Source organism: Cydia fagiglandana, chromosome 8, assembly GCF_963556715.1.
Source record: "Cydia fagiglandana chromosome 8, ilCydFagi1.1, whole genome shotgun sequence".
Classification (NCBI taxonomy): domain Eukaryota; kingdom Metazoa; phylum Arthropoda; class Insecta; order Lepidoptera; family Tortricidae; genus Cydia; species Cydia fagiglandana.
The window spans coordinates 4,665,720-4,784,596 of record NC_085939.1 but is presented as its reverse complement, the minus strand read 5'-3'; the positions used below and the strand labels follow the sequence as shown (position 1 = coordinate 4,784,596).

Here is a 118,877-nt window from a genome sequence, read left to right as displayed (position 1 = left end):
CTATCTATCTATCTATACATATCATAAAGCTGTAGAGGGTCGAAAGTCTGTACATGGAAGATATTTGAAAAAAAGTTGGCTTGGGATACTTAGAATCGATAACAGAACACGTTCCAACAATTTTTAGAATTTTTGTCTGTTTGTCTGTTTATCTGTTTGACTGTTTATTTGAACGCGCATCACGTGAAAACGGCTGAACGGATTTTGATGAAAACATTACTAATCTGTCGAGAAAATCTCCGGCCAGGTTATAGGCAATAAAAATTCAACCCCTAAAAGGGGGGGTAGCCACAACACTCGCTTGATTTAAGTTTGCCCCTGAATCTTATAGCGCTACTTAGGAAGGAGGGGCAAACTTTTTTCAAATATGTGTTACCGCTATTGAGTACCCTGGTAAACTAACAGGTGGCGCAGAATTTAATACGTAGTGACATGAATAAGCCACCGAGGAAGGATTTTGCCAAATTAATTAGGGGGTACGGATATCAACAATTGAATAATTATGTTGATTTAATAATACAACAGAATTAAACGACAGTAAATCAATTGCCCTTCATTGCACAGTGCTATCTTTTTCACGACTGCCCAAAAAAAGACAGAGAGAGTGCATTGTGTGTTTTCAGCGTTCGTGTTTGTATATAGGTATATATTTATTTTAAGGGGGAGGCCTATGTTCAGCAGTGGACGTCTTATGGCTGAGATGATGATGAATATGAATTATTTATGTGAGTTTCTTTATTCCACCTTAACTTCTGAATGCCTTAACCGATTTAGACGTACGATACATCATTAGAATCCTTACGTCATCCCGGGTGAGGCTATATATGTGACGTCATTATCAAACCAATATGGCGGACTTAATACGCCATATTACGCAACCTTTAGAGTAAATATCGTGCAAACCTCATCGCATCTCGCATGCTCAAAGCGTCGGGAGTAGCCCGACGTACGTGGCGCGCTGTACGCGTTCCAAAGCCGGGCGCCGTACTCAAAGCGTCGGGAGTAGCCCGACGTACGTGACACGCTGTACGCGTTCCAAAGCTGGGCGCCTTCGGCGCTCCATACTAAGAGTCAAGCGAAGACCGACGTACGTGACACACTGTACGCGTTCCAAAGCCGGGCGCCTTCGGCGCCCTCATACCCAAAGCGTCGGGCGTAACCCTCCGTACGTGACACGCTGTACGCTTGCCAAAGTTGGGCGCCGAAGGCACCCTCATACTCAAAGCGTCGGGCTTTGCCCGACGTATGTGGCGCACTGCACGCGGTCCAAAGCTAGGCGACTTCGACTTTCTCATACTAAAAGAGTCGGGCGTAGTCGGACTACTACAAATCGCGCTCTAAAAAGTATGAAACAATAAGATAGAATTCTTATCAGAAATTATCATGCAGGAAATTATAAATGTAAGCGTAATATAATTTACTATTTTTTATATATTTAGCAGCTTATCTGACACAACCCGAATTCCACGCGGGCGGAGCCGCGGGCACAGCTAGTAATAAATAAATTTCGTCATTCTAAGTAGAAATGAAAATGTATAATAGGTATGTCATTCATTTACCGACTGTATTTAGTTATATCTGTATTTAGTTTTTCTACCAATGAATATTCACTCGTAAAGAGTAAGTATATGTGAGTGAGTGAGTAAACCTAATACGGGCGATAAATTAAATCGGACATAGTATTCATTAGTGTAATCATGAAGTAAAAGGTTTTTTTGAGTTGCAGTTCATTACGACCCCATAATTAATTTTTTTAAAATTTCTCAGCAGCAATGTACTGTAAACATGGTTGCGGTACCGAAATGTCAAATGTTCATTAGCAATACAACAATAGCATTTACAAACTTACCTATCTGGAGGAACATTCACAATACATGTTAGCATTACACTGCGTTTAATGTTTTGTAGTTATTTTGGTAGATAAAAGTACTACTAGGCGTGTTAAAAGATAATAAATCTTATTTATTTATCATGTTTATCAACAAGAAACTGACTTCATTTTAATCAGTCACGATGACAGCACTCGACGTGATTATTTCTAATCTGAGCAATAGACAAGCACCTTTGATAGCACACCCTTTTTGAAAATTCATCTAATATCAGTATTTCATAAGTGATTATTGTGTATTCATTTCGTATTTAATTTGCCTGATTTTTTATTACCAGGATGGCGGAAAATAAGCATAAGGCCCGCCTAATAGTTGTACAGTTATTACCAAAATTATTTCGAGAATTAACTAAACCGTCTAAACACCACAAAACTTGGTTTTTGTGTGAAAACGTGGCAAACTCTTTGGTGGAATTGCAAGTTTCTTATTTTATTTCAATTCTGATTTGACAATGTCAGTCGTTCGATTCAAAAGTAATCGTATGTTATAAAAATGCCTCGTTTAAATAAGAACTTTTACTGCTCCTGAATTAATGGACATGATCTTAATTTACGGTGAAACACTACAAAATGGTCATCGAGCGCTAGGTACAGAGAGCGATTCCCTCATCGGGTTGTACCAAGAAACGCTCGAGTAATTGTAAACGCGATACAGCGAGTTCGCGAAGGATTGCCCGTAACTGGAAGGGTGGAGGGGGCAAAACTAAACTCAGGTTTCTTTTGTATTGTTGTAAATTGTGTTAAAATAAATGATTGCTTTAATAAGATTTTTTGATGTAATTTGATTTTAAACTAGGTAGTAATTTCGTCCGATAAAAAACATCATACTTATTTATTATTTACCCACTCATGACAGTTAATGACATTAGCATTACATACGCAATAGGAGTTTTTGAAAGTAACTGTCAACGAGCGTTTAACGTGAGTGTGTTTGCATTACATTGCGGGCTGAATTATTTTGTATGGACAAAATTATTGTTGCAACTTTAAGTAAATGTTATCTAATTACCTTTACTTTGTCCTATACTAACCACCGTTAAGAGATTCGCCCGTATTAGATTTACTCACTGTATACAGGGTGATTCAGGAGACGTGAGCAGGACTAACACTGCGCATTTCGTAAATTACAAGCAACTGTTTCCTATCAATATTAGTGAGGATAACGTTAATTTTTTAGTCGTATTGAAAAAAAAAGTTATTAATTTATTTACGACATGGATGGTCACCCTAACATTAGAATAGTAAACTATCGATATTCTGTGTCAAATTGAATGTCATCACTGTCATCACGGTCTGGTTACTTTTGAAAACTCGTATCTCACTCAGGTTTGACATTTTATTTTCTTCGTAAAAGAGGTTTTATGTTTATTAATTAGGTCTTGTAGGGTGACAATGATAGTAGAGAATTAAAATTGTCCTCACCAAAAAGTTAAAAAATAGGAAAAAGTGTGGTTGTTTCACCTAAATACGATGGTGATCGATCAATTATCAGTTACTGAGTGTGCAGGATTAGTCCTGCTCACGTCTCATGAATCACCCTGTATGTATTAAGATTATTCATATTTGATAAAAGGAAATTTCCTTTTTCTGAAGAACTCAATCAATATCCTACATGTAATACTGATTAATGCATGACGAATCATAAGTGCAAAGATTATCGAAAATAATAAAAGCTATAAGAAGTGAGGTGCGTATTCAACTGGGCGAGTTTATCATTTAACTCTCAAATGCGATGCGATGCGATGCCACAGTTGTTTCGAAGAATTAAGCTCTGAACAATACATCCTTATAACACTTTAAACTCTCGCGTTTTGTACACATATTCAATTACACAAACGGGTCTACCGCGATGTGTACAGGAAGCCCACACATACTGACAGGTACCTACAAGCATCTTCCCACCATCATCCGAGGCATCTACAATCCGTCGTCACATCCCTGGTTAACAGAGCACGAGACTTATGTGACGCGGAACACATAGATAATGAGTTAGCCCATGTTCAGGAAGTGCTAAAGAAAAATGGGTACTTGCAGAAAATCCCACGCACGACTAGGAAAAAAGAAAGACATCCGGAGGTTAGTAGGCAACCAGCCTTTTTGCCGTATGTGAAAGGGATAACGGACAAAGTTGGATCAGTACTGAAGAAATTCTCCATTAAGACTGTATACACGCCGTTATCTAAAGTAGCAAGTCTTTTACGCAGCCCAAAGGATGTCATTCCGTACCAGAATCCGGGTGTCTACAAGATAGAATGCAGTTGTGGAAGTGCGTACATTGGCCAAACAAAGCGCAGTATTCAAGAGAGGGTAAAGGAACACATAGCAGCTGTTAAAAATCGCCATGTAAACAAATCCGCAATAGCTGAGCACTTGCTGACAACAGGAACGAATCACTGGATTGAGCTACATAAACCCAAAGTCCTCTCCAACGAGCGACACTATTATCCGCGGATCGTGAGAGAGGCGATTGAAATCAAAAAACACCCTAAAAATTTCAATCGAGAGGACGGTTACAAATTATCGTCTACTTGGGGACCAGTGATTCAAATGTTGAAACCAGCAGATATATCTTCGGACCAGTGTACGGATACTGTGAGTGTTGTGTGTCGTGCCGTGGACAATAAACATTAAACTTTAACGGGTAGCTGCAATTTCTTTGTCTACCCCGAACATTTTTATAAACTAATTTCGGGTAGTTTAGTGTTGTTTTATTAATATCTCCGTTGACATTTGTTGGGACGTCAGTCTTTCCGTGACCACAGCTGATGCAACTCAGCTGAAACGTCGGAATTAAAGGTAAAAACAATGAAATTATATCGCGGTAGACCCGTTTGTGTAATTGAATATGAATACATCCTTAGTGAGCAAAATGCACGTTACGCGGCTCGGCACACAGAGTACGGTTTATTATTGAACAAGTTAACCAATGTGACATGACCAATGTGCTTGTTATGCGAATTGGGGCAGAGCACACTGCTGCACTGGTAATAAAATTGTTTGCTTTTAGCGACAACTACTTAATTCAATTTCTGACACATTTGTTACCGCAGGTAACCTTTCCGATGCAATTTTATTCGTTAAAACTAAAATTCAGATTTACAGCAACAAAAGCAAAATACGAGACAGAGATACGGTAAACAAATGAAGGTAGGTACTAAATAGCATTACAGAGCAAGGCTGTCATCATTATCTTTGATTTGGGTCAATATTATATTCTTTGTGAAAGGGTCATAGATGACAGACTCGCCCTTGACAAATAGTTAACGTCGACCCTGGATGCGTGTAAACACAACCACTTATTATAGTCTTCAAGGTATCGATTACAAATTATGAAGTCGACTTTTATATCGCTAGGCAGTTTGAGTTAAAAATCGGCCAAGTGTGAGTCGGACTCGCGCTCCAAGGGTTCCGTACGAACACTAGCATCTCGGTCGCCAGCTCGGTGTGCATGTGCGTCCTATGCAGTGATCTAAATATCACTTCATATGGCATATCGAAATCACCTACTGCATGTGTCGTGTGTTAGTATAAATAAATCTACGTATAATATGGCCTAAATCCCAACTTTTTTGTCAATGGCATAAAGTGTGTCAAGAACATCAAACTTACAATATACCTTGTGAGAGAATTTACTAACAATTTTACTTTAACTCATATAAAACCTGCCGTAATAACCCCAATACACCTTACCCATCTATAGCACATTGCCACTGCATTCCTGGGCGGGTTCAAGTTCAAGTTTTTTATTTGCATTCATGTTGGTACATATGGATGATATGATAATAACAAATGAGTTGTTTCAAACATGAGCCCTGCAAGGGCATACCATTATTACTCAACCTAACTTATACCTAATACAAATAAAAATGTAAAATTGTAATCTTATTAGAATACATCTTAAAACTTGTCATTTAAATATTCGTCGACAGCTTTTGATTATAAGGGTTTCTTTTAATTTTCTTAGTGCCACTTGTACCATCCCACTAACTCGGGGTTAACCGTTTAAATTGTAAAACCAGTGTCAAATTGTATTGGTAACCATGGTAACTCCAGCCTTAACCAGTTAACCCCGGGTTAACCCGGGGTAATTCTGAATGTTTACGTATAAATTTGTATGTCTGTTCGTACTGACCGTACTGGTTACGAGCGTAGTCGACGACACGGGAAGACCTGTATGTAGCGAAAAGAGCCTACGAACAGACATACAAATTTATACGTAAACATTCAGAATTACCCCGGGTTAACCCGGGGTTAACTGGTTAAGGCTGGAGTTACCATGGTTACTGGCACTAAATGTCTTAAACCCTTTCGTTTTCCTTAAAAAGGTTAATATATTCCGGTGGGTAAGTACTCAAGTGTTGCGTAGCCAAGGTTGTAAACGCTTTAAATAATTGAGTTGTTTATGTTGCCTGTAAGTGCACTGACGTAGTCGTTTTTAGGGTTCCGTGTCCGGTGATAAGAGGCACTCTGTTGGTAAGCTGCTGCTTATTTTGTCGAAATAAGAAAAGTACAAGTAATAATTTCAGAACGTGAATCTCTGTTCGTGCTATTTACATCGCACAACACATAGGTAGATAACTAGTAAAGTAAGTAATGTAGTAGTACATTAATCAAATCAAAATACATTTATCTTAGATTCCTAAAGATTCATACATGTCATATTTAGATAAAATTATTATCTATCTATCTATCTATATATATAAATGCAAGTGTCCTGACTGACTGACTGATTCATCAACGCAGAGCCGAAACTACAAAAGCCAGAAAGTTGAAATTTGCATACCAGATTTCATTTATAAAGTGTACAAGAGATAAGAAGCGATTTTGAGAAATTCAACCCCTAAGGGGGTTAAAAAGGGGATGAAAGTTTGTATGGGGTTAAAGTTTCCTTTTAAGCTAGGAATTCAAAACTTCGTAAAAAGATATATTATTAAAATACCAGAAAACTAATTTCAGCGTTTTTGAAAATTCATCCCCTAAGGTGAAGAAAAAGGGGTTGAAAGTTTGTATGGATATCAAAAAAAATTTCAAGTGGTGGACTTGAATCTTTGTATTTAGGGATATTATTAGAAGACAGGAAAAGTAATTTCGGCGTTTTGTAAAATTCATCCCCTAACAGGGTTAAAAAGGGGTTGAAAATTTTAATCCATTACAAATGCTTTGTAACTTCGTAGAAAGGCATAATAGCCGATTACAAAAAAAAGTGATTGCAACGTTTTTGGAAATTCAACCCCTAAGGGGGTTAAAAAAGGGATGAAAGTTCGTCTTCGGGTGCAAATTTTATTTTAAGTTAGGAACTTGAAACTTTGTAAAAAAGTATCAAATTCAAATACAAGAAAACCAATTTCAGCGTTTTAGAAAATTCATCCCCCAAGGTGGTGAAAAAGGGGTTGAAAGTTTGTATGGATATCGAAAAAATTTTCGAGCGCGGGACTTGAATCTTTGTATTTGGGGATATTATTAGAAGATAATAAAAGTAATTTCAGCGTTTTGTAAAATTCATCCCCTAACAGGGTTAAAAAGGGATGAAAGTTTGTATGGGGTTAAAGTTTTCTTTTGAGCTACGAATTTGAAACTTCGTTAAAAGATATATTATTAAAATACAAGAAAACTAATTTCAGCGTTTTTGAAAATTCAACCCCTAAGGTGGTGAAATAGGGGTTGAAAGTTTGTATGGATATCAAACATTTTTTCGAGTGTGGGACTTGAACCTTTGTATTTAGGGATATTATTAGAAGACAGGAAAAGTAATTTCAGCGTTTTGTAAAATTCATCCCCTAACAGGGTAAAAAAGGGGTTGAAATTTTGAATCCATTACAAATGGTTTTGAAACTTCTTAGAAAGGCATAATAGCCGATTAAAAAAAAAGTAATTGCAACGTTTTTGGAATTTCAACCCCTAAGGGGGTTAAAAAGGGGATGGAAGTTCGTCTGCGGGTGCAAATTTTATTTTAGGCAAGGAACTTGAAACTTTGTAAAAACGTTTTAAATTAAAATACAAGAAAACTCATTTCAGCGTTTTTGAAAATTCATCCCCTAAGGTGCACGCACGAGATATCATGCACGTTTTCGAGCGCGGGATTTGAATCTTTGTATTTGGGTATATTATTAGAAGACAATAAAAGTGATTTCAGCGATTTGTAAAATTCATCCCCTAACAGGGTTAAAATGGGGTTGAAAGTTTGAATTCATTACAAATGCTTTGAAACTTCTTAGAAAGACATAATAGCCGATTACAAAAAAAAGTAATTGCAACGTTTTTGGAAATTCAATCCCTAAGGGGGCTAAAAGGGGGATGAAAATTCGTCTTGGGGTGTAAATTTAATTTTAAGCTAGGAACTTTAACTTTTTGGAAAAAAAGGTAATAAATTAAAAAAAAACATGAAAACTAATTCAAGCATTTTTGAAAATCATCCCCCAAGGTGGTGAGAAAGGGGTTGAAAGTTTGTATGGAGATCACATATTTTGTGAGTGCGGAATGCGGAACTTGAATCTTCGTATAAGGGCATAAGTACCTATTATGAGAATACAAGAAAAGTAATTTCAGCAACCAACATCAAAATCCACTTGACTTAAAACTTCATACAACTTGCTAAAAAAGAAAAGTACTTAATTTCAACATTGCTTGGATATTAAAATTATAGGTACTAAAGATGTAAAATGTTGAAGATAAGATTCCACGCGGACGAAGTCGCGGGCAACAGCTAGTTTAAAATAAACTAAAAACCACTATAAGAATAACTACTTAAAATGTGTGTGTTGTGTGTCACACAGGTAAAGAAAGGTACCTTATGGCGGTTGGTACTTACGCTATTATTAACGTCGCTCCAATATTGTTACGGCGCTATGCGACGTAAGCGCCAGCCGCCATAAGGTACCTTTTGTAGTGGAACGTCACAAATAAACTTCAAAAAAGAGCGTACTCACATCTTAAATGCAATTTGTTGACAATGAAAATATAATCTTATAAGTTGTCTCAAATGTAATTTATGTGTAACAAAGAAATAAATCTAAAATTCAATATAGTCCCATTATCCACTCTTCTGCCGCTGAAGAAGCTGTTGTGAAAAGTGTGCAATTTAGTGCAGCTTATAGATTCAACCAGCTCGATTGTTAGCAACTTGGCACCTTCACACGAGAGACCATCTTGAACATGTCTGAAGTGTGCCCTTGAAATCTGCAAATCCGCTACATTGTAATATTGGTTATCACCATAAAGGATGACTCTGATCACGTTAGACCGGGCCGTGTCCGGGCCGAAGCTTCCGGAGCTTATTTTTCTATGACATGACAAGCGATCAAGTGATGCTTTCCATAGAAAACAATTCGCCGGAAGCTCCGGCCCGGACACGGCCCGGTCTAACGTGAGTCATCCTTAAAAGTTAAAAGGCGGTCACTAAAACAAAACTTTTTTCACAACACAGTGATTTCCTTGTGTTTATGCGACATGTACAATTGTACACGTATGCAAATCAAGAGCTGAGCGGCGAATGCCGAATGGTTCAAACCCGATAAATGATTAGGTAGTGGGTGCGTGTGAAATCATAAAAATGTTCTCTAATTTAATTTAATTAATGTAATTTAAATGAACACAATTTTCACTAATTATTTTAACTGAAGCGGTGGTGTGTTGGCCGAGTGGATATGACGCCCGACTTTCAATCCGGAGGTCGCGAGTTCAAATCCTGGCTCGTACCAATGAGTTTTTCGGAACTTATGTACGAAATATCATTTGATATTTACCACTAGCTTTTCGGTGAAGGAAAACATTAGGTTGGATTGGGCTAGCGTGGGGACTATAGCCCAAATCCTCTCGTGCTTGAGAGGAGGCCTGTGCCCAGCAGTGGGACGTCTATAGGCTAAATTATTATTATATTATATATATTTTAACTGAAGTGGGACCAAAAAATAATAGAGTTAAACCAAGAAAAGTCTGCAGCGAATTTGATAGCCCACGCAGTGCAAGTCATAATATCATAGAATTTAGACGTTTAAAATAATCGGTTATCAAAATAGCTGCAGACTTTCTTGGTCTAACTCTATTCGTAGTCACGTTCAAAACCCCAGGAAAAATGATAAAAGTAAGTACCTACACGCTATAAGCCTTTGGTCCTCAGTTTAAATAATAGGTATTTAATCACCATGTACCTATATAGATAAGTTACCGTAAAAACCCATTCTAAGTTAAAACCAGTGTTGCCAACTCAGATTTTGAAAAGATGCTAGATTAATGTCTAGATTATGCCAAAATTATGCCAAAGCTTGTTGGAATATGCTAAAAAAATGCTAAAATGTCTCTTGAATTACACATTTAAAATAATGTGATGTCTAAAAATATTCATTAAAAACACCGTACTTTGTCATATAGAAAAAGGCGAAAAATTCAAATTTTCTATGGGATGATAAATTGGTAATCCTTCGCACCTACTTTTTTTTAAATTTGCCGCGTTTGTTCACTAACGGAAATGGCTTAACAGACTATAGTTACGATGGTTACGAGTCTGCTGTTGTTTGGCAATATATAAAAAAAAAATACATTTATATATAGATGGGCAAGCAAATCTTGTCAGTAGGAAAAGGCGCGTAATTCAAATTTTCTATGAGACGATATCCCTTCGCGCCTACATTTTTGAAAATTTGCTGCCTTTTTCTACTGACAAGATCTGCTTGACCAAGTATAGTCCGTCGACGTCCATCCGCCCACAAAAGTCATTATTCATATGAAAATATGAACCACATAAGGCGATGGTGCATATTGTTTTTGCCAAGTTGATAAAATTTGGTTTAGACTAAATTATGCCAGATGCTAAATGGAAAATTTTGGTGCCAAAGCGAGTGAAAATATGCCACATATGGCATCAATTATGCCAAGTTGGCAACACTGGTTAAAACGAATTTTCCCTAGTTAAGGTACAGTAGGTTCAGAAAACGGATAAAAAAGTCATAGCGCTTTATTACAGCGTATAGTCTTTTACGTAAGTTAAAAACCAGTTAGGTTATATTATGTGGGGCTAAATTGTAAGAGCGCTGAACTTAAGCAACTTAGTTATTTCTTTATTAAACTATCATCGTATCAAAATACGCCGTAAGCGGAGATCAAAGCATACAAATATAGTTAGTTGTCTCCTTTTTGAATCTGTGTACCCGAAATCTTATTATGTTTCTCACAAAGCCTCCCCATCTTTGATAATCTGTGATCTGTGATGGATAGGTAAATTAAATGTAGATGTTGTGAAAAGAACTGTAGAAGGACTCGGTTGGCTTTTAATGAAAAGAAAACGATTAATAGATTCAGTGATTTCAGCTAGCTAAGAACGAAATAATTATTTTTTATTCGTTTTTTTTTTCGTCAAAATGTTTACGAGTATTTTAAGACTTTTGCCCTTTTAACTAATTATTAAATATTGTTGAGAAATCAAAAAAATGTACCTACATATTAATTAATATATTTTTATGTAAAGAAAATTGTTATTTAAAATTAAATGGGTGACAGGGGTGAATAGGGATGGCTGGCGTGAATAGAGACAAAATTTAAAATGTAATTTCCCTAATAGTTTTTTTTATTAATACCCGCACAAATTGTAACATTCGATTGGAAATCATAGTAGATTTTGTGTGATACAATTTGTGTGGGTATTTATTTAGAAAAATGTCAGGGAAAGTACACTTTTAAGGTTTGGTTTCTATTCACCCCGATTGCCCGTATTGTATTCTAAGCTTTGTGCTCGAACGGTCATGAGAACCTAATGAAAGCGATGAAAGCTCAGCAGTGCGACTTCGCGCGGCGAGCCAGCCGCCCGCCCCACGCCCGCCGCCGCCCAACCGCCACGTAAACTTTTACTATTTACTTTACGCCAAAAGTGTCTTTACTTATTATATTTATCGGGACTCATAATCATTGTTAATGTTTATACAATTTATTGAATTGATGAGCGTGAGTAGGTATTATTTAAGTAAACGCAATAAGTGCAGTGAGTTGTTGATTTGGAGCGACATTGTTGATTGGTTAGTGTTATACAACTTAATAAGTATTTCTATAGTTCGTTTTTTTTAGCATTAGAAATAAGGTAAACAATCTTGATGTGTCTTTTAATTGAAAATAAATTTTAAAAATAAGTTACGGCAAATATGTAACAATTATGAATCTAATACGATCTTTTATACAGTGTGTTTTCTGTAACAGGAGCAATAAATTAAACTGTAGGCTGTACTCCTCAAACTGACCAACATTTGTTCAGCAACTTTTGAAAATAACTCATGTTTTGATTTTTATTACACTTTAAAGTTTATTCTAAGACGCAATGTATTGCAAATTGTGTTATGTTAAAAGCGTGACAAGTAACGTCAAACACACTGATGTCAGCGTACATTGAAGGCAATATTTATTTTGTATGAAAAAGAGGAAGTCTAAAGGATTCATAATTTTTAAAAGTTGCTGAACAAATGTTGGTCAGTTTGAGGAGTTCAGCCTTTAGTTTAATTTATTGCTCCTGTTACAGGAAGTACCCTGTATTCTTCTGCTTTCATAAGTAATAGTTACTGATTTTTAAAAAGCGTTTTTCAAATAAATGACATGACAAGATCGCTTACCTTCTTTCATGTTCTTTCTAATGCTAAAAAAACGAAAGTCGTGTAGAAAGAGAACCTATTTGTGGAAACGATTTCTGCATTTATTTTACATTGAGTATTTATTATTAAATTTATTATACTTTTTTATCGACAAATAATAATTTATTTTACAAAAGGTAATGCCAAAGATAACTTTGGTAAAGCACAAGTTTCACATAATATTCCAAATAGAAACAATGTGAACAATGTGCCATATTAGTATGTATAACTAATATGCGGTGTATAAAATTAAGAGAGTTATAAGTTATAGTTCGTTTTTTAAACGGTTTTATTTAGCTTGACCCCGTATCTTCTTTGTATATATCTACATATATATATATATATATGTGCTTCAAATCTTGCAATCGATTTTTCGACCACTTCTACTCAACCGATTTCGATGAAATTTGGCATCCGTATCAAGTCCCAGTGACAATGACTTTTTATAATATTTTCAACCCTGGACTGAAACCCTGATGCTGCAGAAACACTGCTTACCATAACCGAGAGTATTACAGACTTGCTAGTTTAACTATATTATTGTTGCTATGAAACAAATCCTTAGTGACTTATTACTGACTTCCAACTCTTCAGTTCTGATGCTGCACGGTTACTGCCTGCCTTAACCACCAGGATTGATACAGTTCTGATACTAGAATAGGATTTTAAGTATTAGGCAGGGGCACTTGCATTTAATAATGGCCTCCAACTCCTCGATCGTGATGATGCAACATTACTGCCTGCCATAACCGACAGGTTGGAGAATGTGTCAATTTTAAAGTAGTGCTCTATGTTTTAGGAAGAGGCATTTACGTTTAATATTGTCCTCCCAAGTCATCAGTTCTGATGCTGCAGGGTTACTGCCTGCCTTAACCACCAAGATTAATAAAGTTCTGATTTCATAGTAGGATTTAAAGTATTGGACAGGGGCACTTGCACTTAATAATGACCTCCAACTCCTCGATCGTGATGATGCAAGGTTACTGCCTGCCATAACCGACAGGTTGGCGAATGTGTCAATTTTAAAGTAGTGCTCATTGTTTTGGGTAGAGGCATTTGCGCTTCATATTGTCCTCCCAACTCATCAGTTCTGTCTGATGCTGCAGGGTTACTGCCTGCCTTAACCACCAAGATTAATACATTTCTGACTTAAAAGTAGGATTTGAAGTATTAGGCAGTAGGGGCATTAGCATTTAAAAATGACCTCCAACTCCTCAGTCCTGATGATGCAAGGTGTGGCCTGCCCACACTATAGGTATAGCTTGGAAAATATGCGAAGTCCCAAGTAGGTAATCATTTTAGTATGAGGGCGCTTCGAGCCTTCGACCTTACGCGGTGCTCGGCTTTTGGTCTTCGCATTTAGACATGAGCACTAACCTGCCGGACTCTTCGGGCCTTCGGCCCTACGCGGTGCTCGGCCTTCGGCCTTCGCAATTAAGACACTTAACCATTGTTCTCTGTTCGAACCTGCCAGACGTTTCGGGCCTTCGGCCCTACGCGGAGCTCGACCTTCGGCCTTCGCAATTAAAACACTTAACCATTGTTCTCTGTTCGAGCACTAACTTTAGCTTGACCCCGTATCTTCTTTGTATATATCTACATATATATATATATATATGTGCTTCAAATCTTGCAATCGATTTTTCGACCACTTCTACTCAACCGATTTCGATGAAATTTGGCATCCGTATCAAGTCCCAGTGACAATGACTTTTTATAATATTTTCAACCCTGGACTGAAACCCTGATGCTGCAGAAACACTGCTTACCATAACCGAGAGTATTACAGACTTGCTAGTTTAACTATATTATTGTTGCTATGAAACAAATCCTTAGTGACTTATTACTGACTTCCAACTCTTCAGTTCTGATGCTGCACGGTTACTGCCTGCCTTAACCACCAGGATTGATACAGTTCTGATACTAGAATAGGATTTTAAGTATTAGGCAGGGGCACTTGCATTTAATAATGGCCTCCAACTCCTCGATCGTGATGATGCAACATTACTGCCTGCCATAACCGACAGGTTGGAGAATGTGTCAATTTTAAAGTAGTGCTCTATGTTTTAGGAAGAGGCATTTACGTTTAATATTGTCCTCCCAAGTCATCAGTTCTGATGCTGCAGGGTTACTGCCTGCCTTAACCACCAAGATTAATAAAGTTCTGATTTCATAGTAGGATTTAAAGTATTGGACAGGGGCACTTGCACTTAATAATGACCTCCAACTCCTCGATCGTGATGATGCAAGGTTACTGCCTGCCATAACCGACAGGTTGGCGAATGTGTCAATTTTAAAGTAGTGCTCATTGTTTTGGGTAGAGGCATTTGCGCTTCATATTGTCCTCCCAACTCATCAGTTCTGTCTGATGCTGCAGGGTTACTGCCTGCCTTAACCACCAAGATTAATACATTTCTGACTTAAAAGTAGGATTTGAAGTATTAGGCAGTAGGGGCATTAGCATTTAAAAATGACCTCCAACTCCTCAGTCCTGATGATGCAAGGTGTGGCCTGCCCACACTATAGGTATAGCTTGGAAAATATGCGAAGTCCCAAGTAGGTAATCATTTTAGTATGAGGGCGCTTCGAGCCTTCGACCTTACGCGGTGCTCGGCTTTTGGTCTTCGCATTTAGACATGAGCACTAACCTGCCGGACTCTTCGGGCCTTCGGCCCTACGCGGTGCTCGGCCTTCGGCCTTCGCAATTAAGACACTTAACCATTGTTCTCTGTTCGAACCTGCCAGACGTTTCGGGCCTTCGGCCCTACGCGGAGCTCGACCTTCGGCCTTCGCAATTAAAACACTTAACCATTGTTCTCTGTTCGAGCACTAACCTGCCGGGAGCTTCGGGCCTACGTACGGCCCTACGCGGAGCTCGGCCTTCGGCCTTCGCACTCAAGACACTTGAACCATTGTTCTCCGTTCGAGCACTAACCTGCCGGGCGCTTCGGGCCTACGGACCTACGCGGAGCTCGGCCTTCGGCCTTCGCAATTAAGACACTTGAACCAATGTTCTCTGTTCGAGCACTAACCTGCCGGACGCTTCGGGCCTACGGCCCTTCGCGGAGCTCGGCCTTCGGCCTTCGCAATTGAGTCACTTGAACCACTGTTCTCTGTTCGAGCACTAACCTGCCGGACGCTTCGGGCCTTCGGCCCTACGCGGAGCTCGGCCTTCGGCCTTCACAATTAAGACACTTGAACCATTGTTCTCTATTTGAGCACTAACACTAACCTGCCGGACGCTTCGGGCCTTCGGCCCTACGCGGAGCTCGGCCTTCGGCCTTCGCAATCAAGACACTCGAACCATTGTTCTTTGTTCGAGCACTTACCTGCTGGGCGCTTCGGCCTTCGCAATTAAGACACTTGAACCATTGTTCTCTGTTCGAGCACTAACCTGCCGGGCGCTACGGGCCTACGGCCCTACGCGTAGCTCGGCCTTCGGCCTTCGCAATTAAGACACTTGAACCATTGTTCTCTGTTCGAGCACTAACGTGCCGGACGCTACGGGCCTTCGGCCCTACGCGGAGCTCGGCCTTCGGCCTTCGCAATTAAGACACTTGAACCATTGTTCTCTGTTCGAGCACTAACCTGCCGGACGCTTCGGGCCTTCGGCCCTACGCGGAGCTCGGCCTTCGGCCTTCACAATTAAGACACTTGAACCATTGTTCTCTATTTGAGCACTAACACTAACCTGCCGGACGCTTCGGGCCTTCGGCCCTACGCGGAGCTCGGCCTTCGGCCTTCGCAATCAAGACACTCGAACCATTGTTCTTTGTTCGAGCACTTACCTGCTGGGCGCTTCGGCCTTCGCAATTAAGACACTTGAACCATTGTTCTCTGTTCGAGCACTAACCTGCCGGGCGCTACGGGCCTACGGCCCTACGCGTAGCTCGGCCTTCGGCCTTCGCAATTAAGACACTTGAACCATTGTTCTCTGTTCGAGCACTAACGTGCCGGACGCTACGGGCCTTCGGCCCTACGCGGAGCTCGGCCTTCGGCCTTCGCAATTAAGACACTTGAACCATTGTTCTCTGTTCGAGCACTAACCTGCTGGACGCTTCGGGCCTCCAGCCCTACGCGGAGCTCGGCCTTCGGCCTTCGCAATTAAGACACTTGAACCATTGTTCTCTGTTCGAGCATTAACCTGCCGGACGCTTCGGGCCTTCGGCTCTACGTGGAGCTCGGCCTTCGGCCTTCGCAATTAAGACACTTAACCATTGTTCTCTGTTCGAACCTGCCGGACGCTTTGGGCCTACGGCCCTACGCGGAGCTCGGCCTTCGGCCTTCGCAATTAAGACACTTGAACCATTGTTCTCTGTTCGAGCATTAACCTGCCGGACGCTTCGGGCCTTCGGCCCTACGTGGAGCTCGGCCTTCGGCCTTCGCAATCAAGACACTTAACCATTGTTCTCTGTTCGAACCTGCCGGACGCTTCGGGCCTTCGGCTCTACGCGGAGCTTGGCCTTCGGCCTTCGCAATTAAGACACTTGAACCATTGTTCTCTGTTCGAGCACTAACCTGCCGGGCGCTTCGGGCCTACGGCCCTACGCGGAGCTCGGCCTTCGGCCTTCGCAATTAAGACACTTGAACCATTGTTCTCTGTTCGAGCACTAACCTGCCGGGCGCTTCGGGTCTACGGCCCTACGCGGAGCTCGGCCTTCGGCCTTCGCAATTAAGACACTTGAACCATTGTTCTCTGTTCGAGCACTAACCTGCCGGGCGCTTCGGGTCTACGGCCCTACGCGGAGCTCGGCCTTCGGCCTTCGCAATTAAGACACTTGAACCATTGTTCTCTGTTCGAGCACTAACCTGCCGGACGCTTCGGGCTCTCAACTAAAAACTTAAAAATAAAATTAAGGTAAAAAAGTTTTAAGTTAAACGGTTTTATTTTAATCAGATGTGTACCAAAAACTAGAAAATAAAAATTATTATACTAATCGGAGTTCTATATTTGTACTACCTATGTTTCTTTTCTGGGCAGTATTCATGCAAGTCGTGTAGCAAAATGTAGTTTTCTCGAGTCTGATTCTAAACGCCACTTTTCGACACTATGTCAGTGGATTAAGTATTAATCGGATTTTTTTCTCAGACTAAAATAAAAACGTGGGGCGTTGGAATAAAAATACGTTGGGAAATATAATACATTCATATATTTGGAAAAGAAATATTAGTAAACATAACTAGAAATCTTTATAACACAATTTTACCTTTTTCTACGTCATACGCATAGCGTCATAGCTCAGAAAGGTCCACATTTCATTGTATATTTTTACTTTTATAGATCTTACTCAACATTTTTAAATACTAACGCCCCACGTTTTTATTTAAGTCTGAGAAAAAAATCCGATTAATACTTAATCCACTGACATAGTGTCGAAAAGTGGCGTTTAGAATCAGACTCGAGAAAACTACATTTTGCTACACGACTTGCATGAATACTGCCCAGAAAAGAAACATAGGTAGTACAAATATAGAACTCCGATTAGTATAATAATTTTTATTTTCTAGTTTTTGGTACACATCTGATTAAAATAAAACCGTTTAACTTAAAACTTTTTTACCTTAATTTTATTTAGCATTAGAAAGAACTCCGCAGAAGCAAGCGTGCAGTTTTTATCAGGCTAGTTAATTGTAAAAAAATATTGAATTATCTTATGTAGCATGGTCAATACATATACAGGGTGTCCCACGGCTATGCCACATGGAGGGAAAGTACCCTAAATATTGTAGATGGAACATTTTACTGAAAGAAGACATTATTTTAATTTAAAAAACAATTTAAACTGCATACATAGATTTTTAAATAATTACATGGTTGAACCGGGAATCGAACCCGCCACACGAGAAAAAAAATCATCTGTAGCTTTATCATACCGATCGAAAGGCTTGATCATAAGGATTATTTTTTGCTAAAGAACATAGTGTCAGAAACAAAAGGAAGACCATGAATTTTAACATTTGATGTGAAATTTAGCGAAATAATCAAAAGAGTGCGGCTTTGTATTCAACAGAATGAGACTACATTTTGAGCATTTGATAAATTAAATTGATTAATTTTGAATTAAAAATGTTAAAATTCATGGGATTCTTTTTATTTCCGACACTATGTTATTTAGCAAAAAATAATCCTTATGATCAAGCCTTTTGATCGGTATGATAAAGCTACAGGGTGATTTTTTTTCTCGTACGGCGGGTTCGATTCCCGGTTCAACCATGTAATTATTTAAAAATCTATGAATGCAGTTTAAATTGTTTTTTAAATTAAAATAATGTCTTCTTTCAGTAAAATGTTCCATCTACAATATTTAGGGTACTTTCCCTCCATGTGGCATAGCCGTGGGTCGCCCTGTATACAATACTTCAAATTGTTACCGCTAAAAGTGCCAGATTTAGAACAACAAGCGAACTTCTGCGAAGTTCTTTCTAATGCAAAAAAATCGGACTATACACTATATACAAGTATTAAAAATAATAATTAGTGGCTATGTTGGGTTAGGTGTAAACCTAGCGAGCATATTTAGGTAACAATAAATTTCCGAAAAATTTACTCTACTTATAAAACTTTTTTTTTTCAAAATTCGAAAAATCATTTATTTACAAATAAGATATACAGAGCGGTATTACTAAAAGAGATTAATAACTAGCTTACATCTAAAATAGGCCCTTGAGGCATTGTACCCATGATGCTGGCTGCATTTCCTCGCTGTATCGCAGTATAAAAACTTTATATTTAATCATTGATTCTACTCACAAAATTTTACGACAATCGGTTGAGAATTGTGACCTGCAGTAGGAAAATCCGGACATATGAAAGCATTTTTGCCCAAGCTGAAATGGAGGCCTTCGCTAACTCTCGGTCAAAAATTAACCTAACAGTTTTTCAAAAAAAATAATCACTTGTTGTTATGCGGTATATTTTTATATATGTAAGTACTTATACTGTATATAGTACCGAGTTTAACAGCTATAATAATACAAATACAATATTGATACAAATATATAAAAAAAGTTTCTCTTATGGGCGCCCTATATTTAGGTATTTTTATAATTTAATGTTCTAGTAGGTAGTAATAGAAGTAGCAGCCATATCTCGCCTGTTGCTTTCAACTTTGTTAGTAATACTTTTACTACCTACTTTTTAAATTGAGTTCGGAAAGGCAACGAGGCAGTTGCCTAACTTTCCAAACAATTGTAAGGTATTTGCAGATTGTTTATCACTCAATATAAGTTAGTTTAGTTAGTTAAAAAAAACGAGCTGTTTTGAAATTATTCCGGTTTTTTTTCCTTGGACGCGCATACGCAGACCGGCAGACGTATTCTTCTTGATAAAAATTAGTTTAAGTCAATACTTTTACGATTAATGACGTGTAGGTATTATTATTAGCCTATTGTAAAAAATATCAAAAGCACTCGCTCATTATCCGTTTCAAAATGGAAATGTACCATTCATAGTCAGAGTAAACATGCGTTTTAAACACAATCGCGTGCCTACAAGGCCCGCCGACATACATACATTATATTTAACAATTTATGCAAAGGGCTGACGGTATTGCCATTGCTTGCGCAAGCGATGGCGGGGCAGGGAAAGATAGGTTAGAAATTAAATATGTGATACGAACAACTATGTACCTCCATGGAACCAAGAGAGTACTTAATATGTATTATAATATACTTATGTTATATAATAAAATATACTTATGTTATATAATATAATATACTTATGTTATATAATATAATATACTTATGTTAGCAAGCGACTGAAAGTTTGCGTTTGCTGTGTTTCATTTGAATATAATACAATTCAAACGAAACTAGCAAGCCCTGCATAAATTTTATTTTTAAATGATACTTCTTTTAGTATAAATTTGTCAGTGCAAAATTATAGCTTTTTAGCACTTAAGGTCACTAAGCTAAGCATGGATGGACAGACAGACAGACAGAAGAAGTCAAAAAAGTCAAAAATGGGACTAGTTTATTACTGTGAAGGGACGGGCGAGACTTAAAAAGTTAAAATTTATTCCAGAGACTAGTGCAATATCACGGGGAATTTTATCATAGACCAATATTTAAGCTGAAGGTACCTAATCAGAAGTCGGGATATAATCCGAAACCCGTCAGGGGCCGCCATTAGTAGTTACCGGCAGCTTATAAAAAGCCCGTACCTTGGCGCACTTAAGTAAGCTATGATTAAAATATGGCTTAATACGTCGTGTTTATTCACAGCTTATGCAAATTTCGCATGAGAAATTTGTTATTTGGGACCAACCCCAAAATCGGGACAAGACAAGACAAAGTTTAGGTACCTATGCTTAGGAAACATCGATAATTATTTGATCAGACAAAATAGTAAAAATGACTCAGTAGGTATGACCTAGGTATATTATATTCACCTTGAAAAATATGGCTATGAAGTATTGGTATTAGTTACAGTAGATTAGTTTCACTTCTCACATCATGGAGGATTAACTTATACGAAGTCTCTCGAGAGACTCGTCTCGTGTCAATATTCTCAGGCCAATTCGGACGTACACTGACATCAGAATGCTATCTAAAGAGACTTTACCAATTTTCACATATAACAAAGTTAAAAAAAAGTTTAATCTTTACCCTGGATGTAATTTGCGGTTTATGAACTAGTAACTAAGGAACAAGGTAAAGGCACCTATTACCGTGGTAGTTAAGGAACTTTTCAAAAGAGATCCAAAAATTAAGGGTATCAATCAATGCTGTCTAACAGCCAGGAATATTTTTTTTTTCATCAGAGCATTTAATGAACTTTCCGTTTCACACGTTTTTCGATTCATTTTGGGTTATTATATGTATTAAAATATTTTTTGAAGCCAAAATGACCAAATCTTCTATTACCGTGGCAAGGGACAGGCTGTGATTCTATTATCGCGAATTGAGCTTTCATTACCGAGGGAACAATTGGCATGATTTTTCTGCACTCGTTAATAGAAACCGAACTCAAAATTCGAAACCTAATACCGAGGGTTAAAACAATAATAACGACGTGGGTTCTGTATATTATGTTTGTGTCATTAAGTTTAATAATGACACAAAAATAAAAAATAAAACTATAGGAGTATGTTTAAAAATACCAAAAATACAATACCAAATAGTCACTCGGTAATAGATAACTCTTTAAGAGCCTATTACCGACCCATTCGATATTTGTCTGGGTCGGTAATAGATTTCTATACATTCTATCACCGAGGGTAATCTGATCATACCATCGGTAATAGGCTTAATTTGGAGTTTGATTAAACCTAATTCCGACCCATAGAAAGAATAAAACACAGATAGTTCTTCAAATAAAATCAAACACGTATATTACAAGCTTCTTGTAAAGACAAAATCACATAACCGGCAAGTAAATTTTGGGTTTTATCTCAAAATAAAAAAAAGTTGACAGATTAAGGGTTCCCATAGAAACAAGGAAATCGGTGCTGAAGTTTTTGTTAAAAATTAAGGGTTAGTTGAATACTTTCCATACCACGGCAATAGCTCTTTAATAGCGTGAATAGATCAAGATTGGAATAAATAAAAGAAATTATAAAACTGATAATTTTTACCAAAACTAAAGAGTAAATAACAAAACTACCACTTTTTCTATTACCGTGGCATACCACGGAATTACTTACCACAGAAGTAATTGGCGCCTATCACCGCTGTATTTTATTTTCCATTTTAAACGTATTTCCCGGTCAAAAACTAAGTTAAAAGTAATTCAAAATCGTGTAGAAAACAACACACAGCCTCTTAAAAGGCATTGCACTAGTTTATTTGTCATAACTATTACGTAAAACACTAAGTAAGATTGGAGTGCACTTACCTGTGGCGTCACGCGTCTGTATGGAATAACCGGCTCTTGCGCCGCCGTCGCACAAACTGACGAATCGCGAGTTTTTTGTTACCCTCACACAAATGCACACTAATGGGCACAATAGACCAATGAATGAGCTTGTTTTGTGTATGCTTTATTTCTTAGGGAATAGATCTGTTTACTTGCAAAATGCGTATTTGTAAACACCGCGGTGTTAGACGTCGATTTTGATACCCGCGTTAATAGCCGCCGTTACATGATATATGTGTTGTTAGTTTAAAAACATATAAAAGGTGAAGGCAGTTTATATATTTTGTATTGTTCTCGATTACCGCGATAGTTATTCACGAATGGCGGATTATATGGCGTATAATTAAAAAATATATATTTTTTAAGAAAAAAATAATTTGTTGTCCTTCCTAAGTCAATCTGTGAATCAAAAGGACCAACTCCGTGAACTCTGCAAAAGGGAATCCCATTATCACATGATCATTTATAATTAATTACCTAACTACATCTGAGCCGATTGTAGTGAATGAAGTGTCAATCGATTAGTATATTTAGGAGTATGGTGCGAGAGACATAGACTGGCTTTTCAACCAACTTTTATAGAGAAGGTTATTTCCGAAAAAATAGTTTAGTTAAAATTTTTCATACGACGTATTGATTGCAATCAACTGCGACTGGACTGAATAAGACGCAAAAATACGGTATCAGCACGAGTAGGTACGTGAACTGCATTCTAAAATAACGCGGAATACCGTAACTATATTTGACTTTTGAAATATCGGTTCCCCCAATCTGGTTTTATTTCATATGAATGTCGTATTACTTGCATACAGTTAGACCAAGATAAGTCTGTATTTTAATAGCACATGCAGTGCAAGTGTTATTTTAAACGTCAAACTTCCATGAAATTGTGACGTATAAATAACACTTGCACTACGTATTATGCTATCAAAATAGTTGCAGATGCTTCTTGGTGAAACTCTATAATGATATTATTTTATAATAGCGGAGTAATTCATATGGACTTCAGCATAGTCGCCTGACAACAAATGACGTATTCTGCTATTTCATCTGCATACGAAATTTCATAATCAAGCGAAAAGGATTGAAATAATAGCTCCGGTCGTCCAATTCAATTAGTCTCGTGTCAAATCACGAAGCTTACCGTCATGCCGTGACACAATCAAATACCTACTACCGAACAAAATTTAATCACTGGAAAAAATAGCACATTTCATTAGTGTCCGGCGAAAAGCGTGTCCGACCGAAATAACGGTTATATAGCGGGTGCCATTCCTGTCGTTTGCAGAGTTGATCTTGTGCGGCGAACCAGTGTAACAACTTTTAATCTTTATTATATTTTAACTTGAAAACATTATATTAAAATTAGGTTAGGGCACTAAAAGAACATACAACCTAAAAAAACAGTCCTGGTATGACTTAGTAAATTCACACCAAAAATAAACTTGTAAATATTGGCCGAGTGGTAGGAATTGCTTTTACTATTTTTATGATATAGGTACTTATTCGTACTACATATGTCTGTTCTACGAGTATGATTTATTTTTAATAGAAGAGAATTCCGAATGGTTTATTGTATGAAGGAGGTTCTCAATCACAGACCTTGGGCAAGATGTTTGACCACTTCTTGATAAACGTCAACTGAAAACTAAAAATGTTTCGGGATAACATGCAGACTGCGGACGAAATAGTATTTTCGGCTTCGCCTCAAATTGTTAATCACGCCACTCGCCTTTTTTGACTCGGTTAAACAACGTTGCATACAATATTTTTTCTACGACAAATCACTTACTTTGAAATAAAATTATAAATTTAACTAATATTTTTCATTCAAGAAATAGCAAAGAATGAAGGGTACGGGTGGGAGAAGAATGAATTAAATAAAAAAAACATGTCTATGGTTCACTCATCTGTCAAAGATAACAATTAAAATTTGGCAACAATGTATTTCATATAATATTTTATAAGTGATGATTACACGAAGTATCGTAAAAGTGCCAAAAAGATACTGCGTGTCATGCACAAATACTTTTTTTGGGAATAGACTAAAGACTTGTCTTGACAACTATAAGATAGGGGTTTAAAGGTATGTGCACAACCCTTTAAATGACAAATAAAAGTACGGGAGTAGAAAAAATAAAAAAACGTGACTTCAAATTGGTAATACAAAACACTTGGTTGTGGCACAGTTAATGCCAAATAGTATATGTACTACATTAACCCCGATGTTAAAATTAGCTGTGGTTAATTATCGCTAATTTTCTTATAAAACAAATAATTAAAGGGGCTTAGTTTAGAGAAGATGTGTGTAAAACAATGATTTTGTGTTACCAATTTGACGTCACCGTGTAGTTTTGATTAGTGTTTTCTAAAAACCATTGTTACTTAGCAAGACGCCCAGTTATATAAGTATTCTGTTATTGCTCTTGATGTCACGTTTTACTGGTTGACCTGAGAACACGCTAGCTCGCGCAATCGTTATCCGCGACCGGGCAATGCGTGGCTTTTGGCTTAATTCGAGTCTGGGCGCGGCCCTAATGGTAAATGTCAGCAGCAGAAACGCTATCTACATATGTATAGCGAAGGCTTACTTTTGCATTCGGATAGTTATTTTGCAAACAAGTTTTCTACAGTTTTCAAAATAAACGAAAGGCATAAAAAAAGCTACGAAAGATTAGACGAATTTAGATAGTTTGAGAATGAGAACTGGTAGCCTAGAAGTGAATGCAAGAAATCAAACGGAATTCAAGTTCAAACCTCGCATCGAGTTTTTTTAATTTAAATAATAAATATTATTTGTCACTTTCTTATTTCCCCTACTCAATGGTTGGGCAAATATTAGTCGCCATTCCAAAAACTAGTGCACGGGCCAATCCTTAATACGGATTAACTTGCCATACTCGTAACAAGCCCTCTCCTCCTTTAGAATGCAACCTAGAAAGCGATAAGATAAGGGGGGTATAGCATAGAGCAAATACCTATGTATTTATATACTATATCATTTATAGGTATCGTATTTGTTTCCTTTGATTCCGAGAGTTTGCACGTTGCAATTCCTTGTTAATCAGTAAAACGTGACTATTACGCGATCCCGTTGGTAACTATTAATATACTTGATGGTTACGAACGCTAGGTAGGTACCTTTATTATTTTATTTATACTTTATTGCATAGCAGAAAAACTTTGTGTACAAAAGGCGAACTTAATGCCATGACGATTCTACCAGTCAACCTAAGGGCAAAGCAGAAAAAATATTTTCCTGGGAATACTGCAGCAGGAAGTTGAGTTTTGATTTTACAGTGTTATTACTAACTTAGAATCATTCCGAGAGTGCCAGGAAGCTGTATTTTGGTTTGATACTCTCCAATAATATTTGTGAAAATACTAGAAGTCGATGAAGTCCAACAACACACATATCGATTCGACTTCATGGAATAATATAACTTTCTTATTATTTACAAGCATATATTTATTCACGTTTACATCAAAATCGTCTCATTGCAAGCTTAATTGCATCTAGTTTAAGATACCTAGTACAGACCATGTGGTTAATGAAGATAAAATTCTTCTTGGACCTATTCTTCTCAACTTCTATATCTGCCTAACTGGCGCAGTTGGTAGGGTCTCCCCTTTTCCTAACTAGTTAGTTACATAAGTATTTCTCCTTAGAGCGAAATAGGTAGGGCTTCATCGACTAGTTATTAATTAGGGACTCTATATAACAAATTGGATAAGCAGTTTGTCGATAACATTTATTTTATACTCTCGGAGCACGTTTCTGAATATTAATTTGTATGAAATAAACTGTATTCCTAGGTTAAAGCCAAAAAAAAAAAATATTTACTACGTTTTAGTTTAAGCTGTGGCGGCATGCCGTGCGAATGACTAAATGCGTGAATGAAACAGTAAATTAGCTTAAAGGATGACTCACGCTAGACCGGGCCGTGCCCGGGCCGAGGCGTCCGACATGTCATTTTCTATGACAGCTGATCGGTGATCACGTGGTGCTTTCCATAGAAAACGAAGCTCCGGTCCGACCCCTGCCCGTGCCCGGTCTAGCGTGAGTCATCCTTAAAGTTTAGTATGTTTCAGTTTGAATTCGATTGTATAGCTGTTGTATAGAATATTGAATTCAATTTCTAACATAAATATGTTCGGTGTTTACCGAATAATGGTCTAGTATTAGCAATCAAAATATTATCCCTGTAGTCTATAACAACTTTACTAGTTTGAAAATGTTTTCGGCTAAGGGTTAAAAATAACTAATTGATATTCCGCAATAATCCCCGCTAACAATAAAGACTACCTGCAATGCAATGTTATGTTACCGTTCGAAGGCCGCAAAATATGTGACAAGCTCTTATGTTTCTACAAATAATATTGTGTCAGATATTTTAGCGGCCTTTGTTGTGTAACATATTATTGCAGGTGACTACCACCGATTGGTTTGACCCGCGAGTGATGTGATAAAATTTGGATTGTAACGTCAGCTATATTCCTATTGCACTGTTACTGCTAGAAGCGGAAGTGCTGTCACAGTTTTTTGATAAAATAAGTGACGATCGCTGTTACTGACAAAACTTTAATGTTGCTCTAAAGCTACCTACTAAGTAGCTAGACAGTAACGCCGTTAACTACTAGGTGTGTAGATTTTCACATGGCAGGGAAGGCGCGGCCTGACGCAAGCTGCCGTGATTGCCGCGCCCGAGCGGCGCACCTCGCTCTGCCACCCTTCCGGTGTGTGTGGCCTATTCGAACATCACAAACCTGTCTTAAGGCCCTACAGGGGCCTTTATAGAATACCTATGTGAGCTGTAAATTTGTGTTTAGACATTTTTTCTTTTTGCTGTGAGAGACACTTTTTATGGTTCCCATGCTCGAAAGTAGGGTCTTACCTACTTTAGGGAACAATCTTATGATATTTGGCTTTCTGGAAGCTTGACCTAGTTCAAAGAAGTGGGAATCATATTACTCGATTTTTTCTCTGTAGTGTTTTCTCGAACATTTATTCGCTTCATTCACTATATTTGACTTAACTAAATAAATTAAAAAACTCCGGAAGTGCCGACAGAATTGAAAACTCAATGACTAGTCCAAAATGTCTGCAGCACTATGTATAATTGACCCATCCTCCTTTCTATTGAAAAACTTTAGTTCCGAAATTGCTGGTCAGTGAGCTTGTTTAAAATTCCAAATTCGTAGCGTTAATTGTTTAAAATTCGAATAGAAATTGTAAAGTTACCTTGCAGACCTCGCATTTAGATATATTTGGTCATGATATTTTGAGTTTTATTCACCAGTACTAGAGTTCACTTTTATCAGCGATTTCATCAAGATGTAGCTTTATTGAATTATATTTGAGTGATATAAAGTTAGAATGTAACTGTGAGATCCTCGTATTTCAACCCGTACAAGATTAGAACCTTTTTCATGTAATGACATTGAGGTTTTCTTTATTGATTTAAATGCCATCTAAATGAGTCGCCATCGAAACGTTACGGTCACGTCATCGCGTTACGCTGTCTCGAGTTTATAATTTTTTCCCCACCTCAAAAAGTGCCCAGCGCCGCTAAAGAAGTTTAAAAAAAAATGTTTGAAAATTTACTTAAAAATAAGTAACACATTTATTGAGGAATTCAAATATTCAATGATTACAAATCTACTAGTTAAGCACAAAATCTACTTATATTTATGTATTGCCTTTATTGATATATGTTCATCTCTATTACATTGACACTCAAGTGAGGGTGAACTCACCGCGTACAAATCATCATCATCATCCCAGCCATAAGACGTCCACTGCTGAACATAGGCCTCCCCCTTGGACCTCCATTCGTACCGGTTGGAAGCATAGGCGTACCCAACATTTTTTAAAGGGTGGGGCAGAAGTATGGTTACGTGCCTTAATTGTTCCTAAAAAATTTTAACTTCTCGTCAGATCACAGACCAGGGTGGGGCAAGTTGCCCCACTTGCCCCACCGTGCGTACGCCTATGGTTGGAAGCGACCCGCGCGTCCAGCGTCTTCCGGCGGCCTTAATAAGGTCGTCCATCCATCTTGTCGCGTACAAATATCGATAACAAATTAATTTCAGAATTAAAAGTGCGAATAGGCCTCCGGGGCAGGCCCGGTATGTCATGCTCATGCCTGTCGTTTAATACAGGTAAAAGCTTAATCTCCACTGCGGATTTAGCCCTGAAATGTTTGTGCCATTTTTAGGGTTCTGTTGTAAACAAGGAACCCTTATTTTTGATGTTTGGTGTCATTGGACGAATAGACTTGATACGTCTTGTCTTTCAACAAGGATCGGTCAGAAATCGGCGTGTTTGATATTGTCGTTTTTGAAAATGTCCTCCCTTCCATGGGGTGGAGCCCTCGGGCCTTGGCGACCCGGAGCACACTGTATACCTATTTAGGGAGCTAGCGAGGCTTCTTACTGGTGCTACGGGTGACCAGATGGCTGGTTACTTCCTTACAATGCCACCAGCCGTCTGGGTACCCTATCATCCGGCGCCGGGCTGCCTCCCATTTTTTACTTGTAAATATGTGTATATATATAAGTTGTTAGTTTGGTTTTAATTTTAATGTTTATTGTATTTATTTTGTTTATATATTTAATTAAATTGTCAAACTATCATATTGTCCACGAATAAATAAAATACTCCCGTCCTATCTTTGGGGTCATCCGTTAATTACATCACACAATATTTAGATTATTTAGAAAACGTTGTTTGCTTGTGTTGAATTTAAAAATGTCTGCGCCCGTGAATGATTTGTTGTATGAATGGCAAAAGCAACGTAAAGGTGTGCTTTTCCCAACGTTAGTTGAGCTAGTCGGGACGATGAAAGGATAACTCACGCTATGGCTGTCCCGGTCCGGGCCAAGCGGCCGACATTTCAGTTTTCTATAGAAAGCATCAAGTTCACCGATCGTCGTAGTTAAGACGTAGGGACTACCGTACTATAGGGTATTGTACATTAAGTTTTTCTTTTGTGCAATAAAGTTTAAATAAATAAATTATATATTCTAATAACAAATCTTCTTCTTCCTAGTCGAATCCTCATGTCTGAGGGTCGTGACCACCATAAGTCGCTCTGTGCTGTAGTGCTCTCCATCCTGGCCGATTCATTGCCTTCCTTAAGGAACCCTGGAACCCCTCACGTGTAACATCTTGAATGGCGTTGAACCAGCGTGTGGGTATCCCTCCCTGTTTTCGATGTCCTTCAACAGGCCCAACTAGCAGAGCCTTTTCCAGGCTATCAGGTTCACGCCGGGCCAAGTGCCCAAAAAAGCCAAGCATTCTCCCACGGCAAATAGCAGAAAGACGAGTCTGGATCTTGAGCTCCTGCAGAATAGACACATTAGTGCGACGCGCTGTCCAGGATATGCCTAACATTTTGCGCCAACACCACATTTCAAACGCATCTATTCTGGCTTTGGTCCGAGCTTTTAAAGTCCAAGTTTCTGAAGCATAGAGAAATATGGAAAAAACCAGTGTGCGCATGAGTCGTATTTTTGTGCCGCGTTTGATGTTACGGTTTTTCCATATTTTCTCTAGTCGCTTAACTGCAGATTTGGCTATTTGTCCACGCCTCACAACTTCTCTATCACAGTCCCCGTCGCTGCAGATGAGTGAACCCAAGTAGACGAATTCCTGTACTATATCCAGGTCTCGCAATTCGTGGGTCCTTTGCATTTTACCTGCTCTGTCCACAAACATCAGTTTGGTCTTACTCCGGTTGATGAGAAGCCCGTACTCTGCGCTAATTTCCTCTACCCTGTGCAACAATTCGGAGAGTTCTGACTCGCTGGAAGCAATAATGGTCGTGTCATCTGCAAAGCGCAAGTTGTTGATTACACGGCCACCAATCTTTATCCCTCCGTTCCAGCCATCGAGTACACGGCGCATAATATGCTCTCCAACAAGGTTGAACAGTTGCGGAGACAGTATACATCCTTGCCTGACTCCTCTCTCCGGTTTGAAGGGCATCGACACTGCGTCATCCACTCGGACTTTGGAGCTACCATCCAAGTAGAGGTTCTGCACAAGGAAAGTTAGATGTTCGGGTATACCCATTTCCTTCATAACTTTGAACATTTTAGACCAGCTAATGCAGTCGAATGCCTTTGCGTAATCGATAAAACAGAGCGTTACCGGTACGCAAAATTCTCTGCATTTCTCTATGAGCTGCCTTATGTTCATTATTTGCTCGCGTGTCCCTTTGCACTTTACAAACCCAGCTTGTTCCTTCGCGATTTGATTTTTAATAAAGTGCTCGAGCCTCCTGTTAATTATATGAAGGAGAACTTTGCCAGCGTGCGATATGAGAGCATTAACAAATCAAGCAACTATAACGTTCATAATCCCAAAGTGTCGATCCAACAATTGTCAAAACTCAAAATCAATTATCATAATTTCGTAGTTATCTTTAAAGTTATGAAACGGAGCTACAGAAAATCATAAAAAAAATCTAAATTTCAACCGACCGGAACATTTATTATGAATAAAAATCAGTTTGCCACATGTAAAAATAAAGTTTTATCGAGGTCTGAATGTTTTGTCCCTACTCACCCCATTTTACGGTAGTTACTAGGTCAATTTGTGTATGATAATGCCATACTATCCATTTAAGAGGTTAGAAAATAGGTATGTTCTAACAACATTGGGCCTAATAAAACTGTAGCGCTCAGGAAACTATGCTAATCCATTTATTTATGCAACTCGCTCGTAACGTAAGTCAATAATTTATTCATAAGTTGTCATCCATAATCAATTTTTCTAGAAGTGGATTAAAACGAAATTAATATACGTACCTATTTGGCAATTTTTAATTAACGAACTTTATCAATGAGCGGCCTCCGTGAAATGTAAATATATAAAATCTCTCTAAGATTCCTACATACAATATCTATTATTATTTGACGACCGGTCTGATCTAGTGGGTAGTAACACTACCTATGAAGCTGATGGTCTCGGGTTCGAATCCCGTTAAGGGCATTTATTTGTGTGATGAACACAGATATTTGTAGTAATAGAGTCATGGGTGTTTTCTATGTATAAGTATGTATATATTTATATACGAGTACGTATGTATATCGTCGCCTAGTAGGCCTATACATAGTACAAGCAGAGGTTTGGGGCTAGGTCGATTTGTGTAAGGTTGTCCCCAAAATATTTCTTGTCCTCAAAATATTTATTTTCAATCACATGATACAATTTGTGTGGGTAGTTTTTAATAAGGTAAATCTCTTTCCAAGTTCTATCCCTATTCAGCACGTTTACGGAACTTTATTACTTCCTACTTTCTCACGTGTCTTTTTACTGATAAAATGATATTATTTCGAAGCATGTAATATCCACGATCGTCTTCCTCCTTATCGCCGGGTTACAGTTATGTTATCTTATCTTATCCTTGTTGATATCTGCTGGGAACTCCTTTAGTTGCCGCCAGTGTTTCGTGTAGTATTCTCGTGATTGTATAGTGTATACGCGGATGTAATCAAATTGTCGTTTAAATGAGACGTACACATACGCGAGTATAACTTAATAATTCTTGTAAAAGAGTCAAGCATATTCAATCAATAAAGAGAACAGTGAAAGTGTATATAGTTTTTGACAAAGATAATGTGGCGCTTTTATTTACTGAGTTACTAGAAGGACTTTTAAAACATATAAATACCTACACTAACAAAATCTACTATTACCTATAAAATTACTTAAATAACTTTGTGTTCATAAAACATTTAAAAAGTTCCCACGATTTGTCTAGGATCCCACCATCCATTACACCCTGACTTGATGACAAGGACCAATTTTGTAATAACTACTTTGTAAACAAAAGATATGAACACAAACATATCGCTGTTATGTTAGGAAGCGGTTAGAGTTTTTATACTATAAGCTAAGCCCACAAGCGTGCCTTGTTGAATATGCAACATTGTCCAGTTTAAGTTTAACCAAGTTAAGTACTTCTCTTCTAGAGCGAGCTGTAAAATTGTATGGACATGTTTAGGCCAAGCAATAAGAAGTTATAGAGGGAAATGCTAGGAACACAATTTTAGACTACGTAACTTTGTTTGGACTAGTTAGGAGGTGAACATATCAAAAGTCCCCGGCCGTAGCCCCGGTGCTGGGGGGTAGAGGGGGGAAAGAAGGTCTAATTTTTCGGTTTTTCATTTATATCTTGGAAATTTTGCGTCTTAGCGACATGACTACTAAGACAAACCAAAAGCTGATAAAATTTGTTACAAGTTTTATTCAGTCAAGTTTTTCGATATCTTGAATAGTTTTTGAGATATCCGCTCTTGAAAGTTTATTTAGGGCTTTCAATTTTATCTTGATATCTACATTAGTGACGCTGCTAGACCGTGTTTGGTATCATTTTCGTATAAATCGGGGTTGCTGAATTCAGTTTTGGTATCACATTGACACCATTCTTAAGAAAAAACATATAAATTTTAAACAAATACCTTTTTTTTTTAAATTCCTCTTCACGCTTAAACCGCTCAATCGATTTAATTGAAATTTGGTATACAGATATTTCGAGTCCCAAGACAGGACATAAGATACTTTTTATCTCAATAATCATAATTTAAAGTTGTGAAATGGAGTATGGGGGGAATTCAACTTCGTCGACGAAACTGAATTCCTGAGGTTAATACTGCTCAAAGTATGGTTTGAAGTCATGTTTGGTATCACTTTCATCTAAATCACAGATGTATTCCGTCCTAAATTTCATCTAAACCGGTTCAGCGGTTATTGACTCCCCATACAAACTTCCACCCCACTTTTCACACCCTCAAAAGATGCTTTTGGTTATAAAAACTATCCTATGTCGTGTGTCGAGATTTAAACTATTTCTATACCAAATTTCAACGAAATTGGTTCAGCGGTTTAAGCGTGAAGAGGGATTTAAAAAAATATTTATTTTTAAATTTTGGTTTTACTTCGGAATGGTGTCAATGTGATACCATAAATGAATTCAGCACCCCCGATTTATACGAAAATGATACCAAACATGGCCTAACAGCTTCACTGACGTAGATATCAAGATAAAATTAAAATCCCTAAATAAACTTTCAAGAGCGGGTATCTCAAAAACTATTCATGATATCGAAAAACTTGACAGGATAAAACTTGTAACTAATTTTATCAGCTTTCGGTTTGTCTTAGTAGCCATGTCGCTAAGACGCAAAGTTTCCAAGATATCAATGAAAAACCGAAAGATTCGACCTTCTTACCCCCCTCTACCCCCCAGCAGCGGGGCTACAGCCGGGGACTTTTGATATGTTCACCTCCTAACTAGTCCAAACAAAGTTACGGAGTCAAAAATTGTGTTCCTAGCATTTCCCTCTACAACGTTTTTTGAGCATTCATTTCTTGACCTAGTTGTAGGTTTATTTACGTTTAGATTTCCATTCATGATGAAAGTTACACTAGTAATTGCATAATTATGTTTCTCATCTCATCATGATCTTGTCTGCAAGCCAGCTCTTATATTCGATGGTAGATCATTTACAAATAAAAAATAAGGTATTTAGGACAAGCCTTGGGGAATAATACTTACCTATGTATCTTTTAGTGAGTACTTAATGTCACGACTGCAAATCCGCCACTGCCTATTTCAGTCAGACGAAATTAACAAAAGGCTCTCTTTACTGCGTAATAATATTTTAACTGAAAATGCCAAAATAAAATATTAATAAAACGCCACTTTAATCAAGCGTCGATGTCGCTCTAATTTTCAAAAGCCACTTATTTTATCGGATGAAAGGTTCGAAGTGTTCAAGCGACTTCCACCACAGATCAGAGTATGGCGCGTTAATAGCGCTTGTTTCGCATCCATTGCGCGTTAGGTAGTGGAGTGTTTTAGTGATGAGTGTGCGGAGGCAGTGATGGAGGATGGCGTGGCCGGGCGGCTCGCCGGACACGGTGGAGCTGGCGCTGCGGCCGGTGGACAGCCGCGACACGCTAGAGTCGCTGGGCACGCCGGGGAACGTCGTCGTGGATCCGCCGCGTGATGACAGTAAGTGGATTCGTCGTTTTCGTCCACTTTACTTATTCTTTAAGACATCATAATGGCAAAGCTATTATTATAAGTCGCATTAAGTACCTAAGTAAGTAGGTACTTACCTAAACACTTTATTGTACTAAAAGAAAGGAAGTGTAATAGGATTTATTTAATTTTGATGTTTTTCACGGGTTATTATAATTTTAATGTTTAGTTTTTTTTTCATTTTATTCGTTATTAATAAATATATTGCTCACTTCATACTTATTCGTGAAAAATATGGAAAAAAAAAGAACTATCTTAGAATTCATGCCTTTTGTTGTAATTGTAATGAAGGAAGTACAAATAATGATGATGATGATGATGATGATGACAAATACCTACCTATCCTAAACTGTAGGAAAGGTTTTTTTTTGGCTTACTCACCTGTTTTCTTGTAACCAGCTCATATTAATAGAAGTGGCTCAGTCATTTTTGTCTTGTCAGGATCTGATGATGAGATCCTGGAGAAATCGACAGGACTCTTCAGCTCCGGGAAAAATAAAAACGTGCAATATCGAATTCTAATATAATACGATACTACGAGTACGATACCGTAATATGGGGTGAGTTTGCATAAATCCGAAATTCAAACCGAAGTACAAGTTTATTTTTACATGTCGCACGTTAATTTATGTACTTGAAAGGTATTCTGGAAGTAAAATCTTTAGTTTTTCAATGATAATCTCTCGTTTCATTTGATAGATACAACAATAAACACAAAATAGCAGGAAATCCCAACTCACCCCGTACTCGGGGTTAAGGGGGCTAGGAGTGAGATGGGACAATTGCTAGAATGGACACAATATTACAAAAGCTTGACTTCTCAAGAGAATAAAGTATTTATGTAACAATCTGATAACTCTAGTCTAAAAATACCATCCCTTCCTCACCACATTAATAAACCATCTGCCCTAGTAATCCCTACTCACCCCATTTTACGGTACCTAACTTTCTTGGGGACGTTGCAAGTTTACAATGACTCTAAGCGGATGTAATGTAGGAACCTTTGCAGTGTTGGAGCAATCCTATTAACTGACTTACTTAGATGAAAGTTTCGTCCCAAAATGTACAATATACTTACAAGCTTTGTATCTTTAGGACAGAGTTGGACAGGATGTGCAACTTTTTGCAAAGTTGCAACGTTTGATATTAATAAAACTGTGTTGGGAAAAGAAGTTTATGCTATTAAGTGAAATAATAAATAAAACTAATAACAATCCGGTTAAGGCACAGAATAAATAATAGTACTAGGTACAGAAGACTCACTCTCTACCAAAACGCATCTGTCACGATCAGCACAGATATGGCCGCTAGGTGGCGACAGCGCCACGCGCGGCTTATGGCAAACCCCAAAAATGGGTTCGAACGGATGTAGTTTTAGCTACCTGTAGCAAAGCGACGAAATCGCGGAGTGAGCCACGCCTGGTTAAGGTAACTATGCACCGATTTGGCAAGAAACTTAAATATGACCTGTCTAGTCGGCGCAGAGTTAGTTTAGACGGACTCTATAAAATGAAACACTCAAGTATTTACGAGTAGAGGTGGACGCTTAAGTACTTAGGATAAGTACTGAAATAGGATACCTATCACTAGGCACTTTAGGCCTTATTTTAACTAAAACGACATAAACGCGACAACGTTATGTGACAAAACGACACCGACAATATCAAATAACAAGTCTTGTCTGACGGCGCGATTCAGGAAATGAATTAGAGATTCACTAGATATGAAATAGTAAAGATATGTGACGACCCACGGCAAAAGGTACCTTATGGCGGCTGGCGTTTACGCTATTATTAACGCCGCTCCAATATTCAGCCGGGACAATGGTACCTTTTGCCGTGGAACATCACATATCTTTACTATTTCATATCTAGCGAATGTCTAATTCATTTCCCGAATCGCGCCGTCAATAAACGCTGAAGTAGGTATGTACATATATAAGTTAGATCACTTCACCTTATAAAACATACGGCGCGATTCGGGAAGTGAATTAGAGACTCACTAGATATGAAATAGTAAAGATATGTGACGTCCTACGGGTAAAGTTACTTTATGGCGGTTGGCGCTTACGCTATTATTAACGCCGCTCCAATAATATTGCGGCGCTATAGGACGTAAGCACCAGCCGCCATAAGGTACCTTTTTCAGTGAAACGTCACATACGAGCATCTTTACTATTTCATATCTAGTGAGTCTCTAATTCATTTCCCGAATCGAGCCGATAATCCCCCGCCGCGTCTGTCTGTATGTATGTAGCTATCTTTGCGATAAACTCAAAAACTCCTGACCGGTTTTTATCAGCGGTTTTAGGTAAACTATCAATAGTTATTCTTGAGGAAGGTTTAGGTGTCTATTTCGTTAATGTCCCGTATAACCCGTGCGAAGCCGGGGCGGATCACTAGTAAATACTTAATTACATTCATAATTCGAAAACTAGTGTTGATGATAAAGACACGTATACTTGCTCGAATTCGAACCATATATATATAGGTACTATTCGAACCATATATAGGTACTATTCGAACCATATATAGGTACTATTCGAACCATATAATCTATGTCCAGGACTTTCCGCTCCGTAGGTGGAGGGGAGATGGGTAGGGTTGCCATACGTCCGGATTTGTCCGGACATGTCAGGATTTTTGACCCTTTGTCCGGATTACGGCCGGACTTGGCAAGTGTCCGGATTTTTAGGAATGACCTTATAAAAAAAATGTTCCCGTGATATACCTACCTACTGCGTAACGAATGCGATACGGGATACGGGGTCGGGCGGAGGGAAAGGGAAAGGTAGATCCACGATACAGTACCTACACCGCAGAGAGCAGCGCGCCGCCGGGGCGTCGTTCTAGCTACGCCAAATCTCTGTTACAAGAAATGTCCGGATTTTTAGGGTGATGTCAGGATTTTTATCAGGACATTTAATTCTTCCATATGGCAACCCTAGAGATGGGGCTTTTCTGGCCTTTCGATTTTGCGCCCCGTTAATAACAAAGCCACTTTGAAGCAGAAACTGTATATAACCGCGAAAATCGAAGTTCGCAAAATGAGGGCATCTTTGTCTGTCACTCTAATTACACCTTCATTGGAGTAAAAGAGAAAGATCCCCGCAATTTGCGAATTCCAGTTTTCGCGGTAGTCCCCCTGTAAGACCACTTTATAGTTCCAAGGGAACATGCCAGTCAATTAGTGCCGCCCCTTTATACGAGTGCTTGTGTACAAACAGCAACACTCCTAACTGTACATCGGTGGACCTTATTACAAAAGGCATAAGGTCCACCGATGTACAGTTAACAATGTTAACATACGTGGGCGATGGTACTTTTGCTTGCAATGAATGTCTCTCCCTCTCACAGTTGTTCGTTAGATGTCTTTAGTCTGTTTCATTATAATATACTCGTACGGTCAAACCTGACTCGGATTCAAGAAAATATTAAAAGCAAAACATAGACATGTGTTAAGTGTGGTGGTTAGATATGAAGTACGAGTTCGTCTTGGACTTAGCGATGTCACTAAGTCGCAAAAGTGCATGGCCATTTTATGTTCATGCAATTTTGCAGCTGGCTGTACGTTCATCAATGATGTTTTATTGTTTATTAATTATTATCAATATTTCGCTGAGTAAAATGTAACATTTCAGGTGGCAGGTAACTATAATAGTTTGCGCTATTGAGTGCCATAATTGCCAGAACAGGTAGGTATATGGGTATACAAAATATTGTGTTTTAATTCCGATAGTTTCAAGGGAATATATATTCTGTAGTTTAAATTAAGGCAATGAAATTTTCGTTTTTCTGGAAATGTACCTACAAGCTACGAAATTTCCTGACATAATTATGAATGAATTTCAATTTTACATTTCGCTCTTACGTAGCCTTTACGCTAAGTAGGTTATAGTTCATTTTTTTGCATTAGAAATAAGGTAAACAATCTTGATGTGTCTTTTAATACCATAAAATAAAGTTACGGCAAATATGTAACAATTATGAATCTAATACGATCTATTATATTCTTCCGCTTTCATAAGTAATAGTTATTGATTTTTAAAAAGCGTTTTTCAATTAAAATACATGTCAAGATTGCTTACCTTTTTACAAGTTCTTTCTAATGCTAAAAAAACGAACTATAGCGGAATTCAACAAAAATAACCTGGTGTGCTGTGTATCATGACTTCCGTTCTATAGTACGTTTAATTTCCGACAACTCGGGGAACACCGTTGTTAAATATTACAGTAGGTGATACAAGGGGATTTCCACCCAGCTGATCGATACACGCCTGCTCTTAACGTCGCTAGTTAAAACAATTGATGTTTACCTATTGAATTACCTAGTGTAACGGATTTAATGCGTGGTTTAAGAAAACTGTACAGTTCGCGAACACACAAGTTTTATCTCCTGTGGGCAATAGTTAACAGCTTGTGGGCATGTAGGTAATGATTTTATCAAATAAAAGGAGTACCTTTTCATGCGGATAAGGGTTAAATAAGAAAATTAACCTTTATAGCCCTTAACTTTTGTGTAAGTATGTCTACAGAAAAGACGCGAACACAGTTTTGTAATTGACCCAAATGGCATAGCCAGAGGTTCGCGAGGTCTTCAGCTCACAGAGACACTGAAATCAAACCGGGTGTGGCCTATAATATGAGCAAAAAATTTAACTGTAGGCTGTACTCCTCATAATGATCAACATTAGTTCAGCGACATTTAAAAATTAATTGTAGTTTGATTTTTAATACACTTTAAGGGTTATTTCAACATGCAATGTATTGCAAATTTTGTTGTTTGAGGCTTGACAAGCAACGTCAATCACAATGATATGGCGTAGCGATGGCGTCCATTGAAGATAATATTTATTTTGTATGAAAAATAGGGAGTCTAAATACTTCATAATTTTTAAAAGTTGTTGAACAAAAGTGTCAAAGTTTGAGGAGTACAATCTATGTTTTAATTATATGCTCGTGTTACAGGCCACACCCGGTATAATGCGAAATTAACTTTGTCTGCAGTGACGAATTTGCCCTAAGGGGTTGTGCACAAATCACGCGAGGTGTTTTCGGCTACTTTTTGAACCTCCCCCCTCCCCCTTGGTGATATTTGGTGAGGTTTTTGGCTACCCTCCCTCCCCCCACATAACCTCACGTGTATTGTTTTGAAATTTTTTCATTCGACCTCATTTTAAGATAAATAGTATTGTTTATAGAAAATCTTGTTTATTTTTCTATTTTCGTTAAATAGACTCGCTATTTTGAAGTGCAGAGTGAAGAATACACGTGAGGTTTCCTTATATCCCCCCCCCCCCTCCCCCAACGTGATCTATCGTGGTTTTTTCGTGACCGTCCCCCAATCGAACCTCGCGTGATTTGTGCACAAGCCCTAAGGCCTAGTAGGCCCGGGCCTAAGGCGGCAAACTGTGACAAAAAATTCACTGATGATAACAAGAAATAACTCAAAATGCACCTAGTCAATATAATGGGTGCTGAGAAAGGGGCGGCTACAGAGCCTGGGCCTAGGGCAACAATTAATAACTGCAAATCCACCACTGCTGTCTGTTACGTCTTCTCGAAATGAGATTTAAGTAGTACTACAATACTAGTTTGAGTTCTGACCAAATCGCGGCCAGAAGGGCCCTCTATCTACTTATAGTCCATTTTTTTAGCATTAGAAAGAACTTCGCAGAAGTAAGCTTGTGGTTCCAAATCCAGCACTTTTAGCGGTACTTCAAATTAAGTAAATTATATGTATTGACCATGCTACATCAGATAGGTAATTCAATAATTATTAACAATTAAAGAGCCTGATAAAAACTGCACGCTTGCTTCTGTGGAGTTCTTTCTAATGCTAAAAAAACGAACTATAGGGATGACTAATGCAAAATTTTAGAGGTTACAGCTAAGACCATATAAATCGGACGTTACATCACTAAGCATAAGCCAAAACCGCTAAACAGCCGCTTCACACTAATTAACCCCCAACACGATTTACACGACGTCTCGAAACAGTCGCCACTACACGGCTTCCCACAGTCGGCTCGCGACACTCCACCATGTTGGTTCAGATTCTCATCATGATGTACCTCGCTACCTGCTTCGTATTTTACGTAGCTCACGTTATAGACTATTATATAACCGTGCTTTAATTGACTTTTTAAGTGTCATGTGGCTGGTGACTGTTTGGAGGTTCAAGCGGCTTGGTGAGTTCAACTTTTCACCAGAAGCGGTATCATGATCGCATTTTTATCACTTGTCATGCCATGCGTTTCTTTCGCGTTTATATATATATTTGTTAGAACGTGACAGGCATGGTGGCAAATGATAAAGAGCGGACCATCTTAGGCTTACAGAACTCAATTAATCTCTAGCCATCCACTAATCGAAATTTGCCAAGATTTTAATTTTGTTTCGTCAAACTTTTTGTTTATTTATTTTATAACATTTTTAAAACATAATAAAAACACTGAAATCATAAAGACTTAAGTCGGTAAGGTGCCTGGCCGCCCCCGCTGGATGGCAATGCTGATCCGCTGAGCAAAATATTGGCCAGCCCTCTGGTTACAGAAGCCTCTATGGGGCGCTTTGTCAGCTCCCCGTAGAGGCGACGCGCGCTAGATCCCCACGGCTCCAAGGTTTCCACACCGTTTGTCAAAGTAAATATTATTCACAAAATACAATGGAACGGAAAGCCTTTTTACGGCCTCTGGGAGACTAGAGGATAAATGAGGTAGACTTATGAGGCTGGTCACTGTCCCTATATTTATTAGTTAACTATTTAGTCGTCTTTAAAAATAAGCCACTTTCAATATAGAAGGGTGCCGTCAATGATGTACGTACCTAACTACCTGCCCATGTTTCATGAAGCTCATGTTAATATTTAAATAGACTATTATTTAACGGTGCTTTAACGGACTTTTTAAATGCCATGTGTAGGGGTTATAACCGAAAATCGAGTGGCAGTTTTCTATCGGTTAAACTCCAACATTAATTATATACGTACAGTCAGCAGCAGAAGTTGCTAAGCGGACGAGGTGTTCAAAATTACCTTGACAACTTAAAAATAAAGTCGCGACAAGATCATATTGAACACCTCACCCGCTTAGCAACTTTTGCTGCTGACTTACTAGTTTGAGTTTGAACATCGAGAATACAGTAGGTACAGTCAAGGAATTTAAATTCCGACCCATTTCGTACTTTGTCACAGTGACAACCGTATGAGGTCTCTAGCGGCTTTCATATTGATTGTCACTGTGACAAAGTACGAAATGGGTCGGAATTTAAATTCCTTGACTGTACACAATCGAATGTGTATTCCAATGGCTCTTAGGGTTGTAACTCGGGCGGTGTAGAATTGAACTAGTTATTTTCTCAGGGCCGTTCTAACGAAAGCAAAGCGCAGGAAATCGACAAATATTCCTATTCCCGATCAAGTCGAATGCGGCCTCTATTTTCCGAAGCGATTCATTAAAATTTTCTAAGTGAGTAGTCAGTTTCAAAAGATAAAAGTTATGTCGATATGTTTTTTTGCTAATTTCTCGTATAAAAGCGAGAAAAAGTTCTGAGAGTTCGACGTGGCATTAAAATAAATTCAAACGATATTTCCTATACAAGTTTCCAAGAAACAGAATTCAAATGTGCTAATACCTTTCGACTGCCAATGCTTAACGCATTCAGGACGAGGATATAATACCTCGATCTCTAGCTATTTTGGATGCGACCGCATATTCAAAGGGTATTAGTTAACAATTTTACATGCATGAATGGACGAACTTTCATGTTTATTATAATTGAAGGGATGTTTACAAAAACAACATAACTGACTGCACTGGTTGACACCTGGCTGCGTAGCCAAGATGCCAATCGCTTACGCTCCGTAGCGATCGAAACGCAACTGTCACTGTCGCGCTAATATGGAAGAGTGATAGAGAGACATAATGCTTTTCGTTGTCGAAGCGATAGCGATTGTAACCTTGGCTAGGCCGGCTGAAACGATTAACAATGTTCTTAAAAAAGTGTCAACCGCTCTAAGCAGTTATGTTGTTTTTGTAAACATCCCTTCAATTTTATGACTTATGTATTTTTTTTTATAAAATAATTCAGCAAGCACGTAATGTATCACTACGATGTCGCAACAGGGCCGTCTTAAACTGCGGGGGCCCCTGGGCACACAAGTATTTGGGGCCCTTTTGGGAAGTAAAGAAAGCTAATTAAACTAACATTTGTCTACTATGATATTCAATTTATTATGAGTAATCAAATATAGGTACTGTTACTGTCTGTCCTTCGAGGCCTCCTGAGGACGGGGGCCCTGGGCCACGGGCCCCGTGTGCCTTTATGCTAAAGTGCGTACTGAAACTGTGTCACTTGGATACAAAAAAACCGGGCAAGTGCGAGTCGGACTCGCGCACGAAGGGTTCCGTACCATAAAGCAAAAAAATAAAACGGAAAAAATGCAAAAAGAAAACGGTCACCCATCCAAGTACTGACCACGCCCGACGTTGCTTAACTTTGGTCAAAAATCACGTTAGCTGCATGGGAGCCCCACTTAAATCTTTATTTTATTCTGTTTTTAGTATTTGTTGTTATAGCGGCAACAGAAATACATCATCTGTGAAAATTTCAACCGTCTAGCTATCATGGTTCGTGAGATACAGCCTGGTGACAGACAGACGGACGGACGGACGGACGGACAGCGAAGTCTTAGTAATAGGGTTCCGTTTTACCCTTTGGGTACGGAACCCTAAAAACGTAGGTACCTACTACCTATCTACCTCCTTTCAAAGCAGTGCACGAGCACGCTATTATGCCAGTACTCCGTATGGTCCTCTCTTTTGGATTGTTTTCTCTTACTCGGTGATAAGGGTCAATTTTGATTAGCAAATAAATGACAGTACTATCCGGTTCTTTATACATCCGTGGTGTTATCCGAAATGGAGAACATTGGAAGCACCTGGTGGGATTGGAACGATTATTCATTTCAACAGCAGTTTATGGCAGTTTATGCTATTTGCCTTTTTCCTATAAGTGATAAAAGGCATACTCGAATTGTTTTATCCTCGTAAGTCCTGTGTTTTTTCGAGGGCAGTAGTCATATCTGCCGGCTGTACTATACCAAGTACAAACCAAGAATAGTGCTTCAGACCGAGACAAAAAGATGTCGATTTTAGAGATTTTTTGAAGTGAGGTTTTATTTTCAGTATTTTTATGGTACGTTTATTATGTATAGCACCTTTTTATGAAGGAAATTTTTGAAAATATTTTGTACTTGTGTGAGTACATTAGGTTTTTACACAGTATAATAAAAAAATTAAAGGATTTATTTAATATTAAAATTAAATCATATATTTTCTCTAAACATCAGTAAAGTAAAAAAAAATACTTTATTACAACATAACTAATCTTCTTCTTATAAAAAGGTGAATTAAAAAACCTCTTTTCATTATTTTAATACTATACTACATCCAAGGAGATTGGATTTGGGTGTTCAAAGCCTAGACTAGATCTCCAGGCCTATCCCTTGCACTTTTCCCACGTCTCGCCCTTGTGCACTTGTGCTTCTACCACGGCTACGCCCACCTCATGACCACGAGCACTTTGAAATCGATGACTAGATACACGTCCGCGTACTGTAACTTCTATTTCTCCATTTTCATATTCCGAAAACGAAGAAAAGTCCCTATTTGATGCTTGGTCGGGTTCAGATATAAACATATCTTCATTATCAGAGTCCTTGAAGTCATAGTCATTGAGAAATTGAAATATTTGCTTTTCATCAAACGCTAGAATAAGAAAAAAAAACTTGTAAGTTAGACCGAACGTACTACCGTAAGTACAAATTATTTTGACCAATCACGAACCCCCTTAAATATACAGGTTTCTTTGAAATATTGTTTATTTTACAATATTTATTATTTAAATATACTAATACATTTGTATGGCAACAGAAAAAACAAGTGATTACTTGAATATAAACCGATTATTTTACCTCGTGCTGGCCAGCGACCTGACTATGTGGCCATCTTACGAAAAAATGACACTGACACTGACAGTTGACTTTACCTGTCTAACATGGCGAAATTGACCATAGAATATAGAATGAGAATGACCGTGTCAGTGTTGCCGTTGTAAAAAAACTACCCGGTAAATGGGAAATGAAAAATTTGTACTTGAGTAAGTACATTAGGCAGTTACGCCATCTACGTGGTTAAAATGTCAGGTCTGAAGTGCTATCCTTAATTTGTACTTGTACAAGTACGCGGGGACTTACGAGGTTAAGGATAAACTTCATATCCGATAATTATGATGCTTGCTTTTCGAATTTTCTTTTACTCTAGTTTAATTGTAGTCCTAAAAAGTAAATATGAGCACCTGTAAAAAATCTATCGTGTGTAAAATGGGACTGTCTAAACCGTTAACACATTCAAGGCTAAGAACCCGACTGTCGGGTACGAGTACACTATTCGCAGCGACTACGTGCTACATACGGCAAAGAGGTGGCTACGCGCTACGAGCGTAACCTGTAGCACTTAGTGGCAATACATGTATAAAATAAAAATCAAACCATGTGAACTAGAACACGGTAAACAAGTTGTCGAAAGTCACTTGCGGTTGTTATGCATGCATCGTCTGCACTACAAGTACGTACGATCGAATCTGCCATACTTTTTATGTAAGCGGAAACCCTCCACCTGGGCTTACGCCGTCCACTTCCCACGGTAAGCACCACTCCAAGACAAAACGTCGTACAATGTCCCAGTTTACTACTGACTTAGTGCGTTATTCTACTGAGACGGTTGCGGCTACGCCGTAGACGTGGCTACGGAAGTGCTACGGCGCTAATAGGCATTGAACTTGTGATCTTGTTATAGTGACGCTTCGATATTGCGGTTATTCTTTGACTTTAATTAATATTAGTACTTTGGAATTACAAAAAACAAGTGCGAGTCGGACTCGCGCATTAAGGGTTCCATACCATTACGCGAAAAACGGCAAAAAAATCAAGCTTGTTGTGTTGGAGCCCCACTTAAAAAAATATTTTGTTTAGATTTTAGTATTTCTTGTTATAGAGGTAACAGAAATACACGGACAGACGGACAGCGGAGTCTTAGTAATAGGGTCCCGTTTTTACGCTTTGGGTACGAAACCCGAAAAAGGCAAATAGGCATTTTATGAACAGGGCATTTTTATTTAATGTTGTACTCCCAAATTATGTGTTCGAATTGGGAATTTTCATATTATTTTTACTCACAGTTACGAGCTCCATCCATTCTAACCGAGAAAATAAACATCCCCAATTTTTCCGGTCTACTTGGTTTTGTTTCCAAATGGACCTGCTATGATCGTAACAAAACGGATAAACAAAAAATCGGCCAAGTGCGAATCGGACTCGCCCATGAAGGGTTCCGTAGCAGCAAGTAACATAATAAAATTGCGGTTTATATGACGTATTAAAAAAAAACTACTTACTAGATCTCGTTTAAAACAATTTTCGGTGGAAGTTTGCTTGTACATCATATATTTTTTTAGTTTTATCATTCTCTTATTTTAGAAGTTACAGGGGGGAGGACACACATTTTACCACTTTGGAAGTGTCTCTCAAGCAAACTATTCAGTTTAGAAAAAAGTGATATTAGAAACCTCAATATATTTTTGAAGACCTATCCATAGATACCCCACACGTATGGGTTTGATGACAAAAAAAATTGAGTTTCAGTTTTAAGTATGGGGAACCCTCAAAATTTATTGGTTTTTTTTTCTATTTTTGTGTGAAAATCTTAATGCGGTTCACAGAATACATCTACTCACCAAGTTTCAACAGTATAGTTTTTATAGTTTCGGAAAAAACTGGCTGTGACATACACGGACAGACAGACAGACAGACTGACAGACAGACAGACAGACATGACGAATCCATAAGGGTTCCGTTTTTTTGCCATTTGGCTACGGAACCCTAAAAATGTATGAAATTTTGGGTCACTTTCTCATGAATATTAGGATCGAAAGAGCTCGTGATTCTGAGTGGAAATAATATAATCATATTTTTGTTTTATATATAATATAATCATATTTTTGTTTTATATATAATATAATCATATTTTTGTTTTATATAGTTTGCGGATTTGGCGAAACGGCAGGTTGAGGTCACTGGGGACAAAAGGGCTGGCAGCTTCCTCGCTCTACGAATAAGCGTTGAGATTCAGCGAGGAAACCCTGCCAGTATATTTGGTACTATGCCCTAGAAGCCCTATTTAGACTTAGATTTTTATTGTTCGCGGAACTTATATAAGTACTAGTTTTGTAGGTAGTTTTAATTTTAGGTTACTTTTTAAAATTTTGTTTTTGTTTATAAGGGAAATTTTAAATATTAAGAATTTGTCAATGTGTTGGGTTGTATTTGTTCTTGTATTTTGTAAAATAAACTAATGAAGTAATGATCTATATATTAATAAAAAAATGTAAAATGCAAATTGGGGGACATAAGACTAAATAGAAATGCTTAACTACGAATAATTTAAATTAATGTAATTTATGACGAACTACACTAAAGTCTATTTTTTTATTCGGTAGACTAAAATGATATTTCATAGTATGGAATGTTATTTTATGTTCATACTATGAAATGTCAGTTTAGTCTACCGAATAAAATAAATTACTTTAATAGCCCCATTTACTGTAGCCCATCAGTTTCTAGAAGTAGGTATGATACATTTTAGGTATCAATATGTACAATACATTTGAGACAAAAATAAAAACTTTGACATTACATAATAGGTTCAGGTACTCTTCTCGGAACCTCCTCTTTTCGGCTAAGTATGTATGTTACCTCAATTATAACGTATCTGTTATTTTGGAGGGAAAAGGGTGCCAAGAAATGAGACACGGCCGTTTATCGTATAGCTATATTCCGACTGACAAGGCTGTTGCCGGGTGCAACCGGCTGGCGTGAAAATCTCATCTACCCGATATCTTAAACCTAACAGTATCGAAGCACACTACGAGTATCATATTTTAATTTATTTATTTTTGTTTTATTAATAGTTTAGTATTTATTTTTAAATTTAATCATCATGTCATTTATTGTTTCAATGAATAAAGACACGCTCTAGTTAAAACTAGACCAGTATAAATCTGATTAAATACAAGTCCATTTCTGTACCAAGATAATTCTGGCAGTAATATAATTTAAACCTTCATCTCCGCTAACTAGATTTTCCGTGAAACTTGCAGCCGCCGACAGTCGGTTAAGTACTATTTGCGGTGCGAAACGGAAATGCACATTGATTTGATCGCACCAGATATTTATTCAGAACATAGATCACTTTACTATAGATTCAGTTTTTGTAATGACTTTCATCAAATTCATACATATATTATAATGTTTTCGCCATTAAAATTGTGCTCCTAACCGGCATAAAAGTACCTACTGAACGAAATTCCTAGCTTCCGGCGCATCGTTTTCTATGGAAAGTATCACGTGATCGCCTGTCATGTCATAGAAAAGTAAACGCCGGAAGCTCCGGCCCGGACACGGCCCGGTCTAACGTGAGTCATCCTTAATTGTGTTCCTATATGCACAAGTACCGTACAACGGTTTACAGTATACATGGCCTTTTAAATTTTCGACATGGTTACGTTATGTGCTTAATTATCGCTAGTGTGGTAAAATAGGTACTGAAAACAAAATTAAAATAGAAAGTTGGATCTACTTTAACAATTTACCATCATCCCGTAGGTAATATCGACTGGAAAACTTTCCAACTGTGCTAGTTTAAGTTTGTCGGGTTATTTCGGTCCACCGTTTCATAGCAACTTTAATATAAATAACATATTTACATACCTATTAATGTCACAAATTAAAATACTACTACTAAAATTGGAGAAAAAGTACTCACGGTGATAATTTAAACATAACACCTACCAGGAAGCAGTCTTCAGTTACGGATTTTTCCTGGGAATTTCAGAACCGGGATCTCTCGGGAGCATGCCTTACGTTTTTTTATGAGCCAACAAATAGAACATTGTTAGACACACAGACACTTGTTGCTTGAGGATCGTGCATAATCTAGCAGGAGGTAATCTGGGACTCGGAAACAAGATGCAGCTGCAGCTTGTAAAATAGGATTTACACACGAGCGGGAAATATATTATAGTAGTTTTCAACACACTTGCTCAAAACATGGAACTGATTGAACCGCTTTTAGGCTCATAACCTAGATATTACACACGAGTGCTTATTTATTATACTATCGCACTTGTGCGGTAATGTACAATATTCCGATCGAGTTAAGATTATCAGTACCGTCTTTACCATGGCCCTGAAGGACAGCCAATAACATTATATTTGACTACCCATAATAAATAGAAGATCAAAGTAGAAAAATGTTAGATTATATAATTTGCTTTTTTACTATCCAAAAGGGCCCCAAAATGTGCCCAAGGGCCCCAGCATAGTTTAAGACGGCCCTGAAGATTGTAACTAATCGCTAATAATAGGCATGTATGGACTGAGCCTTCTTAATTGGTCGACTAAATTATACAGCAAACTGGAAGGCTCCGGGGCCAGCGAGAAGCCCCTCGACCGTTGGCGTCCGGCAGTTGTTCATTATACAGTACACATCGGCTTTCTTATTGCGCGCTCGCTTTCAGCTCGCTCGCACAATATCGTCTCATGTGTAATAACTAGTAATAAGTTACCAAAGTAGCACACTTGTAGATCACAATTTTTCATGTCATTAAAATTTCATGTCTCTAATAGTATATGATGTCACTGTAAATGTTGTATTTACCTACTTGTATTGACTTGTAAAAGAGCCCTTGATGCCTTACAACTTTTTTTTTATTTTGAAGTTTGCCCGTCTTTTTCTAACTGTATTGAACAGAATGAGGCAAGCTACTGTCGCGGCGCTGTCTGCAGAACGTGACAGTATCATGAAACTGCGCGTGGATCAGCCGGCGATTCTTCCGACCGGCGCCATAATGAGATAATAAATATGGTAGCGTCTTGGCCTTGCGAAGCCCTGCATCGATCCGCGCGTGGAAGTTTGGCTTTCCTTTGTTATTTTTTTTAAATGTGTTTAAACGAAAAAACCGGCCAAGTGCGAGTCGGACTCGCGTTCCAAGGGTTCCGTATATTACACAATTTTTAACAATCAGTGCCGGATTAAGATATTTTGATGCCCTAAACATTTCTAGGTGCCCCCTCTCCCTAGATTACATTGATTTTTTGGTAAATTGAGAGAAGTTCATTGCCGCATTACAACTGAGAATGGAAATCAGTCATATCATTTTATCACTAAAATTGACAATGCCGCAGCAGTAATGTTGCAACAGAGTACCTAATGCTGTTGCTTGGATTTGTGTAATTAAGGCAGAAGATCAACTTTGCCGTAAGGCAGAAGGCCTCGCATAAGACCTAACGCCGAACCGCAAAAGAGTGGGTTGAAATCGAATCTATGCATGTAATCACGACTCTTCTACTGCTACCGATTGTTTCCCAAAGAATTACGCGCCATTATTTTTGCAAATTAGCTTTTGGACAGCTAAAAAAAATCGTGTGGTAAAAACGATGTGTCTGTCCCTAATTTTAAAATTTTAGCACTGTTAACAATGTATTTTTTATGTGAAACGTGAGTGAAATCTCTTTAAAAAATCCGTAGGGGTCGGATCAAAAACTGTAATTAAGTCCGACTCACGCTTGACTGTACATTTCTAATAGATTTTCCTGTCATCTATAGGTATAGACCTATTTTATGTATTTTTTTCAAAATTTTAGACCTAGTAGTTTCGGAGATAAGGGGGGGGGGGGAATGGTCATTTTTTGCCTATTTTCTGTAATAACTTCTAAACTGTTTATTCCAAAATTATAAAAAAAATACATTTGAGATCCTTACAATAAGCTCTTTTATTTGGTATGTAACATGATATAAGTTTCAAAAACTTAATTTTTTCATTTACCCCCCAAAAGTGGCCCCCATGTTTAAAAATCATTTGTTTACGTTACATGTTCGTATTTGGGTCACAAATTTACATATGTGTACCAAATTTCAACTTGATTGGTCCAGTAGTTCCGGAGAAAATCGGCTGTGACAGACGGACAGACAGACAGACGCACGAGTGATCCTATAAGGGTTCCGTTTTTTCCTTTTGAGGTACGGAAGCCTAAAAACGGTCAAGTGCGACGTAAAAATGTTAATTGCGGAGTCGAGAACGCAAAATGACTAGTGTAACATTTTGATTAAATATCACTCTTTGTCTACATCGCGAACGGTCCAGAACCCAAAATGCCTACATCATTTCGTCGTTTTATCTTTACGTTAGCGATGTCGACGGAGCCCCGCGGCAGCGCTATTCTGTGCGGTTTGGCCTTCGGCCATTTGAAGATAACTTACGAACCTAATACGGCCCCGACACTATCATTAGCAATGACATGAAATTTCATAACGCTCCAGCGTTTGGTCCAGTCAGGTCATGACATTCCTAAATCTCCCCACACACTTATCAGTATTTCTATCAGTATTTTCATCATTACCTTTCACGGGGAATTTTAAGTTATTATTTTCCTAACCGTTCTTAGTTATGTTGTAGTGTACGTTTTGAAGAACACAAAACCAAGACATTATTCAATCATCGATTCAAATATTTCTAACCTGTCGTAATTATACTATGTATGTACTGTGGCAACTCTATGCCCGATGAGCCAGAAAAATGCAGAAAAAGAAATAGTTAATTGAAAAGAATATTTATTTGTTTCAACCTTTTCGTGCGTGCGTGCGCCATGACTGTGTGAAAGATTGGTAGTTAAAAAATGTATCCAAATATTTTTTTTTATTCTTACCACGAACCGAGAATCAAACTATTCTTAAAGTACGATCAGCATCATATAGTAGGTAGCATCCAAAGTACCTATTCAAATAGTTCGGTACGCCATACATACCTATTATATGGTGTATTGAACTATTTGAATACTTTGGATGCTACCTACTATACGACGCTGACTGTACCTACTGGATTCTTCTGTTATGTAAGAATGTATAATTTGGTTAAGAAAAAAGGTACCTGATATGTAGGGATTGCAATCCGGTCCGGCGGATCCGGTAATCCGGCCGGATCTGGCACATTTTTCAAGATACCGGATCCGGCAAAATTCACCGGATCCGGTCTCGGATCCGGTAAAGTGAATCAAAGCGCTAAAATATAAAATAACAGCTTAAAACACTGCTAAAATTTAAAAGTTCTAGCCAATATTCGAATTTTCTCGCTCGCAAACAGCAACACAACAACTTGTTTGTTGGTTGACGCCAGTCTTCTAGCCGACGAAATATGTGTAGTCGTAGCGTTGAGATTTCCGTGCACCGTAAGTACTGGATTGGTTTATATTCAATATATTGTGTAGTTTCATTGTAATTTAATGTACATATTCTTTCGTTTTATTTTGTACAAACCATTACGGCCCACTTTAAGACACAGGTTTTTGGGGTATCCGAAATACTAATACTTGTACATAATTATATTAATTATTAAAAAAGTGGTTAGGATTTTGCTGATTAAAACTAGTCGGGGTTTCTGCGGTTGACCTGACGTTTAGTAAAAACAATATCTGTGGAGGTTCGAAGTAAGGAGGTATAAAAAAAAGAGTCCGTCATAAAGCAAGTTCGAACGGGATAGTCTTATATGTCAAAATGAGAGATAAAGACCAAAACGAGAAGATCAAAACTATTCATAGCTAATTCAGGTCAGTAACGCGTTTATAAATAATGCCATAAACCAGAGAGCTTACTTATAAGATAGATGCATACTTACAACATGTTATTATATAAGAATATACAAAATAGGTATGTTGACCATATTTTAAAAAATATATTGAACTCTATGCACGAAATAAAACGCAAAAGGGAATATTACGCAAAAGTCGGCGTAGGGTCCACTAGCAAATTCAGAGGGTCACTTCGAAATGCGAAAATCGAAATTTCGTTATCAGTTTCTAACGCTCGAATACGCAAGAGTGATAAAGAGGCAGAAAACGAAATTACGCGGTAAGCCCTCAGTATGTGCTAGAGGCGCCCCCTACGCAGAGTATTGCGTAATATTATTCTATTTCCCTGAATAGGGAATATTACTCGAAACTCTGCGTAGGGGGCGCCACTACCACAATCCATCACAATCTGGGGGTCTACCGCGAAACACGAAATTTCGTTATCTAACCTCTCTATCACTTTTCATCATCATCATCCTTACTTTTGCATATTCGAACGATAAAGAGGCAGATAACTAAATTTAGATTTTCGCGTTTCCCGGTAAAAATATAATTAAATTGTTGTAAACAACATAAAATAAAAGGTTTTTAATTTTTATTTCATGTATGGAAACTTTTAGAAAGGGACAGAGATTTTCTTTGTGCATCGTATTCTGCATGTTTTCCTTTTTTCTTAAGAGTCAAGTGAAAATAAACTTTAGAGCAATGATAATAGAGTAGGTATACTTCACTTATTGATTTAAATGCCAGTAATGACTCTTGTTAGTATAAAACCTTCTTCTAAAGTACTTTAAATGACGGAATGAGGGATTAGAGTGATGCGCTCCACTCACTATCAGTATAATGTCATTATTTTGACATTTCTTCAAAAATATTAAAAATGTTTAATAACTTCATTATCGTCCATCATTCTTTCTGTCATTTCTGATTCCATCATTCTAACCAATTCACTGTCAGTATAATGTCATTTCTAGTATCATTACTTTGACATTTAACTCCAATACTGACGGAAATTATTAAAATAAGCTTCATTACTTGCCGTCATTCCTTCATGACACTCCCTACACTATCACTAAAAACGTCATTCCGTCAAAGTAATGTCAGTATCCATGATAGTGTCGGGGCCGTATAACCTACCTGTGTGACATAAAAAAGTGCTCATTTTCCGTTCTGGGCTAATAACCGCGAAAATCGAAGTTCGCAAATTGAGGGGATTTTTCTCTGTCACTCTAATTACGCCTTCATTGGAGTAAAAGAGAAAGATCCCCACAATTTGCGAATTTCAGCTTTCGCGGTAGCCGCTCTGGACCGTTCGCGATGTAGACTAAGAGCGATATGGGCAGGATATTATACTAGTCATTTTGCGTTCTAAATAGACCGTCCGCGACTACACCGTAAAAAGGGGTGGATCGGGTTTCGTTTTAGCATAGGTATAATTTTTTAGAAGAACGACTCTCGCGTAGGTACATTTAATTCGGTTGTGCGATCACGCCGATCACTTAGTACCACTAGGCTCACGCTGATCAAAACCAATTAAATTGTAAAAACAGAATCGAGTCGGCGCGATTCGGAAAATGAATTAGAGATTAACTAGATACGATATAGTAAAGATATGTGACGTCCCACGGATAAAGGTACCTTATGGCAGTTGTCGTAAGCGCTATTATTAACGCCGCTCCAATATTATTGCGGTGCTATGCGACGTATAAGCGCCGGCCGCCATAAGGTACCTTTTTCCGTGGAACGTCACATATCTTCACTATTTCATATCTAGTGAATCTCTAATTCATTTCCCGAATCGCGGCGCCAGCCACCATAAGGTACCTTTTGCAGTGGAACGTCACATATCTTTACTATTTCATATCTAGTGAGTCTCCAATTCATTTCCCGAATCGAGCCGAATGTTTCATCAAACTGTTTAGTAAACAAGCGACCTATTTCAGGGTAAATTGCCCAGTTAATGGCGGGTCGTGGTCAGCGGTTACCTCGCGCAATTCCATTATTAGCCAATGTTCCAATATTTGTGCTTCCTACATTATTGAGGTTTTCATTCACGAAAAATTTCGTATCGTATCCTAAAAGTTAACGTCAATAAACTTCTATGAAATTATGACGTATTTAAATAACACTTGCACTGTGCTATCAAAATTGTTGCAGGCTTATCTTGGTCTAACTCTACATACATAAAACTGAAAATCTGTAACGAGCCAACTTTAATCTTTTTTTCATGATTTTTATCGCGGTAACTAAAGACAATAATAATACTTCTATAGACAGGAACCTCACGCCGCTCTCCTTGGCAAACGAGAACTGGTGCAAACCTGTGGTACTAAGTACTGCGGATCGCAAGGCGGCATGGGAGAGTAAGGTGCTACACGGGCGGTTCTACAAGGCCCTCACGGGACCCGATGTGGACCTGCTCGCGTCGGTGAACTGGTTACGATTCGGGGACCTCTTCGGAGAAACCGAGGGTTTTGCCTGTGCAATTGCGGACGAAGTGATGATGACGAACAACTATCGGAAATATATCCTGAAGGACGGTACGGTCGACATTTGTCGGGCATGCCGCCGTCCCGGAGAATCACTCAGGCATATCATTTCCGGTTGTTCTCATCTTGCTAACGGTGAGTACTTGCACAGACATAATCTCGTAGCCAGGATTATTCACCAGCAACTTGCTCTTGTGGACCGCGAAGTACCGTACTACAAGTACTTACCTGCGCCTGTTCTCGAGAATGGTCGTGCCACGCTCTATTGGGATCGATCTATCATCACTGACTAGGAGGACTATTGTAGCCAATAAGCCTGACATCGTGATAATAGATCGATCGCAACGTCGGGCCGTGCTCGTTGACATCACCATCCCCCATGATGAGAATCTCGTGAAAGCCGAGAAGGACAAGTCCAGTAAGTACCTAGACTTGGCTCACGAGATAACCGCTATGTGGGATGTTGATTCGACGATCATTGTCCCGATAGTCGTTTCAGTGAACGGTCTAATAGCGAAGAGTCTCGACCGACATCTTGAGAGACTCTCGCTAGGTGGTTGGATCAAGGGTCAGATGCAGAAGGCGGTGATCTTGGACACGGCGCGGATAGTCCGCCGGTTCCTCTCTCTGCGGCCCTGACCACCGGCAGCTTGGGCCCTGCCCCGCTGCTGGCGGCACCCTAGGTTAGGTTTTTTATAATGTGTTTATACTTATTTTTTGTTGTTTTTTATGTGTTTTTGTATTTTACTTTTATATTCATGTTATAAATGACCTAACCTAAGAAAAAAATAAAATAAATGAGAATACTTCTATTGTAAATTCTCAACCTTATAAAAAAATATATTTTCAGATTCCTGAGATCCATAGATTGTTAATTACAAGATACTTATAAAACTATTTACATTAGTGAATATAAATCATAAATAAAAATACTATTTTCTAGGTCGTAAGACGTGTAGGTCGGTATATCGGCGGAGAATATCCGAGTACCACCTCTCTGCTATCATTTTCAGGATGCTATTTGAGCTCCCCCTCATCCGCATCACCACAGACGCCGTCTTCTTCCTCACTAAGTACCAAATCCCAATCCCAATTGAAGTAAGGTAAAACGTGTCTAGATATTTATGACTATGACAGTACACACATACACGGACAGGTGCGGGTTCACACGAGGGCATTAAAAATACAGCCGGCCGCAACCGTGAAAAACACGGACGTACGAGTGTGTACGTTTAAAAATAAACTAAGCGGTTTTGAGCACAGTTTAAATGCAACTATCGATTGATGGTACAGTCGCCATCAGATATATCGGAGCGGCCAAGGTGCTCAGAAATATCTGAACACGCCTCTAGTGTCAAGGCGTTAGAGTGCGTGTTCAGATATTGTGAACACCTTGGCCGCTCCGATATATCGGATGGCGACTGTACAAGCAAAATGCCCAAGTGGGCAATAAAGCTCCAACCAACTTTAAATACTGACGACGCCTCGGGAGCACTACACAACACAACGTGCAATGTGTCTCGTGGTTAATTTGTGTTAAGCACTAACTTGATGCTGGCACGGTGCCTCCGTGCTTCCTGTTCACAAAGGGATTTGCAGCCGCACTCTATTGCAATCTGTGTAATGTGACCTTTAATTTTCAGGGTTCCGTACCCAAAGGGTAAAACGGGACCCTATTATTAAGACTTCGCTGTCCGTCCGTCCGTCCGTCCGTCTGTCTGTCACCAGGCTGTATCTCACGAACCGTGATAGCTAGACAGTTGAAATTTTCACAGATGATGTATTTATGTTGCCGCTATAACAACAAATACTAAAAACAGAATAAAATAAAGATTTAAATGGGGCTCCCATACAACAAACGTGATTTTTGACCAAAGTTAAGCAACGTCGGGCGTGGTCAGTACTTGGGGGTGACCGTTTTTATTTTCTTTTTTTCCGTTTCTTTTTTTTTTGCATTATGGTACGGAACCCTTCGTGCGCGAGTCCGACTCGCACTTGCCCGGTTTTTTTATACCATCTTGTGTCCCACTGCTGGGCAAAGGCCTCCCCTGTCTTTCGCCACTCGTCACGGCTTTGTGCATGCTGGAGCCAGTCGCCACAGAATGAGTCCAGGTCGTTTATTTATTTATTTTATTTAAAATTTGTATCAGGCAAAATATTACAAATACCATATCTATAGATAGACTAAAAAACATATATTATGTACCTACATGTAATAAACTTAAAACTAAACAGTATGCAGGCGACATCAAAATGGCGTGTTGTGGTTAAATCGGCTGCTCTTGTGTGGGAGGGTGGATTTCAAAATCCTGCGAAAACTTATGTTTCGGTCTTTATAAAAAAAACTTGTAGGTTGTGCGAGTTGCAACTTTTTTATATGTTTTTAAGAACTATTATCTTAATGTCGCTTCAATTACCATCTCCAATAACTCCAACGCGCGTTAAAAAAGCACTTGAATCTGGGGGCTTACGAAAACCATTTTGATTAAAACAAAATATTGCTTGGCTCGCCGCGAGTCAATCAGTGCCAGCCCGCACTCCCACCACAAAAATAAATTCGCAAATATAATATTTAAACATCCACGCACCTATCTAAATAAAATAATATGAAATAATTATTATTGTTACCTACAATGTGAATGTGCTGCTGGTTCCCAAAATAATAACTTTATTTATTATGGGCTAGATGGTCGCATTTAATAGTTATATTTAGGTACATAAATATGTCGGAGACCGATCGTCAGATCAGGCATATCGTGAAACGTGAAAATGTTTGACTCGTTCCCTGAGTCGACGGAGCCCCGCTACGCGGCGCTCCTATTTCTGGGCAGTTTGCCCTCCGGGCATCTAAACCAACCTAACGAACCTATCCTACCTATATATCGGTTTAATGTGACTATCATCAAAACATTACACAGGAAAATTACGATCTGCCTGATCTTACGATCGGCCGCCGACATATATGTATACTTAAGCGTCAAAAACTCGAGTTGAAAAATTTACTAGAGTCACGAAACACTTAGTTTTCTGAATTTACATAACAAAAACTTGAGTAAGTAAATAACAGGCATCAGAGAACCTACAAGTACACTTTTAAGGCTTGTGCACACCGGCTGCGTGTGCGTGATGTGCACGTGCGCGTGCGGCGTTGTAGTACACAGATCCTTATGAGAGACGGCACACCGCTTGCGTGACGTGTGCGTGTGCGGCTCCAACATTTTAGCGCACGCACACGCAAGCCGGTGTGGCTCGGCCTTTACTCCAATTAAGACGTAATTAGAGTAACAGAGAAAGATGCCCGCAATTTCCGAACTTCGGTGCTCGCGGTTATAGGTAGTCCAGAGGGCCTACCGCGAACCACTTTCGATGTGTTGCCTCTTTGTCGCACTTGTAAATTCGTAACGTAAGTGTGACAGGGAGGCAACTCGTCGAACGTGGTTCGCGGTAGGCCCTCAGTCCCAACTGTAAGCCTACACATACTGACAGCGTGACATCGTTATCCCGGCTTATTCCCACCCGTCCGTGGCAGTAGGTAGGTACCTATAAGTACCCAGGTGAGTTGGATCTCTATTAGGATCCTGACTTGACGATAATGGGACCAATTTTATTAGAAAGAGTAGGTATTCCTTTCAATAATACAAATTTAGAAATCGGTCTTATACAGGGTGGCTAAAAAATCAGCTATTTTTTATAACCACGTGTTTATTGATTGATTGATGACTCGGAGATATTTATACACGGTGTTATAAATAATCGCCGAGTCATCAATCAATTGAGCATCCTCAATATCTTCAAAGTTGGTAAAATAGTCAGACTGGTCCAATCGTGGGTATTTTGTGAATCTGCTTGGCAGCTGCAATGAAGGGAGGGGGTAGGTACCGACACCAACTCACCCACATCCAGTAGGCAAACGAATTTTGTATCAGGGCTATAACCGCGAAAATCGAAGTTCGCAAATTGCGGGCATTTTTCTCTGTCACTCTAATTACGCCTTCATTGGAGTAAAAGAGAAAGATCCCCGCAATTTGCGTAAAACGGTTTTCGCGGTAGCCCCTTAGATGGCCTTCCGCGAACCACGTTAGACGTGTTGCCTCTCTGTCGCACTTGTAAATTTGTACGTTAACATGACAGGGAGGAAACACGTCGAACGTGGTTCGCGGTAAGCGTTCAAAGTCCACTGTCTCGTTAATTAAACTTATCATGGTTATCCAAACAACAGCCAATCAACCAAATTACCTAATTTAGTTTTATGCTTGAAGTATCCAAGTGCTACTCTATATAATTGCCTTCAATAGTTATTTGTTTTACAAGGGGGCAAAGTTGTTGTTTAACCGCTCTTGCTAATTAATATTGATACCAGAGCAAGCGAAAGATTCTAAAATTAAACCACGAGCGTAGCGAGTGATTCGAAAAATGGAAGCTTAATCGTTGCGAGGGTTTCAAAGCACGAGGTTTAAACAAAATTTGCCCCCGGGTGAAACAAAATTTTTCACCACACCAATCCGAAGCAAATATCAAATACTTAAAATCAAATCCAAATGAACGTTATTAAATATTTATCATCCAAAATCGTCATTTAAAACTCAATTCTACAAACAAACATAAGAAATCGACTCAAAATTTGCATTTGATTAGGTACTTTGCCTCGCATGTGAATAAAATGCAACTTTGCTATCAGTTTTTGAAGTGCAAAGTAAGCCTTTCCGAGTGTGAGTGTCTCCAAAATAGCGCAGGCTTATTTCCTTACTGTTCATTTTATTTAACATTCTTAATTTTTCCTAAAAATCCGAATCTGAGAATTAGCCCCTATTCGCACGAGAGCTTTTTTAACGCGCGTTACAAAAGCGTTTGAATCTGTCCGCACTCTAAATTCGATTTAATGACCGAGGCTTAAAGTCGAAAATCCAACAACGCTTGATAAAAAGCGCCACCGCTGTCGTGTGAATACATACCTATACCTATATCAAGTGATAATACGAAACCGGGGAGTATTCTAGCAATATATCACTGAGCTAAATTGTTTCACTCGTATGTTTAGACTACGACTTCGCTAAGTTATGATTATGTTCACGAAACACTTAGCGGGCGGGGTCTTAATTTTTCACTATGTTCAAGGTTAGGGAAAAAAAATACTACTTGCCACACTTGTTTCTTTATGGCAACTGGATTCAAACTGTCACTGTCAAAGTAGTTTAAAATTACGTCACTTTGGCGCTAGTGATGCTGGCTAATAGTGATGTACCATTTTGTGGATATCGATACTATACTATTTTTATATTTGAAGATTGATCCATTCATTTAGTTGTAGATTGGATTTACGATTTTTATTAATTTTACATTTATCTTACATTGGAGCGTCATTAAGTTTAACTTATGTGTCTTAAAAGTTTAGAATAATTTTTTTGATGATAGGTATTTGAAGACTTTTGCTCCGACTGCTAAATTATAGTATGTAGGTAACTGTGTTTTGTTGATTTAATGTAAGTGTACATGTAAAATTATTTAATTTTAAAGAATAATTAATTTCGATAGGCTCTTAAGTTACTATTTTTGTTAGGCTGTACAAGCCCAACTTAAACTTTGTTTGCGGCCTAAATAATCACTCCACTGGCACTAAATTTCCTCACTCCAAAAATATGTATATCTTTCCTTACTCTAAAAAGTTTATTATTATTAAAGGATATTTTCATTCTTTATACAAAAATCAACGGGTTGCAATCCGGGAGTGCTGGCAGAAGTGAAACCTCAATGACATTGTAACAGTTTTTCGATCAGGTCACGTGTCCCCCTTACGAATTTTCAATTTGTCGAATCTATCGGTCACGTGACCTGTCGCGAGTTTAACATTTTTTTTACCACACCAGCTCGGAAAGTCTTGATTTGCACTTCAAAAACTGATAGCAAAGTTGCATTTTATTCACATGTGAGGCATAATTATTTTAGATTTAAGACTATTGCTGTGCCCTACCAAGGTCCATGTGAAACATACTTTTACTATCTAACACCAAATGTAACCATGGATGCAATAAATAAACTGAAAGTAATCAAATGCTAATTTTGAGTTGTTTTCTAATGTTTGCTGGTAGAATTGACTTTTAAAAGATGTTTTTGGATGATACATATTTAATAACATTCATTTGGAATTGATTTTGTTTGATATTTTACATTTAATATTTGCTTCGGGTTGGTGTGATGAAAAATTTAGCGTTTCACTCGGGGGCAAATTTTGTTTAACCCTCGTGCTTTGAAACCCTTGCAACGCTCAAGATTCCATTTTTCGAACCGCTTTCGAATTTTTTTTCCAATTTTGGAATCTTTCGCTTGCTCGGGTATCAATAAAGTCAGACCGTAAAAAGTCTGCAGTGATTTTGATAGCCCACGCAGTGCAAGTGTCATTTTAAACGTCAAACTTCTATGAAATTATGACGTATACATAACACTTACACTGCGTGGGCTATCAAATCCGCTGCAGACTTTGTTTGGTGCGACTCTATTAGCACGACCGGTTAAACAACAACTTTGCCCCCTTGTAAACAAAGAACTATTCCCCGTCACAAAAAGTGCACCTAAGAAGTTTTCACTTCAAAAAAATGTCGATAACGATGAATCCCAGCGCTTGTGAAGTATGTGGGCGGCGCTGCTCCCCGGTCGATATCGATACCAAGTGTGTGTCTTCGCTCCGCTCGTATAGCGGTTGTTTGTGATGTCAACATTACGACTCAAATTAAAATTAAAACTATTTCCACGGCCACAATCTAACCGAAATAATTAATAATATTACAAACTACGCGATACTCTTATTTCGAACAAACTAAAGACTAGTATGTTGGCTCTAAGTAATTTTTGTAAAAGCTTATTTTTGCTTGTTTTTCACACTAAGAAAATCGTTTAGGAAGTAAATAATGTGTGTCAAATTTAGTGTTTACGTAGAGGAAGTGATCTCAGCGCCGTGCGCGTATAACAAGTCTGTTTAGCGGTGAAGTGGACTGTTAATTAGTGATAAATGGATCTCCGGGTGTTGCGGGACCGAGCGATGGCGCCCTTCACGCGGTTCTACCGGGCCATGGTGCTCAAGATGAACCAGCGTAAGTCCCTCACTGTGTTCTGAAACTGATCTCTTAACCCCCTCGACTTTCTACATCGTCAGGGCCGTATTTACCCTATTATAGAGCCATCCGGGCTATGGTCCGGGACGCCAATCCGCTAAGGGCGGCATATGCCGCCCCTGGAGTCTTTTTGTTTTTTTTTCTTGATTTTTGGGGCGATGAAACTTATTGGCCCAGGGTGCCAAATTCATAATACATCCCTGCCAGGTGTTTTGATTTTTCATGATCCCTGTGTGTGTGACCCAATATTGCAAGTGGCGGTGCGAGGTGCAGGAATTTTTTCGAAGGGATTACTGAATCCTGTTTGCAGTAATATAGAGGAGGACACTGTTATCTGCTAGGGTGAGATGGTTATACCTACATAGTTTATTCACTCTTAATTAGATTGCCACCATAAACTACACTATGGGGACACAACTATGTTTCTCTATAAACATACATTTTGTTATAATACTTATTATTAAATTGCACAACAGGACATAATTGCATATTTAAGTTTTAAGATTTACCTCCAACGTTTCGAGGAGGAGGAGGATGGCGTCAGGGTCTTCTCCAAAACCACAGGGACAATGCCGTCCTCTAAATGTCGGAGGTAAATCTTAAAACTTATGTGCGACGTTTTGACAGCTCGACTAAACTGGGTGGTGTGATACCTTCTAGTCTAGAAACTAGGGATGTACCGACTAGTAGCCGACTTGTACACTGTGTTACTTGACATTTGTAGTCGGCGATTAGTTGGCGACTAGTCGGCAAAAATAGCTGATTAGTCGGCACTTTGTTAGTGAAAGAAAAACAGAAAAAAAAGAAATCAACAGTCAATATTTATCATATGTTTTATATTTATTTTACTAAAATACCTATTCAGGGTGCATACGAAAACTTTTGTTCATATAATTGACCTTTTGATCATTATCGTATGTTGGGTGGGCTGGTGTTTTCCTCTACAGGTCAATCTCAACTGGTTCTCGTGTAATTTCATGTGCAAGTTCGATAGTTAATTTTTTTTTTATTATTATTCTAATGTTATTGCAAAATTTAGAGACTTAATTAGGGCATGTTGCTCGTAAAGACGTTGACCACAGGGGATAGGTTCTTAACTGGCGACTACGTACGGGAAATAGAGCCTTGGAAATACAAGCTCTACTGACGGTCTGCTCAGGATCGCAAAATAAAAGAGCTATATATAAAGACAGAAATTGAACGAGGAACCTGTAGAGAACACCTTTTAGCCAAGCTAAATGATGATGAATAGCGTAACCAAAGGAGTAAAACTATTGTTTTTCACCTGAACTTATACGAAACTAATGATCTGGCCGACTAATCGGCCATTCGAATGCCGATTAGTCTGGCCGATTAGTCGGCTAGTCGGCCAAATCAATAGTCGGTACATCACTACTAGAAACTTAAAAATTTCAATTGTTTCACAGGCTTGATATCAGTGACTTCTCCGTATTTACAGTGTTCAATTTTATGTTCTCGTTAAACACAAGCCTGATAAGACTTGTGATAAGGAATTCCATATCAAACAAAACTTTAATTGAAACTGTTAAACAGGAATATGGAATACTATTAGAAGTATTAGAACAAATTCAATTTTTATTTTTGTTTTTTTTGTATTTATTTCAAGTAGAAGCTCTACTATATAAATTATAATTTGAAATAAATGTCATAAGTATTCATATAAGTTAAGAAAAAGGGACCAAGTGAATTTATTTCAGTTTAGGAATATGGAAGTTTCCACCTAGGTATACTAGTTTTTTTTTTCAAAGAAAATAAACTAATATTTAATTAACTTTTTAATTCTTCAATTGCCTTTCTTTATTTCCTTTACGGAGTAAATTTCCTTTTCACAAATATATTCTTTTAGTCTGCATCTAATAAATACAGTGGAAACTGGATAAGTGGAATCGCAAGGGACCGGCTGTTTAGTTCCGCTTATCCAGGTTTTCCATTTATCCAGTTTTCCACTTAACCAGGTTCAAATAAAACGTTTTTTCAGTTACAGAGGCTCTCGCTAACAGAGGTTGTGGATGCTAGTAATGTCGCTTATAGAGGTCACGTATAGCATGATCAACTAAAAGATCAAGACTTAAATAACCATCTTTTATTAAATATGTATGTAGATATGTATGTATTAACAAAACATAGGTATGTAATCCTGACTTTAAAATAAGTGTTCCGTAAACAAAGTTTTGTACGGAACACTAAAAAGCAATACTGTAAATAATCCACAGTAGGTACCTACTCATATACAATTTTCAAAATTTCAAAAACAAAATCACTCCTAATATTTACTTATGCAAGAGAAACCAATATGGTTAAATAAATCAATGTACCGATTGTACTTTAATGAAAAAAATCCGTCATTTTGGTTTGTTGACCTGAGTCCAGCAATGTACAAATTGCAGAACATTCCCAAAAAGCGGAAACGTTCTCGAGAATGTTCTCAGAACATTCCTGCAACATGGAAATTATTGTTTAAACAAGAGAATATACTTGAAATAAAGTTTAAATAGGCATAACTTAAAACTATGCTACTATACTATTATGCATATATTATTGTCTATTACAGTTAGTTATTTTGTTGATGTGATAAGTTTACCAATAAGTTGCTTAAATTCTCACTGTATTTCAGAGAACATTTCGACTTTCGACAGTTTTTTCCAAATTTTTTTTTTGTTTCATTAGAATTAGAATTTAGAGGCCTCTGTCTCCCGCCATGCCAAATCTCAGCGCGCTCGGACCAACTTGAAAAAATAAAAAAAAAGTCGGCCATTTTGTTTTTTTTAATGCAGTTTATTTTGTCTCGGGGCCTTCTATGACATTTGGTCGAGCACCCCCCACCTATGACGCACCGTTTAAAAGTTGCCATACAAAATAAAAGTGGCTAGTTTTCCCGCAATTGTAGCATTTTTCCAAAAAAATTTTTTTCATAGGTATCTAGGGGACCCCGAGATTCCGTGACCAAAATTTCAGCGCGCTAGGACAAAATTAAAAAAGTAAAAAAAAAAGTCGGCCATATTGAAAAAAAATGGCGGCGTCAAAAACTGCCAGGGTTCGTCTATGACATTTGGTCGAGCACCCCCCACCTAAGTCTGACCGTTTGGCCGGGCCGTCATACATTTTTCTGACCGGAAGCGGACGACCAAAAGTCGGAATTTTCTGGGGGTAAGGACTACACCTAAACACTCGTGAATATTCATGGTATAAACTACGATAAATAAATAAATTCTCGTTCTCGAGAACATTCTCAGAAGTTACCGAGAATTTCTCATGTGGAAAGTTTCGCAACTTTGGAAAGTTCTCGTGCGTGCATTGCTACCTGAGTCACATTTTACCACATTTCTTTCAATATCGAGAATATTGTCGAACACATTTTTGTAACGTAAAATTTTGAACAAATTTTATAACGCCGAGCTATTCCATTCATAGAGGTTTCGGAGACGGCTGCTTCCAGTTACAGAGGTAAAAATAAGAAATTTTCGATAAAATGGATTCCGCTTATAGAGGTCCCAAAATTTCACTTATAGAGGTAATTCGTTGCCAAGGGACTGGAACCGAGAACTTGGGTCCACTTAAAGAGGTTTTCCACTAACCCAGGTTCCACTTATCCAGTTTCTACTGTATATGTATGTTTTTTTCTAGTATCCACAAAACAAGCCTTATTGAGCTTACTGTGGGATTTGCATATAAATATTTCTTCATTACATACATTACTCATTTATGAATTAATAAGTTTGTTCATCCTTGTAAATGTATTTTCCTTGTTTTTTTTTCCTTTATATGTTCTAATCCAGACCGAAAATAAATAAACTAGCATAAATGCGTCAAATTAATGAAACAGCAAGACAAGGAATAGGATATATTTATAAGACGGGAGTAAAGTAGGTATTGCTATCTGCAGTTTAACATATTGGGCGCCAGGAGGCCGCTCGGCGGGTTTTTTGTTCGTAGTCGCTTTTCTCTACAAAGCGGGAAAACGCTGGGATCCTCTACGAGCGTAGCTCTACGAAAACGTTGGCAGTGAATGTGTTAACGACATAACATGTACGAAGTCGCGGGTGTAGCTGTGCCTTCAACTTGGCCCGCCATCATGATTCTCTGTGAGCTATCCAGCGAACTCAAACTAGGGGCCCGATTCGGATTTTGAAATAGACATCTATTAGACATCTTTTAGACATCACCAAGATACGATAACATATATGAGACATATAAATTTAGATATGTTTAAGATCTAACCTGTCAAATTAATTTGATATTTGCTCGATTCTGGAGATACTCTTGAACGATTTCCACAGGATATGACTTAGAGATCTAATTCACATCTAATAGATATCTTACTCTATCTAACGTAAAAGTGACATTGGTTGCCCGAATTGTGCTGCAAAAGAGAACTAGTTGATATCTAAACTATAACGACGTTATAGTTTATACGTTATAATAAGTAACGTACCTAGAATGGATCTAGTACGTGTCGTCTCTTGTGAATATCTTGAAGTTCGAATACGGCAGTAGGTATCTTCATATCAAAATTCATCTGAATCTTCAGCGTTTTAAGCGTGAAGAGGTAGGTATTTAACAGACACAGTTATGTACTTTCGCTTTTATGATTGACCGAGCATACGCAAAGCTTCTTTCTTTCAGTCTTAGCAAAAATACTTCTGTATATTCAGCATTTTCGTCTATAGGTCATTAAAAAACCGGGCAAGTGCGAGTCGGACTCGCGCACGAAGGGTTCCGTACCATAATGCAAAAAAAAAAACAAAAAAAAAAGCAAAAAGAAACGGTCACCCATCCAAGTACTGACCACTCCCGACGTTGCTTAACTTTGGTCTAAAAAAATCACGTTTGTTGTATGGGAGCCCCATTTAAATCTTTATTTTATTCTGTTTTTAGTATTTGTTGTTATAGCGGCAACAGAAATACATCATCTGTGAAAATTTCAACTGTCTAGCTATCACGGTTCGTGAGATACAGCCTGGTGACAGACGGACGGACGGACGGACGGACGGACGGACAGCGAAGTCTTAGTAATAGGGTCCCGTTTTACCCTTTGGGTACGGAACCCTAAAAAGTATTCTATTCTATTCTTATTTGGCCAAGACATGACTAGTCAAATCCTCCGGATAATCTGTCGGAGCCAGTCTATGGCTTTCGATAAGTCCCAAGCGCCTAGCTTAAGCTACCAATTTACAACCATTAGATACTTCAAGTTGACAATTCGTAAACCTTATTACGAGGACATAAGGTCCACCAACGGTTAGTGTTGTGTAACCTTGACAGCCGCCTTTAGTGGCCGCGACCTAGGTTTCTATTCTAGACGACCTACTTGATTACAATCAACGGCTTTACTTTTCCACCATTTGACGTTATACAACGCTCGCTGAAATTAGAAAGTAGGTAGAGTTAGACCAAGAAAAGTCTGCAGCGATTTTAAGTACACAGTACTTAAGTGTTATTTTAAACGTCAAACTTCTATGAAGTTAGGACGTATAAACTTGCACTGCGTGGGCTATCAAAATCGCTGCAGACTTTTCTTGGTCTAACTCTAAACATAATATTGCTTTTTACCGATATTTAAGGATACTGGATCCTAAGTTTTGGTTGTGAATCACAGTCAAATTCTCCAGTTAGAAATTTCAATTTATTTGGCGCGGGTATTTACAGTCGTAAGTACCTATTTCACAACCGAAATAATTGTGTATGACTTATAATACTTATACAATGTGTTTAGACAGCTATGGTGCAGTGGACCCGTTAAGGCGTGCTTTTTCCGTAGGAGCTAAGCGAACCAGTTTTTTGAATCCATTAGAAATATAAGAAACAATGTTTTAAAATTGTGAAAAAAATATATCTTATACTTAAGGATCTGGCAGATACGTTTTGGATCTCAAAAACATGATTAGATAAACTTTGCTCAATAGAAAAAAATTCCAAAGTTACGCCTTTTTTTAACAATAAATCCAAACCATATCTACAATACAAACTTTTTAGACTTGTTTTTTACACAAATGTATAGGTAATAAGATAATCTAGACGTTTTGGATCACTTTGTCTCGGTAACATCATTAAAATAATTTCTATGTTTCAATACCTACTAAATCCGCAAGCGCAATCACTCGCGAACGCACTTACGCCCTCTTCAGTCGCGCGGCAGCGCTTGTAGAGGACGGACCTGTGTCAGTGTGTTCCGCGCGGTCACGTGATTTTACCATTTACAAACAATGGGAAACAAAGCATATGAAACGTAAGAAAAAGTCACTAAGTGCTATAAAAACACACTTTCTGATAACAGAAGCATCTAATACTTTACGAGGTGGTTGAAAGCGCCTAGCTTTACTACATCAACAGTTAAAATATTTCAGTATTTTCACTAGGTCAGCAACCAATTTCAATGTAGGTAAATAATATTATATTCCTAGATAATATAATTGTATGTAAGTATGATATATTTACAGTATTTCACCTTTACTGATATACCTACGTCCGATCTGCAAAATGATTATATTCCTTCGTGCTCTTTGACTCCTTTGAAAATCAGAAATTATTTATTTGGATTGACACAGTATGGGGATGTTACAATATATGTATAGTGTTACGCTTTTAGTATGAGGATGCCGAAGGCGCCCGGCTTTGGATCGCATGCAACGTGCCAGGCCCGTCAAGCGTGCAAATTCATCATCATAATCATAAATTTATATAAATATAAAATGTCAAATTGAATTAATTGAAAAAATTACCATAATAAGCATATCGCAATACAATTATTTAAGAACTAAATACATATCACTAATTTTAATATTTGACCAAGGTCGACATGAATTAAATATAATTGAGAGTTCCAAGTGCCTACAGGCAGTTCATCTTGTGCTTGGTTGTATTAGTCTTGTTCGAGAAACTGAACACGGTGAAAAATAGAGATAATACTCCTAAAAATACGTGTGATACCTCATTAGATTCGTCATAATGCCTAGAAAAATGTATTCGAAGCGTGTAGTAGCACACACAAAATATCAAAAGTTATAAGCAAAAAAAGGGGGGAAAGTAGAGATCTTTAATTTCCCCAATATCTCAAAAAGTATTCATATTACGGTGCGAGATGGGTGGAAGGTGCTCGACCAAATGTCATAGAGGGCCCCAAAACAAAACAAAATACATTTAAATTTTTTCAAAATGGCCGACTTTTTTTATTTTTTTTCAAGTTGGTCCGAGCGCGCTGAGATTTGGCATGGCGGAAGATAGAGGCCCCTAAATTCCTATGAAAAAATTTTTTTGGAAAAAATCCAAGATGGCGGAAATAATGGTCATTTTAATTTTGTATGCCAACTTTGAAACGGTGCGAGATGGGTGGGGGGTGCTCGACCAAATGTCATAGAGGGCCCCAAGACAAAACAAACTGCATTTAAAAAAAATCACACGGCGACTTTTTTTTTAATTTTTTTCATGTTGGTCCGAGTGCGCTGAGATTTGGCATGCGGCGAGCTTGGAGGCCCAAGATTACTATGTGAAAAAAAAATTGGATAAATCCAAAATGGCGGCGGACACAGGCCAAATTCAAATTTCCAAGTAGGTTAGGCGAGCCCGAAGGAGGCTGAAGGCCGACCCCGCGGAGGGTCGTCAGGCCCGGAGCTTTATCTCGAATGTCCAAGCATGCTCCACCCCCAGTAATTTTGGGCGAGGCCGAAAGTCGAGCTGCGGGAATGACGAACAAAGCAAAATCCTATACAAAAGTTTATAGGATTATTAAGCGATTTGTTAACCCGCGCGAGGCCGGGGCGGGTCGATAGTAATAAATAAACATAAAGCATACGCTAGACTGAATAAAAATATAAAAGTTTCACTAAAATTTACTGGATTGTACAGTCAGCAGCAGAAATAGCTACGGGGCCTAGTAATCAAAATGATGACACGGAAATGTCAAGATAATAAGGTCTGTGTCGATCATTTTGAACATGTTATTCTGCTTATCTATATCAGCTGCTGCCTGTACTGGTTTTAGAGTCTGGCTAATTTAGGTAGAACTAGAGTTTAGCTAAGAAAGGTAGAAGAAATTAATTTGACTGAACCATATCTGGTAGAAAAAGAAAGTGATTGATGTTTTAAACCTGTTCAAGGACGTGGAATAGTAGATATTAATTCGGCGTCCTTGAACAGGTTTTCAACAACAATCAGTTAATTATTTAATAGATATTTGGAAGAAACAAAACATAATATTGAAAATAATTTGTTACATTACGGTATGTACGTGTGGCGTAAAGCCAGTGGACTGTAGTTTTTTAAGTTAGTTCCTTCGCTACACTATACTGCTTTACCAGATTGTAGAAGGGCTTACCGGGATTTTGTGGTCTGCAGCTGGCAGAGGCCTCGGCGGGTGGATTGCTCGCTGCTGGCTTCCTCGTTATTTCAAGGCACTGTTTTATGGTATATTTTGCGAATTCAGATATCCTTTCTGTCGCGATGTTTTGGTGACACTGACATCGTTAGTTATTACTTTTTAGACCATTGCTTGTGTGTCGCCGGCCAGTAGCCTCGCTACCTCAAGTAAATCAGTATAGCAGTAGGTATTAAGGATTAATACTAAACACCCCCCACCGAAAGCACTATGTGGCTTTCTCATAATATGAAAAAAGTTAAAAGTTAGACCAAATCAAAATCGTTGCAGACTTATCTTTGTCTAGCTCTGCCAATCAATTCAATTCCATCATCCGCTCCTCCATCTGACCTTTAACTGAGTTTTCCCTAAGCCCGATAAAAAAAAAATATTTTTTTTGTGAGTACCTCTTATAATGAAGGATATTTTTGCTGAGTATCAACATCCTACTAGTGACAGTTTTTGACTTATGATTTTATTATTATTTTTCTTTAATGTATTGTTTTTCGGGATGTATTCAAGCGATTTGCTGAAATTTATTGAATAGTGTTCTTTATTTAGGTATGCCTTGATACTCAAAAACCGAATACCATTTGTCATATAAAAAAAAATACTCTCTACTCAACCGGTGTTTTACAATGTAGTATACAAACTCTTCGATTATGTTTGCGTTTTCTTATCAGGTTGTCGTATTTAAGAGTAAAATGCTAATCTCTCACCCCGATTGATTAAGGTTCTACCTACCTACCTACCTTACCTACCTACCTACCTACCTACCTACCTACCTTACCTACCTACCTACCTACCTACCTACCTACCTACCTACCTTACCTACCTACCTACCTACCTTACCTACCTACCTACCTACCTACCTACCTACCTACCTTACCTACCTACCTACCTACCTACCTACCTACCTACCTACCTACCTACTTACCTACCTACCTTACCTACCTACCTACCTACCTACCTACCTACCTACCTACCTACCTACCTACTTACCTACCTACCTACCTACCTACCTACCTACCTACCTACCTACCTTACCTACCTACCTACCTACTTACCTACCTACCTTACCTACCTACCTACCTACCTACCTATACCTTACCTTTATATGAACAATACCTTACCTTAAAATGTTTATTTCCTTTCGGTACTTTAATTCTACTACGCTGCCATTAAATTAAAACGTTGTTACCGATCACTAAATAATAAGTACACATGGCTCTGTAAAAATAATAATTCTAAATATAATGATCAGAAACACGTAATGCAAAAAATATATACATATACAATAAAAACTATAAAAACGTGACCCTTGCACGGTATGGTTAAAATACTGCCATCATAAGATCCTTATACTGTGACCCGTTTGCTATCGCCGCCGCGCACAGCGCGCGCTCACGTGCTCGTCGAGCGGTTCGGGACGCGCGGGCGGGGCTTCACGGTTTGCCGCGCACCTCACCCCCTCAGATTCGTTGATGAGTCGAATCATATCGCCTTAACGACGTATCCTCCTAAGGCCCAAGGTACTACCTATAGGACTTCTTCAGTTCGATGAAATTTAAACCGTATTCAATTGGGACAGGGTTGCATTCCCTTTGTTTCGGTAAATATTAAATCAAATAAAAATCAACCCTATTACCTGTACTATAGGTTCAAATTTCATTGGCAAATTTTTGGTTAATGCATATGTATGGCTGGGCCTTAGGAGGGTATAGTTCAATGAATTTTGTCGACAAATCACCCCTATTATTTTAATTTTTAAAACCCTGTAAGTAAAGTTATAGGACACCAAACACTGGCGCACTTGGTACATTAACCATTATCTGACCAATTATCGGTCGCCCATATGTAGATATAGATATATAAAAGCTTAAGAAATAGGGGCATAAACGACGTTCCAAAATGTTACAGTAAAGTGGTTTAGAAGTACTCTTTAGTATATAAGTATTACGTGAAAGAGGTTTTTAAGCAAATTAAGGCTCGGTCTTAGCAGAAGTAAAGATTACCATGTTTGGCCAAGGCCGGTATTTGCAAGCTGCATACACCGCGTACCTAAGATCCCTATCTAGTCGTTATGCAGCGGCCTTGAGTTCAACGAATCGTAGGTTTAGACTTTAGGCTGACAGCTTCATGTAAAACAGTCAGAGGTACAATAATATAGAGATGACACGCGGGAGGGGCCAAACGACCCAACGAGATGCACTTACGGAAATTTCAGTAGAAGTAGCAGAGAAAGCGGTATTATTGCTTGTCCTTGTTACAGTCTCACTTTTTGTTTGTTCCCCACCAAAAATTTAGTATGGTTTATGGTGGGCAACAAATAACCCGACCGAATTACGTAGATTGTTTTTGGTATGTTGTCAGGAATGTTAAAACGTGTTTTTAATATTGTCCCTTTGCGTATGTTTTGTCCCTCACGGAGGCACGCGTATAGCTCATCTATGTAATACTAGGTCTATGAAAACAGTGCACAGGCCGTGCACCACGTGCACACTACACAATATCATGAAATCGGCTTTTCACCCCTATTTTCTTGGATAAAAATTAAGTGTCCCATCGTCCACACTGTTAAGAGTGGTAAGCCTAATTTCAAAAACGTAAATTCCACTGATAATTAGAAAAGTGTTGCTGTTAGTAAATTGTCCATGTGTCGCGTTGGACGTAAACATTATGGCTCCTCTACACGATGGGCCAACGCCGACCACTCCAAGGGACGCATTTATGCGTTAGAGGGAGCAAGTGATATTGTTATCTCATTCTACCGCGTGCCTGCGTCCCTTGGAGTGGCCGGCGTTGGCCCATTGTGTAGAGGAGCCATTATACTACCTACTAATATCATCTATACTATCAGAGGTATATTGCAAGCCGGTGGTCATAACCATAACACTAAATTGTCATGACATGACACTATATGGTTGCGCTGGATATTTGCCACTGCCTATTATGAAAACTGGATTGAACCGAATCGATCTGCCGGTACCACATTGGCTATCCAATATCCATAAATCTCTCAACATTCTATCCATATTGTTCTTCACTTGCATGCTTCTGTTCTATCTCCTTGTAAAAAAAATAAAAATAAAAAAACAATTTGAACTCCAAGAATAAACACGGATGGCAACCGCGACACGGTTATTGCTGCGTTTGCTGCATCCTTGCAGTAGCGAGAAATAAGCGATGTCGCTGACAATTTCCTTACTTAAATTGTGTGATTATATACATAATGTTATCGCGATAGCAATGCCGTAACTACAGCAACGCAATTTATCAAAAGAATTTTACAAATCCCCGCTATCGCCCGTTTTCAACGATGCATTTTCCCGACGGACAGTATTTGCACAATTCGCCGTGAGTTTTATGAATCATAATATGATTTACGTATTTTAGAACCGTTTGTTTCCAGGGGATTTATTATGAATGCATTCGTTTGACCCATTTCACGAAAATAGAGAATACATTGTTTTACAGAGTCTATCAAATTAAACAACCAATTTTTATTGTTCAGGAATGTAAATTAAATTATATATGTTGTTTTGGATATTTTATTTACCCATCTTGTTTTTTTATTGGCAAAAATCTTACAATATAAGCAAAATCCAAAACTGATTCTACAAGCAAAGAGCAAAAAGTGATTCCGATACCGGGAATCGAACCCGAGCCTCCTGGGTGAGAGCCAGGTATCCTAGCCACTAGACCATATCGGATGTTGAGTGAGGTGTTGAAATAAGCAATCTTTATATACCTACTTACCGCAGTATAAATACGACCGATTGTGTACAATATTATATATCTCAATGATGTCGAAATGGGATCATGATCAAATATCAGATTAATGTGTAGTTCAAATGCCCCTATTGCCCCTTCGGTCACCATAATCTTAAATTATGGATATTTATTTACATTTGATGTGTAGGTGTTTGTACTAGTCATTACCTTACTGTTTTATTACGTGTTCGACCTTTTAACTGACGTCATTTCATCGACGATTGTTATTGATCGACATTGTATGGTTAAAATAAAATTACTTTTAAATATGTACATACTATAGGTAAATTGACTATGAATAATGTTACAACAATACTATGAATTCTTTTATACCATCGATTTACGAAAAGTAGAATGTCATTAAACTTTGTTAATGGTTTATTTTATTTACATAGAAAAATAACCGGGCAAGTGCGAGTTGGACTCGCGCACGAAGGGTTCCGTACCATAATGCAAAAAAAAAACAAAAAAAAGCAATAAAAAACGGTCACCCATCCAAGTACTGACCACTCCCGACGTTGCTTAACTTTGGTCAAAAATCACGTTTGTTGTATGGGAGCCCCATTTAAATCTTTATTTTATTCTGTTTTTAGTATTTGTTGTTATAGCGGCAACAGAAATACATCATCTGTGAAAATTTCAACTGTCTAGCTATCACGGTTCGTGAGATACAGCCTGGTGACAGACGGACGGACGGACGGACGGACGGACAGCGAAGTCTTAGTAATAGGGTCCCGTTTTACCCTTTGGGTACGGAACCCTAAAAAATGAAATAAAAGTCCCCTTTTAAGATCAATACCTACGGGAAACTCTTTGGGGAACCCTACACTGAGCATGGTCTTGGCCGAGTTTTGTACTACTTTTCCCGTATTTTTGGTTGATTGATTATCGATTTTATAGAGTCTTATTAATTAACTATTTTTGGCAAAAAAACGATCAATCAAGCCGAATTCGCCCATCCCTACTTTAGTTAATCATCACGCGCCATCGGAATGATTGCTTGTCGCGTTGTCCAAAATAAAGATGCTAATTATATTTAACAACCGGACATTTTGTTTTACTTCTGTTTTTTGTAAATATACAATACAACCACCATAATATGCCGTAATCGATCCTATTATAATCACATAAGGTTTATTATGCTTCAGAGCCATTATAGTATCTCTGTAAAAATGTTAAACGTCTAGTAAACCGTTGGAAATTGGCCAAACTAATATTTATACTTGTTACGACAATAGGTATGATGATAAAGATGTTATAAAATTATCTTTATCTTCTACAAAGTGACCATATTTATGAGTTGCTGACTAAGAAAATACAAGACATTTTTTTTTTCAACGTAAACAGAAATTGCAAAAACAATAAACAATATGGAATAAAACAAACAATGACGAAGAAAAAACATAAAAACATCAGTAAACATTTTAGTAGCCGTAGGCTCTTAATTTGGTTGATAACACAGCTACAAGGAATACCTTGTTAGGTACGTTTTGCGTGACGTCACTTAGTAGAGGTGAAATGTAACAGAAACACCACAGTAAAATTAGTCACTCCTCCCACCTCCAAGTCGAAAAAACCAAAAGAGTACTCGATCAGGTTACAGGACTAAGGAAAAACTTAGAAAGACTGTCCCTAAATGGTTAATAATTACCATTTATATTGCTAAGTGAAGAAGGCATTACCCATTTGTGCCTAATAAAGTTCTTTAGCATAGTCCGTAATGCCATGATTGGTCTTAGATGGCTGGATAATAGAAACACCAATCAAAGCCGCTGCCGCGGTGTCCACGTGCTTGATTACGATCAATAGTAGCAGCACTATAGCAGCTAAGATGGCTAAGCGGATTAGCTAGCCCAGCCAAGATCAAGGGCGTCGCCAGCCAGTGACGTATTGACCATTTTCAACGCTCGATGACATGACCCGCTCCTGATTACAGTACTTTTTACTTAGGTACCTTTTTCGGTGTGTACATGGTTACAGGGTGTTTTTTCAGCCATCGGGGTTGGCGAAAAAAAAGGGTACATATTGCCAGTTAAGACAATTCAGATATCGATTTTTTTTGGCCCTAAGTAAAAGTTGCTAAGTTTGACTTATATGTTTATCTCTCTCTAAAATGCTTAAAAAACACGTAAACAGCTAGCCTGATAATGGGAATTGAACCGGCGAAGAGAAAATTATCAACGCAGATGTCGCAGATGTAGTTTTAAGGGGGTGAGGTAGGTATTCTAAATCTTTTACACAAAAGGAAACGCATGTTATAAAAGCCCTTAATGCATTGTTCATGTGTCAAATAAAACACTAGTCTGTTTCTGTCGTATGCAATGCTGAAACCCAATTAAAACCCATTCGGATTGAGGTAAAAGGGTTTTCAGTTGGTAATTGTATTATCATCCTTTCGCTCGTCTGCTGCATTGAGCGTTTTTAGCTTGGTTTGTCTTTTTCCTTTTATATTTTATCCTCTAGCAATGGGAATGTTAGCTGCATTTAATATAAATTTAGACCATGCACGAAATAAACCACTAGAAAATCGTTGGAAAAACGTAGACCGCAGTTATTTTTAGAGAATGCTTCCTATTTAATAAATAGGAAAGAACTTCGTATTAACTACGAGTTAAGAGAGAGTTAAGAGAGGTCAACCATGAATTGTTAAATGCATGTCAAAAAGGCCACTGTCAATAATATGAAACGATCCATGTTATTGGGTTTTTTGATCGGGTATTATTCCGAAGATTTTTTGTTTTCCTCTTACAGAACAATGACATCATGGAACCGCAAAGGGGAACTCCCCACATTGCTCCATAAATTAAATTTTTTTATTTAAACATATATTTGTTTGTTTACAGACGAGGACGAAGCGACGACATCCGGTCTGACGGATGGCGCGCAGGGCGACGTGCAGAACCGCGTCATCTTCGTCAACCGACCGCAGCCGCAGAAATTTCTCTCCAACAAAGTGTCCACCGCCAAATACAGGTACGAACGTGTCCGGTTGCCTGACGGCGCCGGATGGGTTACAGAACCGCGTGATTTCACCAAGCGCTCGCAGCCGCAAAAGTTTCTCTCCAACGTCTCTACCACCAAATACAGGTAGGGACGCGTCCGGTTGCCGGACGGCGCCGGTTGAGCTACAGAACCGTGTGGTCTTCGTCAACCGCCCGCAGCCGCAGAAGCTCATGTCCAACAAGGTATCACAGCAGGTTCTATAGGTAAACTCAAGGAGCATCAGTAATCGGTGATTTCATGGAGATTTATTATAGGTACACTACCACACTTCGATGAATAATATACAAGAGGAGTTACCTTTCGTTGGTTGACAAACAAAACAAAGAGTTCTAAATTTTGTTATTTCAAAAGCGCTGATATCATCAACGTGCCCGTAAAATGTTAATGGGCCGAAAGTCCTTGCTCCAATCTAGGCTATTAAAACTACCTATATACACTATACAACTTTTTGGGAACAATTAAAAATATCAACCAAAACTGTAATAATAATGTAATTGTATTATTGTAACATAATAACTATAATTGTAACTTAATTTATCTAATTTAATTTCCATTTTTGACGTGTAATATGTAATTACATATATTATAAATAAATGAGTATGAGTATGAGTATTTCGAATTGCGTTTTAAGAATGTAGTCACACTATTATGTATATAAAAATTATAAACTGAAATAAATGTCATACACTAAATAAACACTGATAAAGCTCTTCAGTGCAACTATCTTGGCAATTTTTTATTTGCTATATGGTATCTATTTCAGTTTATTGCCTACTCAATGTTATAAACTAACTTGTCCAACTCACGACGCCAGGCGTGGCTCACTCCGCGATTTCGTCGCTTTGCTATAGGTAGCTAAAAGTACATCCGTTCCACACCAATTTTGGGGAAAGCCCTAAGCCGCGCGTGGCGCTGTCGCCACCTAGCGGCCATATCTGTGCTGATCGTAACAGACGCGTTTTGTTAGAGAGTGAGTCTTCTGTACCTAGTACTATTATTTATTCTGTGACGACGCATAAACTGTAACGGAACTCAATAGCGTCGCCGAAGCACGCGTATCTCATCTGCCCCGCCAAGTGGATAATGTCATTTGTCAAAAGCGTACAATGGGAGCATCCAGTAATTCACGTAGCAGACTACCAAGGTGAATCAAATCCATGCGATTTTTTCCTTAACTTAGCATGGCAATTAGCATTAAAATCGCGTGCACGATAAATTCATTCGCGTCCCTCTGACTTTCAGATACAGTTTCAGCGACCTTGGTCCATTTTACATTATTAAATTCTCAGTAAGATGAAAATATTCTCGATCTCGAATCTGAGACCGCATTGCATAAGTAGGTACCTAGTGTAGAAGTTTGAACAAATCTCGTCCGAGAGCTCATTTCTAGCAGTAGATTAGTTATACTCGTATTATACAAAATAAGTTCATAACAATTAGTAAACCATCTATAATAAATGTTGTTGTTGTGTTGTGTGTGAAAGTTTGTGTTTGGATGTTGAGTTCTCGATATTGTTGAACTGCTTTGTTATTTGGGGTTTCATTCCCGGATACCCGGGACGGGAATTCCTGGCGATTTGCGCCGTCAAAGATCCTGATCATCCTTAAAGGTGATCATGTAACCAAGATACGTCAATTTTATTGCACGTTTTGTCATAATGACCGGGTTTCCGATAGCGGAAATAGTCCGAGAATAATGAAACATTATTGGCACGCAGAACTATTCAAAGCTTGCTACCTAAAACATCATCCACTAAGTGGAATATATCGTTGTATGGCACAACGACTGCTTCAAAGAAGTCGCAAGCGAATGCCACACGTGAATATGTAAATAAATAGAGAGCGTCTCATCGCGTAGTTTTTAAATGCATTGAAACTGTCAACAAAAAGCGATGCATTAGCCTGAAAACCGAAGTCGAGGGTTACCTGATATTAACGTGCGTAAAAGTTCACCTCAATACAATACATATGATAATTCTGTTATCGTAATGTGATATGCACCTGCTCCCTAAATTTCACTCAATTTGAGAAAAAGAAAATACGAGATGTAGAAGAGAACATTACATCTGGACACACATGAGAAAACATCTTTGTCCAAGCTCAAACGAAGACACTTTGCTTGCGCTTTGTTCGCTCGGTCAGAAAATCTTGAGTTAGGAATAATTCTGTGACGCCAGGTAACCCTCGCCGCCCTTGCGACAGGCCGCTGCCCCACATAACCTTTAGGTAACGACCTAACGACAGTAACGACCCAGTCAAACATGCTCATTGTTGACTTACGCGTTTCATGGGGCGTTTGATAGCTGTTTGATGTAACTGTGGTCATGTAATTAACCATAGGTGTATGGATTTTTTGTCAGCGACGGCAGCTAACAGATACCATGCTACGCGGAAATGGTTTTAGGAGACCTTCCTTAACTTTTTAATTAACAACACAAACACTTACGGTGGATACGCAATGAAGAAACTTCGATAGATATTTACCCAACCGAGGCTTTCATCTTCTAATTGAAAACGTGCTACAAAGTTCCACAGTTCAACCTTTCTATTTTTGCTGTTTGGTATGTAAAACATTTATCAGATGTTTACGATTTGTAGTAAATGAAGTGCAAATAAAATTCAAAGTGTTTAACAACAAATGTCTATCATATGCTCCAGCTAATGTTTAGTTATTCCTAATATGAATCATGAGTGCTATTGATTCTACTAGAAAAAAAAAGGCCCTAGTTTTGACTTTCTACTAGCTGACAATCTTACATCCATTCAAGTGCCTATAGATAGTTAGACTAAGTAGCAATAGTGGATAAAACAAGACCGAAGTGATCCCATAAGTGTTCCGTAAACAAAGTTTTGTACGGAACACTAAAAATGAGGCACTATTTATTCCGACTATTATAGCATCATACCTACTCATATTTTGTACAAGGATCGATATCTCGGAACCCTAAAAACTCTCAAGTCCAACGATTTGTGAAAGCCCAAGTATCAAGAAGTACAATGAGCCAGCTGTAAAATATAGCGTTTTTATAACAGTAAACAATGCCTACTCATTGTTTACCTACTCGTATGTCGTCCCTGGAATATTATGTTTACGCGAGGGACAGGCACCTGGCGCGGCGCCATATCGGGTGTCGCTATTAGACGTGAAAATGGGTCAATGGACTTGGCTATTGGATTCCAATTTTAAGAAGTTTTGGGTCAATATCACGGGCGTTATGAAAGTATTAAGTTTTTTATTTTAATTAAATATTCATTTGTCCTTATACTTGTGTCATTGTGTATTTTTCTGATCAGAAAGAAGTCCTTTTGCAAAACTGACAACCTACTTAACGGCACTTCAAGTTTAATGGCTTAACGTTGCGCTAAGTGTAAAGTTTCTTAAGGTCTTCTACTTATGTACATTTTCACGCCTATAATTTCACTTCCAATGTAAAAAAATCGCTTATCGCGTAAGGGAAAATCAAACAGCATTCTGAAGGTGATTGCGGACAGGTTTAGCTGCCCTATAATGTGGCACTAGATGGAGCAGGTCAGATCTGCCTTGACCTATGTCAAGTAGGCACTGGGCCTATTAGTGTGTAAAAACTGTACCTAATGATAAACACTTTGTAGGTAACTAATATAGCTTTTAAATTAATTTAACTAACCATATATACTTGGGGGTCTGAAAGAAAGATATTTTTTTATTTTTAATGTAATTTCTTTTCAAGCGTGGCGTCGTTCTTGCCGCTGTTCCTGTTCGAGCAGTTCCGACGCTACTCCAACTGCTTCTTCCTGCTGATAGCGCTGCTGCAGCAGATCCCCGACGTGTCCCCCACGGGCCGTTGGACCACGTTAACACCGCTCTTCTTCATTCTCTTCGTGTCCGCCGTCAAGGAGATCCTCGAGGACTTTGTGAGTGTTATGTCTGATCAGATCCCCGACGTGTCCCCCACGGGCCGTTGGACCACGTTAACACCGCTCTTCTTCATTCTCTTCGTGTCCGCCGTCAAGGAGATCGTCGAGGACTTTGTGAGTGTTGTGTCTGATCAGATCCCCGACGTGTCCCCCACGGGCCGGTGGACCACGTTAACACCGCTCTTCTTCATTCTCTTCGTGTCCGCCGTCCAGGAGATCGTCGAGGACTTTGTGAGTGTTATGTCTGATCAGATCCCCGACGTGTCCCCCACGGGCCGGTGGACGACGTTAACACCGCTCTTCTTCATTCTCTTCGTGTCCGCCGTCAAGGAGATCCTCGAGGACTTTGTGAGTGTTATGTCTGATCAGATCCCCGACGTGTCCCCCACGGGACGGTGAACGTCCCACACTTCTTCTTCTTCGTATCCGCCGTGAAAGAAATCATCGAGGAGGTGGTGAGTGTTGCTCGTAACCCGTTCTAATATAATTATAATAAGAGCTTGTGACGCTTCTTTTTCTAACGTCCTGTGGTATTTTCTAGAAACGGCACCGTGCCGATGACGAGACGAACAGCCGGCGCTGCGATGTGCTCCGCCAAGGTCGCTGGATGTCGCTACGCTGGTCCGAGCTGCTCGTCGGAGACATCGTCAAAGTGCTCAACAACCAGTTCTACCCCGCTGACCTGGTGCTGCTGTCCACCAGGTGAGGAAATTGAGGAATGCTCCAACCGCCAGAGTCGCTGGATGCTGGTGCGACCTTGGCAATGTGTCGGACGACCTTTATACCGCTGATTTTTATCGACTATAACTATATGGTTATATCAATTTATAGCAAATGAAATACCTGGATTTGTAATTTTCGAAATAAAAGAAAAATTGAGAAACTCACTGTCTCTCAACTCTAGGATACATACCCGCCGATCTCCCAATAAAGCTAAAGGGATGTAGGTATCCGTCTGCGGCAGACAGACAATACCGTTAAAACACTGCTATTGTCTTGGATTTGCTCCGCAACGAACCACAACCGGCTAACGACATCTATCATGGGACTATTTATAAATTGATGGATTGATTTATAAACAATAACTGGCGCGGATATAATATAACGCGCCAGCTCTTATGAATACGCTATACGATTAATTTTGTTTGCTCCGCAGCGAACCTCAAGGGATCGCGTTCATCGAGACATCGAACCTGGACGGAGAGACCAACCTGAAGATCCGGCAGGCCTCGCCGGAGACAGTTCGGCTCGAGGACTCCGACGCGCTGGCCTCGTTCGCGGCCACCATACAGTGCGAGCCTCCTAACAGGCATCTCTACGAGTTCAACGGGCTGCTTAAGGAGGCCAATTCCAAGTGGGTGATGCGACTTAAAAAACCACGCATTTCTGTGTTTGTTTAGGATCCTGACAACATTTTTCAAGTATTTGCATTATTTTAAAATCCGATTTTCCGCTTTCTAACGCCATCTGCGGAGTGTTTATCCTCAGCCTCACACCCTGCGCTGGAACCTGAATGTTAGGTTTCAGGGGAATTTCCACTTGCGGAAAATATCGGAAATGGGAGTGATCAATAATTAAGGAGAAATATGTCGAACTGACTTTGGCCCATTGCAATGGTTAGTCTGATTGTAATAAAGATTGGACCTGTAATGTTCATATATTCTTCTTCTTCTTTATATTTAAGAGCTGTGGTCTTATCGTTGGAGCAATCTCCAACTCGTCCGTTCCTCTGCCAACCCCCACTAACCTTCTGCTAACCTTCTGATATTCATGTATTAGGGCGGTCTTAGCTAAAAATCGAATTACTGAGTAACCTTTGTTGATATTACCCCAGAACGATTTCACTGGGGCTGGAGCAGATGATGCTGCGAGGCTCCATGCAGCGGAACACGGCGTGGCTGTACGGTGTCGTGGTGTACACGGGCCACGAGACCAAGCTCATGAAGAACTCCACCAAAGGTCAGTGCCATTATTCAACAGACATTTAGTACAGATAGACCGCGGGCCAGGAGAAAATATCGTCATCATCGCCTCCCGTTTGATACTTTGTCAGACGATAGTTTAGATGCTATCATGAATTAAAAAAATAGTCAGCCGGTTATATCGCGGTGGAAAGACCGTCAGTTGATCATGTACGCAAAGGCGTTTATTGAAATGCCTGATGAAAATCTACATGCAAAGTTTCATGATTTAGTTATTACATTACCTACTATAATAAAAAGGTACAGCGCTTATTTTTTATTTTTACATGTTTATGCAAGTAGCTGACGGTGTTTCCACCGCTATACAACCGGCTGACGGTTTTTTTATGATGAAATATTCGGAACAAAAACGCTGTGCTATTGACTCTTACTCATGATGTTTTCAACAGCACCCCTGAAGCGATCATCGATAGACAAGCAGACGAACACACAGATCCTGATGCTCTTCATCCTTCTGCTGGTGCTGTCCGTGGTGAGCGCGGCCTTTAACGAGCTCTGGCTACACCGCCGCGCTAACAAGGACTGGTACATTTCGCTCAAGGGTAAGTCCAATTTTCTACTTTTTTCTTCTTTTCAGAATACTGGAGGGCAGTTCACGAAATGAAAAAAATTGACACAGAGTTCAACACTAAGAAAACCTATACATAAGTCGCTTAACTTCCAACTCGGGTAAAACCATCTGTCAGATTATGCGATTTTGATATTAAGAAAAGCCAATAGGGTAGATATTTGCAGAGAGGGTCGAATGGATGTAGCTGAGTTTGAAGTAAAGCGACACACATAACAGTGAGTGAAAAAGGGCGGAAGTTGAAGACAATTTTCTACACCTAAATACGCTCGTATCTTTAACAGTAAGATCGGGTACGCGAGCTACTTAAAGGTGCACCAGTAATAATACTATCTAGCATACTTCGTTTAATAAGACTAGAAATTGTTCAGAAAATTATAGGTTAGCAAGAGCTATAAGACTATAAAAAATGTAGATTAAAGCCTAAGGAATAACAGGAATCCAGAAAAGGGCCTTTAATACTTTGAAACATCAATCACATTCCAGCACATTTATTTATATTTACGAGCATTTTATAAGTACATATACATTACACAATTAAAGTTTGACATTTTTCTTTTCAGATGCGGTGAACCTAAACTTCGGTTTTAACTTTTTGACATTTTTAATATTGTACAACAATCTTATACCCATATCGTTACAAGTCACTGCTGAAATAGTTAGGTTTTTCCAAGTGAGTATTATTTTACTAATTAGTATATACATTTTAATAAAGTCATTAATTGGAACCTGTACATTTCTAATTAAAAAGTAAAAACTTTTAGACTTCTCAAGATAACGGTAATTATTTGTTAAAGAACTTTGGGCATGGAAATGCTTTAGGTATATTTTATTGCTTCCACAAACGATCAAAACATTGCTACATAATTATACAGTGTGGAAAGATAAGTCGGGCCCTGGAGGGAAACTACCTTAAATCCTTAAGCTGGCTCATTTTACTTAAAGGAGACATTCCTTTATTTTTAAAAAGAAACAAAACTGCATGCAAAGATTTTCTAAAACTCGCTTGCCTCGCCCGGGACTCGAACCGACTAAAAATTCCAAAAAATAAACACTCGCAATTTTATTCTACTATGTAGTTGATACAGTTAATGTTTATGATAACATTTCTCTAAGAAACATTAGGTCTTACACTCGTTTGTCGTATAAAATATCCAGATAATCGTATATTTAGTACTCAAGATTTTTTTAGATAAGCTAAATTGAAGAAAAAAAAGAAAAATGTTTAAATGCCGTTTTGTTTCTTTCTAAAAATAAAAGAATGTCTCCTTTAAGTAAAATGAGCCAGCCTAAGGATTTAAGGTAGTTTCCCTCCAGGGCCCGACTTATCTTTCCACACTGTATATATAGCCTTTCTAGTGTCCTAGGTAGGATAGTATAGTACCTTTGATTCTGGATAGAAATGAAATCTATTGACATTTGAAGATATTGTAGCTCACTGTATATTTTTTTCAAATTCTCTCAGGCCATGATAAAAAATAGAAATTAAAAAAAATACACATTGTCCAGGCGAAGTTCATAGCATTGGACAGCGAGATGTACCACGCGCCCACGGACACACCGGCGCAGGCGCGCACCTCCAACCTCAACGAGGAGCTCGGCATGGTCAAGTACATCTTCAGCGACAAGACTGGCACCCTCACCGCCAACATCATGGAGTTCCACAAGTGTTCCATCGCTGAGGTGAGTGACCGGTCTCAACAGGGAGCTCGGCATGGTCAAGTACATCTTCAGCGACAAGACCGGCACCCTCACCACCAACATCATGGAGTTCCACAAGTGTGCCATCGCTTAGGTGAGTGACCGACCTCAACGGGGAGGTCGGCATGGGCAAGTACATCTTCAGCGACAAGACCGGCACCCTCACCGCCAACATCATGGAGTTCCACAAGTGTTCCATCACTGAGGTGAGTGACCGACCTCCAATGGGGAGCTCGACATGATCGAGTACATCCTCAGCGACAAGACCGGCACCCTCACCGCCAACATCATGGAGTTCCACAAGTGTTCCATCGCTGAGGTGAATGACCGACCTAAACGGGACCTTGGCATGGTCGAGTACATCTTGACTGACAAGACCGGCATCCTCACCGCCAACATCATGGAGTTCCACAAGTGTGCCATCGCTGACGTGAGTGACCGACCACACACTTATTAGTCTTACTCACTTAGCGCAAACTTTCAAATCAAAAGCTTCAAAATTGATGTGCTCTATTTGTCCACAGATAATGTACAACCGTCCAGGCCCCAACGAGCCACTGGAGCAGACGCAACTATACCAGAACCTGTTGCGGAACCACCCCACCAGTCCCGTCATCCGCGAGTTCCTGACCATGCTGGCCATCTGCCACACCGTCATACCCGAGCAAGAGGGCGGCAAGATCAACTACCACGCCGCTTCACCAGGTAATATACATATGTAGGGGATCTCTTCCAGCTAACCGTCGAGTAGACGAGTGGAAAACTCTAGTCAGGTCAGATAGACAAACTTATTGGGATAGACAATAATATGAAAAAGTAAACTAAGTATTATTAATGTATTATTTTAATAATTGTGTTGTTGGCAGATGAACGCGCGCTAGTGCTAGGCGCGGCGATGTACGGCTACGTGTTCACAACGCGGACACCGAAGACAGTCACCATCGAGGCCGGTGGCGAGTCACTCACGTTCCAGGTGCTCAACGTCATCGACTTCACGTCCGCGAGGAAGCGGATGTCGCTCATCGTGCGCACGCCCACAGGTAACTCACACACACTCGGGTCACTCGCGTTAAGGTGCTCACCATTGAGCTTACATCAGCGAGGAAACGAATGTCGGTCATGCGCACGCCCACAGGTAACTCACAGGCACATACTCGAGTCACTCACGTTCTAACACTCGAGCTACTCACGTTCCAGGGTGTTATCTGCGCACATCTCCTGTAACGCCCGCAGGTAGTACACTCACATTATCGTATGGAACTGAACTCTGGTATAACTAGTGTATTCTATGGCATGCTCCGGTTTGCAAGAGCTAAAAAGTTGTATAAATTTAGGCATATTACAATACACTTACCTTACTACCAATTACCTTACACCACAGCCCCCAGAATACCGTAATACTTTGTGTAATGTTTTCAGGCGACATAAAGCTGTATTGCAAGGGAGCGGACTCCGTGATCTACACACGCTTAGCGCGCGACCCCGAGCAGGCCGTGTTCGGCGCCGCCACGTTGGCGCACCTCGAGGCCTTCGCGGCCGAGGGGCTGCGGACCCTCGTGTTCGCCGTGGCCGACATATCTCCAGCTGTGTACGAGGTACTGTGTGAGGTGTATAATGTACTCGTATTGTGTGTACACACCACGGTACCGTGGATTACTCGCGCGGCCAGAGCAGACCGTCTTCGGTGCCGCCTTGGCCCATCTCGAGGCCGTCGCGGCCATGGAGCTTTTTGGCCCCTTTCAGTATTAACTAGAGATGGGCCGAATATTCGGTATTCTGCATATTCGCCATATTTTTAATGTTCGTATTCGGCCGAATAGTTCGGTTCGAACTGCAGAATATTTACCGAATAAACAATTTTTTTAAGGGCGTCCGCTAATTAACGCGGATGCACCTCGCGATCAGGTATGAGACGTTTCCGTTTCTTTTCATAGACATTCCCGGTCCGGTCGGTCGGGAGAAGGATCAAAAACATGTTATGAGTGCAGACCGCAAACCTGAATGAACTTTTATTCAGCGTTTTAGGCAGTTTTAGCCCCACCGAATATTCGTATTTGGCAAAGTCCATATTCGGCCCATCTCTATAATATATAATATTAACAACGGACACACTCTAGTAATAAACCCCAAGGCAGACCAAAAAAGTGATGGCTTGATGTCGTGAAAGCAGATATGAGCGTGAACGGGCTCACACGAAACGTCGCCCAGGATCGCGCAAAGTTGAGGAAAGCAAGTAGGAAAGCGGACCCTGGCAAAGGCCGGGATAACGCTAGGTAGCAGAAGACACTCGAGTAATAAACTGTTAATGCTCGTTCATCTGTTTAGTATGAAACTGTTACAGGAATGGGCGAACACGTACCACAAGGCGAGCGTGGCCATCCAGAACCGCGAGGAGAAGATCGAGGAGGCGGCCAACCTCATCGAGACCAACCTGCGGCTGCTCGGCGCCACCGCCATCGAAGATAAGCTGCAGGTATATAGACTAGGAATCCTCTAGACCGAGTCAGGCGTGGCTCACTCCGCGATTTCGTCGCTTTGCTACAGGTAGCTAAAAGTCCGGCCGTTCGACCCCAATTTTGGGGTTTGCCATAAGCCGCGCGTGGCGCTGTCGCCACCTAGCGGCCATATCTGTGCTGCACGTGACAAACGCGTTTTGTTAGAGAGTGAGTCTTCTGTGCCTAGTACTATTATTTATTCTGTGACCGAGTTTAGAGCAATTATTTCATGTAACCGATGATGCCAAAAATGCGGGGGTGCGCGGGACGAGGTGAGCGAAGTCCCGTGCCGTGATTGGTCCGTTCAAAGACACGGACGTCACACAAAGACACTTTCGACTCGAACATAGAGTAAAATTACCGTATGCGTGGCAGAGGGGGTAGCGCGATTATGCTAAGTCTGAAGGATGTTTTGTCTGTGTGCAGGTACTATTGCAGCGCCATCTAGCTTCACTCTTTCGTACTTTTTAACGGACTTCTTTACCCAGAAAGAGGTTTTGTATTCGGTTGTAGGATTTATTTTATGTATGTTTACCGATTACTCCGAGACCCGTGGTCAGATTTGTGCGGTTTTTTGGTATCACGCCTGTACGCGGCCATGTTTAAGCTCTGGTTTCTTGGAAAGCGGTGCCGTCATATAGCGGCTGTAATACAGCGGTGAAAGACGTCACTAGAACGTTGCCTATGTTATACAGTGGAAACTGGATAAGTGGAACCTGGGTTAGTGGAAAACCTCTTTAAGTGGACCGAAGTTCTCGGTTCCAGTCCCTTGGCAACGAATTACCTCTATAAATGGAATTTTGGGACCTCTATAAGCGGAATCCATTTTTTCGAAAATTTCTTATTTTTACCTCTGTAACTGGAAGCAGCCGTCTTCGAAACCTCTATGAGTGGAATAGCTCTGTATTTTTAATAAACCGTCACACGGAGGGTAGTTTGACTCGTTAACATTATGGTTCGTGTTTTAACTACGTATTTTGTATGAGTACATACTGGTTGCTCTTGCATAAATAAATATTAGGAGTGATTTTGTTTTTGAAATTTTGAAAATTGTATACGAGTACTGTGGATTATTTACAATATTGCTTTTTTTAAAGTCAGGATTACATACCTATTTTTTGTTAATACATATATGTATATCTACATACATATTTAATAAAAGATGATTATTTAAGTCTAGATCTTTTATTTGACCATACTATACGTGACCTCTATAAGCGACATTACTAGTATCCAGAACCTCTATTAGCGAGAGCCTCTGTAAGTGAGAAAACGTTTTATTTAAACCTGGTTAAGTGGAAAACTGGATAAATGGAAAACCTGGATAAGCGGAACTAAACAGCCGGTCCCTTGCGATTCCACTTATCCAGTTTCCACTGTATTACCAAATGGCGCGGTTTCCTAGAGAGCGGTGATTGACACCGTAACGTCAAAAAGCGGTGCCGCCATTTACATGACGGCCGTCTTGACGGTGTCGATAGTTTCGTGAAGGTTATATTTGATAGCGGTGAAGCCATTTCTACTAAAATCTCAAATCTTCTCGAGTGATAGAGTCAAAAGGTGGAGTAAAATTTACTGTGGCTACAAAATTGACTTTGATAATACGCCTCTTTTTAAATTCTCTTTGATATTAGTTACATAAATTCTATGTCAATCCGCAGGACGGCGTGCCAGAGACGATAGCGGCGTTGCTGAAAGCAAACATCAACGTGTGGGTGTTGACGGGGGACAAGCAGGAGACGGCCATCAACATCGCGCACTCGGCGCAGCTCATCAACGCCAACATGCCGCTCATGATCCTCAACGAGGACAGCCTGGATGTAAGATTATTTTAACCTTTTGACCTCCAAAGACGTCAACTGACGCGCGCGGCTACAGCCCAATATCAACGTTCGTGCATTACGGCAAGGTTCATAATGACGCGCCGCGCACGATACGCGCGGCGTTCAAAAGGTTAAGGTGGCAGACGGATTCCACTTCTACATTCTGAATCTTTAGGTACTTAAATAAAAGTAAACAAATAATTTGTACATTTCCGGGTAATTATAACATTTATTGATTAACCAACCAAATACAACACCACCTGGATCCGTCTCTGACGACAAACGACCTGACTTTAACCTACATTATTTGATCATGTATTTAATGCTTTCATTTGAGGGTAGAGTTTACTCTTTTTTAAATACCTAAAGATACAGACTATAGGCACCATACGCACTCGCGGATGCAAGTAGGAATACCCCTGGTTTTTCACATGTCCATAGGCTACGGTGACTGGATACCATCAGGCGGGCCGTATACTTGTTTCCACCGATGCGGTATAAATATAATGTCAATTTACAGTAATTGTAAATCATTTATTCATTGTCATTTAGTCATTGTAAAATAGAGGGTGTGTATAATATATGGTGTGGTTAAAAATATCCTTTAGGTATTCAAATACCTAAATATTAGACTCTTCTACTATCACCAAGTCAAGGTTCCATTCGGGGCGGGATGGAGCCTGTCCATTCTGTATGAAGTACTGTAATCTGTCAAGCCATTTCTGTCAGTAGGAAAAAGCGGCAATTTCATAATTCAGCGGCAATACATGTATGTACAAAACATGCGCCAAGCATTATCGTCCCATAGAAAATTTGAATTTCGTGCCTTTTTCTACTGGAAAACTTGTTTCACCGGCTATACTACATATTCTGTGCTATTACTTCTCAGGCCACACGGGAGATCATCGCTCGTCATTCAGCCGACTTTGGCGAGAATCTGCGCAAGCAGAACGAAGTAGCCCTCATCGTGGACGGCAAGACGCTCACCTACGCCATGGGATGCGACCTCAAGAAGGATTTCCTAGACCTCTGCATCTCCTGCAAGGTGGTCGTATGCTGCCGCGTCTCGCCCATACAGAAGGCGGAGGTATGTTATGTTTACTATAGAGTTGTTGTAGAAGAGTCGTGGACAGTTAGACGCTCACCTACGCCATGGGGTGCGACCTGAAGAAGGACTTCCTAGACCTCTGCATCTCCTGCAAGGTGGTCGTTTGCTGCCGCGTCTCGCCCATACAGAAGGCGGAGGTATGTTTACTATAGAGTTATTGTAGAAGAGTCGTGGACAGCAAGACGCTCACCTACGCCATAGGATGCGACCTCAAGAAGGATTTCCTAGACCTGTGCAGTGTGCATCTCCTGCAAGGTGGTCGTATGCTGCCGCGTCTCGCCCATACAGAAGGCGGAGGTATGTTTACTATAGAGTTATTGTAGAAGAGTCGTGGACAGTAAGACGCTCACCTACACCATGGGGTGCGACCTGAAGAAGGACTTCCTAGATCTCTGCATCTCCTGCAAGGTGGTCGTTTGCTGCCGCTTCTCGCCCATACAGAAAGCCGAGGTCAGCCAGTTCACTATCCGTGTAGGTACCGCAAAACCACCCACATGAAGTGTAGTCTCTAAAATTGTCTTGAATATCTTTGAAAAGTAGTATACTTTTCCAAATAGAGATATAGTTCGTGGTCAAAAATAGCTCTTAGATTAGAATCTAAGTACTCGTACTTATAGAGACAATTTTTTTGTTAAGCTATTAGAAAATGCTAGATACTTTTGTCGCGTACTATGATTCGTTACTTTGGATGCTGACTGTCATCCGTTTCGGTTATTAAATTAGGGAGAGTTCTTTTAGAATTTACCTCTGTATTACAATGAATAAGTTTTTGATACATGCGTGGTTTGGCTCAGGTGGTGGAGATGGTGTCAGCGGCGACGGGTGCGGTGACGCTGGCCATCGGCGACGGCGCCAACGACGTGGCCATGATCCAGCGCGCCAGCGTCGGCGTCGGCATCTCCGGCGTCGAGGGGCTGCAGGCCGTCTGCGCCTCCGACTACAGCATCGCGCAGGTACAGCACGCCACCGTGACACAGCGGCCAGCTCGGCAGCGGCGCCAACGACGTGGCCATGATTAAAGGAACTCAGGATTTAGGAGGGGTACCATCAAGCTAATCTGATGATGAGACAGGAGATGGCCATAGGAACTCTGATAAAATAACGCAACCTAATTGTGTTTGTGGTTTTTCGAATCCTCTATTATTAGTTGCCTGTGGAAAAAAGTACAGGCAGCGATAAAAGCTTGTACCAAAAATGACATAAAACCAAAAACTTTTTCTGTGTAGTTCCGTTTCCTGCTGCGGCTGCTGCTGGTGCACGGCGCGTGGAACTACTCGCGCATCAGCAAGCTGATCCTGTACTCGTTCTACAAGAACATCTGCCTCTACGTCATCGAGCTCTGGTTCGCCATGTACTCGGCCTGGTAAGACCCACTATATGCTCGTGAGATACAGCCTGGTGACAGACGGACGGATGGACGGACAGCGGAGTCTAAGTAATAGGGTCCCGTTTTACCCTTTGGGTACGGAACGGAACCCTAAAAATATATATGAATTACCTATATTATAAAATGCAATACGTGTCATGTTCAGGTCGGGCCAGATCCTGTTCGAGCGGTGGTCGATAGGTTTCTACAACGTGATCTTCACGGCGTGGCCGCCGTTCGCCATCGGCCTCTTCGACAAGCTGTGTTCACCAGAAATCATGATCAGGGTGAGTTAATCAGTAAACTAGGCCTTCGTTTGTTCCATTATGAACGCAACACCTGCCCTGCTAAGCCAAAGAACGCTATCTCAAAAGAAAATTCATTGCTAACTTATACTTTAGTTTCTATTACTGAGAGTTCCATTTTCAAAATTATGTACTTTTCTTTAGCAGTGAACAACTAAGAATTTTATTATTATATAATATGTAACTATAAAGAGTTGCTAATATGACAATGACTTTACTCCTGATTTACATATCGGGCATTATTTTTGAAAAGGGACCTTATTGTCAATGGCGTTTACTCTACACAGCGTCGCACGTAAATTACGCCATTATTAATGATGCATACCATGATTAATGATGTTTATCATTAACATAATCCCATCGCCATCGACAATAAAGTCCCTTTTCATATTACGTCACATATGAATTCCATAGTGGCAAATCGTTTTGACATTTCGAAAAATGAACCAAATTTACTAGTCAGGCACATACCCTATTTATTTATTTATGTCCTCAGCACCCCGTGCTATACTTACCGTCGCAGCAAGGCCTGCTATTCAACGTACGAGTCTTCTGGGTGTGGATGATTAACTCGCTTATCCACTCCATCCTTCTGTTCTGGCTGCCGGTGCTCATGGCCGAACAGCACGTCCTGTGGCCCCACGGGAAGGACGGAGGGTACCTGGTACTGGGAAACATCGTCTACACGGTACGCATCCAACTAGAATACTTGACTAGAGCCAAAGAGAATTTGACTTTTGAATTTGATTTTTTTTGAGAACTGGACCCGGGTCCTGTCCTTAATCTACGTCCAAGACCACCGGTGGACGGGCAGCAGCGTCCCTCAAATTCAGTGTACTCGACTGCGATCGCCAACCCGCCTGCCAAGCGTGGCGATTATGGCATTCACCCCCCCATAAGGGGGAGGCCTATGTTCTGTACAGCGCGCAACTGTACAGCGCGCAGTATGGCAATGCCAAATATTGTATTGTCGCGCATGACGCATAGAATTGACACTTAAAACTTTTTTTTTTTCAATAAGAGTAAATTGCCTATTGAGTAATCAAAGCTGCACGCGGGGTATATTTATGGAGAAGGGATAACTGTCAATGCGGAGCTTCGTATATATATGTATGTATATTCCGTTGTACGTTATGTTCTGCTGCTCCGTGTTGGATTGGAATTATTACTTTCTTTGATTTTTTAATCGACCATTTCCCGGTATCATGCCACACTAAGCGTTAAACGTGTAAAGCTCCGTACGTATAATCAATAATACAAACAAATATTAAAATACCCCATCAAATAATAATAAATGTTTAGTTTTTACCATTTGACTACAGAACCCTTAAAATGGTCAAGCGTGAGTCATACTTAACTCTTTTCGTCCTGGTGGTCATCTATACCAACCACCTATTTACATACATTCCCTTCAAAAATTTTAGTCAATTTTGAAGGGGATGTATGTAAATAGGTGGTTGGTATAGATGACCATCAGGACGAAAAGAGTTAAAAAATAAATGTATACATTTTACTCTTTACTCCACATTCTAGCTAGATAACAAAAATGCCCAAAGAGGAACTATAGCGCCGAACATGATAGGGATAATTTTCCTTATCTTAATTTTTTTTTAAATTATGTCTTACAAGCGGTTGTTCGTTTCAGTACGTGGTACTAACGGTGTGCCTAAAGGCCGGGCTGGCCACGCACTCGTGGACGTGGGTCACCCACGTCGGCATCTGGGGCTCGCTCGCCATGTGGTTCCTGTTCATCCTCATCTACAGGTCGGTAGGAATGGAAACACACTTTGAAATACATAGTTTAAATCGTGAGTTCAAATCTTGGTCGCGAATGTCGCGATGTACCTACAGGAGAGGGGTCTGACGGGTCACCAACTAGTTTCTTCAGGGGCCTGGTTTTTAAAATAAAATGACCATCGTGGTCCATTTTTTAAATAAGCAGATGTACAGCACAATATAGGTCAGCGGTGTCGAATCCGGACCGCGGTTCGCCATTTGAGATCCCCTACTATAAGGACAGAAAATATTCTTAAAAAGAGTTAATAAATGTCCCTTTTCTCATTGTAGTTATATTATTATGTTTGTGTGTGCAGTAACATCTACCCAGTGGTGCTGATCGGCAGCGTGATGCGCGGCATGGACCGGATGGTGTTCACCTCCGCTGTGTTCTGGCTCGGGCTGGTCCTCATCCCCGTGGCTACCCTCGCTCCCGACCTGCTCGTCACTGTGTGAGTCACACTCACACACACACACGCACACACACACACACACCAGTGGTGCTGATCGGCAGCGTGATGCGCGGCATGGACCGGATGGTGTTCACCTCCGCTGTGTTCTGGCTCGGGCTGGTCCTCATCCCCGTGGCTACCCTCGCTCCCGACCTGCTCGTCACTGTGTGAGTCACACTCACACACACACACGCACACACACACACACACCAGTGGTGCTGATCGGCAGCGTGATGCGCGGCATGGACCGGATGGTGTTCACCTCCGCTGTGTTCTGGCTCGGGCTGGTCCTCATCCCCGTGGCTACCCTCGCTCCCGACCTGCTCGTCACTGTGTGAGTCACACACACGCACACACACACACATATACTACACACACTCACACACACACATCAGTGTAGCACAAAAATCAATAGCTTTATTAAAGCCTACTCACCAATAATGTACGCTTAATCTTATTTTATTAACACATTTACTACCAGCGACCCGCTAGAGTCTACCCGAACACTGCAAACAAATAAAGGGACTTCAGCTTTTTGTCGATACTTTTAAACTGTAACTTATTTATTTGTATTCTTAATAATAATTATGAAAAAGTGAAAAAGCGCTCCCTACTTATCCCTATATCCTTTGCCCATTTTAATCCAAATAATCACACAATACTACTTTACCGACATTTCTATCTCGGCGCATCCATTTGCCGTGCCACTGACGCCACGGGGGTAAATAATGCCAACCTAAAAGTGGGGTGTTTTTCAGTAGATTTTCATCAAAAAACGATCGACGTCAAATGCCGTCTTTGGCGTCGTTGTCACGATTTTGCGTTGACGTCAATTGCCGTCTGTGGCGTTCAAAAGGTTAATCGGTTAAAAGTGTGGATGCACGAAATAAGTTGAGTTCACCTATTTATCTTGAAATGAGTCGAACATTAGTATCTAATTGTGTCCCTTTCTCTCAAAGGGCGTGGCAGGGTTTGTCCACTAGCGATGCCCTTCAGGTACCCGTTCTATTGCTCCAAGAAGAGGACCGGCCAAGACAAGTTAATATCAACTCTATTTACTTTGCAGTAGAATTTATTTTAGGTTGAATACTTGCATAGTGTAGACTATCCATTCTCAAAGTGTGTTCCGCGGAAGGGTTCCGCAAAGCCTCTGTTGGGGTTCCGCGAAAATATACTTGTAATAATAAGAAAAAAACCAGCTCTTCTATAGGTATATCTGGTCCACAGTGATGAACGAAAATTCTTAATTTGGGGTTCCGCCAAATATTTCGCTTGCCGAAAGGGTTCCGTCACCAAAAAAGTTTGAGAACCGCTGGTGTAAACAGCTACGAACTAGAAATTGTGATTCCGCAGATTTCCTATTAAACCTGTACCTAATCACTGTATTCAGTTATTAAATTGCAGTATTTATGTAGTTGTATTTAATCATGATTTGATAGTAGTCCATAGGCAAGAGAATATAAAAAAACCCAGAAAGTGAATAATAAGTATACGTATTGTAAGCGTATAGTTTTGAACGTAGTTATGATCTTACATTTTTACGATTATTGGTAATTTTATTGTCAAATCTTAATGTTTAAACGATCTATTATAGTTAATAGATGTCTCCTCTCGTGTCAAGACGCGAAATATAACGAATAATTTGTAGTTTTACGAAATGCTAGCTTCTTCCCGCGACTTTGTCTGCGTGATACTATATAGATATTGATAGTGGTTTTTACCAGTTTTGAGGCATAGGAATAGCCCCAACTGTCTTTATACCAAATGTCATCGAAATCAGTTCTGCGGTTTAATGCGGAAGCGGTAACAGACAGACAGGCCTACTTTCGTCTAATAACTATTTGTAGGGATAACCCGACATGATGCAGTCTCCGTCTCTTTCAGCAGTTGAACTAATTTCAAGAGAATAAAAAAGAGATGCAAACCGGGTGTGAAGTCAATATTTCACGCCTCAATTCGAGACCGAACAACAAGAAATCCATTGGATGTAATAAATATTCTTGTTTACTCCCTATTTTTCTAGTTTTAAAAGAAGCCATCGGCTCATTTAGACGATGCGAGAACTCGCATGCGAGTTTCATTATATTGCGGGTTTTCATTGGTCGTTTCAATTGGACGTAACCAACAGTCCGCAATGTAACTAAAATCGCATGCGAGTTCACGCGCCATCTAAATCAGCCCTAATGCCTTTTTAGCACCGACTCGCGGCTGGAGACGCGTCGTGACTCGCTCGCAGCGTTCTTGGTCCATCTACCGACGCTCAGAAGTTTTACCCACCCTCTGGTCAATCGGCCAGCCGGGGAGTTGTGCGAACAAGAGTCCTACGGCAAAATGAGCCGATCTAATAGTGATACAGGTGTCCGCTTTCATCATATGTATATACAATTGTCATAAAATAATAACAGTGATCAACTCAACGTGGAATTCGAACTGAAATCATTGGATTGTCGGGACAACGCGCTACCAATTCTGCCAACTAACCGTCAAACATTCACAGCGATTTTTATCACTGAAATCATTTCTATTTCAGTCAAAAATATCCCTTTTAGCTTCTAAACCTTGACTCTCCTTATTCCTGCGCTATTTTTCACACTACCTACGAGTTTTTTTAGTAGGCATTTTTTTAGGTTATTAGTAAGTACTCGTACCATTACTACTATTAGTCAACTGATTTATTCTACTGGGAGGAAGTGTTTTTATTTTTTTCTAATCTACTTACGTTACTTATAGGCAATTGTTCAGAAAGAACGAAGCGAAAAGTCGTAAATAGTGTATAAATCGTCACTTTTTCCTCTAAGTAGAATCAATACTATTCATGATTCTGAGTAGGAATATCCTAAAATTTCTTATAACTCTACTTTAAGTTTTTCTGAAAGTGCAGTCAAGATCTAAATTATCGATACGGATAAAGAGCCAATAATATCTATAGGTACACTACCTTAATGTCTCGGCAATAAGGTCGTATACACATATTATAAAAACGGATAAAGAGCCATACGCTGCCTTAATGTCGGCATTAGTGCCGAGACCTTAACCTAAGGTCCCTAAGGTCGTGTCCACATATTTCTGGCGCTTTGTCCGTATCGATATTTTTAAAGTCTGACCAGCCATCAACCGTGCGTTGCAGCATCCACAACAGCGCATTCAAGTCGATGACGGAGGCGGTGCGGGAGAGCGAGATCAAGCAGCGCGACCCCGCCGACCTGCTCGACCAGCCGCGACACTCGTGAGTACACCCACACACACACACACACATACACACACACACAACGACCTTATTGCAAACACATAAGGTTCACCGGTTAAGAGTGTTACACCACTTGCTCCTTAAGGCCGAACTACACGGCTGGCAACTAAGCTTACGAGCTCATCCTGACCTTGAATCGTGATACGGATTATAATTTGGTGGCTTTAGTTTGGCAAGAGATTTATCAGAGGAACAGAGGCACGAATACTGCCCGTTTCTTATGCTAGTAATATAACCTCAAAAATAGGGATGACTTTTTGAGTGTAGTTTTTTAGTCTATTGTTACTGACGAAACTTGTATGCTAAACTATAGCTACCACTACTCGGGCAGAGACTACCAAGGTCGCAGTGATCCGGAGCCTAGTTGCCAACCGTGTAGGGGGCTTTCCTTGGGTGGGGGAAGGGAGAGCTAATTGGACACCATACTTTGTAGAGAAGAGGTGCGTACAGATCTTTACTAATATCCAAAATTAGAGTAAAAAGTTAATTTTGAGAAGGTTTTTCTTTACTCTTGAATACCTACTCTGTATAATTATAACATAGAGTAATTATTCAATTACACAAACGGGTCTACCGCGATATAATTTCATTGTTTTTACCTTTAATTCCGACGTTTCAGCTGAGTTGCACCAGCTGTGGTCACGGAAAGACTGACGTCCCAACAAATGTCAACGGAGATATTAATAAAACAACACTAAACTACCCGAAATTTTTATAAACTAATTTCGGGTAGTTTAGTGTTGTTTTATTAATATCTCCGTTGATATTTGTTGGGACGTCAGTCTTTCCGTGACCACAGCTGGTGCAACTCAGCTGAAACGTCGGAATTAAAGGTAAAAACAATGAAATTATATCGCGGTAGACCCGTTTGTGTAATTGAATATGTGTACAAAACGCGAGAGTTTAAAGTGTTACATAGAGTAATTTCCAATCAGCTCTCCTGGAGGATTCAATTCATAATCCAACATTGGTAGAAGAGTGAAACAACGATCACATAATCCTAGTCACGGCACCACGTGAGTTGATATTAAGTGTCGGTTGCACCAAACTGTTCGTATCGTTAAAGAGTTCGCTAAATTTTTATGTATGGAAAGTTTCATAGTAAAGCGCCGGGGCGCGCCGGCTGACGTTGATCAGTCTGTCAAATGCGGTTGATGCAACTGGCCCTAAGTGGTGTTTAAATGTACCAAACATTAAGTATAATGTTTCGACGTATTATAAAAAATCTATTTGCATAATTTGGTTGGCTGCAGTGCCGTGCATTAGCGAAGATAATTTATAAATATTTGAACATGGTCAAGTCAAATTATTTTAAATATGCGTATGACTTCGCTTCGCCAATGTTGAGTTATGGGATTACAAAGCATTTTAAGAAACATTGTACAATTTAACCATATTTTTAATCATATAATCTGATATACATAAAGTAATCTAGTAAGTAATCAATTTGGAGTCGCTTACATACATACATCTCAAAGTTATTTGGACGTGAAATATTATTTTGATTAAAATATGGTTAGACTGTGCTACTCATTCCGAGGCAGGGCATTGGTTTCATTATTATAAGTGACATTTAAACATATTCAACTCTCTAGCTCATAGTCTTAGCTCGTATCAGGTTCTCTAGATTCTTCCTCCTTAAGTACCTACTTATATAATAATAGCTATCACATTTGCACTATAATCAATGGGCAAGGATGTTTCACCCCACGACATCACATGGTTTAGTCTTTCCTCGGTAACTATTGGGTTTAAGGAAGAGAAACTCACACGAGCTGCAGACGAATTTAGAAACTATTACATTAAATATATGATAGCTTTTGAATAACGATTTGAGAGTTTTTAGATAATGTTGGCATCGTACAAGACGTGTGGCTCTAACGGAATGTTTGAATGTCTGTTTGTATGCATTGTTTGTATTTTTATACTACAATCAGAGGTATGACTGAATAGTTATTTATATAACTATATTGTGTATATATTATATTTTTATGTAATACACCTACCCATATATTTAATACAGGTCTTCCAAATACTACATTTACAGCATATCATAAAACACTAGGATTCTTCATGTGTATAAATACGTATTATAAAATATCCACATATGTAATATCTGTACCTGTACCTAAGTATGTACATAACGCTCATTGTCCCATTCCCTTAGCACAATATCAACCATCGCTCGACGATATATCCCAACTTTCTTTTATCTTAAAATAATACACATATTTCGTCAAATGATCTGTGATAAGTACTTAGTACATTTAGAAAGTCATTTTTGCATTTAATGTTCCATGATTATCATCTTTCACTCACAGATTTAACCTTTTAACTGCTCAGAACTAAAATACCTCGCAACTTTAGGAATGCATGAACGCGCGTACTATAAGACAGTACGTGCCAAATATACAGTAGTGGTTAAAAGGCTATTTCTGGTTGGGATTATCGTCGGGCTAGTACCTGTTGAGTGTGTAGTGCGCACGCAGTATTAGTTTTATTTTCATGTTATGTTTGGTTCGCTTCGCATCGCCCGCGGCACACACAGACTAACCCTTCAATGTCTGGCCTACATGTCGTATAGTGCCCTCGGTACCCACTGTAGCTAGAGTAACCGCTCCATGTGGTAGTCGTACACCACTCAGTAACGTATACTTGCGCAAAACCACCCTGTATCGGTAGCCGCGCGTCGTAGCACAACTTTATGTAGACTACATGTAAGCTACACATTAAAGGCGAGACGCGTGTGCGACATAGATATCATAATCTGAAAATTTAGAAATTAGAAATAATTTGGACTTGAAAAGTGGCGATTCAGTACAATTAATCGGAACTTAACATTAAGATACTGTATCGTGATATAGCTGCGTTAGATTGTCACTGGTGTGCGGGTTATGATATCTGTGAGCGCGGACGGTGTACGCGGCGGGCTCGGTCTGACGCTGACGTTCTGTTGGTGTGCGCCGCCAGCAAGCGGCGCGGCGCTCCGCTGGGGCTCAAGTGGCGCCGCACCGTGGCGCCCGAGGACTCGCCGACGCTGCAGAATGGCCGCGACGTTCTAAATGGCCGCCACGCGCAAAATGGCGGTGACGGCGCGCGCGCTCGCATCGCGCGCGCCCCGCGACCCGCGCGCGTACGAGACTCGCACATCATTTGACAGTTCACTGTCGCTTGAGACTGCCCCGAGTGCGACACATGTTGATCATACGTGGTTATCACACTGATGCGGATTCGCACAAACAGCGTTTTGCACGTGTGAAGCGATGTCCCGCTCGCACACCGGAGCGGCATGCGGATCCGCATTCAATGTGAAAACCGCCTTAGACTTGTCACTGCCCAATAGTCCAGACAACGCAGCAGACTGTATTGTATTGTATTTTTTCAAAATTCAAAACAGCGTTATAAATATCGCTATCGAAAATACTCGAATCTCTAAATATTACAAAAATTGAAGCTAAAAATTAATGAGTTTACAGGCGGGAATTTCAACTTTTATAAAAATAGGCGACGATAGGTATCCCAGGCGAAGAGACGGGATTCCACGGTAATAGGAGTACTTGGAGTTATCACATTAATATTAGATTTATGTTTATATCTAATATTAATGTGATTACTCCAAGTACTATAGGAGTACTTGGAGATATCACATTAATATTAGATTTATGTTTATATCTAATATTAATGTGATTACTCCAAGTACTATAGGAGTACTTGGAGATATCACATTAATATTAGATTTATGTTTATATCTAATATTAATGTGATTACTCCAAGTACTATAGGAGTACTTGGAGATATCACATTAATATTAGATTTATGTTTATATCTAATATTAATGTGATTACTCCAAGTACTATAGGAGTACTTGGAGATATCACATTAATATTAGATTTATGTTTATATCTAATATTAATGTGATTACTCCAAGTACTCCTATTACCGTGAAACCCCGTCTCTTCGCCTGGGATACCTATCGTCGCCTATTTTTATAAAAGTTGAAATTCCGGCCTAGTTTTTATAAATTGCGAATAAATAAGGTTAGCTACCTGAAAACTACAAGCACACATTTACATACAAAGTTATGTTGCGTCGTGTGGTCATTGGATGAATGCTTTTAATTTTCGAATGAAATTCGATTGACCGTTGTAAATATATAACGCTAAGTATTTTGTTATTGTCCGATTCGATTCGCCTATTGTGTATAACACGGTACAGTATGACTGATTCCTCATTGACATTCCTTCGATTTACTTCCTAAAGGAAATAGGTTCCTCGATGGGCAATTATTTTTATATCAGAATGTCTTGCCTAACGATATTTTTATAAAGTATATTTATATAAAAGTCTTCTCGGAATGTGATTATATATATTTGATTGCATAAGGCGCTGCCTGAGCTATATGATAATCGGGAGCGCCGCCATTAACTGGTAAATAATTGTGTTTGAAAACACATTGTGTGACCCACGAGTGCGTAGGCTACGGCACCTTTACTGCGGGCTTGGTCAATGGTTGACCTTTTTTCATTTATAACTGTGAAATTAAATATTATTGCTCAGTTACAAAAATGCACAATGATGTATGTGGGGTTTGCCTACTAACGAATCTCACATCACACATAATATTATATGCGTCTTTTATCCAAAAATTTATACTTTTTATCGAGCTTTTGTTTAACTTAAATTGTTGTTTTAATTGACGTTAGTATTTTTGTCGCATCACTGGCGACATATCTATAGTTTTCTTATGTAAATAAGTACTCCCAAGTTTTATGAACTAGCCTTATGATTTTTTGTAGATGTATTGTATAAATATTTATTTAAATTAGTTGTACATTTTCGTAATTATAAAATATTATTATTTAATTTTAAAGTTTTAACTGAAAAAACTAAGGTCAATACTTTTGGCTAATGTTATAGGATAGTCTTTGTAACTTCCCGTTAAAATAAAATATGCGTTTTCAGCTCAAATGTAGTTCTAGATTGGCTTCCTTACATACTTCCTTCATGAAGATTTACGAATGCTAGCACTTAGGTTTTGTCGTTTTTACAAATATGAAATTGGTTCCATTATCAGAATAACGTCTCAAATAAATTAGTTTTTATGTGAATTGAGAAGTCCAGCTGTGAGAAGTTATAATCCAAGCCAAACTGTACCTATTAATAGTTCGCTAGTAAAGGCTTTTACTGTGCATTATTACTAGATTAAGTTCAAAATTCTAAATAATACTTACATGAATCTCTATTTGATATAATTTAATGGATATTGCGATAACTTTTGTTAAAAGTTCTTCCTTGTCTTAACTGTTATTTACTCAGGTCCCAGATAAATGTAATCTCCTCTATCTTGCTTGTATACTCTGCACACGTTACGTTCACCGTCGGGGTGCGTCGTTGTCGACTTTATTACCATTGACATAGAGGCGAAATCGGCGTATCCCAGGCACTGTCCATTGTACATGTACATACCCCTGTAATGCTCATCTCATGTCCGTACATAATCCAGTTGAAGCTCGAATAGAACGGGTGTTACGTGTTCGTGCCTTTTAGATTAACACTATTATTGTACAAAATTTGCATTTATATCTTGGCACTGGCCTCGCGGACGTGGAAGGGTGACTTATTTATCATTCGATAAAAGTGGCGAATAAAATGATTTTTTTGTGTCTCCGTGCTGTATCTAATAAAATTGAGTAGGTTGTGTGGACCACCTCCCTCATATTAGTCATATTATGTTGTTCAATGAAATTAAAATGAACTTAACAAGTCCGATCCGAGTTCGTACATATTTTATTATCTTAATATTTATAATATTTTTGTTCAAATAATTTTAAGATAGATAATTTTGAAGCAACATTTATTCAAACCGTAAACGTACATAATTACCAATACGAGTAGGTATTCTAATTACAATTTAAATATACATACCATCATGTACTTTATAGTATAAAAAACAGAAATTATTTACTTGGAGTAAACAACAAAATAGACACTAATTTGTATATTAATACAAACCAGAATAGATGCCATCACGGCGCACCTTGTCACGGCGCAGCTTTTCAGAGCAACCAAACGAAAAACTAAACTACAATATACTGATATGACAAGAACAGGAAAAGTGAACTTACTAACTATGCTAGAAACTTGGAGGATATAACCAAATGGAGACGCCTAGTCTGTTATTATCTGTACAAAATAGTCTGCCGATTTTTGCGGGCGAGGGCCACGTCAAATGTATGCTTAACATAAAAATAGCCATGTCAGATAATCGTCAGTTCAGTCCATTCAATGTGTATGAACATTGGTCAGAGAGTTTCGACAGAGGGGAACGCCTGTTAATGGCTACTCCGTTTGATTGTATCCTCCAAGGCTAGGAAAGAATGAAAATGAAAAGAAACCGGGCAAGTGCGAGTCGGACTCGCGCACGAACGGTTCCGTACCATAATGCAAAAAAAGGCAAAAAAAACGGTCACCCATCCAAGTACTGACCCCACCCGACGTTGCTTAACTTCAGTCAAAAATCACATTTGTTGTATGGAAACCCCACTTAAATCTTTATTTTATTCTGTTTTTAGTATTTGTTGTTATAGCAGCAACTGAAAATTTCAACTGTCTAGCTATCACACGGTTCGTGAGATACAGCCTCGTGACAGACGGACGGACGGACGAACAGCAGTCTTAGTAATAGGGTCCCGTTTTACCCTTTGGGTACGGAACCCTTAAAATAATAATTTCATGTAACAACATAGAGAACAGAGAGCCTTTTATCGTCCGCGAGGCCAGCCCCGACGCCCCACATTCCATCTCGGTGTTTCTAGACTTAAATACCGATCATCTATAAGTATTGTAAATAAATATAAGAAAGCGTTTTTGCTATTGTTTGTATTGATGACTATTTATTTTAACTTAAATAAAGTTTTCAAACTTGATTCAGACTTGTGTATTTAGATGTAAGTTTTAAATATAACCAGCTGGCGTACACTTGTTTTTCTGCAATAATTATGTATTTAATGCGATTTCATTTTAAATTCCAAGTTGTGCAAAAGTTGGTAGTACATTTATATACTGATTGTTGATACTAAACTCGTGAATCTCATGATTCATCTGTTTCTTTTCAATAATTGGTGTTAGTATTAATACTAGGTAGTTAATATTTTCTCATGGTAATGCTGATATTTACTCTGGCTTTTCACGAAGCTATCTTTAAATGTATTGGTTTTTAGCAAGGAGAAAAATGACGAATTAAGGGCAATACCGCATTGGATGAGAATTTGTACAGTTAAAATTTAGTTACGTAGTATTATTTTCAATAACTTGAAAGGCTTATTTTAAAATGATATACAAATCCTTGCTACTTTTATTTATGTTGCTTTGCAGGTTTGAATATATGTAGCTACATAACTAGGGTTGTTTGGTTTTGGGTATACTTATAACATTTTCAAAATTCGGCTACTTAAATATGAAAAATGTGGTGATAGATATCCCTTACCTTATCAAAACTCAGAAATCGTCATCTTCCTCCTTCCATTCGTGAGAAGCAAGATAAAGGCATAAACGTACGCTCGGCATGCGTGAGGAATGGAGTGCCACAGGGCACTGTTCTTGGCATGGCGTGCCACAAGTACTTTCTTGGCATGGCGTGCCACAGGGTACTTTCTTGGCATGGCGTGCCACAGGATACTTTCTTGGCATGGCGTGCCACAGGGTACTTTCTTGGCATGGCGTGCCACAGGGTACTTTCTTGGCATGGCGTGCCACAGGGTACTTTTTTGGCATGGTGTGCCACAGGGTATTTTCTTGGCATGATGTGCCACAGGGTACTTTCTTGGCATAGCGTGCCACAGGGTACTTTCTTGGCATGGCGTGCCACATGGTACTTTCTTGGCATGGCGGGCCACAAGGCATTCATAGCATGGAGTGGACTAACTGTGGTGTTACAGCGTGGCGGATACGCGGCACGCCTTGGTCAGACTGGCGCAGTGTAAGTACTTAAGAACCGCCGTTCACCCCAAAATAGACTCTAAAACTAACCATTAAGAGCCATTTTGGTACATCGTGCAGTACACTGGCAGTACTCCAACGATTATAGTCCATTTTGGTTGGTGTCGGCGTCAACTAGGCAGTTTGCTTGCATGGCCTGTCGCATGCTGCTTTTTTACCATGCATCACGCTTTTTTTAATATGTATTGGGAGGTTATGGGTCGTGTCCCTTATGGAAATGTCACCTCCAAATAAGATTGAAAAGTTGGTTTAGGAAGTTTTACTATACCTACATTCCGTTTTGATTCTCATGTAACACTCAAGTTAGTGACGGTTTAATAAAAATATTTAGTTCAATGTTATAAAGCGTGATTAAACATTAATTAAGTACCTATAGTGTATTTGGACTTATAAATTTTCGTGAAGTTAATTACCTAAAATAAAGAACCTTAAAAATATTGACTGAACTCATTTAATGAACCGATTAACGGTAAATTAATTATCGTCCCATAAAATGTTAATATACTCAGTGTTACATAAGAATCAACGAAGTGTACAGTCTGCACACGAGTTCCGAGGAATCAAGAAACCTCCTCGAAGTTCCTCAGATTTCGTACGCGAACTGTAAGCAAGTAGCGTCCTAAACCACTTTGTGGCTCTGCCCGGGCCATTCTAGGCGCTTGCCTAGCGCCGGCGAGTTGACCAACTAAAGTAAAAACTCATTACGAATCCGGAGGACAAATTACCCTGGTTCTTTTAAGGCCACGTACGCACTCGCAGTTGCAACCGTCCGGGTCAATATCAGAGCGTATGTGCCCCTATTTTCTTTGGACACATTTTTGACGAAGTTGACTTGATATTTTTGATTGTCTGATAGAGTACTACTGAACTATCAAAAATATCTGAAGATAACAGATTATACATTCGATATGTCTGTAATTACTGATGACCCAACGATCTTGTATGTTGGTGGTCGATCTTGCCACCGCAAGTGCGTACCCGGAACGCACGCTCTGAGCGTACACGCACGCTCGACGCTGACGTCGACTACCATGCAGTTTTATGAGGATAGTGGACGACCGTTTCTCCATACAAATGTAGGACCTTTAAAGAAAACCTTATGGATATTGATAAATTGGAATATATTTTTAACCAATTGATTTTATATTTACCATAGCTATGCCCCTTTGGTTTGATTTTTTTCTATGTTTTGATTATAAAAGAGTTAGGAGCGCAAAATATACTCCATACGAATTTTTAAATGATCCTATCTCTTATAAATAAATAAAATATAATATAAAAAACAAACTTATAGGGGCATAGCTGTGATTAAAATCACATTGCGTAAAAATATTTCCTATAACATTAATATCCAGAGAGCAAAAAGGGACTACGTTTGTACGGAGTAGTTACTCGTATGTCGTAACATACCCTCCCCGTCCCCTTGCGTCTCCCATTGCGTGCGAGCGTGTACGATCGGAGCGTGCGATCGGCCCGGCTCAACTCGCACGCGCAAGGCTCTCGCACCCCTGACGTTCGGCTCGACTTGGCAGCCTCACGGAAACGGCGCGGCTGCTCCAGAACGTGCGCAGCGTCTTCAGCCGCCGCACCACGCGCGTCAACCTCGAGCTTGAGCTGTCGCGTGAGTACCGCTCCAACGGCTCTCCCACCTAGTACAACTATAGTCGAACCAAGCTCTACACAGACTATGACGTCACAAAGAGAAGTGTCATAATAAAAGTCATATTTTCATAATATTTGACGTTTATGCTGACACTACGACACTTTGTTATTGTCAGGTCTAGCCACAGTAAGCTTCCGACTCTATAAGTACCTACGCGCACAAAACACCAGCTGATTTGGTCAGACGCAAAGAGCATATAATCACTTGGTCAGACGTATATGAAGTCGATTGAAATCTAACTAGATGGCACCACTGTAAACCTAGCCACTTATTCCCAAATAAGATGTAATAAGAAGCATTTTACCAATGTCAATTACGAACGCTACTATTTTATTTATTTACTACTGACATCTGTCGTCAACTAGTTAATTTATTAGTAGCCATAGACCTTCTGATCGACCAAATACGGTTTGAAGTTTTGATCGTTTGTACAAATAAATCATACATATTGCCTTAATGTACTAGATGGAAGAGCCAATAGAGCTATGTGAACACTGCACGCAACGCGACATAGTGCGCACTTGCATAGTACACGTTTGAAAATACATAGATTATTTACAGCGCCCTCTGTGGGCTCGGCACGGAAGCTGCGATCACGAGTAGATCGCTTGATATTCCATCAGCCGTTTTAATTTATATATCAATGTTTTATCAAGCGGTTATACATGTTCAAAAATTTAATTAACATTAAAACTTGTAAAAAGTTACATAGCATTGACCTTGGACTAAATGAGGTATGGTTCCAAAATTATGACATTTATAACACGTTTTCTTAAAAAGTCGCCACAGAGAGATTAGTGATACCACCAAAGCAAACCTCATAATTTACTTTACTTTGTACATAACCATGACTTGCGTTGCTGCATTAGCTGAGAATAAAGAGTTTATTTAGATATCCGTGGGAAGAAAGTAGATAAGGAAATTCACCTATGTTTTATTATAGCTCTATAGTTATCTTAGGTGAATATCCTCAGATGATGTGGGGTAAGGCAAAGCCAATTTAATTTTTATTTCTCTTTGTCCTTAGTAATATTCTGTTAAAATTTCTAAACGCCCCCATTTAAAACTCGTTAATTTCAAACAGCTAAACATCGCCTGAGATACCTAAAACTCTGCAGGAAATTCAGATCTAACTAAACTGCATAATTTGTCTTACCCCATAAGGGTCCGTAGCCAAGATGACAATCGTATAACGACAAAAACCAATAAAACGTAAAAGTGTATCGGGATGACAGGCAACGATAGAGTGACGTGATTCCCATGCCCTATTTACTTTCTATAATGATAGTCACTTGGCTAGCCCCTTTGCTTTTTTTCCCACGGTTATCTGGGCGGAGTGTAACCTTTAGTGGCCGGCAGATGGGTTCGCGTTCTCTCAAGAGGAGGGCGGGAGCGTCTCGCAGTCGGACGTCATCCGCGCGTACGACACCAGGCGGCCGAGGACGCGCCGCTCCTGAAGCCCGGCGAGGCAGGCGACGCGCCACTGAACTGCCGCGAGGCAGACGCGCCGCTCCTAAACTGCCGCGCAGACGTCGCGCCGCTACATTGGCGCGAGGCAACCGACTGCGACGCCGAGAGCTGACGCCCCGAGCGGCACGCGCCGCGACACAACCACGTACAAACTGTTGCGTTCCGTTCCACAGGTCAAACGTCCTATCTATGTTTCCAATTTAAGTTTTCTAGCTATTTTACGGTTGTAGGTTAGAAAGGATTGAATTTTTCTGAAATCGTTTATTTTCAATCATCTCTACAAAATTTAAACTGAGCCTAACTCTGGACCCTGGACCCAATTAGAAATTATTTTGTAATCTTAACAAAATAACGATTTCGGAATACAGTTATTTGTGCAGCAAGAGAGCAAAGTTAGTTTTTGCTGCAAGGCTCAAAACAAAATATGTACAGTATGACACTAAAATACCCCTAAATTCAATACTTTTATAATTTACGCAAAATTAGGAATCTCCTCCTTAAACTCCCGAACCCACTACCCACTAGCCCTGTTCCCATGTCGGTTTTCGTCCCTATCCTCCTTTGTTTCCTTTCCCGTTCTCATGACCGTTCCCATTCCCGTTCTCATCCCCATCCTTTCCCTCCCATTCCCTTCCATTCCTAACTCCAATTCCCACACCCAGCTCGAGGCCCAGCCTAAGTCCAACTTACCCAGTGTCTGTGTCAGTCCCAGTCAAAGTCGACTCCAAACGATTATTGTATGAGTCCAAGTATTTGAATTTAGTATAATTCGACTCTGTGCTCTGAACTGCCATTCTAAATGCCTGGTCATTTTGTGTTACTCTCGCAGCAAAATCGTATTTTGCTCACTATTTTTAAGCATCAAAGCATTGTTGGGGTGAAAAATACTTTCTGACGTATGTAAATCCTTACAAGATTTTTTAAATTTGAGACATTGATAGTTCATTGATGTTAAGAAAATTTATTGGTAAACGTGTCACAAGCTCTATTATCGTTTTTACACAGTAGCTAACTAATCTATGGATGTATTTATGGAACTGTACCTACACTGTACTTAACGGTGCGTTTGTATAAGAGATGTCAGATGTATTTTATGTAGGGTGGTGTTGTATGTGTCCGCGTGTGCTCGGAGCGGGATTCGAACATTATATTTTGAATGTGATTTGATATTGATTTACCTACACTACTGTCAGGGCTACTCGCTTGCTCCAACATACAGCTGGGAGCAATAGAGTAGCAGTCAATAGGGAATATTAGGCAAAGCTCTGCGTAGGTGGCACATTTGTGGCACATGCAGTAAACAAACCACATTGACACATCACATGTCACGTCAATCACATGACATGGCCTACCGCGAAACATGAAAATCGAAATTTCGTTATGTAATCTCTCTATCACTCTTGCATATTCGAGCGATAAAGAGGCAGATAACTAAATTTCGATTTTCGCGTTTAACGGTAGGCCCTTGTTAACAAACCGCCTTGATGCATCAATGTCATATTTTATTGTCTGTGAAAACTTGACAAAAAACAGTTTAAGGCACAGTATGTATAAGTTAGTCTATGAATTTACTGAGTCGGTAGTGCTGCACTCTGGCGGCAGAACATTGCAGTAATATCCCCTATGATAAAATGAAAATGAAGGGAAGACTAGAACTTTAGATCAATCATATTGGACGTTTTTTTTTAATATTCTTCTGCATTGCATAAATTAACTGTAAACTGTACGAACTAAACAATTTTGGAACTTAATGAATAATAAGTATGAAAACCGGCTGAAAAATATAATAAATATATCCAATGAAAAATATACAATAATGTAATGTGTAGATACAATTTCAATTTAGCATCTTCTCCATTACTTTCAAACGAAGCTTTACATAATCCAGGAAATATGAAACTTTTTAATAAGAGAATCTTCCTCGCAGAGTGTAATAATGGTCCATCATTGGAATCCTGCTCTAGTGGAGGCTCTAATGATAGTTTGATTGCCGCTTTAAGACGCACGGAGTTAGGCGCCACCCGCCAGTGAATGTAGATACCACTTATATGAATATGCTTTTCAAAGAATAAATTAAAAGCACGCATAATATTAAATTTGTCGTCTATAGATAATGACTAATGACGCTTATTCTATGATGCAGTTTTGTCGGCATAGGCTTATCGTTTTTTGAGTTGATTCGTTGGGTCATACAGAGATTTAATGTACTAAATGTGTTTTTTTATACCCCAAAATTGTTCACTGTTTAATTAAATAGTACATTAATAATATAACCTAAATGTCATAAAACTTATATATTTGGATATTGTTGAAAATACCTACTTCGGAATAGGTTTTGGGCAATTAAAGAAACTATCAAAAAATGCTCCAGTGCTCCTTAACTTTCGGAAGGAGGGATTGTATTATATCTGTGTATGACCCAGATTATGTACCAGTGATTTTCACGCTGCCTAATATGTTTAAGTAACATTTAAAGTTTATCTTAGGCCAAAAATAACAATATTTTGAGGGCTCTCATAGATCTGTTAGATTTTTTTACTGTTTTGCATGTTCATTGTGTATTATAATGTTTTATTGTTATAAGTATGTACAATCGCTTTGTACAATTATTTTTCTAACTGTTTTAAGAGTGATCTACTTTAATTATTGTTAATTTTACTAATTTATTGAAGTGCTTTAACTGTATAGAGTAGGTTAGTACAAGATAGATAATTAATGTGAGCGTGTCCTATTTTGTTATGATTCACTTCGACAAATCTGCAATATGTATATTTTTTGGTGTACTGTAGTTATTCATAAGCCGCAGCTTTTATTAATGTAATGCAAAGTATTTATTCTTGTATAAGGAGGTATTTGGTCCTTAGTCGAGTACAAGGTGAACGTAGTGTTTATTAAGTCAATTTAATAGCATCGACCACCTTATATCGGTGTAAGTTACTGCCATTTTAAAGCCACGGCAGAAAGGTGGTCGGATCACGGTGGCCAAGCATCTGTTAACGAACGAAAAAGGTTCTATGAAATTGCCAATGTATTAGTATATTTAGTATACTTTACAAAGTTAAACTTGCAACGATGTTACACATTATAGGGAGCCTGGCATGTGTCTTCTGCCGCCTATTTCTATTGCATCATTCACTTTTTTCAATCCTACGAGCACGAATTTAAGAAATCTATCGAAAATATTAGCCTGTTAGATATTCTCTACCAAAATTAAAAATATTTCATTTAGCTTTTCAAATTCAAATCTAAATAATGACTAAAATAAAGTAAAGGAAAATTAGAGTGATACAATTTTTTGGCACTTTAGATTCTGTCGGACTTTAGAGCACTGCGTTTTACTGTAGCATCGAGAGACGCAAGAATGCGAGCGGATCACACTACTGAAATAATTGTGATAATGTAAACATGGCGAAGCGAATTTTCAGAGTCTTTACAAAGTCGACTGCTAGTGATTTTTGGACGACTTACAATACTAATATTTATCATATTACTATACTATATTATACATACATACCTCTAACAGTTTATTATTGTTAACTGTTATCTTGGATAAGAAACGAGGCGACGGGGCGAGGTGCTTGCTTTCTCATTTCTCTAGGTCAAAACTCGAGGCTTAGAGGCCGATTCGAAAAAGAAAAATCAATTTTAACTTGTTATTGATTCAACTGATTAAAATTCTAAACGTTAATTCTTAAACTGGCCTCGTATTTAAAGTTCTAATCCCGTATCGATTACTTCTAATGATGATGAATTACTAATGATCGAGTGTCTGATGAGTACCTATAAGTTAAGCCTTGCAACAACGTAGCAGGTATTAACGTTATAGGTATCTGCACTAATATATTAGAACTGTTCATCTTTCCCCACTAAATACCGGGTGTGGCCTGTAATATGAGCAAAAAATTAAACTGTAGGCTGTACTCCTCATACTGACCAACATTTGTTCAGCGACTTTTAAAAATAACTTGTGGTTTGATTTTTAATACACTTTAAAGGTTATTCAAAGACGCAATGTATTGCGAATTTTGTTATGTTTAAGGCGTGACAAGCAACGTCAATCACAATGATATGGCGTGGCGATGACGTCCATTGAAGATAATATTTATTTTGTATGAAAAATGGGGAGTCTAAATACTTCATATTTTTAAAAGTTGTTTAACAATAGTGTCACCGTTTGAGGAGTACAATCTATGTTTTAATTATTTGCTCGTGTTACAGGCCACACCCGGTATATACCGATGTTCGTAGAGTTAGACCAAAAAAGGCTGCAGCGATTTTGATAGCCCACACAGTGCAATTGTTATTTATACGTCATAATTTCATAGAAGTTTGACGTTTAAAATAACACTTGGACTGCATGGGCTATCAAAATCGCTGCAGACTTTTCTTGGTCTAACTCTATGTTGCCTTACCCTAGTCCGCTTTATCGATAGCGTTCTAATTAGCGTTTGTCGAGTCGATATACGATTGTCTCCTTTGCTACGCCCCCAGATAATTAATAATTGAAATTATTACCTATTGAGCACCTACCCTTTCCTATGCGCCCTTCTACATTTGACTTGTTACTTAATTAATAGGTTTGATATATGTAATACCTACGCTTTAACAAAATCTGTACAGCGCGTTTAGGTATTTCCTTTGGTCCTGGCGGTAACCTTTATGAAAACTTAATATTTTGGGACCAATGTGAACGTCAATTCCCGATTGAAATCATGTGAATAATAAATGAACTTTTATGAGTGGTTGCAATAATGTGATACATAGGTACTTAAACCTTATGTAAAGGTGATAAGGTTCAGATCTTGGAGCGCCCCGCCCCGTCGGCGCCGGTTTTAACTTAAGCGACATGTGAATGTAACAGGAATATATTATTTGTTCTCGTTCTTAAAATGACTTTTATTTCTTCCTGAGCCCTATATATAATGTAATTATTTCCAGGGCCGTCTTAAACTATATGCTGGGGGCCCTGGGCACATACGATTTTAGGGCCCTTTTGGAAAGCAAAGAAAACTAATTAAACTAACATTTTACTACTACGATCTTCTATTTATTATGGGTAATCAAATATACTGTTACTGTCTGTCCTTCGAGGCCCCCTGAGGACGGGGGGCCCCGTGTGCCCTTATGTTGAATACGGCACTGGTTATTTCACTTACTGGGTAGTATAATATATCTGACAAGGTAATGATTGCGATTTTGCACTCGTTAATTTACAATCTGATGAATGTTAGGCTAGTTAGTAAACTTCCTACCGTCAGATAATTTAACTAGCGTGTGTGTAGAGACAGTGTGTGGCAGTAAAAGAATGCATACTTATTTACATATCCCTAGAACTCCTAAACACACACAGCGTTGCAACAATCATCCGTCAGGGATGCAGTGGCCATTGATGAGAACTAGTAGGTATAAGCTCCATGCTTGACGTACAATTGGCATTAAAAGTTAACGTGGTCCGACCTTATAATGTCTAAAATACAACCATTCAAATTGGTATAAGAGTTTCAATTGCCACTTTTAGAGATCATTTTGTCTCACGCTCGCAGTAAAATCGAGTTTTACTAAGGTTGGAAGAAGCTATAACTGTTTTTAAAGCACCCTTGTTCGAGCTGCTGAGCTACTACTAATATCATATGATTTTAATATGTATTATATATTCAGGTACCTACAACTCAAGTTAAAGCAACTGGTGGATTGCCACGGAACCGAGCCAGTAGGGCGAGCAGTGGGCAGCGGCTCCAAGGAATGAAGCTACTGGGGGATAACAAAATTATAGAAAACGTTAGTTAAAACTCAAATAAATGCTTCTGTTTGGTAAGTACAATCAAGTACCTACCGACAAACTAGCGAACTGCCTGTTTTTTGGGAAAAGTTAGTGACCTAGTGTGTTTTTTTATAGCAACTCAAGCATTTCCTCTCTGAATAAACCATTGAATCTGCCGAAGAACCTATATTTTATAGGAACCTATATTTTATTGGCAAGTTTAAATTGTCTTGTGAATTTGGCTTTTCTCTTGAAGATATCCCTGGGTAAAAACTAGAAAGTACCTGCTTACCTATTTAAGTATAACGTGATATAATATATGTATAAATATAAACAAATCGTAACACACCAACGGAGCCGCAGCTAGCGTTACCCGATCGTCATGATACATTTCGTCTTACCCTTTTAATTTAACTTGATCATAAAGATATTCGTCTGCTGGCCCGCGATCTTCTGTCTGTAACTTGCCTAAAAATGTAGGTACGAATAGTTGGCCTTCGCGTGACATATAATTTAATTTTGTTTAACAGAGGAGCTAAAATGGTCGCTCCTTTATTATCAGTCACCCTGACTGTCACGTTCTAACATTATAAGTAGGTACCTATGTAGGTAAATGCGAGATTGCATGATACGATAGGCGATGCGACCGCTACCATCATATTGTATCATAGCTATAATCAAGCAGTAAACGTAATTCACGGTAATTCAATTTACGCCACGTAGGTGCGGCGCTACACGTGTCACAAAAAATGGGTTAGGTACTACTTATGATAATAATTATATGTATTCAGAAAAAAACAGTCGGCCTGATAGCGGGACCCGAGGGTAAACGAACTCCGAGGCCCATGGTCGCTTGAAGTTCCAGAGGTACTTTATTTTTTTTGACATTATTTGCATTACTAACTAATTAACAATGCCTCAAGGGCCTATTTTAGATTTAAGCTAGTTATTAATTTTTTTTAGTACCGTAAAATGGGGTGAGTTGGGTGAAATTTGACTTTCAAACCTCGATAAAATTTTATTTTTACCTGTGAAAACTGAATGGTGTATATAATAAGTGGTTCGGACGTTTGTATTTTAGTTTGTATTTTATTTTGGGTAGTTCCATTTCATAACTCTGACGATAAAGAAGAAAACCTACCTCACCCCGTAGTGCTTTCGTATTTGGGGTGAGAGGGTTCTTCATACAAAGGTGATTTTGGAAGATTGTTGGATCGTTTTTTTTTATTATGCGTATTACTATAGCCCCATTTTAAATTGGAATACATTATTTTTGTAGCAGTAGCCTTAAAATCCCTTCTCACCCCCCTCTCAAACCTTCTCTCCCCATTCATAACCCAACTCTCCCCGCGAAACCTACTCACCCCGTTTTACGGTACTGTGTTGTTGTTGTTTGTAAATAAATGATTTTTAATAACTAACTAGCTTGTATAACCTACTATGTAGCTGCTAATGTTAACAAATATATAAAAATATAAAACTAAACGAAGGATTTTGTTGCTAAACTCAACTAAACTTAAACTTATCCCCAGTATATTGTAGGTACCTAAAACTAACTTTTGGTATGTATAATATTAGCCAATTATATTGTCATTAAGAATTTAACGCATTAATGTTATTCGACACGCAACGGCTTTTATTATTGTGCGAAGCGAAGAAGCTTTGCCGCCCCGCCAGTCGCCTTAGATCAATCTGCCGTATTCGAACTCCAAGATATTCACAAGAGACGACACGTACTAGATCCATTCTAGATACGTTATAGTTTAGATATCGACTAGTTCTCTTTTGCACCGCAATTCGGGCAACCAATGTCACTTTTACGTTAGATAGAGTAAGATATCTATTAGATATGAATTAGATCTCTAAGTCATATCCTGTGGAAATCGTTCAAGAGTATCTCCAGAATCGCGCAAATGTCAAATTTGACAGGTTAGATCTTAAACATATCGTTATCGTATCTTGGTGATGTCTAAAAGATGTCTAATAGATGTCTATTTCATAATCCGAATCGGGCCCAATGTCGTGGCCAGCCCGTTATACAGAATGTAACAAAAATAGTGAGGATCCGTAGGGCATATTCGGGATCGTGTTCATTATCAGGGGCCGAATTCGACATGTACAACTGTCAGATTTCGCATCCACGTCAAATCAACAGTTGATTTTATTGCATGCTGAGTGTTGATTCCATCAACGGTGGATAATATCATTTGGTACAACCAAAACTCAACTCTAAACTAAGGGTGGTTCGGTTTGGTTTGCTTGTCACCAGGGGTCGGAAACCGGTATTTGCTCCATACAAAAATACCGGTATTATTTCGTTCCTTTTCGTTCTTTGGTTTATTATTTCATTTTTAATGGGCCAATCTAATAATACAAATTCGTTACCTAAATACTTGATTCAGTCCCACGTAAAGAGCATAAAATAATTCAAGATATTGGGCTATTTTGGGGTTTTTAAAAAATACCGGTTCCGAGCCCTGCTTGTCACCCTAACTGTGGATTGTTATTGTCAGATTTTGACATTGTACGCATTCGAGAACTTATGATTATTCCCACATCAACGGGAGATCAACACGATACGTCAAACGTCGCTTGTCGAATAGGGGTCCTGCCCTTAAACGGATCCCCACTAACTATTTTTGTTACGGCTGTAGAAAATCCCCATGGAGAGGACTCCACACAGAATTCTCAACCGATTATAGTGAAATTTTGTTAACTTGTACATTCTATACATGTTCATGTATATAACAATAGTTATTTGTTTTACAAGGGGGCAAAGTTGTTGTTTAACCGCTCGTGCTAATATGGATACCCGAGCAAGCGAAAGATTCCAAAATTGAACCACGAGCGTAGCGAGTGGTTCGAAACATGGAATCTTGAGCGTTACGAGGGTTTCAAAGCACGAGGGTTAAACAAAATTTGCCCCCGAGTGAAACACAAAAATTTTCACCACACCAACCCCAGGCAAATATTAAATGAAAAATATCAAACCAAATCAAATCCAAATTAATGTTATTAAATATGTATCATCCAAAATCATCATTTAAAAGTTAATTCTACCCGCAAACATAAGAAAACAACTCAAAATTGGCATTTGATTACTTTGCCTCACATGTGAATAAAATGCAACTTTGCTATCCGTTTTTGAAGTGCAAAGTAAGCCTTTCCGAGCTGGTGTGGTGAAAAACATTATCCCATACAGCAAACTCCCAAAGCTCCCTTGACCCGGTTCCCCGTTTCCCATTATTACCCAACTATCCGGCGAAAGGTAACAGTCACGTTATCAGTTATCACGCGCTCACGGCCGCGGCAGGTGAGCCGAGCACAACACAACAAATACTAAACAGTTCCACGCCGTACATTCAGCGCTGCTGACGTGCCTCGCTCTGCCTTCGCCACGTTCTTGTGTCAGTTTACGTTCCAAATTCGAATATTTAAAAGCAGTTTGTTATTGTGTTGTGACCTGTATGTTATGTGATTGTGTGTGCAATGGCGCGGTCGCCGCGCAGGATCGCGGCGCATCGTCGCAGCCGCAGCCGATCTAGGGAACTCACAAGGATCAGGACTCAGCTTAACACTAAAGGTAATAAAATAGTTTTTTAAAAGTAATGAGCTGTTATAATGGTAAGAACAAAAACAGAGAAATTTAGGAACAAATATCTGTTATTAACACAGAAATAAATGCCTCACCAGGGTTTGAAACCGGGAACTCCTGCTTCGTAGGCAGGGTCACTACCGACTAAGCTAGGAGGCCGTTAATACGTTGAAAAGGGCAGTAGAAATCCTCCATAGCAAAAAGAAGGTACGCGAAAACTGGTTACCTTTTACTGGGTACATACTCCTACCGATTAGTAATATTTATTCAGCTTGAAATAAACGCCCGAGGTAGTTGTACATGTAGTACAAGGTAGTTAACTTGTGTTGATATTTAATACTACGAAAAATATTATGAATATTTATAAATATGTTGTAACAGTTCTTAATTAGGTACCTATATGTAGAACAGAATAGGTAAAACTACACACATTATTATCATTAATGGTTAAAATTGAACATTATGCCAAAAAGTAGAGATTATTTTGTAAAGTAAATATTAGTACTATTATATTACGCATATTTAAAAGTAAATAACTTGTTTTTAGTTGTTTAACTCTTAGACGCTGTGGCTGCCTCGTGTTCAACATTCTACACTTTCCATGCAAAATTGCAAATGCATTCATTGAGCTAGTTATACCGGTTACAGGAAAATGTATGAATGAATGAATGCTCCAGATTTGTGGCATTATTGCCATAACTCTATCTTGATGTTAGGCCTAAGTACCTCAGTAGGGTGTCGAGGTAGGATGGTAGGTAGGTGATTAGCTAGTAGATTA

At 39.1% G+C, this 118,877-nt stretch overlaps 1 protein-coding gene and 1 non-coding gene across 2 annotated transcripts; one reads left to right on the top strand and one right to left on the bottom strand.

Annotated features, from left to right (window-relative positions):
• Positions 1 to 11,663: 11,663 nt before the first annotated feature.
• On the top strand, positions 11,664 to 97,595 carry LOC134666504 (phospholipid-transporting ATPase IA). Its single transcript, XM_063523685.1, has 23 exons — positions 11,664 to 11,716; positions 34,157 to 34,377; positions 76,733 to 76,862; positions 80,603 to 80,786; positions 81,331 to 81,491; positions 81,946 to 82,143; positions 82,624 to 82,748; positions 83,161 to 83,313; positions 83,903 to 84,012; positions 84,849 to 85,022; positions 85,565 to 85,745; positions 85,907 to 86,080; positions 86,460 to 86,635; positions 87,382 to 87,513; positions 89,197 to 89,355; positions 90,248 to 90,445; positions 91,261 to 91,419; positions 91,693 to 91,829; positions 91,999 to 92,119; positions 92,634 to 92,825; positions 93,783 to 93,901; positions 94,231 to 94,365; positions 97,493 to 97,595. The coding sequence occupies exons 2-23, from the start codon at positions 34,254 to 34,256 to the stop codon at positions 97,593 to 97,595; spliced, it is 3,345 nt and encodes a 1,114-aa protein (XP_063379755.1). The 5' UTR covers positions 11,664 to 11,716; positions 34,157 to 34,253.
• On the bottom strand, positions 73,757 to 73,828 carry Trnae-cuc (transfer RNA glutamic acid (anticodon CUC)). Its single transcript has one exon. It is a non-coding gene; the product is annotated as a tRNA-Glu (tRNA).
• Positions 97,596 to 118,877: the final 21,282 nt, after the last annotated feature.

Coding starts and splice junctions, on each gene's coding strand:
- LOC134666504 (XM_063523685.1), top strand. CDS start 34,254: ATGGCGTGGCCGGGCGGCTCGCCGGACACGGTGGAGCTGGCGCTGCGG. Junction 82,144..82,623: donor CTTAAGGAGGCCAATTCCAA/GTGGGTGATGCG, acceptor ATATTACCCCAG/AACGATTTCACTGGGGCTGG. Junction 87,514..89,196: donor CCATCGAAGATAAGCTGCAG/GTATATAGACTA, acceptor GTCAATCCGCAG/GACGGCGTGCCAGAGACGAT.